General features: G+C 37.3%; 9 protein-coding genes, 2 long non-coding RNA genes and 1 pseudogene across 19 annotated transcripts; 8 read left to right on the forward strand and 4 right to left on the reverse strand.

The window, feature by feature from the left end:
* The first annotated feature begins 18,545 nt into the window (after nt 1-18,545).
* On the forward strand, nt 18,546-20,739 carry LOC104787263 (phosphoglycerate mutase-like protein 2). The gene is made up of 10 exons (XM_010512803.3): nt 18,546-18,797; nt 18,920-18,981; nt 19,057-19,164; nt 19,357-19,436; nt 19,604-19,766; nt 19,855-19,929; nt 20,008-20,096; nt 20,196-20,315; nt 20,390-20,434; nt 20,516-20,739. The coding sequence occupies exons 1-10, from the start codon at nt 18,671-18,673 to the stop codon at nt 20,604-20,606; spliced, it is 960 nt and encodes a 319-aa protein (XP_010511105.1). The 5' UTR covers nt 18,546-18,670; the 3' UTR covers nt 20,607-20,739.
* Nucleotides 20,740-22,539: 1,800 nt separating this feature from the next.
* LOC104787262 (phosphoglycerate mutase-like protein 2) lies at nt 22,540-24,711 on the forward strand. The gene is made up of 10 exons (XM_010512802.3): nt 22,540-22,715; nt 22,889-22,950; nt 23,019-23,126; nt 23,225-23,304; nt 23,483-23,642; nt 23,705-23,779; nt 23,871-23,959; nt 24,067-24,186; nt 24,287-24,331; nt 24,418-24,711. Exons 2-10 carry the CDS (start codon nt 22,891-22,893, stop codon nt 24,506-24,508), a joined length of 828 nt encoding a protein of 275 aa, XP_010511104.1. The 5' UTR covers nt 22,540-22,715; nt 22,889-22,890; the 3' UTR covers nt 24,509-24,711.
* A 21,184-nt stretch (nt 24,712-45,895) lies between these two features.
* On the reverse strand, nt 45,896-48,050 carry CYP79C2 (cytochrome p450 79c2). Its single transcript, XM_010515116.2, has 3 exons — nt 47,106-48,050; nt 46,688-46,961; nt 45,896-46,269 (listed from the first exon to the last, which is right to left on the reverse strand). The coding sequence occupies exons 1-3, from the start codon at nt 48,048-48,050 to the stop codon at nt 45,896-45,898; spliced, it is 1,593 nt and encodes a 530-aa protein (XP_010513418.2).
* Nucleotides 48,051-60,791: 12,741 nt separating this feature from the next.
* On the forward strand, nt 60,792-74,538 carry LOC104789416 (protein SABRE). 2 transcript variants are annotated; one of them, XM_087450641.1, is made up of 23 exons: nt 60,792-61,262; nt 61,418-61,529; nt 62,130-62,396; nt 62,491-62,753; nt 62,957-63,176; nt 63,283-63,453; nt 63,551-63,628; nt 64,322-64,573; nt 64,848-66,956; nt 67,464-69,297; nt 69,422-69,519; nt 69,779-70,135; nt 70,668-70,786; nt 71,015-71,261; nt 71,455-71,679; nt 71,885-72,024; nt 72,320-72,392; nt 72,566-72,667; nt 72,761-72,940; nt 73,040-73,357; nt 73,440-73,607; nt 73,696-74,056; nt 74,281-74,538. In XM_087450641.1, the coding sequence occupies exons 1-23, from the start codon at nt 61,192-61,194 to the stop codon at nt 74,388-74,390; spliced, it is 7,875 nt and encodes a 2,624-aa protein (XP_087306767.1). In that variant the 5' UTR covers nt 60,792-61,191; the 3' UTR covers nt 74,391-74,538. The 2 variants fall into 2 exon arrangements, with proteins under 2 accessions (XP_087306767.1, XP_087306768.1); XM_087450642.1 differs by having other exon boundaries at nt 60,893-61,262; nt 62,962-63,176.
* Nucleotides 74,539-75,569: 1,031 nt separating this feature from the next.
* Nucleotides 75,570-75,873, forward strand: LOC109132879 (uncharacterized). Its single transcript, XM_019245331.2, has one exon. It carries the CDS (start codon nt 75,570-75,572, stop codon nt 75,810-75,812), a length of 243 nt encoding a protein of 80 aa, XP_019100876.2. The 3' UTR covers nt 75,813-75,873.
* Nucleotides 75,874-76,380: 507 nt separating this feature from the next.
* On the reverse strand, nt 76,381-89,531 carry LOC104787260 (BEACH domain-containing protein B). Of its 8 annotated transcripts, none has more exons than XM_087450646.1 (28): nt 89,192-89,531; nt 88,516-88,968; nt 88,248-88,406; nt 87,968-88,117; nt 87,383-87,538; nt 87,220-87,261; nt 86,786-87,130; nt 86,253-86,426; nt 85,995-86,155; nt 85,541-85,850; nt 85,017-85,440; nt 84,417-84,741; nt 84,077-84,265; nt 83,725-83,986; nt 83,444-83,635; nt 83,147-83,365; nt 82,889-83,065; nt 82,330-82,445; nt 80,421-81,786; nt 80,039-80,344; nt 79,505-79,957; nt 79,375-79,421; nt 79,196-79,289; nt 78,865-79,071; nt 78,485-78,610; nt 77,967-78,338; nt 77,655-77,886; nt 76,381-77,341 (listed from the first exon to the last, which is right to left on the reverse strand). In XM_087450646.1, exons 1-28 carry the CDS (start codon nt 89,249-89,251, stop codon nt 76,662-76,664), a joined length of 7,797 nt encoding a protein of 2,598 aa, XP_087306772.1. In that variant the 5' UTR covers nt 89,252-89,531; the 3' UTR covers nt 76,381-76,661. The 8 variants fall into 8 exon arrangements, with proteins under 8 accessions (XP_087306772.1, XP_087306771.1, XP_087306773.1 ...); XM_087450645.1 differs by having other exon boundaries at nt 80,421-81,822; XM_087450647.1 differs by having other exon boundaries at nt 84,077-84,261; nt 84,413-84,741; nt 89,192-89,469.
* A 6,515-nt stretch (nt 89,532-96,046) lies between these two features.
* On the reverse strand, nt 96,047-97,180 carry LOC104787259 (uncharacterized). The gene is made up of 3 exons (XM_010512799.3): nt 97,020-97,180; nt 96,713-96,856; nt 96,047-96,622 (listed from the first exon to the last, which is right to left on the reverse strand). Exons 1-3 carry the CDS (start codon nt 97,093-97,095, stop codon nt 96,411-96,413), a joined length of 432 nt encoding a protein of 143 aa, XP_010511101.1. The 5' UTR covers nt 97,096-97,180; the 3' UTR covers nt 96,047-96,410.
* A 6,374-nt stretch (nt 97,181-103,554) lies between these two features.
* On the reverse strand, nt 103,555-104,125 carry LOC147944229 (uncharacterized). The gene is made up of 2 exons (XR_015598097.1): nt 104,043-104,125; nt 103,555-103,921 (listed from the first exon to the last, which is right to left on the reverse strand). It is a non-coding gene; the product is annotated as an uncharacterized LOC147944229 (long non-coding RNA).
* A 240-nt stretch (nt 104,126-104,365) lies between these two features.
* LOC104789415 (putative cullin-like protein 2) lies at nt 104,366-110,232 on the forward strand (annotated as a pseudogene).
* LOC147944230 (uncharacterized) lies at nt 105,016-106,301 on the forward strand. The gene has a single exon (XM_087513224.1). It carries the CDS (start codon nt 105,118-105,120, stop codon nt 106,159-106,161), a length of 1,044 nt encoding a protein of 347 aa, XP_087369350.1. The 5' UTR covers nt 105,016-105,117; the 3' UTR covers nt 106,162-106,301.
* Nucleotides 110,233-111,271: 1,039 nt separating the features above from the next.
* Nucleotides 111,272-112,937, forward strand: LOC147944231 (uncharacterized). The gene is made up of 5 exons (XR_015557441.1): nt 111,272-111,392; nt 111,822-111,961; nt 112,322-112,397; nt 112,515-112,582; nt 112,685-112,937. It is a non-coding gene; the product is annotated as an uncharacterized LOC147944231 (long non-coding RNA).
* Nucleotides 112,938-114,441: 1,504 nt separating this feature from the next.
* LOC104787257 (uncharacterized) lies at nt 114,442-115,969 on the forward strand. The gene has a single exon (XM_010512798.2). It carries the CDS (start codon nt 114,484-114,486, stop codon nt 115,924-115,926), a length of 1,443 nt encoding a protein of 480 aa, XP_010511100.1. The 5' UTR covers nt 114,442-114,483; the 3' UTR covers nt 115,927-115,969.
* The last annotated feature ends 1,452 nt before the right edge of the window (nt 115,970-117,421 follow it).

The raw sequence follows: 117,421 nt of genomic DNA on the forward strand, positions 1-117,421 counted from the left end.
GTGCCTTCTTGGAGGAGATGGTGTCCAAGGGCTCCGAAGTGCCGATGGAAAGGCTTGAATCCTTAAGGCGGGATTGTCAGATCTGGCGATCTGAACTGAGCAAGCTGGTGGTGGAAGAACCGTTGGAGTCCGATATATACGGTCCGCTCCCATCCTGAGTGTTTGACTTTTTTTTAGTAACTGTTGATGACGACATTTTCCGTTGGGAGGCCACCCTAATCGGACCGGTGAACACTCCTTATGAAGGGGGAGTGTTTAAAATATTTCAGTCACTGCTCTTGTAAACTCTATTTTAAAAAATATTTTATTCAGAGTCTACTGTTTTAATATTAGAAACAACTTGTAAAGCTTTTAGAAAAGCAAATAAAATTGATATATATCATTATAAACAATTTGTAAAACCTTTTAAAACTTTCTAAAAACCAGATATACTCTTTTAAATGAATGATATATATAACTTGACGGCTGAGTTATAATATTTACGGGAAAACGAAAGGTCATGTGACGGCTGAGTTATAGTAAGTTATGGCTGAGGTATCACAAGAAACAACTTGAAAGTAAATGAGTGATATAAATGACTTGACGGCTGAGTTATAATATTTACGGGAAAACGAAAAGTCATGTGACGGCTGAGTTATAGTGAGTTATGGATGAGTTATAGTAAATATATGACTGAGTTAGTAAAAAAGATTGATAAAACACCACTAACAACAACATTAGTTTGCTTGGAATCCATAACCATTAACAAACAACATTATGGAAACATAATCCCATCATACACTATCTCATCCTGCTATCTTAAATAGACCAAACATGATTATATAACCAAAAACTACCACAACTATCATAACCTTCATCCTTGCTTTCAATTCTGATTTTGCATCTTCAACCCTCTCAAATAGCTCCTTCCCAAGCTCCATTTGTAGTTTTTCAGTTTGAACAGAGAAAGACTCTACCTCATCCAACAGTGCCTCATCGACCCACTTGAAGATGTGTTCATCATTCATAAGCTATCAAGGTGATGGAGACAACAATTGGAACAAGAACAGATTCAATATAAACCAACAAGAACAGATTCAACATAACCAAGAACAGACTCTACCTTCTTCGCAGCTGCATACCCACAACGGAAGTATCGTCGACAAGGATTTGACTCCGATTTCGAATTTTTGACAACGATTGCTTCTCCACACCAACATCTCTTAGGTACGCCAACAAATGTACCTCGTCCTCTCTCTCGGACATTTGATGCACAACTCGAATCTCCAGATACATTGCTCATGATTTACGAGAATTTGATTTTTTAGGTTTTAAGCATTCGACATTTGGGGATTTTCGTTTTTAAGAAGAAGAACATCACTCGACAATTAAATATTAATATTATTAGGTTAACTTATGGTTTCCCGCCAACAACTGGATTTTAAAATTATTAGGTTAACTTATAGTTTCCCGCCAAAATATCGCTTTACGGCTGAGTTATAACCATTATTGGAAAACGAAAGGTCACGTAACGGCTGAGTTATAGTGACTTATGGCTATCACAAGGAAAAATTTGAAAGTAAATGAATGATATATATGATTTGACGGCTGAGATATCATATTTACGGGAATTCGAAATGTCGCACCGATTCATGTTACGGCTGAGTTAGAGTGAGTATGGCTGAGTTGCCTCAAGAAACTTTATGAAAATAAATGGCTTATATATATGACTTTGCGGCTGAGTTACAATATTTATGGGAAAACGAAAACTCTCAACGATTCATGTGACGGCTGATTTATAAATCTTTAGTGGCTGATTTATCATAATACCGGCTGAGTTATATTAATATGAAACATTACAAAAAGAAATAAAAATCAAACAAGTTCAGGGTTCATAAAGAAGAAGAGACGACATTACAATGGAATTAACTTCTAAAAACCGATTAAGAGGAGGAGGAACCATGAGCTTTTAGTTAATCCCAATCAACAGGAGGAGGAACCACACACAGGTCGGCATCGGCCTCCGCAATCTCTCTCATCTCCTCTAACTTCTTGTGCTCTGTCGCTAAGTCGACAAGTTCTCCAGCCAAGATTTGATTCAGTTGGTTTAGTTGAGCGTTGATTAGTTCCACTTGATGCACGAGGACGGTCTTCTCTTCCTTCTTCTTCATATGCTCATCCATCATACGCAGAATTTCTGCGTAGTGACGCTTTGACTCCGCCTCGACCGCGGCCCTTGTCTGAGAAAAGGCTTCGGACACACCCATTAGTGATTCCTCTTCCCACTCGTAAGCTTCTGGGACTCTTGCTGGCGATAATGCTTCGTCTGCCTTGCGTTTTTGACGTCTACTGGAACCCTCTCCGTCCATAGCTCGGCTATCAAAATAAAAACAACCGTCACCAACTGATAGGTGCAATGATCGGAAAATATGCAATAGATTGAGAGGGGATGGAGAGGAGACTTACATATGCAATGATCGAAGGATATATTGATATTGGTTGTAGAGGAGATTTGTAGGTGCAATATATTGTGAGCGGAGAAGAAGGAAACGATACAATGAGTAAGAAACCGAAACGATACAATGAATTAAGAGAATTTAAAGGAAAAACAATAGGTTAACTTTTGGAAAAACGAAAGGTCACGTCGACTATTAGGTTAACTTATGGTTTCCCGCCAAAATATTGCTTTACAGCTGAGTTATATTTTTACGGATTCATGTTATGGCTGAGTTATAGTTATCAAAAGACAGGTCGCGTCTATTATTAGGTTAACTTACGGTTTCCCGCCAAAATATCGCTTAACGGCTGAGTTATAGTTTTTTACGGGAAAACGAAAGGTCTTGTATATTCATGTGATGGCTGAGTTATAGTAAGTGATGGCTGAAATATATATATATATATATATATATATATATATATATATATATATAACTTGACGGCTGAGTTATCACTAGGATTATTAGTCTATTACATGAATAGCTTATGGTTTCCCACCAAAATACGATACAATGAATTAAGAGAATATAAAGGAAAAACAATAGAAAAACGAAAGGTCACGTCGATTATTAGGTTAACTTATGGTTTCCCGCTAAAATATTAGTTAACGGCTGAGTTATAGTTTTATGGATTCATGTGATGGCTGAGTTATAGATATCAAAAGAAAGGTCGCGTCTATTATTAGGTTAACTTACGGTTTCCCGCCAAAATTTTGCTTAACGGCTGAGTTATAGTTTTACGGGAAAACGAAAGGTCTCGTATATTCATGTAATGGCTGAGTTATAGTAAGTGATGGCTGAAATATATATATATGACTTGACGGCTGAGTTATCACTAGGATTATTAGTCTATTACATGAATAACTTACGGTTTCCCGCCAAAATATGCTTAACCCTAAAATCATTAGTCTATTTATTACCTCTCAACTACAAATAAAACCAAGTGCCTGAGTTATAATATTCCCGTTTTTAGTCTATTACCTTTCAACTACAAACTAGAATAAAATTATTTTTTTCAACACTATGTCCGCGCTAGCACCCAAGATGCCGGATCTCCCCGACGATGTTTTCATCAAAATCGTTTCCCTTGTTGCAGAAAATGCTGCAGAATATGGTGGATGGACCACACTTGGTTCTATTTTAAGGGCTGGTCGTAGGGGGAAAAATGCAGTATATAGTGATGAAGTTCTAAAGACAACTGCTATCTATTGCCTTTGTACTGATCCCTCATCAGAAATCAACACATCCAATGCCCCTGATGGTGGCCTCCAAAATGAAGGGCGGCACAGGCCTTTCTTCGTCAAATGCTTTGACGCCGGCAACCCCATTGCCATTTACTTCGAAGAGCTAAGGGTTGTGGCTGAGGATAGAGATATCCAGCGTGGGATTGATATTCTCAGTCGTATTGTACCGGCCGATGGTCATGCCACCTTAGCATGTGGGGTACTAAGTATTTGTCAAGGGAATAAGGATATGGCCATCCATTATCTCCAGCTGTTTGATGCAAATCATTATCCTCTGATGTCTTCGGATGCCATTGTAAGCGGTAATTATTTTCTGGATGATTTATCTCGTTTTGATACGGCCCGGAAAAAGTCATACTCAGCCTCCCATCGCTATCCTGACAGCCCGCCACTCCCTTCACCCACTTGTGCTGTGATGTGTTCCTGTTCTCTCTGCTTCGGAGACTTTGAAATCAAGTGCAAAAACTGTTACCTGTGGTGGTTGTCCCTCAAAGTCTCTAAGATCCTTTAGGGTTTCTAGCAGTGATTTCCAGTTTTACCTTATCAATTTGTGACTCTAATTTCTGTTTATTTTAAAATAATTGTTTTCCATTTATTCGTGTATTAAACGTCCCTTTTTTCTTCGGCTAATTCTATGTATCCACCTTTCATGCTTCCACATTTTAGTATCTACTCTCATGTATTGGCTGAGTTATAATTTTACGGGAACACGAAAGGTCACGTCGATTCATGTGACGGCTGAGTTATAGTAAATAACGGATGAGTTATCAAAATGAACAATATATATGGCTGAGTTATCAAAAGAAAGGTCGATTCTATTATTAGGTTAACTTGCAAAAATATTGCTTAACGGCCGAGTTATAGTGAGTTATGGCTGAGTTACATGTCATGTGACGGCTGAGTTATAGAGAATGATGACTGAGTTATCATTATAAACAATTTGAAGAGATGACCTTCGTTTCTAATGATAACTCAGCCATAATTCTCATCGATTCATGTATTGACTGAGTTCTAGTTAGTAATGGCTGAATTATCAGTAGGAATAATCTGAAAAGGTCTCGTCGATGCGTCTATTACAGGAATAACTTATGGTTTCCCGCCAAAATATTGCTTACCAATAAATTAGGTTAACTTGCAATAATTTTATTGTTTAGTTTCCTGCCAAAATATTGCTTTATAGTTTTACGGGAAAGCGAAAGGTCACGTCGAGTTATAGTTTCCCATCTTTTTCATGTATTAAACGTCCCTTTTTTTCTTCGGCTAATTCTATGTATCCACCTTTCATGCTTCCACATTTTAGTATCTACTCTCATGTATTGACTGAGTTATAGTTTTACGGGAACACGAAAGGTCACGTCGATTCATGTGACGGCTGAGTTATAGTGAATAACGGATGAAATATCAAAATGAACAATCTATATGGCTGAGTTATCAAAAGAAAGGTCGCGTCTATTATTAGGTTAACTTGCCAAAATATTGCTTAACGGCTGAGTTATAGCTTTACGGGAAAACAAAAGATATAGTCGATTCATGTCATGGTTGAGTTATAGTGAGTTATGACTGAGTTATCGAAAAAAGACAATATGAAAACAAACGACTGATCTATATGGCGAAGTTATCAAAAGAAATGTTTTTGTAATTATTAGGTTAACTTGCCAAAATATTGCTTAACGGCTGAGTTATAGCTTTACGGGAAAACGAAAGACGCGTTTCATTAAATGTGTTGCACGGTCTTTTATAGTTATTCTCGGGACACAGCGGAATTTTCGCTGCAGTCTGATTGGTGGACTCAGCGGCGGTTACATCCCATGACTCTATATAAATAGGGATGAAGGTTTGGGGAATAAATCATTCGAACTTCCACCAGCGTAAGAAATAGAAGGATGCCAGCAAGAACTCGATCCTCATTGCTGAGACAGGCCCGGGAAAGGATAGCCGCCGCATCCGGCAATCGGGAGCCGGAAAATCCCATTCCACAGGAGGTAGGAGAGACGTCCCGATCTCGTGAGGTCGCTCCAAACTCAAATGTGTGTCTCCCCTTCAGCTAGAACTACGAGAGTACCGAGCTCGGCGAAAGAGGATGGGCGCGTATATTCGGGCGCTTCGGCTGAAACTTGACCAGCTCCATCGTTTTTACCGTTTAGAGAGAACCATTCTAGTCCTGGAAGACCTTATCGTCGAAGGTTACTTCTTGGCACACTGGCGAATGGTCCGTCTACTTGATGAGCACAAGGCGTGCAAAGAACTGGTCGATCAGATGGATGTACCCGATCTCCAGAAAGGCGATCGCGAACCCCTGAGGGAAACCGCCTTCCTGTTTGTGACGGATGTCTGGGCCTATCGAGCTTGCTTGACTAGGTTAATCCGATACGTCAATTTCCTGGAGTCGTCGGGTGAAGCCTTCCGCGAGCGCCATCTTCTTGAAGGCCCATGTGCCTTTATAGAGGACATGATGTCCAGAGGCTCCGGATTGCCAATCGAAAGGCTAGAGGCCTTACAACGGGTACGAGATTTCTGTCGAATTGCGGTGAAAGAACTCGCAGTGGAGGAACCATTGGAGACTGACATATCTGGCCCAGCTCCCGTTCTGCGATTGCAGGACCGTCCAGAACGCTAGAGGGTTGGTGGCGAAACTTTTCGATCGGGCTCCCCCGACCAGAGATCTCTCGTTTAGGCGTTGTTATTATATATATTTTTTGTTGTTGTTTGGATGAAGTGTAATGGAAACTAATCAAAACGATTTTAGTGAAGTTTAATGTCATGGCTGAGTTATAAAATTTACGGCTGAGTTATAGCTTTTACGGGAAAACGAAATATATAGTCGATTCATGTCATGACTAAGTTATCAAAGAAACAATCAAACGACTGATTTATACGACTGATTATATGGCTGAGTTATAGTTTATTACGACTGAGTTATCATGATACAGGACGAAATATATCGTCGATTCATGTGATGGCTGAGTTATAGTGTGTTATGGCTGAGTTATAGTGTGTTATGGCAGAGTTATACTACTTGACAGATGAGTTATACCACAAAATAATAATACTTTGACAGATGAGTAATACCACAAAATAATACCACAAAGTAATAATACTTTGACAGATGAGTAATAACACAATATAAACTATAGAGCACAAGTTTTCGCATTGTGCCCAACTTGCTTACATCGCGAACATGCGTGTTGCTTCCTAGGGCGTTTATTTTCAGTGGCAACTTCCAAAGATGATTTAATCCTACACTTCTTTGGTCTTCCTGGCTGGTTCACAACAATCGGAGGCAAGCACTTCTGATTATCCACAATTTCAGGAGCAGGGAATGATTCATCTGGAGGCATGATTGAACCAGCCCATCCGTTAACCAAATCGACACTCCTAAATTTCGTATCGCACATGGATATACGAGACACATCCATATGCTCTGCAGCTGCGATTGCATGGATGCATGGTATTTTCTCGTGGTCGAAACGACGGCATGTGCAACTTTTTATTTCTAAATTTACAACATGCAAAGATGATCCATATTCACTTGAACACGTACAGCATCAATCGTTTGTACCTCCATAAGTCTTGCTCCGGTGACACGGTCCTATAAGGGAGTAGAACAAAAAACAAAACGCTTTAGGCTGAGTTATGAAAACAATTATGGCTGAGATATGGTAACTGTTACGGCTGAGTTATCAATATTGACGACTGACTTATGTAAAATTACCTGTAATAGTTTCTCAACACCTCGAGTGAGCGTTGTTTGCTGCGATTTCGCATCCTCTCTCCGTTCAGAAAACCATCTGGTCATCATATCCCGTATCGATTCTAGAAGTTGAACTATGGGAAGACTTCTAGCATTTGACAGTGCATGGTTCATTGATTCTGCAATATTCGTTGTCATTAAATTGTACCTTTCACCCGGGAAATGAACACGCGCCCACATTCGGACACCAGCTCGTTGGAGGTATCCATGTAGTTCGGGATGACATGCTTCAATCTCATTGAAAGCCTCATTAAAATCAGTTAGCCTAAAACACTTTGCCGCTTTTTTCACCAGAGGGAACAAATGTTTTCCTTTGAACTTCACCAAGATGTTCTTATACAAATGGTAAGTGAAAATTCCACGTGAAGCCAACGGATACACTTGACGAATCGCTTTCCCTATTGACTGATGTCTGTCGGAGATTACCGCAAGATCCTTTTCGTCTGGAATGGCAACTTTGAGTTGTGTAAAGAACCAACGCCAAGACTCATCATTTTCAGTGTCAACAACAGCGAAAGCTAATGGGAAAATTTGAAAGTTACTATCCTGAGCTAGGGCTGTTAGAAGTGTCCCTTTGTAACTACCATGGAGAAACGTTCCGTCGACAACAACAACTTTGTGCATGAAAGCAAACCCAGCAATACTCGCACCAAAAGCAATAAAAACATATTTGAATCTATCTTCATCACCTATTTGAAGACGCGTGACTGTACCCGGATTTTCCCTTTTTAACTTGAATATGTAAGAAGGCAACTCGCTAAAACTTTCCTCAGGAGTTCCCTGATGGATCTGCCTTGCATTCAGCAGCGTTCGATATGCCTTCCAATAACCCATCTGTCGACACCAACAAATTAATAAATCAGCCATAATATATAAATAACTCAGCCGATACATTCGAATAAGTCAGCCTTAAATAATCAATAAATGAGCCGTAAAATGTAAATAATTCAGCCTATACATACCTATAACTCAGCCATTGTTATCAATAATTAACTCAGCCTATACATACCTATAACTCAACCATTATTATCAATAAGTCAGTCGAAACATAGTAATTACCTTTAGACTAAATTGCTTATTGAAAATGACTCCGACACTTTTAGGTTTAACATCCGGACCAAGATCACCAAGATAGTCCCTGTAAAGACCTGCCAGTACATCAGCTGTTGATTGACGGCATCTAGTAGAACGTTCCGTCACAGAACATGTGTGTTCCGAACGTATACACGAACATGAAAATCCGGGTCATCCCCTTGTACAGATGCACGAACTCTCCAAATACATCCTTTAACCCAACACCTAAAAACCACTTGTCTCGGATTTGAGACTGGTACATTAAAATCAAATCCATCCCTAACCGAAATAAGTTTCACGTGATTCCTGAACTGCTTTTTGCTACTGTATCGTTGTCCTACAGCAATTTTTAGCGTTGACACCTCCAACCTAATAGCCTCCGGATTCATCTTCGATCCGGCAAAGTTATCATCTCTATGAGCTTTCTTCTGAGGAGGCAGAGTAGGTGGGTCTTCCACTGTACTCTGAGGCTCGCCCAATACAGAAAACTTCTCGTCATCAGATGACTCACCATCGGAGTCGTCGAAAACATCAAATCGGGTTGAAAATTCATCGGCTTCTTCTTCGTCAGATGCTACTTCAACAGCTTCTTCTTCGTTTTCTTTGTCAACAATCTTACCATAATCAAAACAAGTGCCTTCAAATCCCCCACCGCAAACTACGGGGGTAGATTCTGCTTTCGAGTCTCTGCTTCGCCGAATCATACTTCCTCTAGCTCCACTAGTTTCTGTAGACTCTTTCACCGAAAACTCTACACAGAGACGTAGCTGATCGGTTTTCCATAGACCCAAAAAACATTGCAACTGTCGATCATTGGAGACAAAAACTGGTGGAGTATCATGCGCCATATGTTTCATTGCCCTGTTCGAGAACATGTAGCTCAGCTTTAGCTCATGTCTAAACGAGTCCAATCCGTAGTCTTCAAGAACAAACTTAACAAGCTTGTCGTATGTTGTGCCTCCATCTATCTGCACAACTATACACCCTCTCTCGTCGGAGTTAAATACATATCTCTGTGTCTTTATCCAATTACCGGACACAACTAGTACCGGCACTGGATCCATGAAATATAATGAAGAACAAGGTGGAGAAGAACAAAAGTAGAAGAACAAGGTGTGAAGAAGAAAGTGAAGAAGAAGTAGAAGAACAAGGTGAATAAGAAGGAAAAATAGTTCACTTATTAACCAGTTAAAGAACCAGAGTCAAACGACGTTTCGTATTTCCGGAGAAAAAGATGATGACATGGAATGCTGACATGGATGCTGCATCCGACGTGGCAAATCAGCCATGAAACAATACCATAACTCAGCCTAACTAAAACTCAGCCACAACACGAAAAACATTACAGTAATTAAAAAGTGAAAAAATTGCTGCCAAACTCAGCCGCTTCATGAACTGAAAATATGTAACTCAGCCGTATCGTTTGATAAGTCAGCCGTAACTGAAAAACATTCTAGTAATTAATCTTTTGCCAATAAGTCAGCCGTCAAAGGACTGACTTGTCGATAAGTCAACCTATTACGGCTGAGTTATAGTTTTTTTACCATAACTCAGCCGTAACTACATCTCATAAGTCAGCCATTTTTCATAACTCAGCCAGTCGGAAAATGGCAACTCAGCCGTGTCGTTGTGATAACTCAGTCAAAATTTTGACAACTCAACCGTGTCGTAGCGATAACTCAGCCAAAATCTTGACAACTCAACCATCAGGTGAAAACTCAGCCATTACTACAGCCGAGTTATACGCATAACTCAGCCAAATTTAATAAGTCAGCCATAACTCTTGGCTGACTTATAAGCGTAATTCAGCTAGATTTTCATAAGTCAGCCGTCCGCTCTTACTCAAATGTTTTTTTGAGTAACTCAGCCGCAAAATACCTATAATTCAGCCGCAACATACTCTGTGTCGCGTTACGGCTGAGTTATGGTACACGTCAGCGATTTCTGACGTGGCGTCTGACGTGGCAATGGCATTTTTGTAATAACGTTTTTTCCGGTAACATAAAACAGGGGCACGCTGGGTATTTTGAAAATATCCGAAACATTCTAGTAATAAAAAAGTTTTTTTGTAGATTCTGGTAATATTACCTAAAATGAGTAACATTTGAGTAATTCACCCTTAAAAGAATCACAATATGGAAAGAACAGAGGTTATTTGTGGACTCATTGGCTTTTTATTAGTAACACAAGAGGATAATCCGGGCTACGCCTGGGCTAAGATATTTGAAATTATTAATATTTTTATTTTTGTCAATAATTGTTTTTTTTTTTTTTGTTATTAAAACATCAACTTATTTTCATCAATTTGTCATTAAAAATCGATTATTCGTTGGTTGTTAGGCTACAAAATATAGAAAAGGCTAATATTATAACTTTAAGTGTACTCTCCACTATATTAATGACCAAAATTCCCTTTCACACTTTAAGGTAAGATCACATGATCGTTGATCCCATCATTAGTTAAAATTATAACTCTTACTATACTAATTGCGTTTTTGCGCTCACCATACCCTGAACATATGTAATCACTAACCACGGCCAACGTAAAACCGATATAAAACATATGTTAGTCGAGTTAGGGAATAAAGCAAGGCCTTGGAGCTGATGAAGACGCCACCAATACATTGGATAAATTCAATTATCCGTGTGAAATGTGAATCACTGAAATATACCATGGGAAAATTTAGATCCATTATGTTATTTTTAGAAAAAGTCACTGTTTTGAGACCTAGATATGAATTAATATTATTGGAGAACACTTACGTTTAAATATGGTCTCTAGTCATGGCTCTTATTCCATCGTCCACATGTTCCTCTTTAATTTAACCTATCTTACTCATGAAGCTATGAAATTTTCAAAGTTCAGTCAGAAACAAACTTGAGGATTTCTAATAATAGTATGAAGCAATTTATAAGAGATTACCTCATACTTGACAGTGATCATGTAAGTTAATCCTGCCCTCACTTTAATATCTGATTTTCTAACAACTTGAGAAGATGACAGATGACAAAGCTCGACATTGATAAGCTTGGATATATGTTTAAATAGAACGCTTCCAAATAGGGTAACAGTTAGAGAGCATAAGTAATATTATTAAATATTTGAGCATGCTTATGGTTATAGTCAACTAAATTTGACTCACATGGTCCGGTGACCACCATGTTTTGACCAATTTGTAAGGATAATATGCATAGTCAATCTCAAGTGTGTACAACTACATAGGCTATTTTGATCCAGAAGGATAAATTCTACCAACTTAAAAGAAAGAGCTAAATCAGAGAAAAATGGTACCATCAAGGGCGGATCCAGTAAGGATTAAAGGGGTCAGCTGACCCCCCTAAAATTCTAAATTTATCTTATAGCCCTTTAAGTTTTACAATATTATTTATAGTTTTTCTCTTTTAATCCCTTTAAAATTACAAATTTGTGTTATTTCCTTCAGTTTTTATCATATTTTCTACTATTTTGTGTTTTTACAATATTTTTCTCATGGTTTAGCCATATTTGCTACCTTTCGCTTTATATTTAATGACTTATTGTTATAATATGAAAAAATGTTATATTTGTTATTTCAAAATCACGTATTGTCAGCAATTTATAAGCGATTGAAAACTTAAACATAACTATCCAAATACATAAAGTTCATAAATAATTAAGAACACAATTTGTCTTTTATCATCAACTTTAGAAATTAAGAACAAAAATATTCATATCTTCTGGGGAGACATTTACCCTCTCAAAATCATGCGCATTTTAGGTACAAAATGACATTTCATATGATGTATTTGATATAATATTTTTCTTTTGATATTTTTTTAAAATTTATAATAATTAACTTTAACTGAGATGTAATATTATAGCCATAATTAACTATTATGTTGTTCACATATCCGACGAAAACACTTAGTTATAAAGCATTTTCGTATTACATCAAACGATAATTTCTCTTGGAACTTCATTTGTTTATATGTGACATTTAATAGTTTAAAATTCAAAATGAAAGAGCAAACTAATTATTTTTTTGTGAGTGATATACATAGCAATAATATAATTAATATGATACTATTGGTTGTCTTCTTGGTGAATAAATGATGTGATAAAGATAAACATACAAATAAAATTTAAGAAATCATTGTTATAATTTAAAGTATATATTTGTTATTAACTATTAATTTAGGGGCATTTACCCTTTTCTCTATGCCCATTTTTTAAAATACACTTTGTTGTTATCTATTTTCAAAAATATCTTCTTTTATGTACAAAATTGAAACAACCCGACCCCTTTTTTTTCTTTTTAATAATTAAATACAAGATATAATTAAGTATCCCATACTACTTAATTAAACAAACCAACCCACACACGGTAACCAACCAATAATAAACCAACATCCAATTACATGCACAGCGGAAACATATCAATAATACAAAACCAATACAATAACACTTCTATCCATTCTATCCAGCAACCTAACATATCTCTATCCAAGGTTCCATCCTAAACAATATAACAAAGACCAACAACACACAAACGAGACCCTAGTTCATCCTCCTCCTCATCGCCATGATTCCACGTCACATACCTGCACACCACAAACAACAATTGAGATGCGTAAGTATTATCATATATACTTAGTGAGGCCGTCCTCCCATCTACTGGGTTATACACACAAGCATATGAGACCCTCAAGTTTAAGCAAAACAAACAACACACAACAATACATCAAACCAGGGAATCAAGTCTCGACTGAGACCAGTGTCGACCGATGCCTCAAGGTGTCGATCGATGCTACAAACAATGGTGTCGACCGATGCTAAACAGTGTCGACCGATGCCACTCCAAATGGTGTCGACCGATGCTTCCTAGTGTCGATCGATGCCTCCTCTGCAGACACGATCTGCGCGAAACCGAACATCGAACTCTCCTTCCCAATCATCTCGAATCCGTCACCAACTCACCCAATTACCTCAGAAAACACTGGGAATCACAAAAGCAACGAACCCAAGCAACAAAACAACACAAACAACAAAGAAAACACACAAACAAGAGAGATCTCATGCTTAGATCAACCATGGTCAAGCACTCACCTCAAGAACAGGAAGATTGGATTGAGAAACGTGGAAAACAACACCTCCAGAAGCTCCCCCTTCGTTTCCAGCAACAGCTAACCCTCCTACAGCCTCAGATCTCTCCAAAAACCCCAAGAACAAACCCAGAAAGTCACAGAAACGTTTTCTCTCTTTTCTCTCTTTCTCTTTCTCTCAAAAGCGGCGACTACCAACAAAATAACACGACCTAGGGTCGTTTTCCCCTTTTACACACGATTTAGGGATTTTAATTGAACCAAACCGAACCAATCGACAATTAAATCAAACCCGACCAAACCGGAAAAACATGGTGTCGATCGATGCCACCAAGGGTGTCGATCGACACCCACACCAAATTTACAAAAATTGGTTCGCGGATGTTACAATTCTCCCCCACCAATAAGGATTCGTCCTCGAATCCCGCAAAACCGTCCAACTGTCAAAGACCTCCGTGCCACCGTCAACACGGCCCGCACGTCCCCGACCGGACTAAATACCGTCAGCCAAGGTTTCCCGTGCACTGTCGCAACAGCCCGCACACCTCCGACTGAACCACGAGGTCTCCCTCTAGTCAATATACTCACATCAAAGACACTATTTGCTCACAACTCAGTGCTTCCCCCGTCCGTGGTCGCAACCAACGAATCATGCCGGCTCGCTATCAGGCCAACCGCCTTAAGCTACGGCATCCAGGAAGTCACTCACACACACACTCCCCCCGCTCTCAGGTCGCAACCTTCGAGTCATACCGGCTCACTGCCAGGCCACAGCCTACAGCTACGGTATCCAGGGAGTCTCACACGCCCACTCCCCCCGCTCTCGGGTCGCTACCCTCGAGACATACCGGCTCACTGCCGAGCCACGGCTCACAGCTACGGTATCCAGGGAGTCTCACACGCCCACTCCCCCCGCTCTCGAGTCGCAACCCTCGAGACATACCGGCTCACTGCCGAGCCACGGCTCACAGCTACGGTATCCAGGGAGTCTCAAAATCCCGCTCTAAGGTCGTCACCCTAAAGCGCGCTCACGGATCGTCATCCGAAGCAAACATACCACTCCCACTCTCTGGCCACAAAGTCCATTGAGCTATCGGTATCACATGAGTTGGGCTCACACTATCCTGAGCAAATAAGTCCGATGTCAACGAGTATCTCCCGACTAGATCTACCTCAACACTTTCCATTTCTGGAAACTTCTATTTTTAGAAACTTTCCATTTATAGCAATCTTCTATTTATGGAAACTTTCCATTTATAGACTCCCGTGCTATTTCCTTTCCAGTGATTTTTCACAAATCCCAAAACCAAAGAACTCCAACTTTTATTAGAACCTCAAATGCAATAATCGTTTACAACTCCAAATCAAAATACATAATGAAAGAAAGAATACATAAGCTAAAACTAAGCGCCGGAATGGTCACCCGGTCCTCCCTTCGGCTGCGCTGCAACCTCAATCATCTGCCTCCTCTTAGGACAGAAAGGCCTGATATGCCCTTCCTCCCCGCAATGATAACACACTCGACGGTACTCCTGCGAATCACCTCCCCTCGCCCCGCTTGCCGACACGTGATCCATGCTCCCGCTCCCATAACCTCTCTGGCCACCTTGGTTCACCACTGTCGTCTCTTCCCGCTTCCTTTTACGCCTTTGCTCCAACTGCCTATCCTTGTTTGGAATGCTCTGCTCCAATGTCTCCTCTGAACGAACCGCCGGACTGACCACCACCAACTGTGACCTCAAGTCATCCTCTATCCCAGCTGCAACCTCAACCAGCTCCGCCCTCGTGGCATAGCTCCTCACTCTGCACCGTGTCCTCAAATCATCTCGCAAAGCCAGCAAGAACCTCCGCACCTGAGCCGACTCTGGCTCCCAAGCCCGGCCTGCATACCCCACAAGCCGACTGAACTCTGTATCCAGTTCCCGCACTGTACGGTCCCCCTGAGTCAAACCCAAGAACCGTGCCTCCATACGATCAAGAGCCTCCTGAGAAAAATACTTGGAGTTAAACTCCCCCACAAAATCTCCCCAAGACATACCCCGCTGCACCCTCCGTGCTGTCACCGACCTCCACCACACACGAGCATCTCCTGACAAGTAAAACACTGCCAGATCCACCCTGTACCGGTCGGGACACCTAAGCGAAAGGAAAATATCCTCCATCCGCTCTCTCCACTCATCCGCTACACTCGGATCGGTACTTCCTGAGAAATACCCGGCTCCCACATGCCGCAGCTGCTCCATCATCCGCACATACTGTGCATCCACTACCTCGGCCCCCGGCTGCACACCTGCCTGCAAACCCGCCACAGGCTGCACCACTGGACCCTGCCCACCACCCACTGGCGGCACTACTGGACCCTGCCCACCAACCACTGGCGGCACTACTGGATCCTGTCCACCAACCACTGGCGGCACAACTGCTGGAAGTCGCTGCAAAACCTGAGCTAGCAAGTCCATCAAGACATCCTCCCTGCCTGGAGCACCTCCCGCTGCAACCCCCACACCCCGGGCAACACCGTGACCGACACCGGGCCCATCCGCCCTGCCGTCACCCAAACCAGCCTGGTCTCCAGACACACTAGGATGAACCTGTGACTCCGCCACCTCCTCACTGGCCATGCTCTGGGCTACACTCACACTGGCCTCAGGAACCTGACCTCGTCCCCGACCACGACCACGACCACGCCCACGACCACGACTGCGACCCACAACACCCTCTCTAGCCATCTGCACTACCCAGAACAGAAGGCTAAGCACACAATTCAAAAACCGCACATAGAGTACACATCTTACCGTGGAATCTCATTGAAGGCTCGAAGAGGATGATACTAGGACTCCATACCGCAAACAAATTGACTAACTACTCATAATCAATTCCATCACACAACATCATGCATCAAGCAAAAAGGAAAATAATTCACCCAATTAAATTCCTAACCGCTCTAACCATCCATTTAACCATCCTAGAACCGTAAAGGCTCTGATACCAAAATGAAACAACCCGACCCCTTTTTTTTCTTTTTAATAATTAAATACAAGATATAATTAAGTATCCCATACTACTTAATTAAACAAACCAACCCACACACGGTAACCAACCAATAATAAACCAACATCCAATTACATGCACAGCGGAAACATATCAATAATACAAAACCAATACAATAACACTTCTATCCATTCTATCCAGCAACCTAACATATCTCTATCCAAGGTTCCATCCTAAACAATATAACAAAGACCAACAACACACAAACGAGACCCTAGTTCATCCTCCTCCTCATCGCCATGATTCCACGTCACATACCTGCACACCACAAACAACAATTGAGATGCGTAAGTATTATCATATATACTTAGTGAGGCCGTCCTCCCATCTACTGGGTTATACACACAAGCATATGAGACCCTCAAGTTTAAGCAAAACAAACAACACACAACAATACATCAAACCAGGGAATCAAGTCTCGACTGAGACCAGTGTCGACCGATGCCTCAAGGTGTCGATCGATGCTACAAACAATGGTGTCGACCGATGCTAAACAGTGTCGACCGATGCCACTCCAAATGGTGTCGACCGATGCTTCCTAGTGTCGATCGATGCCTCCTCTGCAGACACGATCTGCGCGACACCGAACATCGAACTCTCCTTCTCAATCATCTCGAATCCGTCACCAACTCACCCAATTACCTCAGAAAACACTGGGAATCACAAAAGCAACGAACCCAAGCAACAAAACAACACAAACAACAAAGAAAACACACAAACAAGAGAGATCTCATGCTTAGATCAACCATGGTCAAGCACTCACCTCAAGAACAGGAAGATTGGATTGAGAAACGTGGAAAACAACACCTCCAGAAGCTCCCCCTTCGTTTCCAGCAACAGCTAACCCTCCTACAGCCTCAGATCTCTCCAAAAACCCCAAGAACAAACCCAGAAAGTCACAGAAACGTTTTCTCTCTTTTCTCTCTTTCTCTTTCTCTCAAAAGCGGCGACTACCAACAAAATAACACGACCTAGGGTCGTTTTCCCCTTTTACACACGATTTAGGGATTTTAATTGAACCAAACCGAACCAATCGACAATTAAATCAAACCCGACCAAACCGGAAAAAGATGGTGTCGATCGATGCCACCAAGGGTGTCGATCGACACCCACACCAAATTTACAAAAATTGGTTCGCGGATGTTACAAAAATGATTAAATTAGTCCTTTTTTTAGTGAGAACATTTGCAATTTCATATCCAAACATAATCTATATATATATATATATATTCAACAAGATATTTGTAAAAAAAAATTTTTTTCAAAATACTTATTTTAAAAAGAATCATATATCGAGTAACTTGTGTATCACACGGGTCATAATTATATATAAATTAACATCAATATATATTCTACATCATTATATAAGTAATTTGGCTTGCAAATTTCTAGATTAGGTTAACATAATTTATTACACATAATTAGATATTAGGTGGGGATCTCCACTTAATGGAATGGTGCATTAGTCTTTGGCTTGTTGTAATATTACTAAAAGTATTTATATTCTAGAATTAAATTACGTAAATAACTAAGGATTTTTTATTTGTTGGAAACTAACGTTTTAGAAAGAGTCAATTAACAATTTCACTTTTTTTTTATCTAGCATGTAGCATTTAGGGAGAGAAACATCCAAAGCATGAAAGATACTTCCATGTAATTTTTAAAAAATAATCGTGTAATATATAAAATTAATTTATCATAATAAAATAAATTAGCTATAATTTATTAAAATAATATTTTTTAGAAAATAAAAAGTGTGTTTATGAGAAAAAATAGCAAAGGTTTTGGAAATAATATTTTAGATATAGTTATTTCATTTCTCTTTTTTTTGTCATCACATTAATTCAAGTCAAAGAGAACCACAACAAAGGTTTTTGGGACTTTTGGAATATTCCGAAGTTGTACTCGTGTAATGGACAAAAGATATAAAAGGAAAGTTAGTAAAGTAAAGAGTAATTAAAGAAAAGCAAGGAAAAGCTGGCCACGGGATCTCTATGATTCACCAATCATCAATGACCTCAAATCTTTCATTTTACATTTCCTCTGTTTCTCTTTCTCCTCTTCCTTCGATTCGTCGCCTCTCTTCTCTTCGTTGTTGCAGCTCTCCTCTTCCTTCTCACGGTAAGCCTCTCCTTGTTTCTTGAATTGGTTTTATCTTGACTTCATCATTATATAGTCAACGCTAAATTGGTTTTATGTTTCGCTGATCTGTTTTTTCTTGTCTGATGAATAAAAAATTATAGATATGGAGGCTAAACCAAGCCAAGGTCTTTACCCACTGCACCGTTGCAAGACTATACATCTGGTTTGTTTGTTCCCACAATTCTGATTAGGCTATGTTGTTGTTTCTCAAGTTTTAATTGAGCTTCTTGTGTTTTAGGTGAGGCATGCTCAAGGGATTCACAATGTAGAAGGAGAAAAGAATCATGATGCTTACTTATCTGAGGATCTCTTTGATGCTCATCTTACACCTCTTGGATGGCAACAGGTTTGTTAATTTACACATCATCGTGTAGAGTTTTTTTATCAAAACTATTTTCCAATAACTTATAGGATTATTCTTGTAGCTCTAATGATGTACACTATGAGATATGAATGATCGGTTGTTGTATGTTACAGATAGAGGATTTTGTGGTCTATTGGAAAAGGGAAGTAATGTGAATTATGTTATTGTACGTAGGTTGATAATTTGCAGAAACATGTTAAGGCAAGTGGGATTTCTAAAAGAATTGAGTTGGTTGTTGTGTCACCTCTCTTCAGGTAAATATACTAAACCCGTAAAGGTAAAGCTTACTGATATGATCTTAATGATCTTTTCATATGGTTGGATTCTTACTTGAACATACTTCACGATTTATGCATGTTCTGCTGTATAGCTTCTTTAAGGATAGCTGTATATTTAACTCAATACCTGTTTTTGTTTAAAGGACATTGCAAACTGCGGTTGGAACTTTCGGTGAGGAAGGTGACAAAAATGGCGTTGATGCAGCTCTGCTTATGGTGGCAGGTGCAGGAAACAGCAATCGTCCCGCTATAGCAAGCTTAAATTGTCCACCATTCATTGCGGTTGAATCCTGCCGTGAACATTTGGTATGTTTACTTTTCCATCTTCTGCATATAACTGACATTTTCTTGATATTAAACCATTTTCAATTTAATGTTCTTGTTTTGGTTTTAGGGTGTTCATCCTTGTGACAGAAGAAGCAATATCACCAAGTACCGTGAATTATTCCCTTCAATTGAATTTTCACTGGCAAGTACCTAATCTTTACCTCGGACCGGCCTTGGTGTTTTTTCTTTTGTTTCACAATTTCACATATTCCATATACAGATAGAAACTGATGAAGATGTCTTGTGGAAGCCTAATGTTAGAGAGGAGAACAAAGATATTGCGGCCAGAGGCGTGAAGTTCATGAACTGGTGAATATATACAGTTCTTGTTAACATCACTCTGTGTCTGATGCTTTTAATTGATAGTCTTTGGTATGATCTTTCGATTGATATATCAACTGAATTCAGGTTGAGTACAAGGAAAGAAAAAGAGATTGCGGTTGTTACTCATAGTGGGTTCTTGTATCAAACATTAAACTCATTTGGAAACGATTGTGATCCAGCCGTGAAAAACGAGATTTCTACACAGTAAGAGTTCTTCCTGATCTCTCTTTGATCATTTGCCATTTTACCTTAAAATTTGTCACTTTTGATTGTTGCAGATTTGCAAACTGTGAGCTCCGTTCGATTGTTCTCGTAGATAAATGGTAAGTTTGTGTTTATATAGCAAGTGCCCACATTTGATACATTCACAAAGTCTTATGCCTTCTTCCTTGTTTTGTTTGCAGTATGAATAGTTCGAATCCTCCAGTGACCAACTATCCCGGAAAAATGCCTGCCGGAGAAGATCTTCCTAGTGATATTGCTGCTCACAAGTAATTCATTGAGCATTTGTCCCCATTTCAATTTGATTTTTTTGTTTACCAAATGTATTGCTACAGTAAATGTAGACTTCAGATGTTGTACACTATGTGAAAAAATGATAATTTATCAAAAGTGAAATTTGAGATCATAGAAACGGGCTTAGCATTCAACATAAAACCTTGGCATCACCAAGAAAAAAAAAATTAAGAGATCACTTAAATAATAAGTATATCAATATGAAATTTATTTGTTTTTTTGAATAATTATATTAGTATTTTTTATATTGAATTTTAATTATAAATCAAGTTTAATAAATTTTTTGGTGTTTTTAAACATTTATATAATTATATATTATATTTATTATATTTTAACCTTTATTACACTCGCTGGTCAACCAGTCGTAAAACTCCCGCATACGCACTCAATTTAAAACGCTAAACCAGTCATTCAGAACGCTAAATAACGCTTGAAACTGTAACCACCCACTTCCGCAATCTCCCGCAAACGCTGCGTTTGAACCAGTTAGGCCCTAAGTCGGCACCCAAAAACTTAACATTCGTTAAACGAAACCATCCACAAAACTACCAAAACCAAGAGAAACAATATTTTTAAGCCGACCTAACGAGTATCATTCTCAATTCCTCTGCCACGAGCCACCATTTCTGCGACCATCTCAGGACTCAGGCTTTAGAGCATAAGCATAGGTAGAAACTGTATGAGTTTCTCAATACATTATTTTAATATTATTTAATACAAATTAATTTTTGTTTTAAATTAAAAACAAAATAATAAATAAAACAAAACCAATAAAATACAACTGACATTTGTGAGATGAGTTTCTAGAGATGTTTTTATGGGCTTTCATTTGAAACCCAATTATTTCTTCTCCCTCCTTTTTATTATTTTTTCTTTTTAATATTATTGAGAAACTATGTGACAAATTATGTAATAAACTTCCTCATTGACATCTGAAGATGCATCCCGAGGTTGTCGACAATTCTTTGCAAGACAATAGGCCAGTAGGATGATATCCTCAGCTTCATTTTGAATGCCTGCTAGAGCAAATGAACATGATATTTTCTTAGATGTAAAATCTTCACATTCCCAAATCCATCTAACTGGAAGTACTCAGGATTTTCTGTGTCGGGTAGAACAACATGAATGAAGCTTTCTTCTGACTCATGTACTCAGGGTTACAAGTATAGTCAGTCAATTTCTCCATTTCAAGGATTTTAATCACTTGATTCACAGATTGGTCCTTCATCTTAGATATTAGTTCCACCTACTTGATTGATATTACCTTCAATTTCTAGGAACGTAGCAGAGTACTTAGTAATGACAGATAAGCACACTTCTCGAATGTAGTCCCATATGTCCCTGATGAAATCGACCGGGTCAGCATGTATTCCATCCACATATCGTGAAATAAGAACCCTCAGGAATGCTGATCTTGGAATAACAAGAAAGGGGTGAACTGCCTCAAGTTAACATCATCTTCTGATCGCATTAGTATTATTAGAGAAAAACGAACCACATAATACAAGTTTTCAATGTGAGACACAAGTCATCTCTAATAAACAAGTCACTCAACCACTCGAATCCAACGAGACTGACTTTTAAAGTAAAAACCAAAACTTAAAAAGATAAGTAACCAAGTTAACCACCACCAAACAAAAACCTTCTTCATGTGTTAAGTCAATTGCTAAAATTTAAGATGTCGTTATATAAATTGATAGCTCACACAGGGAGCTCATTCATCATCAATCAAAATATTTAAGATTTATAATTGGAATGTTTGCAAAGATTTATATTTAATGTTTTGTCTCTTCATAGCATAATTAGTTTAAAACCAAATTAAAAAAATTAATGAGGCCTATTGTGATGTGAATGTTTTAAGCTAGCAAGTGGCATCAACTTTTATTTAGTGGTTCCAAAAGTTGGTATTCTTATTCTTGCAATAACAAGAATAAATAAAAGGAAAAGCAGAAATTATTCTTGGCCACTGATTCATTTTTAATTGTATAACTTCATCAATCAACAAACTCAATTCTTCCATATCCTCTCGGACCTCTCCTCTCCCATCTATACTCCATTGTTATAGCAATATTCCTTCACAGAATCACAGTTACTTTCTCTTACTCTTACTATACTTGAAGTTTGTTTTAAATTTTAAATTTTATTTTTAAATTAAACGATTCAGAGTTAATGCTAAATGGTTTTTTTTTTTCCTTCATCCATATGTTATATAACTAATATGTAATTTATTGATTTTTTTTTTTTTTTTGATACAAATTTAGATATGGAGGCTAAACCAAGCCAAGGCCTTTACCCACTACACCGTTGCAAAACCATACATCTGGTACATGTTGTTACCGTTATTCTGATGTGACTCTGTTTCTCAGATTCAGATTGAGCTCTTTTGTTTAGGTGAGGCATGCTCAAGGGGTTCACAATGTAGAAGGAGAGAAGAACTTTGATGCTTACTTATCTGAGGATTTCTTTGATGCACATCTTACACCTTTCGGATGGCAACAAGTAAATTAGCATTAAATTGTAGTTTAATTATGGTAGCGAAAGTATGAAATAAGAATCAGTAACGTTAATTTATAGTTTTATGCTTTTTACTATTACAGGTTGATAATCTACACAAGCATGTTAAGACGAGTGAGATATCCAATAGAATTGAGTTGGTCGTTGTGTCTCCTCTCCTAAGGTAATTTACTCCTCTCTATCACAAGCTAAATCTGTGAGGCTTATTGATATTTTCATGGATGAGACAAGTCATTAATAAACAACATGCTAACTGCTAAGCGATTTATGCATGTGTTACGTTGCCGTTTAGCTCATTTGAGAGTAGGTTTTGTATTACTCAATACTTGTTTTTTTTTTAGGACTTTGCAAACTGCCGTTGGTGCTTTTGGCGGGGAATACAAAGATGGTGTTGATGCACCTCCGCTTATGATCGCAGGTGCGGGAAACAGCGATCGTCATGCTATTGGGAGCTTAAATTGTCCACCGTTCATTGCAGTTGAATCTTGCAGAGAGTATTTGGTATGGTTACTTACATTTTGCATTTTCAGTTTCTTGAGATTAAAACTTTGTTATGGTTGCAGGGTGTTCATCCTTGTGACAGAAGAAGCAATATCACCAAGTACCGGGAGTTATTTCCTGCCGTTGATTTTTCATTGGCGAGTACCTAGTTTGTCAAAACTCGAATCTTCTTTCTTTTGGATCGGACGTGGTCATTTTTCTTATGTTTCCACATTTTTGCATATACAGATAGAAACAGAAGAAGATGTTTTGTGGAAGCCTAAAATCAGAGAGGAGAACCAAGAACTTGCGGCCAGAGGCATGAGGTTCATGAACTGGTGAATATCTTCAATTCTTGTTAACATATGTTTTGTGCTGAATGTTTTATTTTGACATAAAGAGTTTTTAAATTCAAGATAATTTTGGCATGATTTTCTGAATTCAGGTTGAGTACAAGAAAAGAAAAGGAGATCGCGGTTGTTACTCATAGCGGGTTCTTGCAACAAACATTAAATTTATTTGGAAATGATTGTGATCCAACCGTGAAAAACGAGATTTCAGCTCAGTAATACTACTCTTTTTGTTTTACTTTGTTTCTACAACTGCGTATGAACATTTGGTATAATTTGTGTTTTCAATAACTCAATTTCTTCTAATTGTTGTAGTTATGCCAATTGTGAGATCCGTTCAGTTGTTCTGGTGGATAAATGGTAAGTTTGTTCAATCATCAAGCATTCATATATTTGATACATTTCACACATGCATGTGAGTCTTATTATTTGTTGTTGAAATGAAGCATGGACGGTTCGGATTCGCCAGTGACCAATTATCCCGGAAAAATACCTTCCGGAGAAGATCTTCCTAATGATATTGCTGATGAAAAGTAGTTGGAGAGGCAAAAGTGATGAGAGTTATGTTAAACCTTATCTGAATCTCCGAATTATTTATGCTATTAAAAATATATAAACTTACAAAGTTGGTTGCTTTTGATACTTAGTCGGAAATTTCTTTTCGGATTTAAAGATTGGGTTTATACGACCATGGATTTTTTGTATAATATGAACTAAACAAAATACATCAATTTATCATACATCGACCGTACGTACGCTAGCTTACATAAAACTGAAAAGCTACAACAACCACAAAGGAAGTCAAACAAAATTTATTACCGTTAAGTGGTTAATGAAGTCGAATTAATATAAAAGCACACAAACACACATGAATCGATTAAAAATTTGTATATGGTACTTGCAATAAATATAGTAGAACTTTAAAGTGTGATATTTTGATATATTGTTTCAGGTAATTTGGTCAGACTTATAACTTGATGACTTAATTTTCGGATATAAACTTGGAGTCAACCTAGGTTTTTTCGCATGCGAGTAGAGGCTTGGCCATGAACAAGTTGCTCGGAAATATCCACAGTGCATGCAAAGAGATTTAAAAGAATTGATTTGATCATTATATAAGGCCCGCTCAAGTTATTTCAGACCTTATGCCAAAATTATTATTATTTTTTAATTTAGAGATCTTATTTGTAGGTTTCAGAAATTTGGGGTTTTTTTATTCAAAATATCAAACAATAAGAACCCGATAACCTTATTACTTTTTTTTCTTTCAAAAGTAATGTGACCCATGCAAAAGCATCTCTCGCACCTTCCCGTAGTCGGGTCTGATCTATGTCATAGATCAACAAAGTGAATTTATATTTTTGGTAACCCATCCCAGAAGAACTCTAATGTCAAGTGTACTTAAGCAATTTTATGATGGGTGACCTTCAGAGAAGTGATTGTCAAAACCGTGTAAGTAGGAGTAAGCATTCGGTTATCCGTTCGGGTTGGGTATTTTGGATTTTTAGGTTTAAAAACCATTCATGTATTTTTAAATTTTGTGTCGGATTTAGATAAACATCCATCGGGTTTGGGTAGTTTTGGGTTATACCCAAAACCTCGAAATATATTTTGTAAGAATAAATCACGAATAAGAATGAAAAGAATGAATGAGTATTCGAGAAAAGAGATAGGAGATTAGAGAGAGTATAGAGAGACGGCGAGATGTAGAATGGGAGAAGGAGAGTTTCTCATTCCTTAACAAATATTGACCTAGTTACATTCTATTTATATGGATACAAGAAGATCAAAATAATGAAACTTCTTATACTATACAAAACGACATATATATGACATATAGACTAAGGATTGGTGTGTTCATCTTAATACTCCTCCTCAATCTTAACCGTGTGAGTAACAGTTGAGCTTGGAACTATGAACACCCACCTCATTAAAAATCTTAGTGAATAAAACCCATTTGGGACAAAAACACACTAAAGAAAAAAGAGTATGGGGTCAGTAGTTTAGGGTCTTTGCTTGTGGCCTAGTTAGGTCCATGAGCCCGAGTTTGAAGTGTATATACTCACAAACTTTCGAACTTGCTGCTTTAGTGAAGATGTCTACCAATTGTTCAGAACTCTCGGTGTGGCATGGTAAGATCACTCCAAGTTGAACTTGCTCCCTGACTTTATGACAGTCCACCTCTATGTGTTTGGTCCTTTCATGAAAAACTGAGTTGGATGCAATGTGAATGGCAGCTTCATTATCACAGTGCATTGTGATCGGTTTTGAAGTGTTGACGCTTAGGTCCTTCAAGAGAGCTTTGAGCCACATTAGTTCGGTTGTGAGCTTCCTCATTGCCCTGTATTCTGATTCAGCACTTGAGAGAGATACCACATTTTGCTTGCTACTCTTCCAAGTGACAAGGTTTCCTCCCACAAATGTACAATAACGTGTTGTTGAGCGTCTATCTTCATGATCTCCAGCATAATCTGCATCACAGTATCCTACAAGCTCCATATTTTTATTACATCCCATCCAAATGCCTTGTCTAGGAGCTCCTTTGGGATACTTGAGTATGCTGCTCACCATCTCCCAATGATGTACTGTTGGCTTTTTCATATGTTGGCTTACCTAGTTCACAACAAAGCATATATCAAGTCGAGTTATGGTGAGATAAATGAGCTTACCTACCAACCGTCGATACTGTTTTACATCTTCGAAAGAGCTTCATCAGACTCCCCCTTATGGTTTGACTTGTATTTTTCTTCGAGCGGTATTTCAACCGATCTTGATCCAAGCTTGCCTACATCTTTTAAAAGATCAAGTGTGTACTTTATTTGTGATAAGAATAGTCCTTCTTCAGAACGACACACTTCTATCCCAAGAAAGGACTTTAGTTCTCCAAGATCTTTAATATCAAATACAGATTTAAGTAGTTGTTTGGTATCTTGAATGCTTACCTTGTCATTCCCAGAGATGATAATATCATCAACATATATGAGAATGACTATAACACCTTTTTGGCTTGGATACGTGAACAATGTATGATCCGCTTCTGATCTTCTAAAGCCTTTATCAATAAGTGTTGAGCTGAGTTTGTGATACCAGGCCCTTGGAGATTGTGTTAAACCGTAGATGGCTTTCTTGAGCTTGAACACATTTCCAGGTCCAATAGTGTCTTCAAGCCCCGGTGGTGGTCTCATGTACACCTCATCCTCTAGTTCTCCTTGTAGGAACGCATTCTTCACATCCATCTGCCACAATTCCCAAGAGAGGTTAACAGCTAGTGAAAGAACTACTACCGTGTGAAGTTTGGCTACTGGTGCGAATGTCTCAAGATAGTCTTCTCCATAGGTTTGAGTGAATCCTCTAGCTACAAGCCTGGCTTTATGTCGTTCTATCCCCCCATCACTCTTGTACTTGATAGTAAATATCCACCGAGATGTCACGGCTTTCTTTTCTTTTGGTAAATCAGCTTCATCCCATGTATGATTCTTTATCATTGTGTTAGTTTCATCTCCCACGGCATCCCTCCAAACTTTGTGTTCTTTAGCTTCCTCATAACTTTGTGGAATCCAATGCTGGTCGATTTAACGTCAAGAGAAGACCAAACACTTTATCTTGCTCACGATGTTTGTTTAGGACCACTGGATCCACCGAGTTAGGTCTTAACATCTCTAACTCTGCCCAAACAGATCTGAATTTCCCAAAATGTTTGGTGAACTCCATCTCTTCTTGATTAAGATTGTTGATGGCTCTCTTTACCTCAAATACACGGCTGAGGTTTGAGACATTTCCAAACACATTTTTCAAGGTATCCCAAAGATCCTTAGCCGTCTCGCAGTAAGAATACGACTCAAGGATCAGAGCATCCAAGGAGTTTTGGATAAAAGCCAAGACACTTTGATTCTCTTGGAACCATTTGTCACTATCACAAGCCACAATCTCCTTTCCTTCTTGTGTAGTCGTTATCTCCTTTGTCGCTTCATTCTTCTCAATATGCTTCCAAAGTCCACGACCACACAGCGCTGTCTTTGTAGTCCTTACCCATAGCAAGTAGTTTCCACCCTTGAGTGTAACCAGAATGATTAACGTTTTGCTGAGATCCATGAGAGATTTTCGAACTGAATTTGGTGCGGAATAAAAACAAACTAAGGTTTTGTAGAATATGAGCGTTACTGCTCTGATACCATGTAAGAATAAATCACGAATAAGAATGAAGAGAATGAGTGAGTATTCGAGAAAAGAGATAGGAGATTAGAGAGAGTATAGAGAGACGGCGAGATGTAGAATGGGAGAAGGAAAGTTTCTCATTCCTTAACAAATATTGACATAGTTACATTTTATTTATATGGATACAAGAAGATCAAAATAAGAAAACTTCTTATACTATACAAAACGACATATATATGACATATAGACTAAGGATTAGCGTGTTCATCTTAATATATTTCAGGTTCATAACGAAATTGGTATTTTTGTATCCAAACTTATATAGGTCCTTAAAAGAATTGATTTTGTCACGTATGTCAACAAAGTGCAATTATCTTTTTGGTCAACTATCTCTAAAGAACTTCACATTTAAGCTTAAACTAGAGCAATTTCAAAATGAATAACATTCTGGGAAGTACATGTCGGAGCCGTACAAGTGATGATAAAATTTTTAAGAAATATCAAATTTGTAGGATCGGTAAACAAATCTCCAAAACCCCAAACATAGCATACTGACCCTCCGATAAAGTGAGTCCATGAGAAATGACATAAAACCCATTGGAAAAAGTGGCAATCATGGCGTTACACATTCTCAGCCGAGATCATTAGCTTGACTTGACTTTTGCCAATAAGGAGAGTCCATTTGAACCATTGGAGAAGCATGACTAACAACATGATGGTCATAAATGTCTCAATCCTATTGCCTGGGCTGGACAGCTATGCCTACCGGTGCTGAATGCCTGATTGTAGCGAACCTCATATCCGGCTCCATCAGAGTCACACCCAACCCAATGAGTTCTCGACATGGCCATCGGGGTGTCTTTCAAGCTTGAACGGATTCCGACCAAGCCCCAAATGGCTCACAAGAGTTTGACTACCTAGCTATCGTTGCAATCAGACAAAAAAGCCCACGTCAAATAGTGTTAGAATACACCCTGTTGGATGAATAAAATGATCCACGTCAAGAGTTTGATATAGTTAACAACGCCATTTCTATTAGTTGTTTTTTCCTTTCTTTTCAAATAAAATATTAATTAAACACGTGATTATATACCACAAAATAATTTTATAATTTAATATATAATAATCAGAAATCTGTATGACTTTCTAATTCAGTACTTCATATTATAGTTTTAAAAATTAAATTTATAGAATTTTTAAATTTAATCTCTGATATATGTAATTCGGGTTTTTTTTTTTTAACATGTGTAACTTAGTTGTTTAGTATTGCAATCATATATTTATAATTAGAAGTTTCAAAAAATATTAACACTTTCATTTACTTGATCGTATGGAATAATGCAAATTACAACACGCTCGCTCAGCGAGTTGTTAAAATATTTTTGTGAAGATAATTTCTTTTTTTCATGTTTAAATATTTTTTATTAAATTGAATATTTTCATCAAGTTCAACTAAAGAACTGAATTAAACCAGATATTTTCATCCTATATTTTGGTTAATATCCATGCCAAATAAATTAAAAGATTGTGTACTTGTCAAAATCTAGTTCACCAATAATATCAGTTAAATTAGAATATGTAAATTACCTTTTTTATTAGTTTTCTTTTTGATTAAAGAAAATAAAATGTATTACATATTTAATTAATTATTTTATTCCATAAAAAGTATTTTTCACTTGTTAAAATCTGATCAGTAAACTTGACATGCATTGCAATCATGACTAATTATGAAACTAAGCTTTAGTATTAATATTTTAAAATATGATTGATACAGTTGGCGCATATTATAATCACATCTATATTAACATTTTTTAAGTACATTTTGGTTTATGTCCTTTAAGTTTTAATTATTTAATTTTTTTTTACAACATTAACACCTGAAGAAATTCCATAAATAACATTGCAGAGAAACTCAAATATTAAACTTTCTTAAATTGACCAACATTTGTTACATTTATTGCCATAGAATCTTAACAACATCTATACATTCCGATTTTTCCAAAAAACAACTCTACCCATTAAAGTTTTAATCCATTAAATCTCCAAAACTAGTTTTATGGATGCTAGAATCTTTCAAATTTAAATAATATATAACAGATTTTCTTTAACAAAAGTTTACAATCTCCATAAGTATATTAACATTAATAAAGTTCCTAAACCGAAAATCCAGTTTTAGAATGATTAGAAAACCAATATTCACAAATATTTAACTTTAGTAAGAAGACATACATTTAATTCAGTATATATTTTATTTAGAAACTGAATATTGTTTGGTAATAATATAAACAACTAAAAACTGAATACAATTAAATTTCACTTTTATAATAATAGATTTTAAACTACTTGCTCATCAAGCATGTTTACAAAACAGCCACAACTAAAACCTATAACCGGAGTTCCAAACAAATTGAGAGAAATAGCTGGAACATTTGCTTTCTTTTACAAGACGGCGTGGAGGGTGCAAATATTTCATCGGCCCTCTTCAATTATTTTTGTTTTTTAATCATTTCGCTATTTTGTTATATGTTTGATAGAAATTTAAGTAAAACATACTAACGAGCCTAACGATATACTAATAGGCATCAAAATTGTATATTGGTTTTGTTTACATGTCCTTAACCATTTTCAAAACAAACGAACCAGACTTATGTTTTTTTAATTTTTTTAATATAAAACAGCTACCACACTTGCGTTTTTTGTTTCTTTATATATACGCTAAATTTAAACCTTTTAAGTTTAAATAACTGTACAAACAAAAAAGTGTAAGAAAATGAACACAACAGTTAAGTGATTTTAACTAAAAAAAATATGTTTCCCTTTTATTTTATATGTGTTAGTGTTTCCCTTTGATTATAATAAGTTTAAATTTTGATTTTTATCTTCAGTCAATTTTATTACACTCCACCTCTATTTGTATAACTGGACAGACTTAATACACAATATACTTATTTTCATCTTAAAATAATTTACATATTAACCAATTTTATATTCAATATACATATTAACCCGTATATACACCCATAAAAGTAACAAAGTTCTGTTGACAAAAAAAAATTAAAGTATATAATTTTTTTTAAAATGTCATAAAAATCTATAACATACAACATCAATTAAAATAAAATTTAGTTATAAATAAAATATAGATCCACGGTGTACTGCGGGTTAAAATCTAATGAATTATTAATTTTGAAAACCAAGTTTCAGAGCAAAATATTTTTAAAATACTAATAACTATCCTATTGTTATAAAGTGATGCCGTTTGGATTGAAAAACGCCGGAGCAACCTACCAACGCCTAGTAAACATGATGTTCACGGATCTGCTCGGCAAAACCATGGTGGTCTATATAGACGATATGCTGGTCAAATCTCTGATCGCAGAACAGCACGTCTAACATCTGGCAGAATGTTTCGACATCTTGGATCAATTCCAGATGAAACTAAACCCGACGAAGTGTACATTCGGAGTAACGTCTGGGGAATTCTTGGGGTACATCGTCACTGAACGGGGAATAGAGGCAAATCCCAAGCAGATCGAAGCCATACTAGGACTCCCGTCACCGACCAACAAGCGAAAAGTACAACGCCTGACTGGCCGGATCGCTGCTCTAAACCGTTTTATCGCCCGCTCAACGGACAAGTGCCTCCCCTTTTACCAACTTCTTCGCGGAAATAAGGATTTCCACTGGGACGAGGAATGCGAGATCGCCTTTCGTCAGTTGAAGGAATATCTGACCTGTCACCCAGTTTTGGTCAAACCGGAGGACGGCGAAACACTATATCTCTATGTCTCGGTTTCCAGTTCAGCAGTCAGCGGGGTGTTAGTCCGAGACGATCGCGGAGACCAGAAGCCCATTTTCTACACAAGCAAATCACTAAACGACGCAGAATCACGATACCCCACGCTGGAAAAACTGGCTCTCGCAGTGATCGTAGCAGCACGAAAACTGCGACCCTATTTTCAGTCGCATTCTATCGTCGTGTTTACTGACCAACCACTCCGAACTATCCTTCATAGCCCCCTCCAATCCGGACGCATGGTGAAATGGGCAGTCAAACTCAGTGAGTACGACATCGAATACCGTTCTCGCCCAAGTCTGAAGTCGCAAGTCCTGGCTGACTTCATCACCGAACTATCGCCCGAGCTTGACGACCCCACCTCCGCAGTGGAGCAATGGACAATGTTTGTCGACGGTTCGTCAACAAATCAAGGATCCGGGGTCGGACTCATACTCCGATCCCTCATCGGAGAAATCCTCGAACAGGCGTTGAAGCTCAATTTCAAAGCGTCGAACAACGAAACCGAGTACGAGGCTGTTCTCGCAGAACTCCGGCTAGCCCTGGGGCTTGGAGTCAAACACCTGCAGGTCTTCTGTGACTCTCAACTCGTAGTCAGTCAGTTCAGCGGCAAATTCGATGCCAAAAACAAGCGAATGGGGGCATATCGACAGGTTGTCCGCACGTTATCTGGCGAATTTACGTCTTTCTCCCTGACAAAGGTCCCACGGAACGAGAACGCATCAGCTGACGCCCTCGCAGCTCTGGCGAATCGCTCCGACCCCAAGTTACGACGTACCATTCCAATTGAATGCATCGAGGCTCCCAGCATCGATCCGGACAGCCAAATCGCCCTCATCAACGACGACCCAATCCTCATGGAAGTCGACGAGCCAATAGAAGACATGGCGGACATCACCGAGCCTCCCGAGGATTGGCAACTCGAGATCAAACTTTGCATCTCCGATGGCACCGTCCCGGCAGACCAATGGGCGGCTCGACGACTGAAGGCTCGAAGTGCCAGGTACATCCTGTTGGACGGAGAACTATTTCGCCGGAGTGCGTCGGGAGTGTTTCTTACCTTTGTTACTCAGGACGAGGCCGAACGCATCATGATGGAAGTGCACGAAGGCGAGGGTGGCAATCATTATGGCGGACGCGCACTTGCTCTCAAAATCAAAAAGGACGGACATTATTGGCCTACCATGATGGCTGATTGCCAAACTTTCGCGGCGATATGCGAAGCTTGTCATCGCCATGGGCCAATGCGGCACGTCCTGCCCGAACTACTAAACACCGTCACTGCTCCGTATCCCTTTATGCGCTGGGCCATGGACGCCATAGGACCTTTGCCGGCATCCAAATCCAAGAAGTATGTCCTGGTGCTGACCGATTACTTCACCAAGTGGGTGGAGGCAGAATATTTCACAAGGATCCAATCCTTAGACGTGACCAATTTCATATGGAAGAACATCATATGTCGCCACGGACTCCCATACGAGATTGTCACCGACAACGGTACCCAATTCACTTCGATGATCACCAGACGCTTCCTGATGAAATGGCAAATCCGTCTCAGCACTTCGACCCCTCGATACCCGCAAGGCAATGGTCAAGCCTAAGCCACGAATAAGTCGATCGTCGACGGGCTCAAGAAGCGACTCGGTCGAAGGAAAGGAGCGTGGGCAGATCACCTAGATGGCGTGCTGTGGTCATACCGCACAACCCCGCGGCGGAGCACGGGGCAGTCCCCCTTCTCCCTCGCATATGGTCTCGAAGTAGTTGCCCCGGCAGAAGCAGGAGTCCCGACACTTCGTCGCACTATGATGGTCGATAATCCCAAACTTAACGATGAGATGCTGATCGACCACAACGATCTCGCCGAAGAATTGCGCGACAAAGCCCTAGTTCGGATGCAACACTACCAAGACGCAGCAGCTCGATACTACAATAAGACTGTTCGTCAGCGGCGTTTCAACGAAGGTGATCTAGTTCTGCGAGAAGTCTTCAAGAACACCAAGGAAGTAAACGCCGGTAAACTCGGCGCTCGATGGGAAGGTTCATACCTCGTATCTAGAGCAGTTCGTCCGGGCGTTTACGAACTGGTAACCATGGCCGGAGAACGGATCAAAAACTCGTGGAACGCGGCCCACTTAAAACGTTACTACAGCTAAGTCGTTGTCACGACTCTGTCTAGGAGTTTTCGGGAATCCGAACTCCATTTATTTCTCAATTGTAATACAAACTACGGTTGGCTTGATCCCCACTTCGGGGTACGTAGGCAATTCCTTATCTTTTAAAGACTAAGCGAATGCAGCTAATATATTAATAAAGTTTTTTCCCGGTTTAAAAACTTTATCTTATTCGGCGACAAGCCGGTGTGCAAAAGTCTCCAAAATATCCAACATTCACTTGCATTCCTTATGGCGGTTTTGATAATTCCAATCAAAATAAAGATTCGATAACTAAGTTAATCCCCATTACATGCTTTGGATGGTAATACTAATATAAAAAAAAAAAAAAGAAGAGAAAAGAGACGCAAAAGGAGAAAATCCCTCCTACGACTCAGAGTCCTAGATGAGAAAAGAAAAAGATCGTCCGAATTCAGAGTTCGGAACGGTCGGAGTTCCACCATCACCGTCTGGGCTGGTCTTGCAGACGAAGTGGAGGCCGCGGACCCGACAGATCGTCCGCCAGCGGTTCCTCCACCGTTACCTTATCCAGTTCGGTTGGCCAGAACTGACGAGATTGCCTCAGGATCTCCAGTCTTTCCCTCGGCACTTCGACACCTCTTGACACCAGGTCCTCCAAAAAGGAACACGGGCCTTCAACCAAGTGCCTCTCACGGAAAATCGGGCCTGCCGACTCCAGAAAATTGGCGTACCGCCTTAACCTTTCTAGAGAAGCCCGGTAGGCCCAGATGTCCACGGTAAGCAGGTGCGCGGTATCTTCGAGAGGCTGACAGTCGGCTTCCAAAAGAATAGGCACCTCCATGTTCGCCACCAGCTCTTGCCACGCCGCACGCGCGGCAAGCAGCCCGGTCATGCGCCACTTCTCCAAGTAGAAGCCCTCGGTGATGATTTCGTTCAGGACCCGAATAGTCCCGTCCAAACGATAAAGCAGACAGACTTCGGTTAATCTGCGGTGCCTCGCCATAAGGTGAGCCCCCAGCCTATAGCGGCGAGCTCGATACCTTCGGAGTTCTTGACACACGGGGCTCCCTTCCACACCCGCCATATCGACATGTGGGGGAGGTGCGCAGACTCGGAAAGTCTCTACGCCCTCTTGGGCGGAGGGGTTATCTGACAATTCGGCTCGATTTGAACCGCTCGACGAAGTGGCCAACCTTTCCCGAGCCCGTCTCAGCCACGCAGATCGAGTAGTCACCATCTTTTTACTCAATATTTAGGGAAGTTGTGGTTTTTAGAATGATCTTCTCAGATTCTCAATCCTATTTATACAGGATTAAGAAAGTAACTCTCAAAGACCGCGCAGCGCATTTAATGCGAGACGGAAAGGGAAGTTTTATATATATATATATATATATATATATCATATCTCAGCCCGATCTGGACAAAGTATTAATCCACACTAAATTTACCCCCTTCGTTGACACCATGGCCAGGTGATCAGCTAGGATAAAGACCCACTATTTTCAGGATAAGCCGAACCCAGAGTCGCGCCTGACCTTCCTATGTAGGGATAAGCCAGACCCGGAGTATTTTTTCCGCACCCGCTTTTTATTTTTGGGGTAAGCCAAACCCAGAGTATTTATTTCGCCCCCAAATTTTAGTTCGGACGGAATGGTTAGCCGAACCCAGAGAATATTTTCGCAGTCCGGCATCCGAACTAAAACAAAGGAGATAAGCCGAGCCCAGTATCTCGCTCTCCGATTAAACACACTTTGTTAACACTTCATCGCCAACTTTTGAGGCTCGAGTCGATTTGAGAGTTATTACCATCAATCAATAAAGATTGTCTGTTGTAAGCCGGGAGACGTCTCGCCTCTGACACATTTTTCAAATAAAGCAGCAAAGCAAATCTCTTATTATTATGAAAATTTTATTCTAAGCGAAATTCAAGTTCGCCCGTTACATTGCAGCTAGGTCTTATAGAATAATCAAATAAAATATCCTAATTCCAAACTGGTTCGCCATTCGCAGCAATCTCACGAATGCTCGTCTTGAGTCGTTTCGGCATTGGCCATAGCAGTTGCAACCCAGTTTTTTCCCAATCCTCGGAACGAGTCTCCAACGCTCTGGTTTTTTGTTCGGATTCATCAAGCAGATCAGTAGTCCTTTTCCTTTTCGCCTTGAGTAAAGCAATCTCGGATTCCAGAGTCCTCAATCGCCGATCGATTCTGCCCCTCTTCATATGAAAATACTGAAGATCTTGAGTCAGTTCTTGGTGCGTACCCTCAATCTGCGTACGCAAGATCAACAACGGGTTAGTACGAAGGAGGCAAGTTTCGATCGCTTACAAGAAAAGCAAAAAGGAAAAGAGGGTAACGGTTACCTGACGGAAAAGGCATCAGCCTCGGCAAGCTCGGCATCGGTTGCGCGCCGGTTAATGTAGAACGGCTTAACATTGCCTGGAATGAAATCACCAATTAAGGTAGGATCCATGTGCATCGGCTTCCGATCTGATTCACTTCGGCATTCATTGCAGTACGCAACAAGACATGGCGGCAAATCAGCTATCTTGTCGAACCCGTTCTTAATCCAATCCTTTGGGTGAGATTCCAGCATCTCGAGTTTGAGCAGCAGATCTCGTTGTACTTGTTCTGATGCGGCAAGACGACTGGAATATTCCGCGTGGCGATCTTCCACCTCGTGAAGAAATTCGACCAGTTCGCGCCTTTCGTCCGGTTTAACGCGGAACATCAACATCTAGGGAGCTCGGATATTCGGGAAGTACGCCATCCCTCTTTCGATAGCTTCGGCATTCGAGAACGTCGGCACGTCATTGCCAACCAACGGGGATTCTACGCTGCTAATCGAGCTTGACATTATCTTTGATTAAGAAGTTTTCTTGGATGTTTAATCCGTGAGCAGCACTGAGTACATTTATACAAGTATCGGAAGGCAAAATTCTCTCCGAAATTGGCAACTTTCCATGCAAATTGGTAAGAATGCAACCTTTTTCCAAATTGTCAATTTTCTTTTCCAACGAAAAGGAAACATTCCCGCTAATAAGTTCCAAAAAAGAAAATGGGCCCAACACGTCGGCAATTGTTTTCAAGGATATCCAAGCCCATACTTTACGAAGTCTAAAACAAAAAGCAAAACAAATTTTACACGTCCACAGCACCGGACAGATCTGCTTGAAAACTCCCGGCGTTCGAGCCGAATGGATGTTCAACGGACTCCGGAGCCGTCGTCTCTGGGGAGGGGAAATCCAAAACCAAGCTGATCCGGGGACATGGCAAGGTCATCTTCATTCAGTTCGAGTACATCGACCGCCTTGACAGTCTCCTCGGCTTCGGCCTTTCTCTCGTTGATCTCCTTGATTCGCTCTTCAGGAATGACCGCCCCGTTTTCGATCAGATATTGTACAGCTTCCTGTACTCCGGTGGCTTGGTTCAGCAGATCTTCCAGGGGGCGAACCTTCACCTGTTCAACTAGATAGGCCTTGACCTTATCCAGTCGGGACTGCGCTTTCTTCGTTGTTCGTTCCACCTTCTCCCATCGATCCGTCCGAAGTCTCTTAACTTCGAATGCAAGCTGAGCCCTCAACCCATCGCATGATTCCTGCAGTTCGGCTTTCTCTTCTTCAAGAGTAAGCGCTCGGGAGTTCAGTTCGCCAACCCTCAGTTCGACGTTGGCAATGATGCCGTCTTTTTCGGCAACAAGCGCCTCGAGTTCCTTGATCCTCGCGTCCTTAGCGTCACTGGCAGCTCGGATCTGCTCGGCGCATTCCTTCATTTTTTCGAACTCCAATCCCGTTTTTTTGCTGGACTTGGCACGCCTATCGTATAACTGAGTTAGCGTGTTCATCTTCGCGGCAGTCTGTAAGTTCAAGGAGCATATGTCAGTTCACCCGCTAAAATTTTAAGCACTTACAGTTTAAAAGAAGGCATACTCTTAGGTGGGATTCGGCGACATCAAGGTACGCCTGTTTGAATTCCAGGTCATCCGCCGACGGGAGGATTCGATTGGAGACCTTCAAGGTCCGGAAGAGCTCGCCTGAAGCCTCACGATTGGTCACCAGAGGGTAGTCGCCGAAGTAGTGATAGGAGAAGCGATCAGTTTTGTCATTCCTCCTTTCCAGACGGAATCGATCGGCAGATTCCAGTCCGGCTTCTTCGGCCGAGCATTTGCGGTTCATTACCGGTCGCGGCTCAGTGGCTGGGTCATCTCCGGATTGCTTTTTCTTCTTCTTTTTTCTTTTGGATCCAGTCTCAAGTTGAGGAACATCCTATTCTTCGTCCGGGAGATCGGTGTTCTCCAAAGCCAAAGGAAGAGTGTCTCCCTCTTTAACATCGCATGGTTTGATATCTCCTCCGGGTGCCTGAATTGGCTCGGCGACGGTTTGGTCCGGGGTAGGATCGACTTCGGTTCGACCCTGGGATGGATGGATCTCGGCTTCAATGGCAGCTTGAGTGACGTAGGTGACACGTGTCATCCGAGTAAATCACGGCGAAATGATGCAACGATCCGGGAAAAATCAATTAGATCTTAATGGTTCAGATCGGATATTCTCTTTCCAAAGTTCAGAACATTCAAGTTCAATCTTGAATATTCGGAACTGGGGGAGGACTAATTGTTGGTGCGGGATTCAGCACCCCCGACATACCGAGCTAAAACAGAAATATTAATTGATTATTTAACCGGGAATCCGGTTAAGGACTTAATTAGGTCATGAGAAGTCGATTTGGACGAGGTCCAGTCTTGGAGGGAAAGAAACCGACTTCCACTTCGGTTCGGCGGCCGACTCAAGCAATAAGGCAGTTTTCTATATCTCACTTCGTTCGATAAGGAAAATTAATATATTTAGCGGTCTACACATATGTATAAATAAGGAGAGACTTCTCCATTGTAAATCATCCAGAATCGAATACAATAACCGAGTTCTCTTAGCAATAAATCCTAATTTCTTTGAGTTCTTCTTTTTTACTTCTAATTTCAAGGTTTAGATCTATTTTCTAGAGAGATTATCTTATTGAATTTGTTTCCCCTCTTAAACAAATTCATTGTGGAAACCTAGTTTCTACAATAAAGAATTTAAAATCATGATAATTTTGCATGATTTTATGAATTTAATTTTGAGTAGAAGAAACGAAATTGAGATTGCGGTTGTTACTCGATCAAACTTTAAACTCATGATCCAGCCATGAGAAACGAGATTTCTCCGAAAACTACTCTTTTTGTCATTCCTTTTCTATAATTGAGTATAATTTGAGTTCTCCATATCTCAAAAACAATTATAATTTTTGCAGTTTTGCCAAATGTGAGATTCGTTCGGTTGTTCTTGGTTGTTCGCTTGTTTAATCATAAATCATTCACATTTGATAATTCACACAGTTCTAATCAATGTTTTGAAACCCGACCCGTAAAGCAAACCGGACAACCTTCCAGGTCACCGGGTCAGTGGATTGATCCGGTCCAACCGTGGGTCAACAGTTTACTGAATTTCACAATATAGAAATATCATACATATATATGTTACATAGGTTTTACGAATATCCATATAAAAATATAGTAGAGCTGGTAAAAAGATTTTCACGCGAACAAAATTTTGAAAAATAGACGTGACCGAACAAAATGAAGGAAACCACATTCTTAGAAATAATATTTTGTCCCACATCGGAAAAGTTAGAGGAAGAAGTACTCGATTCCTTCTTTATATAGCTGGTCTCTACATTAATTACACCTTCAAATTTGATAATTAGATGTTGGGTTTAACCCGGACCGCCGGTTCAACCACAGGTTAACGGGTTTTAATCGGGTTTTTCCGGTTCTATCTGTGTTTTTAAGTGTCTGGTTTTTAAGTATAACCCGGACCGGCAAACCTTCCGGTTCGCGGTTAAACCGGTTCAACCGGCCGGTCCGGTCCGGGTTTCAAAACATTGGTTCTAATGTAATATTCTCTCCTTGTTGAAATGAATCATGAACAGTTCGGATATTCCACTGACCGAATATTCCAATAAAATTACCTTCCGGGGAAGATCTCCCAAGTTATTTTGCTGATGTGAAGTTGGTAAAACCTTATATGAATCTCAGAATTAATCTATACTATTAAAGCTGAAGTACTCACTAGACTCAAATTGGACCATGGTAGGTTTTTCATTAAAAATGATTAGAGAATCACTTAATTTAATTAAATTAACATATAGTTTCGATTTATCTAAATGACCATTATACTCTTGGGTCGATCACTTAAAACTAACCGGGTCGGGACACGGATCCTTTCTGACCAGAAAATAGAAAAAAAAAATTTCGCGGATCTGTTTGTTCTCCAAATTAATAATTTTTGGATCCTGTATATTATTGATTCAAGAATAGTTAAACACACAACCAAACAGAGGTATAATCCCTATAAATAAGAAAACTGGTATCAAAGTATTTAATAGCTTCAGTAATATCAAATATTAACTACTACCATACTTAATCTCTATAATTATTACGAATATTAATAATAATGAGAAATCTTAAATACTTATCAATTGTGACTTTGTTGTTTCAAAAATAATAAATAGATTAATTACGAAATTGTATATATATGTAAACTTATTTGATTTGCTTTTATATTGTGAGATATTTACGGAAACAACAAATCAACTTAATACAATTAAATAAAAACAAATAATAATTTAGTTTAGATTTTTAATATTTCCTTAGCAAAATTATAGTAATTAATTATGATTAGTATAGATGGAAAAAATAAAAAACACAGAAATTATATATATGTAAAGTTGTAAATTAATTTACAGAAAAAGGTGTATTCTATACCCCACATCGACTAAATATTTTGGAATATGGTTGATAATCACTATAAATATATTACTAATATGTTTTGAGTACAAATGAGCAGGAAGCTTGATTTATCATGTATCCAAATTTAACATTTTAATTTGGTTCTATATTTGAGCATATTTAAACTTTTAAAAGTAAACCTAAAATAATATATTTACGTTTTTAAAAAAAGTTTAAGATATTATAAATATTTAAATTTTTATAGAATGTCTAAATTATAATAATATTTGAACTCCGTCGAAAGTTTAAAATATTATAATATACTGAAAGTCTATAAAATATTTAAGTAATACTAATATTTTTACTCTTAAAAATTTTAAAATATATAAAAAGTTTGAGTTAAATCCAATAAAACATGTATTTTTATCAAACTATAAATTAAATTGGGTTTTTTACAATTTTGCTGAGATTTGATATATCAAATATTAAGTTCTAAATAATAACATAAATATACCTAATCTCACTACAAATACAATGGTTTCCTAACAATTGAAATATCTCAGACTAAAATTTAACAAACAACTTCTTATCTTTTGACGACAAACCAAAATTAAAAAAAACTCATCTTCTTACAAAACTACTATTCGATATTGCGGTGTGTCTATCCTTTTACAAAACTATTATTTGATATTGCGGAGTGTCTATTTTTTGAGAATTTGCTAAAAATACCCCTTTTGATATACCCCTTTTCAAAAATACCCTCTTTTCTGGCCATTTTTATTTTTGCCCTCTTTTAATTTTTAATGACCATTTTACCCTTAGATGAAAATTATTTTATTCAATAAAAAGAAAAACAAAATTTTCCCGCCAAAAAATTTCCGACATATTTTCCCGCCAAAAAATTTTCGAAAATATTTTCCCGCCAAAAATTTTTTTGACAAAAAAATTTTGATAAACAATTTCGACAAAAAAATTTTCCCGCCAAAAAAAATTTACAAGGTTTTTAAAAGGTTTTATAAGGTTTCTACCTTATAAAAGCCTTATAAACATCTTGTAAAGGCTTTTACAAGATATTTTAAAGAGTTTTAAAAGGTTTTTTAAACAACTTGTAAACGCTTTTACAAGATTTTTAAAAGGTTTTTAAAAGGTTTTAAAAGGTTTTTAAAAGGTTCTCAAATAGTTTTTAAAAAGATTTTTAAAAGGTTTTTAAACATCTTGTAAACGCTTTTACAATGTTTTTAAAAACCTTGTAAAAGTTTTTATAAGATTTTTAAAAGGGTTTTAAAAGGTTTTAAACACCTTGTAAATGCTTTTAAAAAGTTTTTAAAAGCGTTTACAAGATGTTTAAAAACCTTTTAAAAGCATTTACAAGCTTTTTAAAAGCATTTACAAGCTTTTTAAAAGCATTTACAAGCTTTTTAAAAGCATTTACAAGGTTTTTAAAAGCGTTTACAATTTGTTTAAAAACCTTGTAAACGCTTTTAAAAGTTTTTTAAAAGCGTTTACAATGTTTTTAAAAAGTATAAATTTTAATATTTTTGGCGGAAAATTTTTTTTTTTGGCGGGAAACTTTTTGGCGGGAAAATATTTTCGATTTTGATGACTGTACATTCTTGCTGTCACTCAAAAAGGGTAATTTGGTCATTTTGTATATAAAGAGGGGTAGTTTTAAAAATGGTCAACATGAAGGGGTATTTTTAAAAAGGGGTATAGAAAAAGGGGTATTTTTGAGAATGCCCCCTATTTTTTTACAAAACTACTATCCAATATTGCGGTGTGTCTGTTTCCGTGAAAACCTACATTCTACAAACTACATTTTACAAACTACTTACTCTATTAGGATTTCCAATTTACCGTATAACGCCAAATATACAATTAAACACTATATAAACAAAGAAAATAAGTCAAAATAAAAAACTACATTACAAAAATGCAAATTACAAAAAAAAAAACTAACTAATAAAATATATAATACCGTACTGTAGCACGGGGTATCACCTAGTTATGCTATATAGAACAAACTTACAATAACAACATTGAAAAGTATCTCATAATTTTTAATTTGAGTCAACGACATTAGAGTTATACTTCACTAAAATTTTAAAAATATATATTGAAGGACCACCATATATTTAAATAATGTTTTCCAAAAATTATTATTTTAATATTTTATTTTAGGATTAAAAAACTATTAATTTATCATTATTATTATTTGTCGAATATTAGAATATAGAGGTTTTATTATATAAACATCAACCCGTAGGACAACTTACATTTTTTTCTTTTGGGAAAACTAAGGACAACTTACATATAACAGAAAAAGCTACGTACAACAACCACAAGGAAATATAAAAGCACACAAGCACATGAACTGATACTTAAAAAAGTATATGGTACTTATATAACTGGGACATAATTTTTCAGTACAGTATTCTACTATATTAATTGAAAAGTACAAATATGAAACTAAACTTAAAATGTGTAAAAAATTACATTCAATTTCCATTAGAAAACTTAATTACAATTAATTAATTAATTAAATAAATATATTTAATTAAAAACAAAAATTGGGGACACATCAAATAAAATAAACTGTAGAAAAGTAAAAAAAAAAAAATCTATTAGAATCAAAACTAATTCATACCAAAAAAAAATTAACAGCTAAGATTTTAAAAATCTAATAGAATAAAATCTATATAACTACAAATTTTATCCAAAAAAAAATTAGTTATATAGATATAGTATCTTATCTATTTAAAAAACTTATATTTTTCTTTTAGCCACCATTCATTACGAAAATAAAACTAAGTTGAGATTTAAATATATGCAATGTTTGAAGATGTTTATTACTGACAAGAAAAGGAAACCACAAAAAAAAAAAAAACAATAAATATTGTTTTCAAAAAGTTTTTTCAGAACATTCACTAGTTATATTTTGTTGCTCTTAGACCATCTCCAATGGTTTTCCCTGTTTTTACCTCTAAAATAGAGGAACTCTATAATAGAGGTGACTTTTGCTCCAATGGATACCTCTATTTTTTCCTCTAAAAAGAATATTCCGTAGAGATTCTTTTTTTATTTTACTATTAATACATTTTACTTATAAAAGTTGCAAACTAACCCATTTATTTTAGTATTTGTGAAATTTTGATAAAATTATGATATTATTTAAATTTTTAACATTCATAAGTATTATTTAAATATCACATTTATTAAAAGAAATACATTGCATCATATAAAAATAATGTTATTGGTGGATCCAGAAGTAATTTACCAGAATATTAAATAATTAGTCTTTGTTGTATTAAAAATAATGTTATGGTATAAATAAAAACTAAAATATTTAAGTTATTATATTTAATAAAATTTAAAAAAAAATTCTTTTGCAAATAATAGTCTCAAATTTTAAAATTGTTTTTCTATACAAAAACCTTTAAAATTTTTCTATACGAAAACCTTTAAAAATTTTAAACCAAAATATTAAAATTAGTCAAATTTAACTTTATAATCAATTATCCTATTAATTTACTTCATTAAATTATTATTAAACTATTTAAATAGAAATTTTTAAAAGTGTTAAAAGTTCAAGGACTATTTTATAAATAAAAAAGTTCAACTCTATTATAGAGGAAAAAATAGAGTTCCTCTATATATAGAGGAAAAAATAGAGATCTCTATTATAGAGGTAGAAATAGAGATGGGTTGGAGTAGATTTTACCCTAAAATAGAGTTAAAAAGCAAATATAAAGGTGGGTTGGAGATGCAATTAGTACATGTTAGTTATATCTTTTTACTTACTTCACAACTATAGCAAGGATTGTGTTTAATTGACAAAGGTTTAAGCAATTTTATTCATTACATGCAAATGTTTTATTGACAGGTTTTTAATAAGAGAATTTGTTAAAAATGTCCCTTTTGATATACCCCTTTTCAAAAATACCCTCTTTTCTGACCATTTTTATTTTTGTCCTCTTTTAATTTTTAATGACCATTTTACCCTTAGATGAAAATTATTTTATTCAATAAAAAGAAAAACAAAATTTTCCCGCCAAAAAATTTCCGATATATTTTCCCGCCAAAAATTTTTTGAAAAAATTTTCCCGCCAAAATCTTTTTTGTCAAAAAAATTTTGATAAAAAATTTCGACATAAAAAATTTCCCGCCAAAAAAAATTTACAAGGTTTTTAAAAGGTTTTATAAGGTTTCTACCTTATAAAAGCCTTATAAACACCTTGTAAAGGCTTTTACAAGATTTTTTAAAGAGTTTTAAAAGGTTTTTAAAACAACTTGTAAACGCTTTTACATGATTTTTAAAAGGTTTTTAAAAGGTTTTAAAAGGTTTTTAAAAGGTTTTCAAATGGTTTTTAAAAAGATTTTTAAAAGGTTTTTAAACACCTTGTAAACGCTTTTACAATGTTTTTAAAAACCTTGTAAAAGTTTTTATAAGATTTTTAAAAGAGTTTTAAAAGGTTTTTAAAAGCATTTACAAGCTTTTTAAAAGCATTTACAAGGTTTTGAAAAGCGTTTACAATATTTTTAAAAGGTATAAGTTTCAATATTTTTGGCGGGAAAAATTTTTGATTTTGGCGGGAAATTTTTTTTTTTTGACGGGAAAAAATAATTTTTTCCGGAAAATTTTTCGATTTTGGCGGAAAAAAAATTGGCGGGAAATTTTTTTGGCGGGAAAATATTTTCGATTTTGATGACTGTACATTCTTGCTGTCACTCAAAAAGGGTAATTTGGTCATTTTGTATATAAAGAGGGGTAGTTTTAAAAATGGTCAACATGAAAGGGTATTTTTAAAAAGGGGTATAGAAAAAGGGGCATTTTTGAGAATGCCCCTTTTAATAAACAGTTTTAAAATACAAAAATTTTAATATAAGCAAACCGAATTTTCAATCACAAACTATTATAAATAACATAATAACAAAAAAAATTATTACAAATTTTAATAAAAAAAGTTTAGCCCGCGGTTTTCGCGGGTTAGTACCTAGTATATGGTATTTGGATATGTAGTTTCAGGTAATTTGGTGAGATTATATAACTTAATGATTAGTAACCCAAGTAATCTCGAAATATTAGGTCTGAATTTTCGGATATAAACCTTGAGCCAATCTAGGTTTCGCACATGCGAGTAGAGGCTTGGCCATGAACAAGTTGCTCTCCGCCGAAATGAGCTCGACTTGACTTTGACCATGAGGGAGAGTCCATTCGAACCCTTGGAGAAGCCTGGCTAACAACATGATCGTCATAGATGCCCCAACCTTAGTGCCGGGGCAGCTACGCCGACCGGTGCCGAATGTAACAAACCGCATTTCTGGCTCCATCAAAGTTGTGCCCAGTGAGTTCTCGACATGGCCATCAAGGTGTCTTTCTGGCTTGAACGCGTTCGGCTCGTCCCATATTTTAGGATTCCGACCAAGCCCCAAACGGCTCACAAGAATTTGACTACCTGTCGTCATTGCAATCATATAATATAATTAATGTTAGACTATTCCATGTTGGAACAAATGACATTTGAATTATTTATTATAAAACATCATTAGAATTTAATAACTAAGATAAAGTTAAACTCACGCCGTTCCTATGGTTTCTTTTTATAATTAAAATTCTCGGTGCATGTTCTTTTTGTCACACACTACTAGTTTGTGTCTAGTACGTTGTGCATGCATGTCTTACGTCAGAAATGCCTCTCTTGTTCTATACTTATCTTATATAACGTAAGATTACGTCAGGAACAGGAATTTATTAGTATAATTATTGCTAATTTTTTTGTTCCATATCTTTAAAAATTGTGAAATTTTGAGACAAACCCGCTTTAAACTCATCAACAACGTGCACGGAATAAATTAATGAGTATATCTACGTACCTTTGGGGACAAAATAACCAGCGAGGGTAGTATCTTCTCGGGCTACATGATGAAGCATGAACACATTAGCTGGGTGAAGCCGAAACGTTTCTCTGCTACAAGCTTTGATATAGTTGAGTTGTGGTATGTCTGATTCTTGCACAAGTCTGTCTTTACCAACTATCATGTGCAATTCATTTGTGGCGTTCTCAAGAATCTCTGGGTGATTCAACATCTCCGCTATCGTCCACTCCACGTTATTCATCGTATTGTCAATTGTTGCAATATTGAATTCCTACATATATACATAATAGATTAAGGAACCTAGAATAATATGTAAGGAATATTGCGAATTGCGATTTAGGTTTTGAGTTGATCCATAAATCCTCACAAATCATTAAGTTTATGTGAAAGAATTCGATGTGTGAACATGACTAACCTTGCACTGAGCCCTAATCTCATCAAACGTAAATAAAGGCATTCCTTGATCATCTTTTAACGTGATGAGGATATCGAGCCAGTCTTCCTCCATATCTTTTCCGCCTTTCTTCCTCCATAAATGTATTCTCTCTTGGATGATCGGGTCGTTACATCTGTTGATTATATGAACCGCTTCTCTTACATGTGCCTCCTCTTTATCTACGTTCCATCCTCTAAGAAAAGGGATGTAATTCGTTAAGTTAAAGCTGAATAAACAATCAAGAGCTATGTATATTGCGTCCATATGCTCTTTCTCTTTCGGCCCAAGACCACCGTTCTCTGTCACTTCATCAAAATGCCTCTGACCAAACATCATCCTCATCATCACGGCGTGGCTATAGGTTAAGATCGTATCCCTCACGTTAACCGGCTTCATCGTTGACCCTAGTCGGCATAGATTGTAGACATATGTGATGATATTATCCGCTTCTAGGTTTCTATAACCGATGGTTTTGCTCAATGTTGTCGAAGACATAAGTTTGGTGGTCATCACTTTCTTCATCAGCTTCCAGTTCTCTCCGTATGAAGAGAATGATATGTTCTTATAGCCATGGCTGATAAGATCGCTCGCATACGACTCTGACCTGTCAGCGAGAACCTCGTCTTTTTCCCTAAGCACTTCACGGGCAATCTTGCTTGAGGTTACGGTGATGACGTGGAAACGGGCAAAGCGGAAGCAAGCTATCTCCGTTTGCATTTCTTCCATGACGCGGTGGATCCACAGGTGAGCCGGTTGGTTGGTGATCATTTGGACCATGTTCCCAATGATTGGCCATCCCCGTGGACCGGGAGGAAGCTGATCTTTTGGTTTCTTGGATCTTAAGAAACGTCTAGCGAGAGCCAGGACCAGCGTAATAGAAACTAAAACAAGTGTGAAACAAGATGGATTTGTGAAAATACTCATGGTCATGGTCAAATGATTTTTTTTTTTTTTTTGGGAGTTGAGAAAAGGTTTCACTTCTAATAGTGGAGAAATCTTACTATAAAATGAGTAATAAGAACGTTCCCCTAACTATCTATTTATACATTTTAAGTTTAATATATAACCGTATAAAATACTGTTGGTCTAGGAAAATCGTTATTCATTAATCAAGTGACCCTAACAAAAATTGACCTAGGTAGCTAGTAGCAGTAGTTACATTAAATAATAATGTTACTATCATTTTGTAAGCTGGATATATATGTCCTATATTATGCGGTTAAAAGTGTTCTAATCTATGCTGTTACGATTTTGGTGAACTAGTCGTAAAGCATCGAAGAAAATAATAATATTGGAACATGAATTTTTTTTACACCGTATTCTCTCTCTAGTCACTTGTGTATATACTCTTCAAAAAAAATATAATTAGAGCACGCATGACATAAAGATTCATCAAGGCATTTACTAAAAGTTTAGTTGTTTTTGAGATACCAAACCAAAAGAAACTACCCCGAAAAACCGTTTAGTATATTTTATGGGATATTCTTTATTAGAGATAAACATTATCTTAAGTTAGATTATGTAGTTGGAATCGTGTGTATAAATGAGATGTAACTTAATGATAATGATGAATACAACACACATTAAAGAATCACTCCACATACAGTAGTAATAGACCTTTGAACAGTAATTGGGTTTACCCCTATGATGAACCTCTTCATTCACCTCCTTCTAAAATAAGAAAACAAAATTTGTATACATTATTGTAAAACAAAAATTCAAAATCACTCTTTTATAAACCAAACCGATATATCATTTCGTTCTAATTATAAAATCTAAACCCTAACCACCTTATTTGTAAACACATAATCTAAACACATAACATATATTAATTTATGAGTTTTTTCAAAGAGAATCATTGAACTTTAAAAAAATTTGGTGATGTCGAATTGAAAAATATGTCTGGAACATTAAAATTTTATTTCTTTATATAATATAATATATTTATTAGATATGATCTTTTAAAACTTATATATAAAATGAATAAACTATATTTTTCTTATATAATAATTATTATAACTAATATTATTTCTACGTAATTTTATATTTGTGTTTTAATGTTTTGATTACAATAAATATTATTACGATTTTTTTATTTTTTAAAAAATTTTAAATTTAGTTTTGACTTACAAAAAAGTATAGGTTTTGATTTTAAATCTGGAAAAAAATTTATTATACATAGAAAAGATTGAAATTTTTATTAAAAATAGAAAATAAAGTATTTTTCAAAGGACAAACTCAATGTAATCTTTATATGATTCAATTGCACTATTGTTTTAAATGTCTTTTGCTTGGATTTTTTTAAATAACTCCAACTCCTTTCATTAATTAGCTCTCTTGAATTCTTTATAATTCATACGTCAAAATTTTATTTCAGAAGTTTTCTTCAGTTTTAGCCGTGAGATGTCAGTGTTATATTATGTACGTGATTCACGTGAACGAGATGACGATTAATTTACTTATAATTAAAGAGTCCAGTTAATTCAACGAATGAAAGAAAAATTATATTTGGATCGGAGTGTACTACTCTTGGTCTGTTGGTCGTAATATCATAGATATACATATATATAAAAAGGACGAATGAAAATATATGGATCGGATGTCCTCCAAAATTTCTGTTTTAGAAGCTGACTAGATGGGAAGTCTTTTTAAATGATTGTTACGTATCATTATATTTCTTCATTGGCTCATCGTTGAGTTCTTCGGTTGGGAACATTGATTGCTAAGGTTTGGTATTACTTACCGATTATAGAAATAAGCAAAGAAGATTGAAGAGACTTTTCTTTGCATAATACTCTGATTTGCTAAGGAAAACCACCACTTTTTTCAATAGCTACTTAAATTAATATATACTAATATTTTAAACATATTTTACAAAATATTAAGACATGTTCTAAAATTGAAGTAATGTAGTTTTAAATTAATTATCAAGTGAAATTAAAGATAAACTTTTATTCTTTATTAATTAAACGTTCTTTATTCTGGTATCCTTCTACACTCTTCAAGAAAAACTATTACAATTTTTTCTCAACAAAAAACAAAACATAGTTGACTATATATTATTTGTTACCTTCCACTTCTTGGTATCTTCTTTAGTAGTTTATGGTTTGTCCGTTTGATTTTGCCTTTTTGAGTACTAATTAGGGCAACTTCTCTATTGTTTATAGTTAAATTGACTAACTATGGAGTTTACTTTTGTAACATATTGCAGTGTGAATTCAAAGATACGCGCTTGCTGATGTTGTTACGCGGATAACATATATATATATATATATATATATATATATATATATATATATATCTTGTTTTTGCATGTTGTTTTTGAATACAACACATATTGAACAATTTCTCTATATAGTATATAGCATTGATCTTTTAGTTTTAAATATCGAATTGGTGACCAAGAGGGCATTTATTTATTTTTCATTTTTATATGTTTTTTGTTTTCGCTTAAAAACGTGCGTGAAAGGGCTTTATTTCCTTTATATGATTCGATCGCACTATTGGTTTAAATGTCTTTTGTTTTGATTTACATATCTCCAACCTCTTTCATTAGCTAGCTTGAATTCTTTATTATTCATTCGTCAAAATTTTATTCTGATCGAGAGTTTCCCCCGATTTTAGCCGTGAGATGTCATTGTTATCTTATACATGATTGATGATTCACGTGAACGTGATGACGATTAATTTACTTACAAGGAGTACAACTAATGAAAGTAAAATTTTTTATATTATGGAGTGCATTACTGGTCACAGTATCATAGAAAAATATAAAAAGACCAACGAAAACAAGATGAGAAGTCATTTTAAATGATTATTGTTTGTTAGATTATTACGTATCATTATATTTCCTTATTGGCACATCGTTGTGTTCTTTGGTTGAGAGCATAATGTACACTAGAATATGAACCCGTGCTCTAACACGGGTTGAAATTCCTTCTTCATGTTTATTTGATAATTTTTATTTAAAACATCCGTATATGTGATTATTTTATTTGGTTTAAAAGTTTTTTTTTGATAGAACACTATGTCATGAAATTATATACTGAATATGACTTATGAAAATAACATCTATTTTGTAAAATATATTTGAGTATATCTAGATTTTGGCCCGCGGTATAACGCGGATTAAGTTGTGTGATAAAAAATTATTTTTTTTTTTGTTAATTTTATTTGATTTTGTTTAGTGTTTAAAATTATATATTGCATTTAGATTATTAATTCTATGACTTAACATATATTATAGCGCATATTAATTTTAGGATCAAATATGTAACGTATGTTTATCAAAATCATCGTGACCAAGACAGCCTACCAAACAACATTATTCCAAACTTAAATTTAATCAGAGACATCATATTTTTGAAATTTTAACCCGTGCTATAGTAAGAAATCATATTTCTTAAAATTTTTTTATATTATAGTGACATATTATTGATCCGTGCTATAACAAATCAAATTAGAGTGTTTATAATTTTTAACTTTTTGATCTATCATATATTTATCTATCATATATTTATGATATTACTAAAAATATCAAATTAAACTATTTTTAAAGATTCCAAATTAAATTATTTAAAAGTTTATTATAGTATATAAAACTATACAATTCAACAAAAGAAATATTCAAATTTTGACCCGTTATTCGGTCAAAATTTTCTGATAAAATTAGATTAGATTTTATTTTTTAGTATAATCGGAAATCAATTGTAATCTGCGGAAGAGTGATTAATTTCTAAGATTTTTTTGCTTATATGTGATTAGTTAAATATTATTTTGAGATTTTATTTTATTCTTTGGAATATCCTTTTTAAGAGGATCCTAATCCTAAATCTATATAACCTATCAAATAATTAATCCATATAACCTATCAAATAATTAATCTTAAATATAACTTATATTAATATTATATGGTTTACCAATTTGAAGTTGTGTACTTGTGTTTTATTAAAGAGAGGATATCCACCATTGCTTTTGTGAGACAGAGTCAACGTTCAACACACGCCACTAATATTGTGAGATACACAAATGAACGTAATCATCTACATCACACTACATATTGATGGAAGGTGAGTGAATCAAACCACGGTGATGCTGCTGATGGTTCCCTTTACCTCTCCTTCCTTCCATCCCTTTATTATCTCTGAAATAGTTGTATTTGTATCGTCCTCATCTCTGTCCTCTTCGATCTCACTAGGCGTCCAGTGTAAAGTGAGTGAGGTCAGTGTAAAGACAACATATATTATGAGAGCCACCAAACTAAATTTCTTTAAAAACGTTCATCTTCCGATATCAGACCGAGCTGCTCATTGTAAATTACCACAGCCTTAGACGTGCTGCAAAACAATTTTTAAGATACTCAATGGGAAATGGCTCCTTAGAAAGCTACTGGTTTTGGACCTCTTGACACAAAGGGAATCATGCAATGTTTTGCTTGCAATTCGTTTTTTTTTTTTCGTTTATATTTTGCTTATGTTTTATCTATTATTTACTTTAAAATATAATGAGCAAACTTTATATTTTGATAATTCTAGAGCAACTATACCGTATTAGTAGAATTGTAAACAAAATAAATTCTCATAAATACATTGTAAACCTACTAGATTAGGATTTGCACGATGTAAAAAATTTTAAAAATATTTTTCGGAAATATATATACAAATATTTTTAGTATATATATAAATATTTTTAGTTGAAAAAACATATTCATGTTAATACACCAATTTATATTTAAAATTTATATAGTAATTATTACAATAATTTAAAACTAAATTATCAGCCACCAAAACTTTTGCCAAACATTCATCATTACAAATATTATTATTACCAAATTTCAAAAATGTTCCACAATTTATTCACAAAATACTTTACATGCAAACAAGCCATTAAAACATCACCTTTTAGATATCATGTACAATTTTACTATATGTTTTATCACAAAAATGGTGTTCTTACACCAAAAAATATTTATTTTTAAATTATGCTCGTTATCACCACCTATAAAATGCCTCTATGAACAAACTAGAACAATTTTATATTCTTTTACTTTCACTTTTACATAGTTCCTTTTAGCATTAATTTTTTTGAGATATGGTTTCGTTAATCAATAATATTGAAAAAGTTAATTTGACATCAATAATAATTTTATAAAATACCTAAACGATTGCAATGAATTTATGACCAACCAATAAAAGTTGAGTCGGGTCACCCACATTATAGGGATTAACTATGGATCGGGCCTGGTCGATTCAATGATGACAAAAAAAGAATAAATTAATATTGATCTTGTATATCCTTATCTAAAAAAAATCAAAAACAAAAATTATATTAAATCATCACATATTTCTAATTATAAATCAAATTGAACTAAATAATGTAAAATCTAAACATACTACAACATAAAAAAATAAAAATAAAAAGTAATAAACAAATATTATCGTTCATATCCTTAACTGAAAAGGAATTACAAATAAAAAACATATAAAATTTTAATTTAAATCATCGTAGATTTATAATATTATAAATTAAACCATAACACATGTCACTGTCTTTTATATGTGTTGTAATCTCATATATAATATTTTTAAAATATATAACATAAAAATAAAAAATATTTTTTTTTACATGTTTTAACATAATCGCATATCGATAACTTGACACATAAACATCTTAAATTGATAACTTTACTTTGAAGACCAAAATTTAGATAAAAATTTGTTAGTTTTTCTTCTTCTAAATTTTCTTGACACGTGTCAAAATCTTATCGATAAACTTGACAAATTTTGAGAATTTGTTAGTGGTTAAGTTAGAAGCGAAGTTTTGTATAATGACATGTGTCGTAATCACACTAACTACATAGTTTGACACATGTCAATATCTTACATTGATAACTTGATATATGTTATGATCACATTAACATTAACTCAAATTATTGTAATTTATATAACAAAATTGCTAATTTTCCTTTTCTAAATATTTTTTGTGACATATGTCAAAATCTTATCGATATACTTGACAATTGTCACGATCATGTCAGTGATTAACTTTGAAACCAAGCTATATATATATTTTCTTTTTATTATACAAATAAAAATGTTCTTTTAGAATTAGGTTAATAATTAGAAATTAGTTTTATTTTTTACATATATATAAATAACTATTTCTTGTTACTTATATATAAATTTTCTTTTTATCATAGGTTTAGAATTATTACATTTTTTATTTTAAAATATTTTAGCAATGTTACTCCCCGACCGCCACCTCTTAGTGAGCCCCATGTCCATTCCTAGTCTATGGGCCCACCTTCCTTAATGGGTCTCACGTTCTCTTACTAGGCCCATGAGCCCATACATATTCGATGATCGGTTTGCTACGTCCGGAAGGCTTTAAAGACTTGTTTACCATCACTACAAATCACCATGTCATCTTTTCCTGTGTTTTGTCCTTACTCACATAGTTCAGACAATCATTTCCCGAAGGTCACCCATCCTGAGACTACTTCAGCTCAAGTATGCTTAACTATAGAATTCTCTCAGGACCCTTGACCGAAAAAATAAGTGTGCTTTGGTGACATAGGTGGCCAAATTAATTCTTTCTAACCTCTCCGCAAACCGTGATGTCACAATTCACCCCCACTAAGAGGTCACAACGTCTTTGTTGTGCACCAAGACCGTCACCCCTGATGGTGTGGGCCTGCTCGACTCTACACTTGTCTGGGTTCGGCTCTGATACCACTTGTAACTCCCCGACCGTCACCTCTTAATGGACCCCATTTCCACGCCTCACATCCTATCACTAGGCCCGTGAGCCCATCCATATCCGATGGTCAGTTTGGTACATCGAGGAGGTTTTGAAGACTTGTTTATCTTTCCTACAAATCACCACTTCATCTTTTCTTGTGTTTTGTCCTCACTCGCACAGTTCCGACAATCACTTCCCGGAAGGTCACCCATTCTGAGATTACTCCAGCTCAAGTATGCTTAACTCTAAAGTTTTCTCAGGATTCTTGACCGAAAAGATAAGTGCACTTTGGTGACATAGGTGGCCAAATGAATTTTTTTAAACCTCTCCGCAAACCGGGGTGTCACAATTCACCCCCACTAACAGATCGCAATATCCTTATTGCACATCAAAACCGTCACCCCGAAAGTGTGAGCCCACTCAACACCACATTCGCCTAGGTGCGGCTCTGATACCACTTGTAACGCCTCGACTGCCACTTCTTACACTACAAGAAAACATTCGATTGGCGACTACAAGTAGCGACTACATTTGTAGTCGCCAAAAATAACGACCATATAGTGACCACTTTGCGACTACGTTGTGACTACAATAATTTAGTCGCCAATCAGTCACTACTTTACCGACCACAGTAGATAGTCGTACTGTAGTCGTCAATTTAGCGACTATTCTGCGACTCATTCGGCGAGTCATTAAATAGTCACCCCTTAGTCGCTAAATAGTCGTAAAAGACAGTTAAAAAACGTGTTTTTCTGTGAGGGCCAACTGATATTGAGTAGTCGCTTATTAGTGGCATAGATGTAGACTTTAAAAACAAATTTCACCCATTTGCCATCTTCATTCCAACACAAATTTCACCCATTTGGCTTTATAAAAATTTTTCTTTTCTCCAAAAAAAAAATATATATATAGTTCTTAAAAAAAAAACAATTTATATATATATATATATATATAATGGCGGGAAATTTTTCATTAGAATTCGAATTAGTGGGGTTGGACCAATTCTCGTTTGGAAGTAGCCAAGATACAGTTCAGAATAATGGCGGTAAGTTTTTCTGTTCATGTAGTAGAAGAAGAAAACAAACATATGTTTTAAGAAGCCTATCATTTTCTTACTTTTATTCACAAACAATATTTGCATAGGATTTGGACTTATGAATATGCTCTATTTAAATTATCTATATAGGTTATATATAGAATTTTTTCCTTATTTCTTTTTTTGTTTCAATATTCATTAAGGATTAATAAGTACTAAAATAATTTATGTGAAGATTTATTATTATAATTAAGATAGAAATTATAATATTAAAATTAATTTATTATTTTTCTAAAATTAAAATTACAAATTCTTTTAATTATTATTATAATAGAGATAGAAATTATATATAGAATCTTTTCCTTATTTCTTTTTTTGTTTCAATATTCATTAAGGATTAATAAGTACTAAAATAATTTAAATTTGTAATTATAATTTTTAGAAAAATAATAAATTAATTTTATTATTATAATTTCTATCTTAATCATTTAAATGTTTAAGGCCCAAACCCACTAACTAATTATCTAATTAGGCCTTGTAATTCCTAAAAACCCATTAACCCACTAACTAACCTAAACCCATTAACCCACTAACTAACCTAAAAAACCTAATCTCACGACACAACTAACAACACAACTCTCAGTCTCTTCGAAACTCTATCGCCTCTCTCTCTCAAACCCTAATCTCACAACACAACTCTCACTCTCTTCGAATCTATCAGTCTCCATCACCAAGAAGATGCCAAATCGAGGGAAGAAGAGGAAGGTTGGTCCTAACGTTACTCAGAGAGCGACGGGGGCAACACCAAATCGACGGCCTAATACTCTGCCCAGTCGGTACAACTTCACGCCGGCGGGACAAGATCCTCCTCCTCTGCAGACGCCTGAAGCACAAGTCGGCGGTTTGCAACGACAGTCTCCAGCCCAGATCCGGAACTATCCTCCGCCGCAACAACTTTTTCAGAACTCATCTACACATCCACCTCCACCCGAGCTACACCGGACTCCTTCAGAAGAAGTCCACTTCAGTCCACGGACTCAGGGGAGAAGTCGGGATGTCTCTCCGCCTTCTCCAGTTTGACCCTCTCAAACTCAGGCGAGAAGTCAGGCGAGAAGTCAGGTGAGAAGTCAGGCCAGAAGTCGAGAAGTCTCTCCGCCTTCTCCAGTTCGACCCTCTCAACCTCAGGCGAGAAGTCAGTCGCATCCATCGCATCCATCATCTCAAGGGAACAACTTTGAAGAAGAATCTTCTCCGGTGTTGCCTGAACTACAGTCTGATGTGTTGCGTGCTCTAAATGCATTGCTTGTGGTTCCAGACAGGGATAAGTTCACCACTATCCTCTCTCCCACACCCGCACCGAACACCCAATGGTATGATTTTCCTCTTCAATTATTGTGGTCTTGTCTTGTGCGAATATAAATGATTGTGGGTTGTCTTGTGCGAATAGCTTCTATGTTGGTCTTGTCTTGTGCGAATAACAATGATTGTGGTCTTGTGGTCTTGTCTTGTGCGAATAACAATGATTTTCCTCTTCAATTACTGTGGTATTCTCTTGTGCGAATAGAAATGGTTGTGGTTTGTCTTGTGCGAATAGCTTCAAAGTTGGTCTTGTCTTGTGCGAATAACAATGATTGTGGTCTTGTGGTCTTGTCTTGTGCGAATAACAATGATTTTCCTCTTCAATTACTGTGGTCTTGTCTTGTGCGAGTAGAAATGGTTGTGGTTTGTCTTGTGTGAATAGCTTCTAAGTTGGTCTTGTCTTGTGCGAATAACAATGATTGTGGTCTTGTGGTCTTGTCTTGTATTGTACTAAAATTACTGTTGATCTTACTTATTTTATTGGTTCATGTGTATGGAGGTTTACTCGTGACAAAGGATCGAAACTTGTTCGGAAGATTACTAAAATTCTTCAAAAAAAATTCGAAGGTCCCTTCTACAGCTGGACATGTGTGCCGCGGGACAAACAAGAGAGATACTTCCTTGAGTTCGCGGTAAGGATAGCTCCTTTTTACATAGCTTTCATACATAGCTTTACATCTCTTTTTACTCATAATAGCTCATTTTTTTCTAGAAAACCCACACTTGGGATCCTTTGATAACCGGGACTGTTCAAGCTTACTTTGAGGGAATCTGTCAAAACCGGATCAAAGACATGGTTAGCAGTGTGAGGACTAGTCGAGTTCAACCAAACTGGATTGGCGACACTCTCTGGATTACGATGGAGGATTACTGGGACACTGAAGAAGCACAACAAATGAGTAAAACCTACTCTGATGCCCGTATGTCTGACCGTAACGGCCTAGGTCCTCACGTACACCTCTCAGGGCAAAAGTCGTATCGACAGCTTCAAGACGAAATGGTTAAGTAGCTGTTATTTTTGCCACTTTCAATTCTTACATAGCTGTTATTTTTTTTAGTTAATCTCTGTTTCTTTGCTAACATTGCAGGTTGAGGAATTGGAAGAGAAGTCCGACTTGGTGAGGTTTTTATCAAGGCACATACAAAGCCTGATGGTACATATGTTGATCGGAAGGCAGAGAAGATTGCTGGAACTTATGAGAAGACTGTTCAAGAGAGGTTGTCTCAGCTCGAGGCAGAGTCTTTTGCTGTGTCGGATGGAGAATCACGGCCACGGGACCTCACAACAGAAGAATATACAGAAATTTTCCTTGAGGTAACTTTTTTAAAAAACCAATACACATTTATAGTCTTGTAGTTTCATTTCTCATCCACTAATCTTAACTTTTCTCTTATTTTCAAGTCCACTGAGAAAGATACAAGAGGAACACCTTATGGAGTTGGAAGCCTCAAGGACTGCCTTGTCAATGGAAAGCATAAGCAAGCATGTGGCTCTTCTACCTTTGTGGCTCTCGAAGAACAGTTGAAGGAAGCTCAACGCATGATAGAAGAACATGCTGTTCAACTGCGGAGGCATGATGCAGAAACAGCTGTGCGTGAAGCTGAGCAATCCAAACTTATTGCTGCCCAAGCTGAGCAATCCAAAGTTATTGCTGCCCAGAAGGACAAGATTGACCATTTATCAGTCGTCGAGGATTTTCTGAGGGAATGTGATCCGCGGTTTGAGAATTTCGTTGCAAGGAAACAGACAACCACAAAACCTCTTCTCCAAGATGATCCAACTCCAACTCCATCAACCGCTGCTTAATAGGTTTCTTCTATGTCTTAACTCTTTTTGGATGAACTCTATCTCACTCTACTCAGATGAACTCTATCTCTCGCTCTTTTGTATGAACTCATTGCCACTTTTGTATGAACTCTATCTCATCCTCTTTTGATATCTGTAACTTGAACATGTAGTGTATTTCAATATTTCGATATTATGTCTTTCTTAATTCGAATCTTTCAATTAAAATTGGTATACAAGAATGAAAAGAAGAGGATAATGGGAATGAAAAGAAGAGGATAATGGGAAATTATTATATGAAACTTTCAAATAATGAAATCAACAGCAGTGGCTAAATAGTCGTAACATACAGATTCTAAAATCAACATCAGTGGCCAAATAGTCGTAATGTAGTTTCTAAATAGTCACTACGGTAAGTGACTATATAGCGACTATAAACACTCAGTTACTAATTAATCACACTATAGTCGTAATATAGTCCTATTTTAACGACTATGAGACGACTACTTAATGACCATATAACGGCTACACTATATGGTCGTACAGTAGTCGCTAAAAGGCGACTATAAATACGACTACATAAATTAGCGACTATCGATCTCCGACTGCTTGAGTTAGTCGCTATTTGGTCGTAAACACAGTTTATACGACTAATAGTGTAGTCGCTAACCGACTGTTTTCTTGTAGTGTTAGTGGGTCCCATGTCCACTTCCTGTCAATGGGCCCACCTACCTAATGGACCTCACGTCCTGTCACTAGGCCTGTGAACTCATCCATATCCGACAGTCGATTTGCTACGTACAAGAGAATTTAAAGACTTGTTTACCGTCCCTACAAATCACCATATCATATATTCCTGTGTTTTGTCCTCACTCGCACAGTTCCGACAATCACTTCCAGAAGGTCAGCAATACTGAGACTGCTCCAACTCAAGCACGCTTAACTCTATAATTCTCTCAAGACCCTTGACGGAAAAGATAGGTGCACTTTGGTAGCATATGTGGCCAAATCAATTCTTTGAAACCTCTACGCAAACCGGGGTGTCACAAGTAAATTTAGAATTGACATGTATTGACACCTTACCGATAAAATTGATATGCGTCACAATCTTGTTAATGAGTAACTTTGAAATCATATTTTATATAATAAGATGTTATGCATCATAGATGTATAATTTGATATATATAAAAAATTATATATTTAAATTTTAAAAATAAAAAAATAAAATAAGATAGTTAAATTTATAATTTATAACAATATAATTTTGGAACATCTCCTACCTTATTACATAAAAAGAAAATAGCACAATTAGGAAAATAATTGAACTTCAAAATTCAGAACAATATAATTTCTCTGTTTCTAATTAAATTCGATTGGTAACACAAAATGTTACGATAATTAAGTAAATAAAAAAATGGTTAACAATACAGAAAATAATAGTTATATATATATATATATATATATTTTCATATTTTTGAAATTTTGATACCGTTTCATGATTGATAAAAAAATACTACCAAGGATTTTTAATTTAAACTAAACCTTTTTACTTTAATTAAAGTTTTTTTTGATGAGAAAGAAGAACAATGAAAATTCAATGAAAGATAAAAATGACTAGAAGAGTCCTAAAAGCTAAAAACAGGTTTGTAGCTCTCTGACCTCTATGATCCGACTCCCCAAGCGACACAGTTGTAAATTTACTCCCCTTCCTTTACTAACTACTACAAAAACAAAAAGACATCTCAAACGTCTTTTACCCAATAAAACCACCGAGTTTACGCTACACCTCCCCACACCAGATCCTAACCTTACTCCATCGACCATCGTCGCCAGTCACACATGGTCATCCATCAGACCAGCCAAACAGTCTCTCTCTCTCCTTCTTAGCTCTCTCTTTCTCTCTCTAGCGATCACACTCCCAGAAACCTCGCGGATCGGATCTTTCTTCTATGGAGGAAGCTCTCTAGTCTCACAATTTTGACTGATTTTGAAACGGTTAGGGTTTATTCTCTCGGACTTGGGAACTGTGATGGTGTTTTGCTCGGAAATCGTTTGTTTTAGTGCCGACGGTGGGTGAGAGAATTAGTTAATTTATCCGGCGGAGTTAGTTTCTCTCTCTCTCTCTGCTGCGGCGGTGGTGGAATATGGCTGCTTCACCTGCGAAGTTCTTCTTCGGGTTTCTAATTGTTTCCATCGTTTTGTGGATGATCTTCATGTGAGTTCTTCTCTTCCTGCTCGAGTTGTTTTTGGTCGTTGATCTTAGTTCTATTGATGAAACAAGTTCAAATCGAAGTGTTTCCAATTCATTATATGATAATTTACTTGATCTAGTGGTGCAAATCGTGGCTTATAGTTCCAATTTTCGTGCAGACTTTGTTCCAGGTTGTTTGCCTGGATGCTTAGTAGAGTTCTAGGAGCATCTGTTGTGTTCCGTATTGGCGGTTGGAAATGCCTTAAGGATGTTGTGGTGAAGTTTAAGAAGGTGAGCACTGTGTACTTGACCTGAACTTTTTATTTGTTAAGGGAGGGAAGAGAAGACTTAAGAGTGTTTTTGCTGTCGCTGAGAAAGAATGTGTCTGTAGAGGCTTGAGAATAAGATCAGTGTAGTGGATGTTGTGTTTTTGCTGTAGCTAAGAGAGAATGTTTCTGTCGAAGCCTGAATCAGATATATGTAGATGTTGTTTCTTTGTTGTAGCTGAGATAGAATGTTTTCTTAGAAGCTCGATTCAGATCAATGTAGTGAATATAATCAGATCAATGTAGTGAATTTAGAAGCTTAAACCAGATCAATGTAATGGATTATGGATGTAGTGTTTTTTCTGTAGCTGAGAGTTCTGTAGAAGCTTGAATCAGAGAAATGTAGTGGATTGCACCTTTCCTTTTTACATTTCACTTTCTTGGGATTGGTACTATAGTCATCTTGGTTTTAAATAGTGCCATTTAAAACCCAGGTAGTCATATCATTTTTACATGATTGATTGTGTTCTACTGGCCACTGGAACAATAGTTCTTTGCCAATAGTTTCTTCGACAACAAAGTTTATCTCAAGGAATGATTTTCTGCTGATTTGAGTGTTTTCCAGGGTGCCATTGAGTCGGTGTCTGCTAGTGAAATTAAACTAAGCTTACGCCAGTCCTTGGTCAAACTTGGCGTTGGTTTTCTTTCTAGAGATCCAAAAGTGCAAGTCTTGGTATCTGATCTTGAAGTTGTGATGAGGTCCTCAACTTCAACGACAAATTTACAGAAAGCTAAAAGTCAGAAATCTCGAACTTCAGGCAGGGGAAAGTGGATGGTGGTGGCTAATGTTGCAAGGTTTCTTTCACTTTCTATCGCAGATATGGTTGTGAAGGTAATTTATTTGAGTCCAAATTCTAGATGGAACTTTAATTTCTCTTGAATAGGGACTTCTCTGGAAACCACTTTCTTACCTATGTGAAATGCAGACTCGAAAGGTGATTGTGGAAGTCAAGGAGCTGAAGTTGGATATAAATAAGGATGGTGGGACAAAGCCAAATCTATATGTTAAGCTAAATGTTCTGCCAATTCTGGTTCATTTATGTGAATCACGCATAATTTCTGATCAGTCATCTAATGTAAGCTTTGAAAGTTGTACTTCCCCCCAAGCATCTTCGGCCTCTCCAGACAGATCCTCTGCTGCTTTATTTTGTGATGAACTCTCTCTTTCTTCCGAGTTTGGACACGACAGGTACCGTCACTGGTATCTGATTTTTAAGTGAAGTAAATCCTCCTTAACTGGATGAGTTTTGTCGACGGTTTTAGGAAATTTATTTCACTGTCTAGAATTCTTTGTGACTTTATAGATGGCTGTGCCCTTATGTTACAGACAATAAATCTATATTGAAACAGTGGTTTGCTCACTGTTAGTACTTCTTGTTCTTCTGAATTTAGGGCAGTAGGTATTGTTGTACGAAATGTGGAAGTTATATCTGGTGATGTGATTCTGAATTTTGACGAGGATTCATTTCCCAAGAGCAAACAATCATCTGCTCCAGTTCATTCAGATGAAGCTAGAGCGTCAGCTACTGTTGCCTCATTTGCCAAGAAACCCCATAAAGAGAATCAGCTGTTGGCAGCTCTTGCAAAGTATTCTCCGTCGTTTCCTGATAAGGTCAGGTTGGCTTAATGGAAAGTGACTTGACTCTTTTCTTTGTGTAGTTTTGTAACTTTAGAAGAATTCATCCAAGATCTACTGACAGTTTGGTAATACCGAGCAGGTTTCCTTCAGTTTACCCAAACTGGATGTCAGATGTGTGAATCGAGAACATGATCTTCTTGCTGAGAATAACATCACAGGAATTCATCTAAGAAGTGTTAAATCAAAATCTTTTGAAGACACAGGGGAGAGTACACGTCTTGATGTTCAGATGGAACTCAGTGAGATTCATGTATGCTCGTGTGATGGAAATTTTTCAGATATTTGATTGCCAAAAATTATTATTTACTATATCTGTGCTGATGCTATGGTCTCGTGGTTCTTTGCAGTTTTTTAAGGAAGCTGAGGCATCTATTCTGGAGATAATGAAAGTTGATGTGGTCTCTTTCATCTACATCCCAATTCAGGTTTGAAAGCCATGACATTATATTTCTATATTTCAAGGTTCTCTAAATTTGACTCAATACTCTGCCTTGTGATAAAAGATGCCTATTTATTTGTGTCTTAACAACTGAATTTCGATTGACACGCGTCCTGCTGTGCAGTATTTTTTTGTCTGTTCTTTCATCATTGTGTGACTTTTTATATGAGTGCTCATCATCAATAAGGTTTTCAGTAGCTCCAGTTTAATTTCCAGTACCGATGCCGGAACTGTTGCTGGATACATCGGAAGTACATATGTTTTTGAAGAGTTTATCTCTCCTGCTTATCAGCTTTTAAATTTTTATTCCAAATATTCCCTTGTACGTTTTTGACTAAGGAAAGCACCTTACCATTTCATAACAGAGAGAAGTGTTTTCCGATTTGTTATTTGTCGTGTATTTTCTGCAGAGTGGAGTTTAATTTAAATGATTTTTCTCTGCTACTCAGATTTCTGTTTGTAGTTTTACTTCTCGATTTGCCTATGAGTTCATGGGCTCTTTTAGTTCTTGCTTGACATTGGTAACAGTAGTTCAATCGCCAAATATTCCTGCATGATATGCATTTATGTAGAACAGACAGTATGCTATGTTGGTATGCATCAGATTAAGATTTATTTTTCTAAACTATGTAAGTTTATGTTGATACATATTATCTTGATGGCTACCTTCTCTTTTCAGCCAGTTCTGCCTGTTCGAGCTGAAGTTGATATAAAGCTAGGAGGTACCCGATGCAATCTATTCATTTCTAGACTACAGCCATGGTTGCGCCTTCATTTCTTAAGAAAGAAAAAACTGGTGCTGCAAGAAAAAGCTCACACACTTGAGAAAACAAAAGCTGCTGATATGAAGGCCATCATGTGGACAGGCACAGTTTCAGCCCCGGAGATGACGGTTATGCTATATGGTATTGATGATTCGCCTATGTATCATGTAAGTAACCTTTTCCATGTATATCTGTAGTGGTTGAACATGAATCAAACGGTATCGTGCTGCATCCCATTATGGGCATCTTGTGCTAGTTATTATCCGACGTAATTAGGTTAATTTTAGACTTCATACATTAACTGAACTTTATCTGTAGTTATGAGATAGGGCGATAAACCTTCAGATGCTTGATTGTTGAGTTCTTAATTTTGTTGTGCAACATATAAAATGGCTTACTAAATGCTAAACAGTATTTTATTCTCGGTGTTTTTATATGCAGTTTTGTTCGCAGTCTTCACATGTGTTTGCAAATAACATCTCAAGTCTGGGCACATCAGTTCATGTTGAACTTGGTGAATTGAATCTGCATTTGGCAGATGAGTACCAAGAATGCTTTAAAGAACACCTTTTCGGAATAGAGCCAAACTCTGGTTCATTGATGCATATAGCAAAGATTAGCTTGGATTGGGGAAGGAGAGATAGGACATCATCTGACGAGGTTGGTTTCAGAAGTAAATTGGTACTCTCAGTAGATGTGACCGGAATGGGTATCTATTTATCTTTCAAGCGTGTTGAATCTATCATAACAAATGCTATGACCTTCAACGTTCTCTTTAAGACATTATCTGTTGCTGGCAAAAAGACAAATAAGACTGGTGGAGTGCAACCATCCAAAGCATCTGGGAAAGGAACTGGGCTTGTAAACCTCAATCTAGAACGTTGCTGTGTAAATTTCTGTGATGATACAGGATTGGATAATACTATCATTGACGATCCTAAATCTGTCAATTATGGATCCCAAGGTGGTCGGGTTTCATTTAGATCACTGGCTGACGGCACACCACGCACTGCGAGCATTCTGTCTACTGCTCCTGAAGCTTGTAAAAGACTGAAGTACTCAGTCTCTCTTGAAATATCACAGTTTAGCGTTTGTCTCAACAAGGATAAACGCTCAACCCAAGTGGAACTTGAAAGAGCAAAATCCATCTACCAGGAGTATCTGGAGGAGCATAAGCCTTGTTCGAATGTCACATTGTTTGATATGCACAATGCGAAGCTTGTACGTCGATCTGGTGGTCTTAATGAAATTGATGTCTGTTCTCTCTTCAGTGCTACTCATATTTCACTGGGTTGGGAACCTGACGTCCATCTATCTTTTTATGAACTGTTTTTGCGGTTGAGATCCCTGGTGTATGCACAGAGGCATAATGGACCTGAAAGCGGGTGCGATAAAGGCATCTCTAGTGTGAAAGATGGTGGCCCGAGTGAAAAAACAAATCAGTCCAGTTCTGTTGACAAGCAGAAGAAAAAGGAATCTATGTTTGCTATTGATGTGGAAACGTTGACTATATCAGCTGAGGTAGGAGATGGGGTGGAGGTTACGTTGGAGGCACAATCAATTTTTTCTGAGAATGCCTGTATAGGAGTGCTTCTTGAGGGGCTTATGCTTGCTTTCAATGGATCTCGAGTATTTAAAACTACAAGAATGCAAATATCAAGAATCCCTACTGCTTCTTTGAATTTGTCTGATTCAGTCCCTGTAATGACAGGTGGTCCGTGGGACTGGGTTGTACAAGGGCTTGACATGCATATTTGTATGCCATACAAACTACAGTTGCGTGCTATAGATGATTCAATTGAAGAGATGTTGCGAGGCTTGAAACTTATATCTGCAGCAAAAGGAAGATATATTTTATCAAGAAAGAGAGAAAGCTCAAAGCCTAAGAAATCTGGTCCAAAATTTGGCCGCATAAGATTCTGCATACGCAGACTTACTGCAGATATTGAGGAAGAACCAATTCAGGGTTGGCTTGATGAACACTATCAGCTGGTGAAGAAAGAAGCCTGCGAGTTGGCTGTCCGATTGAAATTCCTTGAAGATCTTATACACAAAGCTAGTCAGGCTCCTAAAGGTGCAGAAACAAGTGATGCTTCAGATGAAAGAAGGATGTTTTTTGATGGGGTTGAAATTGATGTCGAGGATCCTTTAGCTATTAACAAAGTGAAGGAGGAGATTCATAAACGGTCGTTTCAATCGTATTATCAGGCATGCCAAGGTTTAGCTCCCTCAGAGGGTTCAGGTGCCTGTAGGGAAGGATTCCAGGCAGGTTTTAAGCCAAGTGCTACTAGAACCTCTCTTCTTTCTGTTTGTGCCACAGATTTTGATTTAAGCTTGACGGCAGTTCATGGTGGTGATGCTGGTTTGATAGAAGTCTTGAAGAAGCTTGATCCTATTTGTCAAGAAAACGATATACCCTTTTCACGCTTATATGGAAGCAATGTCTACTTGAATACTGGATGCTTGGTTGTTCAGTTAAGGAATTACACACTTCCTCTCCTCTCTGGCACTTCTGGCAAATGTGAAGGTCGTATAGTACTGGCTCAGCAGGTATTATTATTTTTGTGTTATCCTTTCCCATGCCGTCTCTATATTGTGTATTACTTCTCTTTTGTGATTGATTTTTGTTGTTAATGTTTTTTTCTGTGATTATTTTGTTTATTCTAGAGCATAGTAATGGTAGTAGCTGATTTATTTTCTGGGACCTTTAGTTTTAATGGTCTGCTCCAGTACGATATATTTCTGAAATCCAACAAATTTAGTGGTTTCGGGTTGTTTCCATCCCCAGAAGATTTGTTTCTCACTTCATTCTCAATCTAAGTAAGAGATCAATATTCTTTTCTTGTCGTCCAATGCATGCTTGTTTGGATTATTATTCTTTTTTGCACGCTAGACAAGTTCTCGTAGATCTGTAGTTGTGCATTTGTATGTAGCTGGGATTGCATATAGATGTAGTATTTTAGTTCATCGTCACAGTGATTTTACTAGCACAATGGAATGCCTGTTGTTATCAGTTGACTGATTATTTAACTGCTTGTAATTGTTTTTTTAAACTAGGCAACATGTTTTCAGCCACAAATTTCCCAAGACGTCTTTGTAGGAAGATGGAGAAAAGTGCGAATGTTCCGGTCAGCCAGTGGCACAACTCCACCGTTGAAGACTTACTCAGATCTGCGTATACACTTTGAACAAGGAGAAGTTTCCTTTGGGGTTGGATATGAACCAGCTTTTGCTGACATTAGCTATGCCTTCACAGTGGCTCTTCGTAGAGCTAATCTGAGTCATAGGAATCCAGGTATGGCACAGGTTGTCAAAAAAGAACGAAGCTTACCCTGGTGGGATGACATGAGAAACTACGTTCATGGCAATATTACTTTGTCTTTTTCTGAATCAAATTGGTCTGTTCTTGCTACAACGGATCCATATGAGAGTCTTGACAAACTTCAAATTGTGACTGGTCCTATTGAACTTCAGCAGTCAGATGGTCGTGTATTTGTCAATGCTAAAGACTTTAAGATAAAATTGAGCAGTCTAGAGAGTTTGATTAGTCGACATTCCTTAAAAGTTCCAGTCGATGCCTCTAAAGCTGCATTTATTGAAGCTCCAGATTTTAATCTTGAAGTTACAATGGACTGGGATTGTGAGTCTGGGAATTCTTTGAATCATTATCTATATGCATTTCCAGCTGAAGGAAAGCCTCGTGAGAAGGTCTTTGATCCCTTCAGATCAACATCACTCTCGCTTCGGTGGAATTTCTCACTTAGACCCGAAAAATTCCATCAGTCTTCCTCAGGTACTGAGAACCCAACAGACGTTGGAACTGTCTACACTTCGGAAGACAAGCCTGACAGCATACCTCTTGCACCACCAGTTATGAATCTTGGAGCTCATGATTTGGCATGGATACTTAAGTTTTGGGGTATGAATTACTATCCTCCACACAAGTTACGTTCTTTCTCCAGATGGCCTAGGTTTGGAGTCGCAAGAGCTGCAAGGTCGGGAAATTTATCTATGGATAAGGTAATGACGGAATTTATGCTCCGTGTAGATGCCACTCCTTCCCTGATAAAGTACATGCCTTGGGATTCTGATGACCCTGCCAAAGGATTGACCTTTAACATGGCAAAGCTAAAATACGAATTATGCTATAGTCGCGGGAAGCAAAAGTATACATTTGAATGCAAGCGGGATGCACTTGACCTTGTATATCAGGGTCTGGACCTTCATGTGCCTAAGGCTTTTATTAACAAAGATGAGCATCCATGCATTCCAGGAAGTGTTCAGTTTTTGAGAAAAAGTACTCAGAATGCTTTGATAGACAGAGTACCCTCTGGGAAGGACCATAAGAGGGATGAGAAGCATCGCGATGAAGGGTTTTTATTGTCTTCTGATTATTTTACAATCAGAAGGCAGGCTCCAAAAGCAGATCCTGAAAGACTGTTGGCATGGCAAGAGGCTGGACGAAGAAATCTTGAGATGACGTATGTGCGGTCTGAGTTTGAGAATGGAAGTGAAAGTGATGAACACATACGATCAGATCCTAGTGATGATGACGGATACAATGTTGTCATTGCTGACAATTGTCAGCGGGTCTTTGTTTATGGCCTCAAACTCTTGTGGACGATAGAGAACAGGAATGCTGTTTGGTCTTTTGTTGGTGGAATTTCAAAAGCATTTGAACCTCCTAAACCTTCTCCTTCTCGTCAGTATACACAGAGGAAGCTTCATGAAGAGAACCAAAAGGATTCCTGTCCCGAAACGCATCAAGGGGAAATGTCGAGATCTTCTGCAAGCCCTGGAAGAAATCTCCCTTCTCAGCCTATGGAGATGGCTAAACCTCCTTCATCACCGTCACACTCGTTGAAAATAGAGAAATCAGATGACAGAGTTGGTATGTCTTGTTTCCTTTCAATGTCTGTTATCTATCTTGTTACTCAAACTTTATCAAATTACTGGAATTTCTTAATATAATGAATTTCTAAAAAGATTAGCATTTGACCTGGATGTATGAACAGGTATAGTTGAGACCATTGAATCTGAGGAAGAAGGAACTCGTCACTTCATGGTGAATGTCATTGAGCCACAGTTTAATCTTCACTCAGAAGATGCTAATGTAAGTATTTACTGATGCATAAGAATGCACATTTAATACCCACTTTAGAGCGTTTCAACACTATGGTTCTTGGGTGATTAAGTTTACCAAGCTCGCATTCAAACTTCTCTTGGCATGTGTTATAGCTGTGCACTGTAAATTTATATTATTTGTACAAGCTACATGGTAAATCTTGTTAATAAACAAAATTGTCTTTGTGTCTTGGGTTTAAAAAGTAGTGTACTGACTTGTTGGCAAACATTACTTTGATGGATACCAGGGTCGCTTTCTGCTAGCTGCTGTCAGTGGTCGTGTTCTTGCACGATCATTTCATTCCGTTATGCGTGTTGGTGTGGAAGTGATTGAGCAGGCTCTTGGCAGTGGAAGTGTCCAAATTCCAGATAGTAGTCCTGAAATGACATGGACACGGATGGAAGTTTCTGTAATGTTAGAGCATGTGCAAGCCCATGTTGCTCCTACTGATGTTGATCCAGGTGCTGGATTGCAGTGGCTCCCGAAAATTCGCAGAAACTCCCCAAAAGTGAAGCGTACTGGGGCTCTACTTGAAAGAGTTTTCATGCCTTGTGACATGTATTTCCGGTATACTAGACACAAAGGTGGAACCCCTGATCTAAAGGTAACACCAATTCCTTATAGTGTTTTTTGGTCAGAATTTCATTATATCGTCTCCAGAGACATGTTTCGTCGCTTTCTTGTGCATAGGAGAACAGTTATAGTTGCTCGTTGATAGTGCAACAGTTATAGGAGAATTCTGAAACATGTCATATTCTGCATTGGATCATGGAAGGAGATGAAATGTCTCAACAAAAAAAAAAAGTCTCTACACTTTCATGATAATACAACACCATATACTGGAAATTGGTGTACATTTTAAATTCTTTGAAGTGGGAGTGGTGTTCTCTTTATGCCATGTGTAGCAATTTAACTTCACATTTACTGATTGAAGATCTTCTCATATAGACTAGTACAATTCTATGAACGACTGAATTTCTGTTGGCTGTCAGGAGTAATTCAGTCAATTTACACATGTGATTGATACCTTCATGTCTCTGGGCAAATATGTTTCTTTTGTTTCAGGGTCTAATCAGAGACTTAACCTCACTATTAATTTCTTTTAAGTAATTTAATTCTTATTTATACGTTTGCAGGTGAAACCACTAAAAGAGCTCACTTTTAATTCACACAATATAATAGCTACAATGACATCTCGGCAATTCCAAGTTATGCTGGATGTGTTGACAAACCTTCTCTTTGCAAGGCTTCCAAAGTGAGTATTGAACCTGAATAATATTATAGGGGCCCACATTTTTCATGTCAATATTCTGCATTTTCTCTTGTTTCTTGCTGTAACTAGCCTTAAATAAACATATGTGATATTTTGAATCCATACCCCCTTCAGTTCGCTGATGATTAGGGCTAAACTTCAAATACATTTTCTTCTGTGTCTATTTTTCAAACATGTCCTAGCATTAAGGAGATCCGTTTTATGATTCAGGCCTAGGAAAAGTAGTCTCCAATGTCCCACTGAAGATGAAGATGTTGAAGAGGAGGCTGATGAGGTAGTTCCATACGGAGTTGAAGAAGTAGAACTTGCAAAAATCAACCTTGAAGAGAAAGAGCGAGAACGAAAGTTGCTTCTTGATGATATTAGAAAATTGTCACATTGTTCTGACAATACGGATGACACACATATGGAAAGGGAAGGTGAATTGTGGATGATTAGTACCAGAAGATCCATTCTGGTAAGACTCCAGGGAAAGAAGTTTGCTTGATGATTCATTGGTTACTGCTTCAACTTGTTTCATTAACTAGTGTTAGCTGTGCATGCAACTATTCGATTACAGTTTCTGGTCATCCTAAGCATCAGCATTATGTTTCTGTTCTTGATGTTGACTATATAAAGTTGATGTTGCAATTTCTGCTGGTCTGTTTTAGGTGCAAGGATTAAAAAAAGAGCTCACATATGCACAAAAGTCTAGAAAGGCGGCTTCTGCATCTTTAAGAATGGCGTTGCAAAAGGCTGCACAGCTGCGAATAATGGAGAAGGAGAAGAACAAAAGCCCATCATATGCTATGTGTATTTCCTTGCAAATAAATAAGGTTGTTTGGAGCATGCTTGTAGATGGTAAATCCTTTGCTGAGGCAGAGATAAATGACTTGGTACGTAATGCCTCTAAAGTGATAGCATCAAAAGAATCTTGTTCTATTATTCACTTACTGTTTACTCTTTAGAATATGGAATGATGAGAAATTTGCTTACAATCTTTCCTTAGTTTACTTAATTTATCACTGTCTTGGTCTGTTGGATGTATGCAGCCTGTTTAAATTTAAAGGCGTACATATTAAATTGGGTTTGTTCATGCAGATATATGACTTTGATCGGGACTACAAAGACATTGGTGTTGCTCGATTCACCACCAAGTACTTTGTTGTTAGGAACTGTCTACCCAACGCAAAGTCAGATATGCTCTTATCAGCATGGAATCCTCCACCTGAATGGGGAAAGTAAGTTTTCTTTACATCTTCTCCACAGCGCCTGTTTTGTTTTCCATGGACCATACTACGTACTTTGCACTTTGCTTTTGGATTTTCATACAATAGTATATATTAAGGATCTTATTTAGTGTGACGTGACTCTTCTTTACTTTATAAACATTATTTTATGCTGGTTCTGACTTTGGGAGTGTGATTCCTTTTTATTTCCACATATCTTATAGTTGACTAAAGCCACTTAACTCTTGTATCAGTTCTGATAAGTTGAAGCTGAATTTCATTAGGAGTGATGTAATTTTATTTACAGGAAAGTTATGCTACGTGTGGATGCAAAGCAGGGAGCGCCAAAAGATGGCCATTATCCACTTGAGCTTTTCCATGTAAGTTTCCTCTTTCAACACTCTGTTACTGGGTTTGCAAATTTACAAAAGACCCAACGGGACCAGTAGAATTAATTATCAGTAAATTTTATATGACTGTTTTACATCTTTTAACTGAGCTATATTTCTTTTCTTGTGTTAAATATGTCTGATAATCGCTGCAAATCTTGTAGGTGGAGATTTATCCTCTCAGAATCCATTTGACAGAGACAATGTACAGAATGATGTGGGAATATTTCTTCCCAGAGGAAGAGCAGGATTCACAAAGGCGACAGGTCAGATATAACATCCTAATTGCGCCTACAGATGAAAATCTGATTGAAGTAAGTTTATATGAATGCTTTTTGGGTTAATTTTGTGTCCTGCAGGAAGTTTGGAAAATTTCGACGACAGCTGGTTCAAAACGTGTAAAAAAAGGGTTGGCAGGTCATGAATCTTCTGGAACAACTAGCCACGCCTTAAGGGATGTTGAAGCATCTCGAGTTAGTTCTGCAGCTCTCTCTTCTACTGCGATTGTGCAGTCACAAACCAATGCAGACTCTGTCCAAGTAGGCTTTAACCATAGTCTGAATTTAAATTTCTTCTCTATTATTATTCTTCTTTTTTTTTTTTTTTTTTTTCTGATTTTACTTGCATTCTCTTTGCAGAAATCCAATATCCTAAGCCTCAGGTCTAGCACTGGCGGTTCAGCTCAGGAGTTGAGAAGAACATCTTCTTTCGATAGGAGCTGGGAAGAAAATGTGGCAGAATCCGTAGCTAATGAACTCGTTCTACAGGCTCACTCTTGCACAGTGTCATCTTCCATTGAACAACAGGAGGATTCCTCTAAACAGAAGGCCAAAGAGATGAAAACTGTCAAGTCTGGCCGCTCTTCTCATGAAGAAAAGAAGGCTGGGAAATCACACGAGGAGAAGAAATCTAGGCCTAGAAAGATGATGGAGTTTCACAATATTAAAATTAGTCAGGTAAGTAAGCTAATTTCTAAACCACTTTAAATAAAGGTCAGAAATTGGTTTGCTTTAACTAGTTTAAATAATTTCAACTTAGGTGGAGCTTCTAGTTACCTATGAGGGCTCAAGATTTGTTGTTAACGACCTCAAATTGTTGATGGATACATTTCATCGTGTTGAGTTTACCGGGACTTGGAGAAGGCTTTTTTCCCGAGTTAAGAAGCACATCATTTGGGGAGTATTGAAGTCAGTTACTGGAATGCAGGTCAGAAATGTCTTGCGTGAATGAATATTTAGGTTATGGGGACAAAGATAAGCAAGCTAATTAGTTCTCTTTCCATTCAAACTTTCAGGGGAAGAAATTCAAAGACAAGTCACATAACAATCGCGAGTCTACTGACAATGACCTGAATCTAAGTGACAATGATCAAACTGGGAAACCTGATCAACAACAAGTCACATGGTTCAAGCGTCAAAGTGATGGAGCAGGCGATGGTTTTGTTACTTCTATTCGAGGACTATTCAATACCCAAAGGCGCAAGGCTAAAGCATTCGTCTTGAGAACTATGAGAGGTGAAGCAGAGAATGACTTCCACGGGGATTGGAGTGACAGTGATGTAGAATTCTCTCCTTTTGCTCGGCAACTAACTATAACAAAAGCTAAGAAACTCATCAGACGGCACACTAAGAAATTCCGTCCAAGATCTCAAAGAGGTAACTAGAAACGCTCTTAACCCTACTTAGCTGTTCCCAGTCAGTAACCACTGATTCCTATAGATAGTATACGTATAAGAACTTTTCAAGAAAGTGACCTCCTTGATAAATTCAATCTTCTAATTTGATAGATAAAAGATTCTTGTGAAACAGTCACATTGGCAATTTTATTGTCAGCCAAAAGTTCATTAACTCAGCTTTTTCATTTGTTTTTTTCTTCTTAGGTTCAACATCTCAGCAAAGGGAATCACTTCCATCATCTCCAAGAGAGACCACTGCATTTGAAAGTGGCTATTCAAGCGGATCTTCACCATACGAAGATTTTCGCGATTAGAAACACGTTCTGACCAAATTTTGTTATCCCGGGTAATATAGGAGAAGGAAAAAAAGTAAATTAAGAGAGAGAGAGACATCAACAATATTGTACAGACGTTGGTATATCGGAATATAAATTAAAACCACAGGTCACTTGTTCAATCAAATCTTTCCATTTACTTCCGAGTTTACAAAACGTAGGCCCTTCTTGGAGGCGTATCAGAGTCGCAGAGACAGCTTTGATTTCATACTAAGGCTAAGGCATAATAAGATGGCTGTTGGGAACTTCACTGGCGTGGAATCACAGCGACAGGGGATCACCATTCCAGCGACAGAGATGAAAGTGGGATGGAGGGATATAAACTCCTAGTATGTCCCTAACACAGTCATCACTGCGACATGTTACCGACTATGTCGTCGTGTGCGCCTTGGCAGCTTAAGTGCAAGAGAAAAGCTTCATGCCCAGGTCTTTGTTGATACTGTCGGTATATTAATCATTGAGGGAAAAATGCAATTAAAGCAAAACAAAACGCCCAAAGTAACAGTTAACTTCGATTTTAGTAGATAGTATGAAAAGCTTCCAACTATACCACTTTAATCGATGTTAATACACTGATGTCTGAGTTTAATTTCTTTATATGCAATAAACATGTTAATTATGTCGCTAAACCTTGATATATATACAAAGTTACAAACTACAACGCTTGAAATGTAAATTTATAGATTTGTGTGTTTGTTATTTTATGGCATTCTCTGCCTCGTCTCGCGTAGTTCTCAAGACAAATGATTTGGCCTTGCGCCTTTTGGGTATTGAATAGTACTGAACAGAACAGAAACAAAAATCACAGCATATCAGACTTCATGTCGACCAGGAAAAAAAAACCATAGCTAGAATTTACAAAATGAATGATTAGTTATTGGTTTGGATGGCCAAAAGTTTTGGCCCAAAACAACAGAAAAAAAAAGCAACTTATATAACAAGAAATGGTAGGCGATGGACTATTTTTAGACGTCCAACAAGAATAGACAAACTAACTAATTAACAAAAAATTAAAAGTTAAAATTTTTACTACTTTTGCTATATAAGCCACAAAAGGCCAACCCAACACAATCATCCAGTTACAAATTTGTTTGCTATATAACACAAACAACATTTAATACGGCTTGAACACTCGCAAAACTCATTGATTTTCACACAATGGCGACAATGAAAAACATATGCAGTGTTTTGATGATTGTAGTTTTATTTACGATGATTGTTTCAACACATGCAAATACAAAGGATGTGTGTGTTAAGCATTGTGTCCCAAACCAATGTATGAATGTTTCTAAAAAGGCAACTCTACCTCTATGTGAGAATGCTTGTAAGAAACTCTGCAACGAAAACGAATTTGCGCATGAGGAATACGTCCAGCCTCGAAAATATATTATTTTATGTTAAGTGGTACAGTACTTATAAGTACGAAACTTGTTTGTTTTCAACAAAATAATATATTTTTGTGTTGCCGTCAAAAAAAAAATATATATTTGTGTTTTGTTTCCTATCTTTGTATTAATTATTATAGTATCTAATAAATTATTCGGTTTTATTATTTTAAGTGGTACTTTGAAAACTTAAAACTCTCATACTACTTTCTGCAAAATAATAATTACGGGTGTTTCCTATCTTTGACCTTTAGATACATTCATTTTTATGTTGGTTTAACAAGGTTCCGGTGCAAAATGCATAGATACGGTTCTTTTAGGATAACTTGTTCGTTATGTTTAGTGAGGAGGTTAGATTAAACAATAGAGTTTGGCTACTGGCATGACAATCCACAATCATATCTCTTGAATATGGGGGTACTAAGAAGAATCAACCAAAAAAACGTCAGATATATGTACCAAGTAAAATAGGTTTGATTAGACTCCCAAGGGGTAGTGTTGGAATATTGGTATATGTTTCGGTCAGAGCCTCATTTGCATTATCTATCTATACCACGGAAATTCATACATTGAGTCATTGACAATGGGAAAGAAGTATATCCTCACTTTAAACCTGGAGTATTGTATACTAATCGTATCACCTCTTCAACCACATCTCTATTGTCTAGTATAGTAATGTTACATCAATTAACATCTCTCTACTGTCTATGCATCTTAACTGCTTAAGATGAGATATATTGCACATTTACAAGGCAGTGAAAAGTGTCAAGTCCCCTCTGCAGAACACAAGATTAGCCCAAAATCGAGAACCCCATTGCTAAACTAATGGATTAATCGGACATAAATTTACATACAGAAGATATAATCAGGATTTTGTGCTCCAGATTGGGCTCGGTTTCCGATGTTGAGGATTCTCGATAGAATAAACAAGAAGGGCTCCATCTTTTGTCCCTGCTAAGAAACACTCTTCCTGAGTTACAGTTAGAGAAGTGATTATTTTTCCCGCTCCATTATACCGTCTTACTACTTCAAGTGTGTTCATAGAGCGGACAACTATTTGTCCTTGGTCACCGGCACTGACCAAGAACTCTCCACATTTACTAAGTTCAAGACAGTTGATGCGTCCATTTGACTCCGAGCTAGCCAGATGTTTTCCGTTAATGGAGTAGAGGTGCAGACTAAGATCATCATCACCGTACAAAACAATTCGTCCATGGTGCGATGCAGCAAGCTTCGACACTGCACTGCCTGAAGGATGTTTTAAAGATCTTATGTATCTTCCTTCCCTCAATGTGTGGAATACACATGTTCCATCTTTTGACCCACTAATGACTATATCAAGATCAGTGCTGACATATAGGCAGGTTATGATATCATCATGACCACAAAGAATATGAGAAGGAGCATCGGCGAGAACTATATCTTTCCGCATTACGTCTGCCGTATTTCTGACCCTCTTTTCAGGTGTTCTCATGCGGATAACGTCCCACACCATCACAGTCGTGTCATAGCTACCAGTTGCAAGGATACTCGAATCAGCAGTCACTGCAGCATCACGATACATTCAGTAACGCATCAGTGGCTTGGGGAATCACAAAACATGAAATATGTAGACCTGGTTAACGAGAAGCCTATTTTAATAAACAAGTTAAAGCACCTAGGTTGTGGAACTGGCTGAGTCCAACTCTTAAATTATTCTTCACATAGTTTCATATTGGAATATTTCTCGAACATTAACAACATTCTATTCTAGAAATCTAATATTGGCTAGAAGCTCATCTACATGATCATTTATTCGTTTCTAAGAAAGCAGCAGTATCTTCAACCAGGCAAAAGAAGCAGAAAACAAAGAGCATACCTGCAACACAACTTACGACATCTTTATGATGTCGGATGCTCTGGACTACCCGTCCATCAGACAAGGATATGACGTGAAAACTGTTCTCCCAGTTTCCACATGAAACCAGAAAATTTTCCAGTGGTGCATGCATTGCGGCAAAGCACTGTGATCCGAGTTCAACATTGTCTGCCAGGGGACTTCCAATGTTACGGGGAGAGAGAACATCAGAACCAACTCCAAAGAATGGATCCTGCAATGACCGAGGCCTCAACTGAAGTGAATTAAAGAATATCGAACTGAAAGAATCCAAAAGGATGATACTGAACATACCTGAGCGCTAGAAAAAGTAAAATTTCCGCCAGAATGTAGTTGAGTTGTCAACCAAATCTTGACTGACAAAGTTAGACCTTGGTTAACGAGAACTATATTTGAATCCACTACACCAACATATAGAACTGCTGATGGGGGATGAGTTGTAGCGGGAAGAATAGAAGTCAAATTAATGGAAGCAGGCGCAAAGGACAACGGATGTGCAATTGGAATAGGTGGCCCTCTTCTTGGATGTTTCTTCCGGAAAATTTGGATCGGAGTTTGACCAAAATTAGAGATCTGATCTTCTATTGCTGATATTTGCAATTCATCTTCCATATTTTCGGGGTCGACAGCACCTTCATATGTAAGGTAGTAAAAGATATTTGCTGCCTGCAATTCAAGTTTATTTTTTAGTAAGAAGAATTCGGGAAGCTTCAATACCATGTAAACAAAAAAAAAAAGAGAAATGCTTATGAAATATGAACTATCACAGCTGGCAAGAAATAAGGTAGTTTTCGAAAATTATTCAGGAGTACCTCCACAGCTGGTTTGCCACGCTGTTTGTGTCCAAATATCAAGTCAATCCAATCATGGAGATGAGAACTAACATACTCGCTCTCTAGGGCTTCTCTATTACGAGCAATGAACATCTCTGGAGAACCCTGCATATATAATCCGTACCTAAGTTCTCATGGAGATAAAACAACAGAAGAATGCAACAATGGAGTACATTCAGGATTTCTGGAATCCAACCCCGTCAGTACGATTCCTTTTTTCAAGATTGGGTAGCAAACATTAATAAATTACTCTTAGGAATCACATATGTAGTGGCATATTCAATTTTCGCACCAAACTTCAAACTAATTCAGCGCTCAACTACAAACTACCGTGTAAATCATATGTGTGAGAAGCATACCTTAGCCCATGGAGGTAGACAAACATCTCCAAGAGGTTCACCATCTTGTTTCACTCCAAGATGGTAAGAGTTAGAATTCACCAGAAATTCAGGCATGTAGAAGAACTCAGGGATCAATTCTTTTACATCGCTTGTATTGGACAAGCAATTCCGAAAGGACCCCTCAACACTTTGGAAAAGACGATCTGCGTGATCAAATTTACCACCCTGGCCACGGACGGAACTATTTAGTGGATACATTTGTATTCACCATTTTTCATAATCTATTTCAAAACAGAATTGCCTATAATACTCCAGAAATCTGCTATTGGTCAAAGTGGGAAACAAATACCTGTAGACTACGATGAAGGGATGTAAACGGCTCTAACCTCAAAAGGTAATACAACACACTTCCCATACTTGAATAATGGGATCCGTAATAGAAACTGCATTAAGTTCATAAACAAAAATTACTAAGGTGCCGAGGGGGGCAAGTATCTCTTCAATACAGAAAAAATGCCTGCAGTGTACCTGGGTATATCAGGGTCAGAGAAGCTGTGATATCTGTCCTCAAAAATCTGTCAAAAAAAAAAAGTCATATGGTAATACATTCATGCCAGTAATCTCAGAAACTAAATTCATGTCGTTGCTTTATACTAACCTCAAACCTTCTTGTGTCTAAAGCTCCAACCGGTTTAGAAAGATCACGAAAGGTAGACGCTTTGCTAAAATCAAGAGTCTCTGATGAGTAGTCAGCCACTACCCAAGGGAAAACAGGATACTGAGTCAAATCATTATAAGATCTGCCTGCAAGGGTATTGAGAATCATCAAGTATTCAAAGTTTGTAATCTCTCTCCTTCTCCATCTGTCTCTGGCTGTTTCTGCCATCTCCATAGCTACACGTCTGTCGACAAACGAAATAATTGCAGTCCTATCCCTAGCAACATTCTTTGGGAACAGGAAGTCGTTCCTGGTAGAAACAATTAACATCCCGACCTCCTTTGCATTCTTTTGCGACGCAAAATTTAGAAAGACTGGGGGTACAGATTCCTGGAAGAAAATCTCCAGAGCTGTGTATTGAAGCAAATACCGCGTCGAATGAACACCTTTCACCTATCAGCAGCATGACCATCAAACGTTATCTAATATGCTGAAAAGGTGCATGAATTTTCAAATTAGTTTAATGTTTTTTACCTTCCCTATTTTCCATCTTCTGTGGCGCTTAACCTTTTTTAATGGTTTCTTATTGTTGTTTCCTGATTCCAAATCTAGGAATGTCTCACTATCATAAGGTGAAGACCATTTGACAAGGTTCTGTTTATTGTCAGCCTTTGTTACATCACTACCCTTTGTAGTGCTAAAGTTCTTGAAGACGGCTGATCCACCAGTTCCTTCCACCAAAAACTCCCCAGAGAAATGCAAAACATTTTTCATAACTGCCAACCAACCAGCCAGTTTCCTCTTCGGAGTTATAAGAACACAAGGAACTGATGTCAACACCTGAGAAATAAAGCGAAAGCATGTTATACATAACCACTTTATTGTCTACTTCTTCAAAATCTGTGAAATTATGTACCTCGCTGGTATCAACTTCTAGAGAGGATGCATCCACTTTATCCTGTACGACATCCTTGAGGCCACTGCTGGTTCTCACAAGCTCCGAGAACTGGATATCTGCAGAAGTATCCATGAAACTTTGCTCACTTTGACTGCTGTCGTTCTCACAGGATTCTGGGCCACCCTCATCAGTTATCCTGCGAATGCCTTTTAGTAAAAATCTCTTCATCTGTTCGGGTATATGTATTACACCAGACTTGCTTTCATTACTAACGTTTAAAGTCTCATTTTCAGTGGCGGTGGAAGTAGAAGGTGGGTGACACAGCCTTTCGTCAAAATGATAATTTCGTCTCAATTTTGGTCTACGCCTCCAAGAATCTTCTGTCCTGTCGAGTTTCCAGTGGTTTAAAATGCTATTAGGAAAAGGAGTTGCAGACCAAGGACCTCTCTCATCCATCAAAGATCGCAGCATGTGAATCCATTTCTCAGTAACATTTTGCTGTTGCTCTTCATGGCTTAATTGCACTGCAACTCGTCTATTTTCGTCCCATGTAAGAACAGTTTTTAACGAGTTTTTCAGCTCATCATCAAAAGCTTTCCTGCTGTTGCATTCTAAAGACGATGTTTCATTATTTCTTTCAGAAAGGGCTTGCACTTGACGAGTACGATCAGATATCAATGTTTTCATGTATGTTGTTTCATCAGTGATTGCAGCAAGCACACGGTCTTTGTGTATAAGATTCTGGATAGAGCCCATTTCTTTGAAGATTCCACCAGAATCAGAGCTGTCATCCTTAATCATACCACTGGTGGCAAGGATGGACTTTCCGCAACTAACGGTTTCACGTATCAGATGCGATAAGACATGAAAACGAGCCCCGTCGTCTAACTTTCCATACTGGGATCTCACATAAAGCAAACACCCAATAAAGAGATGCAATCTGCTCTTGCTTTGTTCATCATCAGCAGCTAAAAAGGAAGGCAACAGTGAGGTCACCTGCTGTACACATCTAGTGGCTTTTTCCAGCGAAGACATGCACAGATAAAGGGTGACGAGCCTAAACACGATTCGCGGGCATTTCTCCCCCCTTAGGAGCATGGCTTTATCAACTGTTTTGTTCATTTTTCCACTCAATGCACTGCCAATCCCTCCTGACACAACAACTGCGGCCATTTCAGCAGCTGGAACATTCAATGATTCTACTAAGCCTCTTGCTCTTTGGCCAATAGAGGGACCAGTAGATGAAGATTTGGGAGATATCTTTACCGGACCCCTTCCATTAATATCACATATTATTCTCCATAAATTGTCATACAAATTCCACCATCTTTCATTGGTCATAAGTTCAGTTACTGTGGTGCAAGACTGCTGACCTTCTGTGTTTCTGGAAAATGAATGATCAATTACAGCATAACCAAAACTAGCAAGCAAGAAAATGAAACAGCAAATATTACAAATCAGTCACTGAAAAGCTTTCTCTTTCTAATCAATATACTGGAATGTTGTACTATATCGTAAAAGAAAAGTAAAATAGATGGTGTTTTATCTGTTAAAGTAGCTTCTCATATATTTTAAAACAAGTGAAATATACAAAGAGAATCGAAGAAAGAAACCAAGTAATATGCTTTATATCACACAGAAAACACTAGCCACATTTACCCAAACTCACGTGTCATATATTTTATTGGAAGGCCAGTTATGTTTCTCTACAACAATATCATGGACTTAAAGTTATGCTACCCATACTATGTACTCATAATGGATATTATGCTATTCACACTGGAGATGATTGCATGTCTTGTTACAATTTATACTTTATACAGGTAATCAACTCCTTATACAATACTTTCTTATGAGAACTTTGAAACAAAAGTGTAAATGGCACGAAACTAATGATGCAGTGAAATGAAATCCATAAAGAACATACCTAGAGGTTTCTTCCGTCAAAAATCGTTGAAAATTTTCGTCTAGCCCCGAACTGTGGTCCTCACGATTTCCAAGTTGTAATAAATCCTCTGAAAAATCAGTGCTAATTGCTGGAAACTGGAAGAAAAATTTGACATTATATAAAGGAAAGCACATATATGATTTTCTTAACAACAGGAAACTGGATCAAACCACTTGTTAGCATTGACCATAAATACAATGAAGTTATCTGAGTTTAGAGAGCGTCAAGTAACTTTTGTTAATCCAAGATGTCTCACTAAATTATTTAACTAATACCTTCACCACCCTGACTAACTGTTCATAGCAAGTACATGTAATGAATGAATGTAAAGAGACACCAAAAGATCTAAATATCAACCTAGTTAACAATCCTTGGAAACGTAAAAACGCAAGCAAATACTCCATAAATCTCAAGCAACACGTAGGACAAGAAGGGAGTTTCACAAGATTTTGCATCATGTCAACATGGATTAAGTACAATTTAGTTCAACAATCAACTGCATGACAAAAATGAAATACCAAGAATAGGTAGGTCATACCAGGAGCCTACTGCCAAATTCACGGACAAGCATCTCATCAACGAGCCGCAAGAGATACAGTACATTGTCGCGACATGGGTGCGAAAGGAAGATATTATCTTCAGATGAGAGTTCCACCAAACGCTGAATCAAGTCCTCATAGAGATCGCGGAGAAAAGACCGGTATGGGGCATCATTCTGTGATGAAATAGAATAAGCACGGAACAACAACTAATTTGTTCTAAGATTTAAGGAAAATAAAAGGTTTGATTAACTTACATGCTCACTCTGCAAAAGTATGAAATTCACAGTTTCCTCTAGTTGCTGCCAACCTCCCTTCACAGATAAAATATAGTGACAGAGAACAACACAAAAGAGACCTCTGACAAAATGTTGCTCATTTAATGCCAAGTCATCATGATTAAGCAACTCAGATCTGTAGTCTTTTATCACATCAAGTTTCACAGACGCTGATAACCATGCACTCCATCCAAATTCCTACACATAAGATTTTGTATTTTAAATTGCCATTTTATCACTTGCATAACTAAAAATTACAGCGATATGTGTATATACCATCAAAGCTTCAACATTCATAGGATTTGAATCTAGAAGATCGAGTATGTCACTGATTATTTTCATTCGTGCTAATCCATCCTTGCAGCCGGACAGGAATTCGAAAATAAAAACAAAAACTTGTGGAAGAAAAAAGTGAGAGCTGCTTGGTTTGCCTTTGAGCTTATCAACCTGGTTGTGTTTCTGCAAAACCTACAAGATGAAAAAGAAACTAGAAATGATCTTCCAGCTATATTTTCTGGAAAGTTGAGAACAAATTATTTGCATTCTTTAGCTGATACCTGCTTTGGGCTGGCCCCTCCAAGAAGTACATCAAACAAGGTCGCACGCAAGTTATCTGTCTGAGGATATTGAAACAACCTATCAGACATGGCCAAAAAAATTGGTTGCGTTCTAGAACCAATTTTCTTATGGCCTTGTGATAGAGACTTAGTTCTTCCAACAGCAAGATTGAAAAACTTAGGTCCTTTTTTCTCAGAAGGAACATCATAAAGAAGCCTTCCAAGGAACTGCAAGCTGAGTAATCTTATGGGCTCGTAATCCCTGCCAAACACAAAATGTGAAGTATGTGACTGAGACTGTGTTTGCCTCATAATATAGAGGAAAAAAGCTGGGTAAATAACAAAAAGTTACCTCTGAAGAAGATTGACAAAAATGTGACATCCACCGATAAGATTGACTTGTTCAAGAAAAGAAACAAGGACTGATGTTTGAGAAATGGCACGGATAACCATATGCAGAACATCTTCGATACATGCTACATCTTGACATGTCTCAAAAAATGCTGTCAAAGCTTTCACGTCCCCTGATGAGATATTCTGCCTGAAAAACAGAGGAAATTTTTGAATAAAACTGAATACATGGACTTGAGTACAAGTTTCAAAAAATATCCTATGATGTATTTAAAGCTAGCTATATAAAGGGTAAAAATATAGAGGCGAAAGAAACTGTATTTTTACAGTGGATGACATGCCTCAGACTCATTTCACCTAGGCTCAGCAAAAGGAGACGAATTTTATGAATTTCATCTTTACTTGGTCTCTCTGTAATAGTCCGAGCTGGATGTATAAGAGTCTTGCTTCCTTTAAGGTATTTTTCAGATTCCCAGTAAAAGTTCCATACTATGTCAATAACTCTTGGGAGTCGACAAAGGCTTCCCAGAAGTCGTGGATCATTATCTAGCTGTTGGATGAGAAACATGTAAAGTTCACGCTGCACATTATAAGCCGCATGGAGCCAAATGTGAGGATTCAGGAAAATACTAGATATCGCATCCTCCACAAGCTGCTCAGCAAACCCTGGATAGACAAAAATAAAATAAAAAGAAACTTAAAGAACCAGCCCCGTGATCTATAACCAACTTTAAATACTGAATTAACAGATGAAAAAAGGCAAGAATCCGACTAAATATACTAGCTACACAAAACAGTATATGATTCCAATCATTGGAGGAAAAAAAAACAATTCTAGAACAAACCAAAATTAGAAAAACGTTTCCACTTCAGGTATAAACACAACTGCAATATATAGTACCAGAAGTGAAGCATTAGTATGAGGCAATCATAGCACATACCAGAGCTTGAAATAACGTTGAATAGGTGTGTCAAGGATGAAAGCGTCTCTAGATTGAGCTGCTTCGGTTGAATAGACTGTAACAAAAATCCTAGTATGGGGAATCCAGAGAGAAGATGCATCTGTTGCTGATTTGCTGGATTTTCATCTAAGACAGACGCAATAAGTTCAATAACTTCTGCTATCATACGCTCTTTTGTTGGCATAGCTGAATTTTCCTCTTTCAATGCTTCACTTTCACATCTATCAGATTGTGTAATCAAAGGAAAGAAAACAGATATCCCTCCGACACAGTAAATAATCTGCTGGAGCAAGCGCCGCGAGCATAGCTGAGTACCAACCATAATATCGGCCTCAAATGCGAGCCTTTCTTGTAAATGATCTGACACCCGAGACACATTAAACAATCTCCTACCATCGCTCGCCTAAAAGGAGGAAAAATTTGTTTGCTTAAATAGAAAAAAGAAATTTCTTATTAAAGATTGGCATAAATGATAGCAAAGAATTGCTTAAAGGGTGGATGACCTGTGCATTCAGTCCAAAGGAAACCTTAGATGCAAGCCCATCAAGAATACCACTTGGAAATGGATTATCAGAAAAGGGACCAGTCATCTCATTTTCCAAGAATGCATACATATAGCTTGGTCCTAGCGAATAAATGGCCTGAACTTGCTCGGAAGACAAGGAATCATTAAACAAGTAAACAGGGCCAATTTGGCCAAGAAATGGGAAAACATCTCGGATCGATTCCAGGCCATCGTTATCTTGGATATGTGGCAACGTGATTCTTGTACCAATTAAGCAGCTGGTAAGTACATCAGTAACTTTGGGATAGCTAAAACATAAGATAACAAAATCAGGTACTGTAATTAGAAAATATAAAGCAACCAAGCATTACATAATCTGACTTGTCAATAATTCTATGGATATTACAACAAGCCCTTAAAAAATGTAGTAGAAAAAATCAATGTGGAATAACCTGCATCTTTCAGATGACACAAGATCCCCATCAACATAACACCTCAAGAGGCTTCCACCCCAAAATGCTCTTCCAATACTATGAGATACACAAACAAAATGCCATTTTTTACAGACCAAGTTGGTATGCACATTTACACATTGCCGTTTCAGATTCAGAGACTGAAAAAAAAAAAACACAGAGAAAATTGTATTAAGAGAGGCGTAAGTAAATGTAAAGAATGAAACAAAAATTAAAACCCTCAGAAAAGTGTCTTACAACATACGATAGTCCATCCTTCCCAATAGCAGCAAAGCAACCCTTTCCATTTTTTGACATAAAACTGAACACACCCATTTTGCCATCTCCAGGAAAGCTTTCTACCCTAAGCCAACAACAAAAGGAAAACCCCTTATTTGCAGGCCACTGAACGGGTGTTCTGATTACAATCCCCTGCGAATGTAAAAATAATTTACAAAAAAGGTAAGAATTAAGTATAAAAAATTGTCAGAATTTCTCTACTCACCAAGAAAAGTGTAACACATTAGCATCAATATCTCCAATAGAGTACCACCATTTCTTGGAAACAAAAATGCAAATACTTTCCACCTCTATAAAGCCGCCATTATGTCTAAACATTTACCATTTAAATTTGAGGCATGTTTGATACAGTTACGGCAGTGTAAATTAATCAGTATGCAATAGCAGCTTTAAATAACTGATGAGCTTATTCTTTGTCTCAACTAGTTGTAGCAGTACGATAGCACATATACTTTAAGTATGAAACTTTCTCAAGTGGGACAAAGACTTACAGAATCAACCCCGTTCATGTCAAAAAAGCCTGTTGGTCCTTTCTCATTCAGCATTGACAACAAACAAGCCAACAAAAGCGAGCGGTATCTCTGTTGATTCCCCACTCTTTCACTCCGAAGAAGTGCAAATATCTTACGTATATCCTTCCCAGAAATACTGTGGCCACCAATTGTCTGAGTTAGCTGTGTTATTTTCAAGATAACACTATCATCATTTTCCAGAGAAAACCAATCAAGAAGAAGGTGAAGCATTCCCGCCCGAACACATGAAGCACGATTCGATATGGAATCCCTAAGGAGTTGCTGAAACAAATTTAGCCCATAACACTGCAAAGACTCGCTGCTCTGCCAAATCATACACCTCCACAGTAAGGATATATCCCAAAACCAAAATATGGGGAAAGGCTAATCTAAGTAACGAGAATTGCACCAACCTTCTGAAGTACATTTAAGTAAAGTATGATAACATCTTCATTCTGGATAGGAAGAACAAATTAAACATGGAAACAGGATAATAGAGTTAGCCCCAGTGAACTAGGTATTACAAGGAAATTAAAAGATAAATCATTAACTGATAAATTAAGGAAACTACATCACCTTTATAAGAGCACTGCCTTTATCATCAAATTTTCCATCAACAAGCATATCAAGTAATGCGTCTAAGAGCCTTTGGGTAGGTTTCCATTGGAAGAAATCCAACAATAAGCTTTGCAGTGTCTGATAACCCTTGCCCGCAAGGGCTTTAAATGCAAACTGAAGGGCACAAGGAAGCAGTTGCAAAAACTAATTATACCAGTGCAAGAGACCTTTAGATTCGAACTTAGCTCAGAAAGTCTTCCAAAACAATAAAAGTTCATATGTCTTTCGTTCTGCTAATTTACTATTTGAGATGACACTTCCAAGATTTCTTTCACAATTACTTCAGTCCCAAATCAAGTTAAGTAAGATTGACATGTCATCAGCCTTATCTACATGAATCATGGGGAGAGAAGCGATATTCTTATTTTGGTAACACAGTAAGCAGAAACTTTAAAGAAACAAATTTTTCTGTCCCTAAATATGCTACAAAAAGTTACTTCTTCCACGAACCCCATGTTTTTTTCTCATCCAGAGGTGATAAGTGAACAAGCCAATATTAAGTGACCATTACTGTAGCGAAGAGCAAAGGAAAAGAAGAATCACCTTTGACGTATCATTATTCGCAAGCAGGGAAGTTAGAGTTTGAAGGACATTTAAAACCAACTTCTCTCCATTTGCTTCATCAAGATTACCATTTAATAGAGAGACAATGTGTAAGAAACACTCCCCCTCACGGAACAGGGCTTGGTAATACTGGATTGGCAAAACAGTAGAGGAGAAAATTTAGAGGAAGCACAAAATAAAGAGAAGGATCTACAGTAGGAGTAGCTGACGCCAAACAGACATTACAAGCATTATATAACAAACAAACATAGAGTCCTACCCTCGAATTAGTCTTGATCAAATCCCTCATACCCGCCAATAGATCAACCGATAAGTCAACAAAATCATTTTCTCTTTCCTTCACTTGAGTGAAAGTTTCTAGATATTTAGAACACACTTGCGATTTTGCGCTTTTGTCTTCGTCACACGAAGGCCTGATCTGAAAATATGGATAAAAAAAATCCATTTCATTCTCCTTAACAAGCTAAAAGATCAATAAAAGTATAGTAAAGACTACTTATAAGTACTTATTTGAAAGAGCTACCTACCTTCATGAGATCAATAATAAGTTTCATCACATTGTTTCTTACGGCCTTTTCCCAAAATAGCTCAAAAAGACAATCAACACAAACAGAGCTTCGCAAAACATAAACTTTTGCATCATCTGCCGACGAGAAAAACTCTGTGAAAATCCCAACGCATGATTCCACGCACTCAAACCAACAATCCTCTGTATGACTTGTTGAATCAGACTTCTTAACAGGTGAATCAACTACAACTCCACTGTCACTACGTTCTACTAAAGAGACAGGCTTCCTACTTTCCCTGGCTTGAGTACAAGCCAATCTGAGCACACGACAAGCTCCATTCAATGCCTTGAAAGAAAGCTTATTTTCATTTGAAAGCTGTAACGAACGTAACAGCCTCTGTGAAAGACCATTTGCAATCCTGGGTGTAGTTGCAGACTGCTCAAGAGCATCTAAAAGTACTGATACACTAGGCTGCACAATCACAAAAAAAAAAAAAAAAAAAAAAAAAAAAGAGCAACATGACTGTACGATCACACCAAATTAGCGACTAACCGAAGCAAAGCAACACGACTGTAACATTTGGATTTGGTAAGATTCAAAATAAGGAAACAACAACTTCAGCATCAGGAAATTGAACTAAACCCTCAAATTCTTATCTCATTTTCAAAAACCAGAATCATCCAAAAACGCGTACCAAATGAGACGTAGTTGCATCAGAACTTGGAGACGACGCTGCGACAGAGTCGGATTCCATTTAGCTCAATTGGGTTTTCGTGTGTTGTTCAATGATCTGTTTCAAGATCTCTAGCCGACGGTTCGATCCCTGAAGAAATTATCCAGAACTGGCGCATAACCGTTGGTTTCTGGATTCACAGCGAAGAGAAACGGCGAGGGACAAAGCTTCTTCAGGTCTGTGATAAAGAGTTGCTATGAAGAAAGCATCGGAGCAATTACCCCCAAATTCTGCAATCTGCAGAAACGAAAGAGTGCAGACAAGTATTTAGAATTTACAAAAGCAAGTCCTCCTTTTTAGTAAAGTTTTCTAAATTCCTCTTTTTATTATATTTATGCCAAACGTCACCCATTTTCTTCCGGTTAGGGGGCATTCGGTTATTCGGTTCGGAATTGGTTCGGTTATTCGGGTTTTGGGTTTTTCGAATTTTACGAAGAAAATTCATTCAGGGCAGAATAGGATTAAATTTTAGTGGAAAGATTAACCTTTTTATGAATTTTGGTTTGGTTAAAAAGAATCGTCCGGTGCAGTAATTTTTCCCACCCTACCCTAGGCCTGGGCACAAAATCCAAATCCGAAAATCCAAACCGTATCCGAACCGAAAAACTTGGATTAAAACCGAACCAAAACCGAAGATATATCCGATCGGATTTTGCTTCCATTATTTGTGGATATCGGATAATATCCGATCCGAACCGATATCCAATAGATATCTACATATATCCGAAAATATAAGAATAATTGATATCCCGAAGAAGTTTGCTGCTATGGTCTGAAATTATTTTGAACTACGTTCAATTTGATTTAGGATGTTATTTAATTTTGCTATTTCTTTTTTCTTTAGGATGCTATGGTTTACTTTGGTTTTGATTTTTTTTCATTGAGTCTTCACTTTGGATTTTAGTATGTCAGATTTTTATCTATTGGTATGGTTTGATTTAAGTTTGAACTTAGAGCTTGTCATTTGCTTCATTTATATTGTTTTTTTATTTTATTGGCTCGGTTAGTATGGTAATTTGGATACAATCATATTTAAAAAATATCCGAATAAAATATTATGGTTGTCTACAATAATATCCGAACCGATCCGAAATCCAAATAATCCGAACCGAAACCGATCCGAATTTTATAAATACCCATATGGATGTTAGAGTTAATATCCAAAAAATCCAAAATCCGAAAAATCCGAACCGAATCCGATCCGATATCCGAACGCCCAAGCCTACCCTACCCTAATAAAGCTATTCCATATATGTATAACATTGTGCATTTCGGTTTTGTCAATTTTGGTTTGACTTCGTAAAAAACCATTCGGTTCTGTAATTCTGCTCACCCCAAGATCGTTAGTCCATATAATTTTGTGCATTTCTCTAAACCACTCATGTAGGCTTGTACACTCATGTCCAATCTAGAACATAAGCAAAGAGAGTTTATTTGCTTAGTTCATATTTTAAGATGTTAGATTTTTGAGGTAATAACAATTATTTGCAAAATATATACGAAAATGACACAAATTTTTCAGTTTTGCAATCCAGAAATATTGGACCGATTATGGGAAACCTTCAAAGTAAAATTAGGTAGTTTAATCATCGATGAAGTTTGGCATGTTTCTTTGACTACTACAAGTCTACGATAAACAATTTGTTTTGGTGCTTGTTTCGTAGTTACTGTTGGATCTTAAAAATTTGTTGCTAGAAATGTTAAGACAATTAAAACATTTGTTCGTTGATTATTATGATATATCGGTGTGTTTGGTGAATAGATCGTTGTGCCACATAAAAGAACAACATTGTGTCGCGTCATTGGTTCCAGTTGCCAACAACTTCAGAATGAAAAGTCATGTCAAAGCCGAACCCGAACCCGAACGAACAAATTCATTTCTTTTTGCTTTGACAATACGTGTTGCAGATTACACAAGTACTGTACAAATTCATTTACTGTACATTTTAAAATATATATTCCTTGGCGACAAAACCAAATTCAAGGACCATCAAAAGTGCATTGTTGGTGCGGGATTTAGCACCCCCCAACATACAAACTAAACCAGAAAGATAATTTGATTATTTAACCGGGAATCCGGTTAAATACCCAATTAGGTATTATTTTGAGGCCTGTTTGGAAGAGGGAAGCCCAGCCTTGAAGATGAAGAGCCGACTTCCCAATTCGCCCGATGGACGACTCGAGGAAAGAAGTAATTTTCCTTATCTTAGTTCGAGTTATAAGAAAAGTCAATATATTATGTAATCTAGAGAAGTGTATAAATAAGGGGAGACTTCTCCATTGTAAATCATCCAACATCTAATACAATAATTCAGTTATTCCATTGTTCTTAGCAAAAACCCTAGCCTGAGTTCTAAGAGATCTAAGCCATTTTTCTAATTTGAAAGCTAAGATCGACTTTCTAAAGAGATTACTTCCTTGAATTTGTTTCCCCCACTAAACAAATTCATTGTGGAAACCTAGTTTCTACATTTGGCACCGTCTGTGGGGACGCAAAATCGTCTTTACAAGTCCAATCTCTCGAAGCAGCTCGACCAAAAAGTTTCTTTCGAAACATCCGACAATGTCTCCAATCACCAACAACGACACCACCGGCGCAAACCGCACTTCCTCAAGCATGTCCGAGGTCACGGGCCTCGCACCTCCTCAGGGCAACACCGAAACACAGGGTGGCACCCCAACCGCGCAAACGACAGCCATTTACGTTCGATGCAACGCCACCTCATCGGTTACTCCAACCGATAACTGCTCCGAACTCCCAGTTGAGGTCAGATCTGAAGGAGAGCCCAGCCAGGGAGCAGGGCGAACTCGCGAAGAACCGGTCAACCTCGAAGCGGAGCGTTCGGATGAACAACCCTTGGACGAGGAAGCGACGTGCGCCACAGAACAACAACTCGGAACACGAACCGGGGATCTCCCTGCTCACACTACGACAGCGGTCCAAAACCCGCAGGTCGTCTCCATGGAAGACTTCAGGATCTTGTTTGGCACCATGACAAAAGAGATCTACCAGATGATCTCCGATACCAACCGCAGAGTCGACGCCGTCGTGACCCAAGTGACCCCGTCACAGATCTCTGCTGGGCAGTCACCTGTACTCAGGATGGGCGATCTCACCCGTCGTCTCGACTTCTATGACGTACCAACTGTCAACCAGTCAGAGCGAAGGACTCTCCCCCTTCAAGCTACGTCGAGCATCCGACCGACGAACCCGAACTCGCGAGTCCAAGAAACACCGGATATCCCGGTCACCCCAGCTACAAACACGGGACCCTGCCTCGAGATCGAGGAGATCCAGTCGCAGATCCGTGACATGAATACGCTTCTCCATCGGGCTATCAGCACAGCTCCAGAGATTGACAGGATCGTCGAGGTCACTCGGCAAACCCCTTTCACTCAACGGATTATGCAGGCCGCCATACGAAACGTTAAGCTAAAACTCCCAACCTACATCGGCGACAAGGATCCAGTCCTCTTCATGACATCTTTTATGGCGACCGCGGCAAAAGCGCGATTCACCGACGAACAGAGGGACATCGGATATTGCCAGCTGTTTGTCGATAGCCTTTCCGGACCCGCCTTAACTTGGTTCTCAAGGCTTGAGGCAAACTCGATCGATAACTTCACCCAGTTGTCAAAGGCTTTTCTCACACACTATTGAATTTTCAACAAGCAAGGTGTGACGAGTTCGGACCTTTGGGAAATGGCCCAAGAACCCGGCGAATCCATCGATAGTTTCTTAGGCAGGTTTAAGGATAAATTGGCAAACGTCTCCGAGACACCGCAATCGCTGCCTTCAGAAAGGGTCTACTTCCCGGATCCCCGTTGCGGAAGGATCTCAACATCCGGGAACCCAAAGACCTCGATGATGCGCTGCACCGAGCCTCTCGGTTCGCACTCGTGGAGGTAGAGGACGCACGATTGGCAGCAAAAACAACCTCCACACCGTCGTATCTCCCCAAGGCTAAAAGTCGCGACGAGCATAACGAGCCCTGGAAGCATCACGACCCTCAGGATCGAAAGAATAGCATCGTCCATACGGTCTCCAAAGTGGACGGCCAAAATTAGCAACCGTCCGACCTGAAGGAGTTGTATTGCGATTTCCACATGATAGCCGGCCACTCCACGCATGAGTGCGTCCATCTAAAGAACTACCTGTACGGAAAGTACCTTTCTGGCCAAGTCGAAGCCGTCTTTCAGCCCAAGAGCATCCGCGGAGGCAGGGGTCACCGCGGAGGATGGCGAGGTGGTCGATCTAACGGTGGCCGTGGCGCAGTAGTTGGCGGACGAGGCTACGCAAACAACGGCCTGGCTAATGATATTCAACAGCCAGCGAACCAGGCGCTGGTAAATCGCCAAGAAGAAATGCCCCAGGAGGACGAACTACCTGACCCCCCCAAGCGCCAGAGAGGGCAGAATCCCGATGGTAGATCTACTCAGACCCTAAGAAGACTTGTTGCACATGCTGTCATCTACACTATGTGGCTCGAAAGGAACAATCGCTTGCATAACAACATATGCACTCCACCACACGTGCAGTTCAACGTTATCGACAGGCAGGTTCGGGATGCTATTCTTACAAAGGGTCATCACAAAAATTTCAAACACCTTTTGTGCGACTGGTTAAGAAATTTGTAATGATGGAGTCCTTTGATATAGTTAGCCCTTGATTTTTATTTTTTTTGGCAAGGCCTAACTTCTGTAACAACCTATTGTAGTTACTACAATCTTTTCTCTAATGAACACAATTTTCAAAAAAAAAAATGTAGATAAATTATAAGTGTGGATCACACTTCCCTAAAATAATCATTTGAACCCTAGCTATAACGACCTAACGAGCAATGAGATGACACAAAATATATCTTTGAGAAACATAATAAAGACATAATAAACAAAAACATAATAAAGACGTAGGGTCAAAGTCTTTTAAAAATAGACTGTTTTTAGTGGGAAATAAAGAAGCCCAAATAGACAAATATCAAATAATTGCAAGACTTTTAGAGAAGAACACTCAAAAATCTCACATAAAATGTGGTCATATTTATCGGAACCAAAGTGTTATATATTTTCATTTTTATGTACAACCACAAAATAACCTCCACTATTTGTAAATCCAATTGATTCGAAGATTGATATCTATTTCCACACAAGCTGTCATATACCTTTTCTTTGTTTGAGGGTGTTGCATACCACACAAGAGCCCTCATGCACCTTTGAATATATCTAGATAGAAATATACATATTAATAATATTCAACTTCGACCGTACCATATTATTTCTGGGCAGCTGTTTACTCTTCTCATTTTTTTTTGGTCAATAGCTATTTTATACTCAACTCAAAAGAGCCAACTACGAGGGATGTTGTTTATATAAATGATAGAATGCGGTTCAGCACGAACACGTCGCGTCAGATTATCCGTTTATACATTTTCACTACGAGAAATCAAATATAAAGAAAAAGAAGGAAATTCTCTCTTGTCATCTTGAATCGCCTCCAAATAAGTCGAAAAAGCAGACGAATACACCATCTTCACCGGATCGAAACAACCAGTAAGGAAAACGACCTCCTGAACATCAGCCCCAATCATACATCTGATCGCCTAGACCAAAGCTTCTACCTCTATGTGAAGTGGTGACAGGCTCTGTCGAAAGCTGGCAGCTCCCATGGGTTCCTCCCCAGATATGGTGATAAACATAACCAACCAAAACCTTAAAACTTATCTGTATATTTCTATGAACCATCACAAAACATCTGTGTCCACAATTTTTATTTTTCGTAAATCCATCGAAAAGCTTATCCAACTGAAGTACTCTTAATTTCCAATAATATATTATTATTACTATTATTATTATTACAAGTTTGCAACTGATTGACAAAATACTATTCTACCAAGTATGGGAAAATTCCCAAAAAAAACACCAACTATTTAATATCTGCCAGAAAAAAACATGAACTTTTTTCGTTGTCAGAAAAATACGCAGACTATTTTTTAGTTGATAAAAAATACACGAATTATTTATTTTTTCAGTTTCTCCTCGTCTCCGTTTCGACCGTTGACAGTATTGTAACGGCGTTACTATTTTTGAAAAAAATTCCAGAAAAAACACAAACTATTTTTTTGTTGCCAGAAAAATACATGAACTTTTTTTTCTTTGCTTGAAAAATACTTAATTTTCTATTTCTTATTTTTCTATTAACAATGTTAGAGATCATAACTTATAACCTTCTCTGCTCTCTTGAACTTCATTCAAATTTTCATTACTATTTAGGATAACAAAAATAAGAACAAAAATACACAATTAGATTAATCAATTTCTAAATTTCTCAATTAGTGTTGTTTTTGGGTTTATACTGACTTTACAAATTTTGAAACTTCATCAACATTTCTCTAAAATTTTATGAGATCTCCACCTTTGTAGACTTTTGTATACATTTAAAAAAATATGCATCTCTTTAGTTTAGTACCTTTTATGATGTTTATAGCCAGTGTAAATCATCAAATGGGCTGGTGTACGCAAACTTGATCGAGATCATAGATTATAGCCATTTTGTGGGACATCAACTCTTGTAACCTAACAAGATTCACCATTTATTTATGCAAAAACAATACTAATTGAGAAATTTGGAAATCGATTAATCTAATTGTGTATTTTTGTTTTTGAATTTAGTTATCATAAATAGTAGTGAAAACTTGTATGAAGTTCAAGAGAGCAGAGAAAGTTATGAGCTATGATCTCTAACATTGATGGAAAAATAAGAAATGAAAAATTATGTATTTTTCAGGCAAATAAAAAAAGTTCATGTATTTTTCTGGCAACAAATAAATAGTTTGTGTTTTTTTCTGGGATTTTTTTCAAAAATAATAACGCCGTTACATTACCGTTAACGGTCGTAACGGAGACGAGGAGAAACTGGAAAAAAATAATAGTTCGTGTATTTTTTATCAACTAAAAAATAGTCTGCGTATTTTTTTGGCAACGAAAAAAATTCATGTTTTTTTCTGGCAAATATTAAATAGTTGGTGTTTTTTTTGGGAATTTTCCCTACCAAGTATATGTTTTCCTCTATAGTTACAAGCATTTTCTAATGTCACCTCACTGTTAAAGCCTTACAGGCTCACTGGCTCACATACATATCACCAAACCACACTTTATCTATCAAGATGAAAAAAAAAAGATATCATAGAACTGTGTCGTTGGCCATGGACGAAACTGATCGAGTTAGTGTTACCCAGAAAATAATTCGAGAAGTCCCCGAGCGACTCGTTGGAATTGCTGTTGATATTGAATATCTGAATTGCATAAGCTTTGAGACGAAGAAATGCATTGCTTTTATGCTCAAAGTGATGAAACCATCTCTACAGCTACTTCTCACTGTTTGCCAAGCATCCACTGCATAAAATATATGGAATCAGCATATATAAGAAGATGATTCAAAAACTATTAGTTCTTTGGGTTTTATACTTAAGTTAAAACAAAAACCTGAGGCTAGATTGAATCTTTTGAGATACTCGTTATGAGATGGGAACGGTTTTAGCATCTTGTCTTTGTTGTAGAGAGCAAATAAACTTCCAGGTAGATAACTTCCAACAGGTTCAGAAGGCGAAACCTCGACCGAGATCCTGGCTATGATAAATAACGATAACATTGTCTTTTATTAAAGATTTAAGTTTAGTCGTTAGAGACAGCAAAAAAACAAAAAGTATATAATATACGTTAATAAGATAAATGTAATTAACACATGATCATATATTAATATATACGTGCACGAGAGGAAACTTAGGCTTACCCATATTCTCGAAGAAGCAATAAACAACAAGAACCATCATTGCAAACAAACCTCCATTTCTTGATTTCGCTTTCATTTTAATAATAACTTCTACTGTTTTTCTTTTTTTGGGTGTTTCTGTAATCAATGCTGTGGAGTTGTTTTGAAGTGATCAAATGATATGCGATGCAAGCAAAGACAACATGAGTAATTTATATAAGATGTTGTAAATGGATTCAGTTTTTCCAAGTCAGTGTGGTTAAGCATCGTTCTCAAACATGATGATTAATCGTCCTTCACACGCCTTGACTTGACTTGAACAGTTCTTTATATTGACTGTCAAATGTAACTTACAATATGGGTTGTGTTGACTTGGTATACTTTGAAAAGATCATGTTTGCCCATAAAATATCAATCTTAATATAAATAATTAAATATTTATAAAATAACTATGTTAATATAAATATTTAGAAATCTACTGAGAGTAATTTCTACTAGTTTCAATGCAAAAAGAAAAATATTATATAAAAATGTTAGGAATTTTACCTCTGTGGGAAGTAAGATTAAATAATTAATAACAAAATTAATTAAAGACACATATATTATATACCCAATAATCCATTTTTTAATGAATTTGAATTGGAATATAAGCTTTTAAAAAACTTAAAATTTGGTGCTGAACCATATTTGTTGACCTCAATCTAGGTAGGAGTTAGGACTGGGTACTCTAAAATTTTGGAATATTTATTTTCTGATATGACTCTTGGTAATAATAACAGTAAAATATGGTATATATTCAAAACAATGATATCCGATAAAAATAGATGATCTGCTTTTTTTTTTTTTTTTTGGACAAAGATGGTCTGCTATTCCGCTGAATATTTGACTGATCTTATCTGTAAAATTATTTTTTTAATTGATGTCTAAACAATTAAATTTTATATACTTTCGTACACCAATATATAAAAATGTATATGTATACATCATTTAAAATGATTCATTTCCTTGACCTTAAATTTGGGTTTGCTAATCTTTGAAAATTTTGGTTTATTAACAAATTAAATGCATTATAACAGTATTAATTTTGGATCGTTTAATTTGTGTAAATATATAGTTGTAAAATTCCTATTTAATTTATCAAGTATTAGAAATTAACTAATAAAGCGGGTATTTATTGGCTCTTCGCCTCTCCATAACTGAGTCCCAATGCATCCCTGAAAATTCATTGATGTGTAAACTCTGTTTGGATTTTTTTTTTTTTTTGGTCAACGCTCTGTTTGGATTTATGTACGTGCTACTATGGCTTCTGCATGGCGAGACTAGATTTGATCAGAAGTTCACGAAGATTGGTATTCTTATTCCGGTTTTTTGGTTGTAGTTCCAGGGAATATTACAAACAGAAACAGTTTTACCTTTGATGATATTACAAACATAAATCACGACACATGAATATCAGTGGTGGTTGTGAAGAGAAACAGATATTGCTGAAAGTTCTGTGTATTCACTCTGATCCGAATCGATTACCTATATGGAGTAAGCTATAACTAAAACCCAAGATATAGGAGTATCCCTAAGAATGTACAACTATCGAGCCTCTGTTTCGGAGAGAATAAACTCTCTGTTTCGTAGAATATGCTATACATTAGTAAACCGACTTTAACCATCAATAACCGGAGTAACCCACTTCATTACCCCCCCTCAAGCTGGAGCATATAGGTTGTATGCCCAGCTTGGACCGAAAGTTACAGAAACCTCCTGTTCCCAGTGGCTTGGTGAATATATCCGCAAGTTGAGTCTTCGTGTTAACGTGTTGGAGAAGGATATTGCGGGAAACAACCTCATCCCTCACAAAGTGGCAATCGTTCTCTATATGTTTCTTTCGCTCGTGGAAAACAGGATTGGTTGCAATGTGGATTGCTGATTTGCTATCACAAAAAACATTCATAGGTTGTACATGAAGAACACCTAACGTGTGTAGCATACGCTTAAGCCAAAGTAGTTCCTGAACAAGATCTGCCATTGCCCTATACTCAGCCTCTGCCGACGAGCGACTTACAGTCTTTTGTTTCTTCGTTTTCCATGACACAGGTGAGTCGCCAAGCTGAATGAAGTAACCTGTAACTGATCGTCGTGACATACGACAACGAGACCAGTCTGAATCACACCATCCAGTGATTTGAAAATTATGATCAGTGCGTAATAATATACCTTGACCGGGATCAGACTTTAAGTACTTTACCACACGTATCGCTGCGTGCCAGTGATCCTCTCTTGGTTCCTTCATAAACTGAGCCAACAAATGGACCGAGTAAGCTAAATCAGGCCTTGTCACGCCTAAATATATCAACCGGCCAAGAAGTCTTCTGTAAGGCGTAGGATTACTCAAGATGCGAGATTCTGAAAACTGCAGTGAATGATTCTGGTCCAAGGGGAAGTCGACTGGTTTTGAGCCGAGTAAACCCGTTTCTGCAATAATATCTAGTGCATACTTTCGTTGACACAAATACATACCAGATTTATTGCGGGCAATTTCGATGCCCAAGAAATACTTCAACTCCCCCAAGTCTTTCATCTTAAAACAAGATGCTAAGTAAGCTTTAAACTGTTCTGTCGCAGCTTCATTACTGCCAGCAATTATGAGATCATCAACATAGATTAGGATATGTATTCTGACTGCAGCCTGGTCATAAGTGAATAATGAATAATCTCCTAAGGACTGAACGAATCCATAATCCTTCAAAGCCGTAGTCAGCTTGGCAAACCAACATCTTGGGGCCTGTTTAAGTCTATAGAGAGATTTCCTCAAACGACATACCTTGTTCTTATCAGGAAGTTGAAAACCAGGGGGCAAACGCATATACACCTCTTCCTCCAAGTCTCCGTGTAAAAACGCGTTTTGAACATCCATTTGATGTACCTTCCAACCAAATTTCACAGCAGTGTCCAAGAATAGTCTAACTGTACCCATCCTAGCCACTGGTGAAAACGTTTCACCATAGTCCTTGCCTTCAACTTGTTTGTTGCCCATAGCTACGAGTCTAGCCTTATATCGTTCGATTGATCCATCGGACTGAAACTTAACCTTGAAGACCCACTGACTTCCAATTGCTGTCTTTCCCGGAGGCAAATCCCTAATGTCCCAAGTGTTGTTTTCTTTGAGAGCTTCATATTCAAAACCAACAGCATCACGCCATCGGTCATCTTCCATCGCTTTTTTAAAAGATTTGGGTTCGACTGTTGAAATCACTGCAGCCACATATGCTATGTGTTGCTCTGAGAAACGAATTGTCGTATCTTGATTAGCAATTGGATAGACAACATTACACGACTCCTTGGTTGATTTGGAGATAGGATTTACCACATAATCCTTCAATTTGACTGAGGATGTTTTGTTCCGTTGACCCTTGCCTAATTTAGGTGGCGATGGCGGAGCTACCACTGGAGTTGACGACGACGATGACAACCTTATTTGGTCTTGGGGTGGAGAAACAGATCGGGGTTCGTCTACTAATTGATCAGTCGAGCCTTGTGAAATAATAGGTTGGCTTGTCGAGCCCACTTCATTTGTGGACTGTGGTTCAGTAGAGGCAGGATTCATAATGGGCCTGTGCAGTATCAGCCCATTATCAATCTCATCCTGGACCATTCCTTCAGACAATGGAGCCCATAGGATTTGCCCGTCTTCTTCATCGTCCTCAAGCGGAAACGAAGTGGCTGGTTTGAACGGGAATTTGGATTCAGAAAACACAATGTCCCTTGAGACAAAGAATTCAGACTTTTCCAGATCAAATACTCGCCATCCCTTTTTCCCATTTGGGTACCCAATGAAAACACACCGACGTGACCGTGATTCAAACTTGTCCCCTTTGGTAGTCAGATTGTGAGCATAACACAAACTCCCAAATACTCTCAGATGATCATAACTCGGACGCTTGTTATGTAACTTCTCATAAGGCGTGATATTACCCAAAACCAAGCTCGGTGTTCTATTAATCAAATATCCGGCTGTAAGAACACATTCACCCCATAATTCAATCGGCATATTCGCTTGAAATCGTAATGCGCGGGCAACATTCAAAACATGTCGATGTTTTCTTTCGACTCTGCCATTCTGTTGTGGCGTGTGAACACATGAGGTTTCATGGAGCACTCCATTTGATTGAAAGAAAGGAGTTAAGGAGATAAACTCTGAACCATTATCGCTACGGATCGACTTGACCTTTGTATTAAACTGTCGTTCCGTTAAGGAGAAAAAATTCTTGAGATAAGTTGAAGCTTCAGATTTGTCGTTGAGGAGATGAAGCCAAACGGCTCTTGAGTAATCATCAACAATTGTGAGAAAGTATCTCGCACCAGAATGAGAGAAAACACGGTAAGGCCCCCAAATATCAACATGAATGAGCTCAAAAATCATAGTTGTTTTATTCAAACTGAGTGGAAAACTATCCCTTGTTTGTTTTGCCCGAAGACATACATCGCAAGTGTTATTAGAACCAACTAATGAACTAGACAAAGAAGGTAATAATCCAACAACTTTAGCAGACGGATGTCCTAACCGCTTGTGCCACAACTCAAAGGACCCATCATCTTTCGTGGTTACTGCACCAGCGACCTCCATACTGCGAAAGTGGAAGGTCCCGCCTACTCTCTTACCAGCTCCAGTCACCGTCCTCGAAGCTCGGTCCTGAACCACAAGGAACGTGTCAGCCATTTGAACCACACACTTGTTTTCATCCATTAACTGAGCAAGAGATATCAAATCAGACTGCAACTCTTTAACATAGTAGACAGACTGCAAAACTAAACCAGACCCCAAACGAACAGATCCCTCTTTGAGCGAGACTTGCTCTCTACCGTCAGCCATTATGATCAATACTGGTGGCATATCTCTCACATTTGATAGTATCTCAAAACACCCTGTCAGATGATGAGATGCCCCTGTATCCAATATCCAAGAAGGTTGAGTGAACTTACCCGAGGATTTTTCAGTCGAAGCTGCCTTGTCAGCATTAAGGATGGATTTGATCGCCTTCCACTGCTGATCCGTTAGTCCATTTGCTCTGTCACGATCCCGATCCGTGATCACATGATTTGCTTGTTCTTTAGTAACATCTTCAATGTGTGGTACAACCACACGATTAGCATAAGTCATCGATGCCTTCCCTTTGCCTGCACCGGATGAGCTTGCACGACCACGACCTTGTAGCGAGCGACCCTTGGGTCTATCACCCCACCACTCTGGATAACCGATGACCGCATAGCAGTTATCAGCAACATGACCAGATCGATTGCACAACTTGCAGACCACTCCTTTGTCTTTTGCTTCAAAACGAAAAGGAGGCTTTGTGTGAACTGCAAAGGAAGTCACCTCTGGTCGTTCTTCACTTGTTACTCGAAGATCTTCTTCTTGTCTGACAATGTTGTATACCTCTTCCAAAGGTTGGACCGGTACACGCGCCACCAAACTCGACCGGACAGCACGAAACTGTTCATCAAGACCACAGAGAAACTGATGGACTTTATCTTCTTCACGGTCAGCTTCTTGTGCAGTTGCAAGATCACATGTGCATAGTCCACACTTGCAAGCTCTTATTGGACGATAAGCAGCGAGACTATCCCATATGCGATTCAGTTTTCCGTAGTAGGCTTCAATCGCCACTCCTCTCTGTTTGCAGCAAGCCAATTCAGCCTTGATTTGTTGAATACGAGACCCATTAATGACAGCAAATCGTTTCTTCAGGTAGTCCCACAAATCTTTTGCGACATCCCTGTGAGAGATTGTCGAACGCAGCATCGGATCAATTGTCATCTTGATCCAAGACACAAGTAGTGCTTGAATGGTCCACCAATCTTCCAAATCAGAGGAGCCTTCTTCAGGTCGAGCAATGGATCCATCCAAGAAACCGAATTTCTTGCGAGACGTTAACGCCGTCTTCATTCCACATGCCCACTCATCGTAATTAGTACCCTTCAGTAGAGGATGAGAAATCACCGCTCCTGGATTATCAGCCGAGGTCAGGTCATAAGGTGAGATAGTTCTTCTCACCTCCACAGTTGCAGTCGCCGTTGCCGGAGAAGCAGTAGTCGGATTCGGATTTGTTGCCATTATAGCAAACAAAGATCAAGAAATCTTAAAATTTTATCGAAAGAAAAATAGTATCAGGCTCTGATACCATGAAGAGAAACAGATATTGCTGAAAGTTCTGTGTATTCACTCTGATCCGAATCGATTACCTATATGGAGTAAGCTATAACTAAAACCCAAGATATAGGAGTATCCCTAAGAATGTACAACTATCGAGCCTCTGTTTCGGAGAGAATAAACTCTCTGTTTCGTAGAATATGCTATACATTAGTAAACCGACTTTAACCATCAATAACCGGAGTAACCCACTTCATTAGGTTGATAGTGTTATTTGATGATAGTTCTTCTTCTTCACGCGAGTTAGTATATCGATTTGAACATGAATTAAAATGAAAAAAAGAACCAGTTGTATTTTAAAGGTTACAAATAAATGGTTCATATAATTTTTTATAAAAAATTTCCTGAATGATAGATAAAACCTCCATATATATCAAAATTTGATTCATGTTTTTATCCGTGTGATTACTAGTATAGAAACAAATAGGCCACAAACCTTAAACAAATGTTTTTTTTTTTTTACTTTTATTATAAATATGCTATGATTTTTGTTGTAAATAATTTTGTGGCGATATTAGTAATCAGGAGGCCAAAAACCACAACAGAAGCATTTTGTAGGGTTTTTTCCTTGAGAATCATGCCCCCTGCAAAATCCCCCTAAGCTTTTACTCCTCTTTTTGCACACGGAGTCGCAATCATTGGGAAGACAAAATCCAGTTTGTGTTAATTTTGAATGGAATACATCGTCTACTTTTTTTCTGCTCCACATTGCCTTCCACTCCTGTTACCATAACATTTAGAACATATAAATCTCAGTTTCGATAATGAAAGTGAAAACAATATTTTTCATCTAGTGAAAAGATATTATGAGGAGTTTTCTGTATAAATAATAAAAGATCTACAATAGTAAGAACGGTAAATGATACTCCGTAGTTGAAAAGATTTCTTCATGCTCAATGGAAGAAAAGAGTTGATGGTGTTTAATAATTAGAAAACAAAGACGAAAGCTTATATATACATCATTCTACATATATATACATATCTAATTTAAGCTAACTACTTTTTTGAATTCCGTTTTTAAGGGATCTTGCTTCAGTAATTCTATTTTTTCTCAACACCTTAAGACTTGCTCATTTCTAATTTTTAAAAAGAAAAATGCCAAAGTCAATTTTTTATTAAAAAATGAAAATTCATTACAAATATACACATATATACCAAATTTAATATGGCTTGTTTGAGTGTTAAACTAACAAAATTTATTGGAGGATTGGACAACTTTACGGAAGTGTTTTGGTTGTCTAACAACTTTACGGAAGTGTTAAGGGAGAAGCATGATCAATGTCTGCTAAGTGCTAAGAGAGCTTTTTAAGAGGTGGAATAACCATAATGTTATGGTTAGATGGTTTGCCAGATTCTTTTATTATATTGAACGTTGCTTGGGGAGAGGCACTCCAACACTGAGAGAAGTTGGTTTGACATGCTTCCACGACCTGGTTTGTCAGGCAAATTCCAATATATAATTTCTCACTGCCTCAGAACTTTTTTTTTGTAACCGTCCATGCAGTTATTTACCTTAGGTTTATCGTGAGATGCATTCCACAGCCACAAAAGCTGTAACAGCACTTGTACGTATTAGTAACTGCAATGAAAAAGGTTCTGGTCCAGCCTGATTCTTGATTTTTGTATCTAACAAAATTTGTGTGTTTGCCAAATTCGTAAGGAACGTGAGGGCTAACAGATTGATAGGGAACTAGTGAAAAATATTAAGATAGGACTAAACATTTTGGGGATTATGTCAAATATGTGATTTCTGTTTATCTTTTGCTAGATTATAGGATCCTCAATTGTGTATAAATATTTGTACGTTCTTATGATGAATACAACATACAGAGCATTATTCAGCCTTTCATGGTATCAGAGCACGATCTGGACCTTTAAAATTTTTTTGCACCTCTTGTTTATTTTTCTTTTGAAACAATGAGTGAAGTCGAATCTGCTTCTTCTGGTCCTACGACCGATCCCAAAGTCGTCTCTGCTGCTCTCATGTCGCCGTACTTTCTCCATCCAGCAGATAGTACGGGACAAGTACAGACTCCAATCTTATTGAATGGAGCCAATTACGAACGATGGTCGAAGTTGATGTTGAATTCTCTTCGTACCAAGCGGAAACTGGGTTTTGTTAATGGAACCCTTCCGCGACCGACGAATAATCCCGATGATGAAGAGAAGTGGGAAATGGTTAACGCTATGGTCATTGGTTGGATCTATAGTAGCGTTGAACCAAAGTTGCGACAATCTATCTCGTTGGTTGATAACGCCAACACGATGTGGGCAAGCCTACAAAGACGATTCTCTGTCAGTGATGACACGAGAATTCATCAGCTGCATTCTGACATTGCTGTGTGCAAACAGAACGGTGATGAGGTGGAAGTTTATTTTAGCAAACTGCAGATCATGTGGGATGATCTGGCAAATTTTGAGAACGGTTTCACATGTTGTTGTAAAACTGCAAACTGTGATTCAATACTGAAGTATGAGAAGATGCGAGAGAAGATACGGGTGCATCAGTTTCTCATGGGACTCGACAATTCTCGTTTTGGAACGACAATATCAAATTTGTTGAGTCGACAAACAGAGTTGAACCTTGAGACTGTTTATTCTCAGGTTATTCAAGAAGAACGACACATCAACGCCATGCGTACAACTGATGATCGGACTCCCGTTGTCGGTTTCTCTGCCACGACAACGACGGCCGCCTCACAACAAAATACCTCTGTTTCCTCTGCTCAGGCATCGGCTTCTCGTTTTGTTAAGCCATCAACAGTTTGTTCACATTGTGGCAAACCAGGACATGATGCAAGTAATTGTTTTCAACTGATTGGCTTCCCTGAGTGGTGGGAGAAAGATAAAGCCAATGGTGGTCGTGGAGGTTTTGGTCGTGGTAGAGGATTTTCGAACCATGGTCGCGGTCGTGGAGGTCGTTGGTTCTGGCTTTTGAGCTTCTCATACTCAACTCGGTGATTCAGCTTCCTCGGTGGATTCTTCAGGCATTCCAAATTTCACAACAGATCAATGGGCTACTTTGGAACAATTTGTGAAGAAACATGGTTCCTCTGCCAATACAAAGCCATCAGGTAAGACAGAAAAACTTCTTCTCTTTGGTAAAGAACGACGTCATGATATTATCATTGATTTGGGTGCCTCTCATCATATGACTGGGGATTTACACTTACTCACTGCGGTTACCACTATTGCTCCTTGTCCCATTGCTCTGCCTAATGGACAGATCACCTGGGCAACTAAACATGGCAGTTTGAATCTTGGTGGTTGACTTGTTTTGTCCAAAGTTTTCTTTGCCCCGTGTTAATCAATCACACTTATCTCAGTTGCTCAATTGCTTCGTGATGTTGCTGGTTTTGTACTCTTCACTAAACAGTTTTGTGTCATAAAGGACCTCGATTCGAAGACTTTGATTGGAGCAAGGAAGGAGCGTGATGGGGTTTATCATTACGAGGGTGCTGTTGCGGTTCATGCTGGGCATATGGGAAAGTTGCAGACTCGGGACTTATGGCATCATTGTATGGGACATCCGTCATCTAGAGTGCTTTCTGTTTTAGGATCTATTGGAGGTTTTTCTAGTACCGTAGGGTCTTTTGAACAATCTTGTGGTGTTTGTCTACGAGCTAAACAAACTCGAGACGTGTTTTCTTCAAGCATCAATAAAGCAGTTGATTATTTCTCTTTAATTCATTGTGATATATGGAGACCATATCGAGAACCATCAACGTGTGGAGCATGTTATTTCCTTATGATTGTTGATGATTTTTCAAGAGCGGTTTGGGAAATCTTACTCTTGGAAAAGAAAGAAGCATCCGATGCTTTGAAAACATTTTGCATGTTTACTAAACGACAATTCAACAAACAAGTTAAGGTTGTTCGTAGTGACAATGGTGGCGAGTTTCTATGTTAGCGCAAGTTCTTTGCTGATAAAGGCATCATTCATCAAACGTCCTGCGTGGAAACACCTCAACAAAATGGGCGTGTGGAACGCAAGCATTGCCACATACTAAATGTGGCTCATGCTCTTTTGTTTCAAGGCAATTTACCTAAGAAGTTTTGGGGAGAAAGTATCTTGACGGCCACTTATCTGATTAACCGTACGCCATCTCCTTTACTCAATAACAAGACGCCATATGAACTCTTATACGGTTCGCCTCCAGACTATCACAACCTTCGTGTCTTTGGAACACTCTGTTACGCTCGCAAGATTGATAGGTCGAAGGATAAGTTTGATCCTCGTAGTGCCAAGTGTGTTTTTCTGGGCTATTCAATGGGCAAGAAAGGTTGGCTTGTGTGTGATTTGCAAACGGAGAAGCTGTTTGTTTCCCGAGATGCCGTTTTTCATGAGGATGTTTATCCTTATATTGTTGCTCATGTTGTTGTTAATCATGATATGTTGCCTGATCGTTCATCTTTACAACATCCTGCAGTTTATGATTTTATTCAATCTCCTGCTTCAGGGGGAGATAGTACAGTCTCAGGGGGAGTACCTACCACCTGTTTTTGTCGAAGTTGAGCAGATTTCCTCTCCAACGGTAGTTGATCCATCTAATGACTCTGGTCAGACTATTGATAATGCGGAATCTCTTGGTGTTGGGAAGAGAATAAAGAAGAAATCAGTTTTGCTAGAACCATACATTACATATACGGCTCAAGTATTTGATGATAACCCTCACGTCACGCTTCCTTCTTCGACAGCATCTCCATCAGAGTCTTCTTCAGGTACTTGTTTGTATCCCTTGACTGACTATTTTTCTTGTCATCGTTTATCTCCATTGTTTCGGGCTTTTGCTGCATTTATTACTGCAAATCTCGAGCCTAAGTCCTTTCAGGAGGCTGTTAAACATGACGTATGGCATGGAGCTGTCAAGACTGAGGTCGGTGCCCTGGAGGATGCAGACACTTGGGATGTCACCGATCGTCCTCCAGATAAACAAGTCATTGGATGCAAGTGGGTGTTCAAGATAAAGTTTCAATCTGATGGTACCATCAAGCGATACAAAGCCAGACTTGTGGCTCTAGGCAATCGACAAGAGGAAAGAGTGGATTACAAAGAAACCTTTGCTCCGGGTTAAAATGACAACAGTACGCATTGTTCTTGAGGTTGCAGCTGCAAAGAACTGGGAGTTATATCAAATGGATGTACAAAATGCGTTCTTACACGGCGATTTGGACGAAGAGGTTTACATGAACTTGCCACCGGGGTGGCTCATACGAATCCTAACAGTGTGTGTCAGCTCAAGAAATCTATATATGGCCTTCGTCAATTGCCGTGATGTTGGTTCTCCAAGTTGTCTAAAGCTTTACTTAATTTTGGTTTTAAACAGAATCACAAGGACTATTCTCTGTTTACACTTCTGCGTGGCGGTACTATCCTGTTTGTCTTAGTGTATGTTGATGATTTGGTCGTCGGAGGTGATAATCCTATGCTTATTTCTACTTTTAAGTCTTACTTGAGTAGGTGTTTTAAGATGAAGGATTTAGGCGTTTTACGTTATTTTCTTGGCATCAAGGTTTCCCGTGGCAAGGAAGGTATCTATTTGTCACAGCGAAAGTATTCACTTTACATTATTACAGAGTGTGGTCTTCTTGGTGCGGCTCCAGACCCTACACCTATGGAAGAAAATCATAATTTGGCCAGAGACGCTGGTCCTTTCTTCACCACACTGACGCAATACCGTCGTTTGGTTGGTCGCCTTGTCTATTTAGCTGTTACTCGTCCTGAGATCAGTTATGCTGTTCATATCTTAGTACAGTTCCTGAAAGCACCGCGACAGAGGCATTGGGAGGCAGCTCTACGGTTGGTTCGATATCTGAAAGGGGCGCCTGGTCAAGGGATTTTGTTATGTTCTAAGAGTGATCTTAGGATTACTGCATTTTGTGATTCCGATTATGCAACATGTCCTTTGTCTCGTCGTTCCCTTACCGGCCATATTGTCATGCTTGAAAACACGATTGTCTCGTGGAAGACAAAGAAGCAGAAGGTCGTCTCTCGTTCGTCAGCAGAGGCAGAATACAGGGCAATGGCCATGACTCTTAGTGAGTTGAAATGGATCCAGGAATTGCTACAAACCATTGGCATTGCACAGACGGCTCTGATGTATATGCACTGCGATAGTGAGGCTGCAATCCACATTGTCGCGAATCCGGTTTTTCACGAACGTAGGAAGCACATTGAGGTGGATTGTCATTACGTTAGGGATGCGGTTATGGATGGTACACTTATTACACCTCATGTTCGGACTACAGACCAGTTGGCTGACATTCTAACTAAGGCATTACCGCATCGTTCATTCAGTTATCTACTTGGCAAGATGGGCGTTCGAGACTTACACGCACCATCTTGAGGGGGAGTATTAAGATAGGACTAAATATTTTGGGGATTATGTCAAATATGTGATTTCTGTTTATCTTTGCTAGATTATAGGATCCTCAATTGTGTATAAATACCTGTACGTTCTTATGATGAATACAACATACAGAGCATTATTCAGCCTTTCAAAAAATGTATTAGATGCCTATGTGGAGAATGGGATGGGAACTATGGAAAAATATGAAGAGGATTTTGAAAGCTACTTGCTTCAAGATACTGCTTCTTACTATTCTCTCAAGATGTCAATGTGGATCTAGGAGAATTCTTGTCTTGATAACATGCTAAAGGCATGTCCTCCGATCCTGTTATGTCATATTCGGGGACTGTGTTTTCTTGCGATTATATGTATAAACGTCAGTCATTTTATATAGCAGGCTGAGGAGTATCTAAGAAGGGAGAGGGAGAGAGTGACTCATTACCTTCATTCAATCACTGAACCCAAACTAGTTGAGGTTCGTTATAACATATCCTCTGAATTATAATTAATTATTTCATATTTTAAGTTGGTCACAAGCATGTGTATATGCACAAACACTGATAGTGCTTGTTAACATTTCTGAATGCAGAAAGTACAAAATGAATTGTTGGTAGTGGTTGCAAAACAACTATTAGAAAATAAGCACTCAAGCCTCAGGGTCTTGTGCATTGCTAAGAAATGACAAGGTTAGACGAATTTTGTGTGTTGTGCTTTTTTTTTTTTTTTGTGTTTGTTAATTCTTCTTATAAGCAAAGTATGGGCCAATTTGATGTATAACGAAATCACTAATCTAATTAAGAATATAGCATTGAAAAAAATTAAGAGAGCAGCACAAGAGATATGGGAAATTACCATTTTAGTGTATTTTTTAATTAAAAAAAATCATATCCCATCAACTTCTTTTGGATTTTATGTATGTTTTAAAAATGATTCAAAATTATATTCTGCATAAAACATGATTTGAATTTTTAAAATCGGATGTAAAAACATTATAAGAGCAAATAGTGTTTGTATAATTAGATATAAATAATACTATATAGAATCTATACGAATAGAATGTTATACTATATTGTATTTGTAGAAATCTAAATTAAACGAAAAAATAAGAAAGAAAAAAATAAAAAAAATTTATAAACAGAACGTATAAAATGAAATAATATGTAATAAAACAAAAGTATGAACAAGTTGTTTCCTAAGAAATATACAACATATGAAACTTAACATGCCGAGTTTAACAATTTCGGAATAAATGACACTATATCTTAAGGGATACAATATAGAGAACTAAAATTATCAAATTAAGCGCATGCTAAAATTAGATTACATGAGGATTAAATTAATATATTTTTAAATGGAATAGAATAATGTTGTACTCTATAGAAGAAATATATAATTATATTATTTTAGTTACATATTGAGTTAAAATTGTTCAATAAAAAAATCAAATAAAAACATAAAAGAAAAAGTTTAGTTTTGAATAAGAATGTGAAATCCAAATAATTTGTGTAAATAGATTTTAGTTTAACTCATATTGTGATATTTTTTTGTAATTAGGCGCATTAGAGCATGATTAGTGGGAGATACTCTATGGGTTACTCATGTAATTGGGCCCAATTTCCTAATAAAAAACTCATTTTCGAGTCCAATTGGTCGAGTATCGGTGCTGTGGGAAGTAATTGAGGAACCTCGAGAGAAACGCGACGTGGCGTATGCCCATTGGTGGACGGGTAATTATAAAAGGTTTATTTTTATTTTTTTCTCCATTTCTTTTTTTCATTCTTCCCGTCTCTCTCTCCTCTCTCGTTCGAAACGGCGATAGAAGCGATTCATCCGATTCATCCGGTAATTTAACTCAATCTCTGTTTTTTTTTTTCTCTTCTTCTTCATTTTGTAGTTGAATTGTTTTATTTTTTGTTCTATCTCTGTTCTACTGATTTGGATCTTAAAGTTTTAATTTTTAATCACAAACCTCCCTTTGATTTTCAAATATGAGTTGCTACCTACCCACCACTGCAAATTAAGCTCTTTTTTAGCTCAAACTACTGAAATTGTGTTCTGGATTCTATCATATATTTGAGAAGAGTGTAGTTTGGTGATGTATGTGAGAATGGTTTTGTTGGCTTTGGGACTGTAGAAACGGAGAAAGAGATCTTTGATGCTATATTGAAAGGGAGAAAGAGATCTTTTTCCACAGAGATTGTCATTTCTTAGTTATGATAACTTCTTCTTCTTGTATTCTTACTCGAATGTTGAAAATGTGGTTGGTTGCAGAGCATCCATGGCTAAGAGAAGGTTGAGAAGCATCGGATAAACCTATTGATAAGAGAAGCATTGGATAAGAATTGAAAGAAGGCTTAGCCAAGTTGGGATCAAAACTCACTGAAGCCGAAGTGAAACAGCTCATGGATGCTGTAAGTTTGCAGTCTTGACTATGATATCTCTCCATTCCACTATCATTATTCCATGAATATTATGAATTAGGATAAGCAATTACAGGTTGCTAACTGCTAAGTCCTCTTGCTGGTTTGTGGTTTGTGGACTATCATATACATACAGTTTGATTTGATTAAAATGTTAAAACCGAATACTTTCGTTTAATGTCTCTCTCTTTGGATTACTTTGATTTGGTTTGTGAACAACTCTCTAAAGTCAATTCCTTTGTTGTTCGGAATTGTTGTTCTCTTCACCCTTACTGTTCTATTATGTGGTCTCTGTTTTGGTTGAGTTGTCTTCTTCTTCATGGAAATTGATTGATTTCGTTTGTGTTCCAGAGTGTTGATTTCTATGCGATAAACATGGACTCTCAAGCTCTGATACAGTCTTCTGCTGAGAACCCACTTCAAATTGGTGAGCTTTTAACTTGTGGCCTTGGTTAGTAGAATTATACTTATTTTGTGAAGGTGTTGTGTGAGTTTTGGCATCCAAAAGAAGTAAACTTGCGTCTCTGTTACGTAATTTTTATAGGTACTTACTTGACTGTTGGTGTTGTTACCAATTCGTTTAGCTTTGAAGGATGTAAAAGATCTTTGCAGGTAACATGAAACAGGGTGATAGTCTATTCTGATTATGGGATACATGGACGTAAAGCAATAAACGCAGCATCTACTAACTATTCTGATTTTGGTTTATTGTAGTGAAACAGGGTGATACTCTACATCTTCGAGCTTTGTTTTGTGCCGTGTTCGTGTGAGACGTGGTGGACGCAAGAGGTGCCTTCGGACATACATGTCTTGAGAAACTGTTGGAGAAATGGAGATAGATTAAGGTTTTAACTACAAAAGTTGTATGAAATTTTATTTTAATTTGTAATTTTTACTTTGTAATATAGCTCATTTGAATCTTGGTTTCATATATAAATTAATGTAATAAAATATGATACTTTTATTTTTTTAATTTCTCAAGTTATCCAAAAATATTAAAAAGGAAATCTCAAGGAATCAATTATAGCAATTGTTCTAATGATAAAACAATAAATAATAACACAATATAATTCCTATTGTAAAATATATAATTGCATTTCAAAAAACGCTATATTTGACGAAGAGACGATAGCAGTACATAAAACCGCTATCTAAAATGGTCAACCTATTATCGTGGGCGATACAGAAGCGTTTTTAGTAACGCTATCGTAATATTAAGATAGCGTTTTTGTGGTGTTATTAAAAACCGAAATTCTTGTAGTGTTTGGTCGCTATAATAGGTTCTCCAAGTTCCTCTCGTGTCGTGAAAGATCATTCACTAAAGGATAACCAAGTGGTTTTGCTTTGGTTTGTAACATTTGAGATTTGTACAACAGTTATATTTTTCTTATTCCGAATTTTATTTAATATTTCGAATTTTGTAAAATATGTTTACTATTCCAAATTTTGTAAAATATGTTTCATATTCCAAATTTTGTAAAATTTTGTTGTTTTCTATTTTATGTAATATAAAAATTTTAAATAATTGTTTTATCATTTTAGATAATTAAAGTTTGATAATTAATAAATACAAATTAAAAATTTATTATTTAAATGCTTGAGTAACCTTCTTTGGGGTTCTCTAGTAATAGGGTAATTTTGGTTAAGTTCTCTTAGGATTGCTTTGATTAATTTAGTATTAAATATATAATTAATTAGTATGAGAGTAACTTAGAGAGTACCCACCACTAATGATGGTCTTATCCATCAAATGAACTACATTCCAGAGGCCAATTATCTTCAGAATCTCAGGAAATAGATTACACAAATTCTCTATATGTTTTTGAATATCCCCCAAGCATTTTCAAACCTATGGCATAACTGGTGTATAAACCTTTCTTGTAGTATGAGTTTACGCGTCGAATCTACTTTTCCGACTTAAAGGCACACAACCTTGGTGAGAAACCTTGCCACTATCTACAATTATACATCATGAATTTACGTTTTAATATTCATCCCTCCTTTCTCTTTTGCTTTATCCTCGTTTTCATTTATATATTGAACTTCTAGGCTCTAGCGAAACATTTTTGCATTCTCATTTGTATTTCCTTAATTCCTTTCCCACATGCCAAATGATGTCCCATTATATATTAGTTCCATTTTAATGGGTTTAGTACTTATCGTCGACTATTAAGAATACTTTTTTTCTACAAAGTTTCAGGAACATGTGAACACATAAAATCGTGTTATAAACTATATAACCTACAACTGTCAATTTTTCACATCCCTCCCATCTTAAATAATTCAAAAGAACCCTTTTTATTTAAAAACAACATCGAGTCTATTTTTGTCACGTTTTGTTCTGTCATTTTATTATCTTACACGCAAATGGATTGGTCCAAATAGGTAACTTTGACTAATTGCTTGTTACTAATAAATAGGTCGTCGACTCGAATCTGTCTTTCGATTATTACTTATTAGCTATCAATATGCGTATTGCTTCTCTCAACTTCACTACAAAAAAGAACACTACGATGAAGTCTCGTTTCTTCCACCATCTCTTCTTACTCACCGCCGTAATCTTTCTTCGGTTATCGACTCCTACCACAGCTGCCATGTGTCATCCTGATGATGAGTCAGGTCTTTTAGCTTTTAAATCAGCTATAACCGAAGATCCTTCGGATATTCTAAGCACCTGGAAGAAAGGTACTAATTGCTGCTCCTGGGAAGGTGTCAATTGTCCTAACAGCAACCGCGTCGCCGTACTCACTATCCTCATAGAGTCTAATGATGCTGGAACATTTCTCTCCGGTACAATCTCCCCGTCACTGTCTAAACTCCAGCATTTGGAAGGGTTCGTCTTTATCAATCTCAAAAACATCACTGGACCCTTTCCTTCATTTCTGTTCCAATTACCACATCTAAAGTACGTTTACCTCGAGAATTTACGTCTCTCTGGTCCTCTTCCAGCCAACATTGGCGCGCTAAACCGTTTAGATACGTTAACCGTTAAAGGAAACCAATTCAGCGGTTCAATCCCGAGTGCTATATCCAAATTAACTCGGTTAAACTACCTCAATCTCGGTGGTAATTTCTTAACCGGAACCATACCGTTAGGTATTGCTAATCTCAAGCTCATGTCGAATCTGAATCTCGAAGGAAACCATCTCTCTGGAACCATCCCAGATATTTTCAAATCCATGAGTAAGCTCCGAATCCTCACTCTCTCCCGCAACAGATTATCCGGTAAGCTCCCTCCGTCGCTCGCATCGCTCGCACCGGTTCTTGCGTTCCTCGAGCTAGGTCAGAACAATATCTCGGGGTCGATACCAAGCTATTTATCAAGATTCATGGCGCTCGACACGCTAGATCTCTCCAAGAACCGGTTCTACGGATCCGTGCCAAAGAGTTTGGCAAAGCTGACTAAAATTGCTAATATCAATCTCTCTCACAATTTTCTAACTGATCCATTCCCTGTTTTGAACGTGAAGAATGACATATTAAGTCTAGATTTATCGTACAACAAGTTTCACATGGAAACGATCCCGGAATGGGTGACCTCGGCGTCGTTACTCAGCTCTTTGAAGCTTGCTAAATGCGGAATCAAGATGAGCTTAGACGATTGGAAAACAAGGCAAACTGACCTCTACGATTCCATCGATCTTTCGGACAATGATATCTCAGGGAGTCCGGTGAGGTTCTTGAAGGAAGAAGGGCAACTACGGGAATTTCGGATGTCTGGGAACAAACTACGATTCGATTTGGAGAAGCTAAGTTTCTCCAAGACGCTTGAGACGCTTGATCTGTCAAGGAACTTAGTTTTCGGGAAAGTGCCGGCTAGGGTGGCCGGATTGAAGATACTAAACTTAAGTCAAAACCATCTTTGTGGAAAACTGCCGGCGACGAAGTTTCCAAAGAGTGCGTTTGCCGTCAACAACTGTCTTTGTGGCTCTCCGCTGGGTCATTGTAAAAGTTGATGCTAAATGGATTCATTCATCGTCATGTTATATAGTTCTTGAACATCATGTGTCACTTTGTCCAAAAAAAAAAAACATCATGTGTGAAACATTCCATATTCTTCTTTTGTCTTTATTTATTTTTCATATTCTCTTTGCTTTATTTACTGATTATGTAATCATATACTTTTTAAACAGCACTAGATTCAGACCCACACATACGTGCGGGATTGATTTCAAAGACTAAGATTGTTTTCAAAAATTAAGTTTGCTATTAGATTTATAATATATTACATATGTGTGGAGTTATGTTTGTAGACATATTTTTTAGGAATATTAACATTCATAATCTGCACTTATACCAGTTAAGTATTCGATTTGTTTATAATTTGGTTTAGAGTAAAAAAGTTAACAGTTTTATCTTTGTTATATGTAAAGATAACTACATTAAAAAATTTAGTAAGAGAAAAACGATATATCTATTTCAGGACAGAAAAATAGTAAAACAAAAGTGGTATGTCCCGTCTCAGATATGATTTTCCATCTCATAACCGTGGTTTTAATAATAATATACACATTTCATATTATACATTTTAGTTGATCAGATAAGGAAATAAGTAAGTGCGGATCCTCACGTATGTGTGGGTTTTATTTGTAGATATATTTAGTTGTATAGGATCTATAACATAAAATAGTTTGCTATGAAAGTGTGAGAATGAAATAATAATGCTTTCACCATAGAATTTATTAGAACGTAGCAGTTATGATATTAATCCATTAAAAATGTTCTTAAATGTAAATTTTTTTTTTTCACTTACGAACCAAAATTTCAACATAGTATATATTTTGAATTAATATTTTGGAAACCGATTTATATTTGAATTTTTTGAGATAATGATGAATCTAAAATCCAAAATTTATATACAGAAAATACTACTTTTAAAAATAGTAAATCATGGTTAGATTATATATTACAAATATAATAACTGTTTTCATAATTGGAAAAAAAAATCATTTTTTTGGTTTTAATCTATTTATTATAATCAGAATTAATTATTATTTTTGGATATATTCAATTAGATAGTTGTTTTTGGAAATAACAAATAATATACCATCAAATTAAATAAGTTTACATTTATAAAAAAATGTGAATTTACAATTTCTTTGTAAAATATATTAATATACACTTTATATTTTATACCACATATATATATATATCTTATACTAAACGTGTGGATGGATGCACAAATATTCTATACAACATGTTGTTTGCCTGTTTAAAAGTCTAAACATAGTAAAAACAATCGCAAGTGAAGTATATTCTTCACGTCATAATTAAAGTCTCTTGATTTTACTAATCCATGTTTCAACCTACATGCTCTTCTTCACACTACTACTCACAAAAAATATATACATCTTTATGTGCGTAATTGGAAATTTTAAAATGGTTTTCATACATAATTTTCAGGTTTATTACTCATTTATTCTCTATATGAACATAAAGATTTATTAACAT

The sequence above is a fragment of the Camelina sativa genome, chromosome 5 (assembly GCF_030686135.1).
Source record: "Camelina sativa cultivar CO46 ecotype springtype chromosome 5, ASM3068613v1".
Taxonomy (NCBI): Eukaryota; Viridiplantae; Streptophyta; class Magnoliopsida; order Brassicales; family Brassicaceae; genus Camelina; species Camelina sativa.

Bases quoted from the DNA above. Each gene is read 5' to 3' on its own strand.
- LOC104787262 (XM_010512802.3), top strand. From the start codon at position 22,891: ATGGAGGCTAAACCAAGCCAAGGCCTTTACCCACTACACCGTTGCAAA. The intron at 23,305-23,482 runs GTAATTTACTCC...TTTTTTTTTTAG, and splicing joins GTTGTGTCTCCTCTCCTAAG to GACTTTGCAAACTGCCGTTG. The intron at 24,332-24,417 runs GTAAGTTTGTTC...GTTGAAATGAAG, and splicing joins GTTGTTCTGGTGGATAAATG to CATGGACGGTTCGGATTCGC.
- LOC104787259 (XM_010512799.3), bottom strand. From the start codon at position 97,095: ATGAAAGCGAAATCAAGAAATGGAGGTTTGTTTGCAATGATGGTTCTT. The intron at 96,857-97,019 runs GTAAGCCTAAGT...TATTTATCATAG, and splicing joins TTGCTTCTTCGAGAATATGG to CCAGGATCTCGGTCGAGGTT. The intron at 96,623-96,712 runs GTTTTTGTTTTA...TATTTTATGCAG, and splicing joins AAGATTCAATCTAGCCTCAG to TGGATGCTTGGCAAACAGTG.
- LOC147944230 (XM_087513224.1), top strand. From the start codon at position 105,118: ATGAGTGAAGTCGAATCTGCTTCTTCTGGTCCTACGACCGATCCCAAA.
- CYP79C2 (XM_010515116.2), bottom strand. From the start codon at position 48,050: ATGAGTATTTTCACAAATCCATCTTGTTTCACACTTGTTTTAGTTTCT. The intron at 46,962-47,105 runs GTTAGTCATGTT...GTATATATGTAG, and splicing joins AGATTAGGGCTCAGTGCAAG to GAATTCAATATTGCAACAAT. The intron at 46,270-46,687 runs GTACGTAGATAT...CAATGACGACAG, and splicing joins TGGTTATTTTGTCCCCAAAG to GTAGTCAAATTCTTGTGAGC.
- LOC104787257 (XM_010512798.2), top strand. From the start codon at position 114,484: ATGAAGTCTCGTTTCTTCCACCATCTCTTCTTACTCACCGCCGTAATC.
- LOC104787263 (XM_010512803.3), top strand. From the start codon at position 18,671: ATGATTCACCAATCATCAATGACCTCAAATCTTTCATTTTACATTTCC. The intron at 19,437-19,603 runs GTAAATATACTA...TTTTGTTTAAAG, and splicing joins GTTGTGTCACCTCTCTTCAG to GACATTGCAAACTGCGGTTG. The intron at 20,435-20,515 runs GTAAGTTTGTGT...TTTTGTTTGCAG, and splicing joins ATTGTTCTCGTAGATAAATG to TATGAATAGTTCGAATCCTC.
- LOC104789416 (XM_087450641.1), top strand. From the start codon at position 61,192: ATGGCTGCTTCACCTGCGAAGTTCTTCTTCGGGTTTCTAATTGTTTCC. The intron at 69,520-69,778 runs GTAAGTATTTAC...GATGGATACCAG, and splicing joins TTCACTCAGAAGATGCTAAT to GGTCGCTTTCTGCTAGCTGC. The intron at 70,136-70,667 runs GTAACACCAATT...ATACGTTTGCAG, and splicing joins GTGGAACCCCTGATCTAAAG to GTGAAACCACTAAAAGAGCT.
- LOC109132879 (XM_019245331.2), top strand. From the start codon at position 75,570: ATGGCGACAATGAAAAACATATGCAGTGTTTTGATGATTGTAGTTTTA.
- LOC104787260 (XM_087450645.1), bottom strand. From the start codon at position 89,251: ATGGAATCCGACTCTGTCGCAGCGTCGTCTCCAAGTTCTGATGCAACT. The intron at 88,118-88,247 runs GTAGGACTCTAT...TTGCCAATCCAG, and splicing joins TGATCAAGACTAATTCGAGG to TATTACCAAGCCCTGTTCCG. The intron at 86,156-86,252 runs GTAAGACACTTT...TTTTTTTTTCAG, and splicing joins AGGATGGACTATCGTATGTT to TCTCTGAATCTGAAACGGCA.